The sequence below is a fragment of the Martes martes genome (assembly GCF_963455335.1).
Source record: "Martes martes genome assembly, chromosome: X".
In the NCBI taxonomy this organism is placed as follows: Eukaryota; Metazoa; Chordata; class Mammalia; order Carnivora; family Mustelidae; genus Martes; species Martes martes.
Window position 1 is genome coordinate 43195101 of NC_137897.1, and position 142867 is coordinate 43337967.

At 48.9% G+C, this 142867-nt stretch overlaps 2 protein-coding genes and 1 pseudogene across 15 annotated transcripts; 1 reads left to right on the top strand and 2 right to left on the bottom strand.

The window, feature by feature from the left end:
- Positions 1–2466: 2466 nt before the first annotated feature.
- Positions 2467–34904, bottom strand: KDM5C (lysine demethylase 5C). 6 transcript variants are annotated; one of them, XM_080831353.1, is made up of 27 exons: positions 34438–34904; positions 30469–30546; positions 28129–28251; positions 27664–27834; positions 27000–27134; positions 26141–26264; positions 25849–26030; positions 24639–24797; positions 22731–22850; positions 22441–22599; positions 21647–21828; positions 21391–21553; positions 14719–14838; positions 14415–14609; positions 10049–10230; positions 9836–9960; positions 9560–9707; positions 8832–8937; positions 7825–8183; positions 7090–7228; positions 6464–6643; positions 6180–6317; positions 5393–5992; positions 5048–5117; positions 4707–4906; positions 4477–4602; positions 2467–3347 (listed from the first exon to the last, which is right to left on the bottom strand). In XM_080831353.1, the coding sequence occupies exons 1-27, from the start codon at positions 34585–34587 to the stop codon at positions 3210–3212; spliced, it is 4572 nt and encodes a 1523-aa protein (XP_080687479.1). In that variant the 5' UTR covers positions 34588–34904; the 3' UTR covers positions 2467–3209. The 6 variants fall into 6 exon arrangements, with proteins under 6 accessions (XP_080687479.1, XP_080687478.1, XP_080687476.1 ...); XM_080831352.1 differs by having other exon boundaries at positions 5039–5117; XM_080831350.1 differs by lacking the exon at positions 2467–3347 and having other exon boundaries at positions 3381–4602.
- Positions 34905–41672: 6768 nt separating this feature from the next.
- Positions 41673–119452, bottom strand: IQSEC2 (IQ motif and Sec7 domain ArfGEF 2; the record flags this gene model as incomplete). Of its 8 annotated transcripts, XM_080795002.1 has the most annotated exons (16): positions 41673–43990; positions 44590–44639; positions 45131–45304; positions 46876–47037; positions 47526–47625; positions 49535–49660; positions 50597–50736; positions 53326–53492; positions 54497–54619; positions 55094–55255; positions 56637–57532; positions 60251–60652; positions 61607–61868; positions 82036–82131; positions 94700–94729; positions 118481–119187. In XM_080795002.1, the coding sequence occupies 16 exons, from the start codon at positions 119185–119187 to the stop codon at positions 43025–43027; spliced, it is 4563 nt and encodes a 1520-aa protein (XP_080651128.1). In that variant the 3' UTR covers positions 41673–43024. The 8 variants fall into 8 exon arrangements, with proteins under 8 accessions (XP_080651128.1, XP_080651129.1, XP_080651122.1 ...); XM_080795003.1 differs by lacking the exon at positions 82036–82131; XM_080794996.1 differs by lacking the exons at positions 44590–44639; positions 82036–82131 and having other exon boundaries at positions 43876–43990.
- Positions 119453–121006: 1554 nt separating this feature from the next.
- LOC308337359 (small ribosomal subunit protein uS2-like) lies at positions 121007–121914 on the top strand (annotated as a pseudogene). Its single transcript has one exon. The product of its transcript is annotated as a small ribosomal subunit protein uS2-like (transcript).
- The last annotated feature ends 20953 nt before the right edge of the window (positions 121915–142867 follow it).

The following is a 142867-nucleotide window of genomic DNA, read 5'->3' on the forward strand; positions in this document are numbered from 1 at the left end:
GCCCTGACTGTGCAGGACCCTGACAAGAAGTAGGGACAGAGGATTTGGGGCTGGGCCTTGCCTTCCCTCCAGGAGCTCCCAGAATGGTGGGAGAGACAGACCCATTAATCCTAGAGTGTTTCAGACACCATGTATGGCACAGGGAAACACTAGCAGGAGGGAAGCTGTCAGTTGGGCTCCAGAGAACGAGTTGGGGGTGAGTCCTCAGTGGAAGTGCTCTCTTCCCATCCTTGCCACCTGCAGACTCAGGAGCCACCCTGAGCGACGTGGTAACCTCTGGGAGGATGCAGCCACAGCAGCAAGGAGGTGTCTTTATAGAAAATGACTTCTAGGTGAAGATAGCTTTTTTTTTTTTTTTTTAAAAATCATGCTATGTTAGTCACCATACAGTGTTTCATTAGTTTTTGATGTGCTATTACATGATTCATTGTGTGTAACACCCAGTGCTCCATGCAATCCGTGCCCTCCTTAATACCCATCACTGGGCTCACTCCTCCCCTCAGCCCTCTCCCCTCTAAAACTGTTTGTTTCTCGGAGTCCACAGTCTCTCACGGTTCGTCTCCCCCACCAATTTCCTCCCTTCATTTTCCCCTTCCTTCTCCTAATGTCCTCCATGCTATTCCCTATGTTCCTCAAATTAGTGAAACCATATGATAATTGACTTTTCTCTGTTTGACTTATTTCACTCAGCATAATTTCCTCCTGTCCCGTCCATGTTGATGCAAAAGGGGTATTCATCCTTTCTGATGGCTGAGTGATTTTCCATTGTATATATGGACCACATCTTCTTTACCCATTCGTCTGTTGAAGTGCAATCCTGCTCCTTCCACAGTTTGGCTCTTGTGGACATGGTTGCAATTAACATTGGAGTGCATGTGCCCCTTCTTTTCACATCTGTATCTTTGGGGTATATACCCAGTAGTGCAATTGCTGGGTCATAGGGTAGCCCAATTTTACCTTTTTAAGGAACCTTCACACTCTTTTCCAAAGTGGCTGTACCACCTTGCATTCCCACCAACAGGGTGGGTAAGAGGGTTCCCCTTTCTCCAATCTCTCCTGTTGTTTCTTGCTTTGTCAATCTTTGCCATTCTAACTGGTGTAAGGTGGTATCCCAATGTGGTTTTGATGTGAATTTCCCTGATGGCTAACGATGCTGGACATTTTCTCATGTGTCTTTTAGCCATTTTGTATGTCTTCTTTGGAGAAGTGTCTGTTAATGTCTTCTGCCCACTTTTTGACTTACTTTTTTGGGTGTTGAGTTTGCGTTCTTTATAGATCTTGGGTATCAGCCCTCTCTTCTTTAGGGTTCCTCTTTCTCCCCATCCCCCACTCATCTGCTCTCCCCGCCCCACCCCACTGCCTGGGAAGGGGGACGTTTGTGACACCAGAGCAAACTCCCTGGAAGAGGCCATGTTTGACCAGTCTTACAGGATCAGGGCTAGGGTCTCTCTTGCAGAACTCACAGGATGCATGTCCACTGTGAGGAATGGGGCAGGACTGTGCCGAGATGGAAAAGGTTGTCTGCAAACTGCTGAGGGCTGGGCCATAGCCTGGAGGACCTCAGCCTAGGCCCAGCAGTTTGCTGGCCTGGGAGCTGCTGGAGGTCACAGGTGCCCCTTTTCCTCTCCTGTTGGGCTGCTTCCAAGGGGCAGACTGCCTTGAGTGGGAATGGTAGTGAAGTGCTGAGCCTAAGCCCCCTCCCGTCTGTCATAGCTTGCAAGCCCGTCTCTTCTGAGATGTCTCTTCCAACCATCCTTTCACGATCAATTCTGAATAGGTGCGCAGACAAAAGGCCGGCCTTTTCCCCTAGACGGAGGGCTGGGGTTGAACTGGGTCCAGGACCCAGGTGTCCACTGGCTTCTGCTTCCCCTTAACTTGTACAGCCCAGGCCTCCTGACCAGAAGACTGGAGCAGGGCTGAGCCAGTCCCTCCCACCAATCAAAGCTACCAGAAGAGGGTGGGCTTTCTCACTCATCACTAGGTTCTTATCAACTGGAAATCTCGGAAGGGGGAGAAATGGAACCAAATGAACCCACTGAGAGAGCACCCATGATGAGAAAGGGTGGACTAGTGACAGTCCCTGATCTCGTCCAACACCCTCATTTTCATGACTCTGGGGGTGCTGGGTGGCTCAGTTGGTTGAGCATCCAACTCGGTTTCTGATCAGGTCATGCTCAGGGTCGTTAGATCAAGCCCCAGGTTGAGCTCTGCACTCAGTGGGGAGTCTGCTTGAGACTCTCTCTCCCTCTGCCCCTCTCTCCGGCTCTCTCACTCACACACACACACACACACTCATTCTCTCTCTAAATAAATGAAATCTGAAAAGCAAAACAAAACTCTGGGGCCCAGAAAAGGGGGGGGGGACTCTGTCCAATATAAAGGAACCATTCATATCTACATTTAAAAGCAAACTCAGCTTGAAACCATTACACTAAGTGAAAGAACACAGTCACAAAGGATCACAAATTGTATGATTCCATTTATATAAAATGTCCAAAATAGGCAAATCCATATAGATTAGTAGTAGCCTAGGGTTGAAGGGCCAGGGGGGTGGGGGACAGGGGGATGGGGGGGACAGGGGTAATGCCTAAGGAGTGTGGTTTCATTTTGGAATGATGAAAAAACATTCTAAAATCTTTTGCAGTGACAGTTGCACAACTAGAATATACTAAAAGCCACTGAATTGTATACTTTAAGTGGGTAAACTGTACGATGTATAAATTATATCACAATAAAGCTGTAAAAGTGAACTTGGGCTGCAAATGACCACACATCTGAGCTTTAGTCTCCATTCACAGGGGCAGAAGAAACCCTTTAGGGTAAAGAAAAGTCAGGGAAGCATCCCTGAACATGGCATATGGGTTGGACAGGAAAGCATTCCAGAAAGAATGAGATTATAAATATAACCTTGATCTTAAGGGCAATAAAGCATCATGGATGGTTTTAAGCAGCAACAGTGACATGATCAGATCTGTACTTTAGAAACATCGCTCTAAATCACTGGATTTTACATTTAAAACAGGTAAACTTTACGATGTATAAATTATATCTCAATAAAGCCAAAACCAAAAATTCCTCTGGGGGGCTTGAGGAAGATGGACTGGAGGGCATAAGGTTGGAGGGGACTGTGGCAGGAGTTTAGGTGAGAGGTGTCAGGCCCACCTGTTGGGAGATGGGGAAACTGGTCTTGGGATGGGGTAGGGGGAGACTCAGGATGTCTTGCCCACAGGTAAGGAGAACCCGGTGGAACTTGTTTTCAGAACCCAGAGCTCCCAGACTTCAGCCCTAGTGCTCCCGCCAGCACTGCAGCTGCTCCGCTGACAGGTGATGGAGGCACTGTTCTCCCCCTTCAAAGAGAAATGCACTTCAGAAACATATTTCAAAAAAATGTTGCTAAGGGTTTTATTTCTAACAAGAGGAAAATAATAAAATAAAATTAAAATAGGCTTCAGTTGGAACCAAGTTTCTTGTTTTGCTTTTTTTTTTCTTTTTGAACAAATTAATTACACACCAACAATCTTCTTTTATTACAACATGAACCCAGGAGGAGGAAAGGAGACAGGGCAGGACAGGGAGAGAATGTCAAGGTGGTTGTGAGGACAAGCACCAAAAGCTTTCTTCAGATCACAGGGAGCCAGCTCAGCTCCCCAACCAAATTCATTTAAAATAAAAACTGTGAGCACAGCTATGTGAAGTTTCCTCCTCCTGGGTGAACAGTCAGGGGAAGGGGGGGGAGGGGAGGGGAGGAGAGGGAAGGGGATAGAAAGTGGGTGGGGTGGGGAGGCAGGAAAGGGGAAGGAGGAGAAAGAGTGAGAGGGAGAAGGAGGTGAGGTTAGTGTAGCATGGCCTGGCCAGGGCCAGAACTGGGGAGAGAAGGGAGAGGAGTTTCCCCCAGTTTGCATTCGCACTGGCCTTGTCTCTGGAATGGTGCTGGCCCAGCCCCAGCCACCCCCCTGCCCACCTGCCCATCCATCTATCTGCCTCAGGTGTCTGGGAATGCTGGTTAGAGGCTACCAGGGAGGGGGACTCCAGGGGCCGGCCCCCAGGAGCTGAGGTCTGAACAATACCTTGGAGTCAGAATATAAAAGTCAAGGGACTCAGGGGTGGGCTTGGGGGGGGGGTGGCCATCCCCCCTTCTTGCCCACCTCCCAAGAAGCAGGCTTGATGGTCAGAAAGAGGATCCTTGAGGCCAAGGGGGGGGTCTTTGTTGGGGGTCTGTGCTAGTCTCAGCCACTGTCACAACTGTTGCTGAGGTGGCTGCTGTGGGCAGGGCACATGCAGCCGAGGAGTCAGAGTAGAGAAAGGGGCCGAGGGGCCTGAAGTGGCCCCTAGCGCCGGCTCCAAGCCATTCTCGTTCTCCTGGGTGCTGGGGCTGCCAGTGGTGGGCAGGGGTTGGGGGGGGCCCTCACCCCCAGTCTCCTCCTCCAGCTCCTCCTCCTCCTGGGCCTCCTCGGCCTCTGGCCCTGAGCTCCGTACCCTCTTTGGCTCTAGCTCCTCTCGGGCTGGGTCATCGCCCTCCCCACCCCGATCCACCTTCCGCCGTCGCCGCCTCTCCAATGCCCGGCCCCGTGCCCGGCTCCCATGGCGCTCTGCCTTCTCCAGCTGTGTATCAGACAGGCAGAAAGAGGTGTGGGCCAGTGGTCAGGCCAGGGATCTCTGCCTCCTTGGCCTGACCTCCTGGCCCTGTCCATGATCCCTGTCCTCACCTCCAGAAGTGTGCGGATCCGCTCCACGTCTGGAGGCTGCCCAGCCCGCAGTAGCTGCCAGATGCTGTGGTTTTCATCCAGGGTCACCTCAAGCAGGTCCCCTTCTAACATGAGCTCCTCCAGAGGGGCCCGGGTTGCTTCAGGCAGCTCTAATGCGGGGCCAGTTAACTGTGGCAACAGTGAGGACAGCAGCTCCAGGTCTGGTGGGTTGCAGGGACAGGCTGGGTTAGAAGCTGCTCCTGGTTGTATCCCCACCACCACCACCACAGAGCCGAGGAGCACAGGGGTCACTGGGGATATGCAAAAAACAGCCTACCCACACCTAGACCTACCTCTCTTACCTGAGCCCTCCCCAGGGGCTACCTTCTCAGGACCAGTCACACTGTCTCCATTCTCCAGCAAGCCCGGGACCTGCCAAGGAGAGCGAGGACGGATGGTGGTAACTGAAGAACCAGGTCCTATTCCCCACTGAACCCAGACTTGGGAAGCTGCGCCTCCTGGAGGAGGAGAGCAGACAAAGATTGTGGCAGGGAGCAGTCTGGGGATCCGGACAGAATGTAGAATGGGGCAGGGAGGCCAGGCTGAGAGAGATCAAAGTCAGAGAGCAGAGACGGGGCTGGAGCCTATACGGGGGCAGGGGCTAGGAGACAGGAATGTGAGGGCAAGAGCTGGGTCGGGCAGCTCACCTTGGGCATATCCTTGCCACTGCCTTCTCTGAGAGGGTCAGAGGCAGGGGCTGAAGGGTAGGTAGGGGGCTCCTCAGGCTTGGGTTCAGCCTGCAGCCGCTGGCGAAGCTCAGCCAGCCGTCCCAACAGAGCAGTCACATCCTCAGAGGCCAAAGCCTGCCTGGCGCGGCCTTGCCAGCTGATGGCCCTCTCTGTGAGACACTGCAGGGCCTCGCCCTCAGGCAGCCGCACAGGCAGTCTCTGCAGGGCCACCAGCAGTGCCAGGATGGTCTCCAGGCGCGGGCGCCGTGAGCGCATGCACAGCGGACACAAGAATTTGGTGTCCCACTCCCACCAGGCCAGCAGTGGGGAGGAGGTGGGACTGGGCCTTGGGGAGCTGAGGAGGCGGGGTACCGACACACATCGCCCATGGAACCAGTCCTGGCACAGGTCACACTGCAGAGCTCCCACCCCAGCCGGCACCTGCCCACACACACAGACAGAGGTTGCAGAGGAAGCTGTGGCCGATGACGCCAGTGGACTGGGCTTGGTGGAGTTGGTGCGACGCAGCTGCAGGATACCCTCCTTCTCCTTCTGTTCCCCCTCCTTGAAGGCCACGATCTGGCATGCCCAGGACAGCAGGAGAGGAGATCAGCAGCCTATCCCCTCCCTGCTCTGACACCGTTAACACCCTACTCCCAAACCAGGAGAAGCGAGGCCCAGGGAGCAAGCAGTCTGCCCAGGGTTGCTCCCCTCCGACACTTATCACTGCCAGGCTCTCCTCTCACTGTGGGCCCCAGCCCCTTACCACAGAGCCTGGGTCCCTGAGGTCCTGTGCAGACAGTCCCAGCAGCTCCGTGTCCGATTTGTACAAGCCCAGCTCCTTCTCCATCCATCGGCTGCGCTTGGTGCTGTCGGAGCCGGCGTCTGCACACGGGCAGAGCACCTAAGGCAGGCAGACAGGGTGCAGATGAGTAGGCTTCCCCTACCTCCCACTCCCAGTACTGCCCGACCCCGACATCCTCCTCTGAGCCATCTCACAACAGCAGGACTGGAGGCAGGAGAGGCTGGGGATCAGGGTCCAGGCCTCACCTCCAGCAGTGTGTAGCAAGAATTCTTCTTGAGGAAGGTCTTGGAGGCCTTCTCCCTCCAGGAGTGCGCTGTCAGTACCTGCAGCTCTAGCTGTCTCAGCTCCTCCAACCCCACGGGTAGGTCCCGGCCCACAGCCACCAGGCCCTCTAAGTCATCCAAGCAGGGGTAGTGGTCACCATTCTGGGACAGGAACAAAAGAAAGTTCAAGTCAACTTGCTATCATCTACGAAGTTTCTCTGTGCCTGGCCCTGAGCTGGGAAGAGGCACTAGACTTACAGAACAGAACAGGGATCGTGCTAAGGGAAGCACTCCTACAATTCCCACACCCACTGGGTCAGCCCGCAGATAATCCAGTGAGTCCCCATGACCATCAGACTCATCACTTTGTTGTGGTCTGCCCCTTACACCCTCCCCCGCCTCTACCATTCTGACCCTTTCGCAACCTCTCCACCCTCAGGCTGGCCTTGCGAGCCCGCATCACATGGCTTACCGCCAAGCATTTTCCCTCTCAATGTACTGTGCCTGCTTCTCTAGGCAACCCAACCCAGCACAACCCAACATATGCCAACTCTCCTGGCTGGACTGAAGCTCTAGGGTGGAGGGCCAGGGGGCAACAAGGTCCTTACCTGGATCTCGTCCACATCAGCAATCCAGGCCCGGGCCTTAGCAAGAGCCTCCTTGAGAGCCTGGATGTTGGGCAGGTGAACAGGGATGTTTTCTGCCTCGTGGATTATGGCCTCAAGCGTGGCTGGTGGATGCTTCTGCCTAAAGGCAGGGGAAAAAAGAGGCCTCAGTCTCGAGTGATCTGCCTAACAAGCAGCCTGGCCTGACCACCGGATGTATCAGCAGGGGCCCCTGAACTGCCACTTAGGCCTGCTTGCTAGTACTCTGCCTACAGGGGTCTGCCAGTCCTGCCCGCTCCAGACTGCACGCACCCACCCAACTTCCACCATAGCCTCTGCTTGTCTGTCAGTCTGCCAGCCTATTCGCACTGTGTACACGACTGGTGATATTCATCTGGTGCTGTAGTTTGTCAGGTTGCCCTGTGTGTGGCTTTTCCCGACATCTGTCCATCTGCCTGTTAGTTCTTGTGCTCCTGTGCGTGTGCCCACATTAGCCTGTGGAGCTAGTCCTCTATGCATCTCTGTATCTGTCCATCTCTGCTTCCCCGTAAGCCTGTTTCTGCCTCTAGGTATGCATGGAGTTAAAAAAAAAAAAAAAAGCTAGGGAACAAAAAAAGGGGAAGAAAGTCAATACACCAACATCAGAGTCTGGTACTCAAGGCCACCCATGGGAATCACTGTCGGCTTTTCCACTAAACTGTGAAGGTTGGGGCAGAGGTGGAAGGGCGGTTGACCTACCTGGCCTCCAGGCAGAGGTGGGCTTTCTCCTCCCAGCGTTCAGCAATGGTCAGTAGCTCCTGCAGCTCAGCCCGGGCCTTATCGACAGCAGGGCTAGGGGCCACGCTAGCACCCGCGACCAACAGTCCACGCATGACAGCCAGGGTGCCCCTTCGGGCTGAAGGGGCCAACGTGCGTTTCACCTCATCCAGCCATCGCGCCTGTTCCACCTGCCGCTGGAGCTGCTGGGCCTCAGGCACCTCCACCCCCAGCTGCTGCCCCCTCTCCAACAGGGACTGCAGGAGCCCTGGACTGGAGGGCAGTGAGGCCAGGGCCTCACAGGCCTCAGCCTGGTAGGCCTCCACCTGTTCCAGAATACCCTACCAGGATACAGAGGAAGAACAAACTCCTCAGCTGGGCCCATCAGAGGTCCCACCACCAAATACCTTTGCCCCACCTACCTACTTACCCTCCAGTATTTGGGAAGAGAGCCTAACATGGACTGTGCTCTCCTCTGCCATGCCCTAAGGTTCCCTGCCTGTTAGAATACCCTGGGGAACTTGTTAAAACACAGATTCCTGGGCCCCACCTCTAGAGAGTCTTAATAGGGTTTGGTCAGGGGTCTATGGTTTAAATTCCCAGAGCATTCTGATGTATACACCAGGAGACCCTCTGCCCTAAAAACACTCTGCTATGCTTGGCCTCCTCACAAACCCCTACGCACACACTGCTGTCTACTGCCCTCTTTGTCCTACCTCTCCTCTCCCTTCCTCAACTTGACTCAGCTTTCCAGGCCCACAAACATCCTTGTTCCTTTCTCCTCTTACACCTCCACCTCTTGACTCCACATCCCATACTTGCATCACCGGCCCCTTATGCCTTCCTTGCCTCCCAGCTCCTGTTACTCTCACAGGCGCATCCTGTCTTGCCCTAACATTTAACATTTAAGGAAGCCAAGAGTGGCCTGCTGCTCAGGTCTCCCAATCCCCCTGAACCCTCATCAGCACTCTGAGTGCACTCCTCCTCACCTTGACATCCCCAATCTGGTGCATGGCACAAGGCAGGTTGTTCATCTGGTCCAGAAAGGCCCGGAGCTCAGCCAGGGTCATCTGTAGACCAACCGCCCCGTGGTGCCTATGGAGTTTCACATGTGGGGTTTCAGGTCCAAACCCAGTCCCCTCCCTCCATCTCTGTGCTCAGACCCAATGCTTTTCCTCATACCTGCCCACCTTGATCTTTCCTACTCCACAGTGCCCACCAACTGGCCAGATTTTTGGGTGTGTGTGTGTGTGTGTGTGTGTGTGTAAGAAACCAACACATTCATGTGATGAAAGCAAAGAATGAGAAGAGGGGAATATAGGATATATTATTGGGTGGGGGGTAGCTTAGAAATTAAATGACGGTAACAGAAGCTGGACTTTTCAACTCATCCTCTACTCTGAACTCTCTGATCAGGCTGATGCTTCTCTTCTTGTCCCTAAGCTTTCCACAACTCCTCTTTGCCCACAAAATCCCTAAGCCCGCTAGAAATCTCCAGGTACTGATAAAGAGAACCTTTTCTAGCTTTTTTAGCACTCTTCTCCATCCTAGTTGCCTGATCTCCTTGCCCTCCCAACACCTCTTAGGCCACCTTGCACCACAATACTTGTCAGCTTCCTGCTGACGTCATCTGCCTAGTGGCACTCAGAGTCCACTTCCCCTAGATGCTGGCTCCTCAGCAGGCAGAATCTGAGCCTGCCACTTCCCACTGCCATACCCAGCTTCTTGGCCGCTGACAAGTCCCAGAGCCCGGGACACGCAAGCCTCCGCCTCGCTCAGGCAGTTCTTCAGTCGCTGCAGTAGCTCACTGTTCGGGAACCTCCGTTCACGGGCCTCGGACTCTAGCGCCCTCAGCTCTTCAAGGCCTGGAGAGAGAATGAAAGCAGCAAGGAGTAGGCAGTATTGAGTAAAGGCCAAGGAAGGGGGTGGGGGGGTACAGAAGAAAAGGGAAGAGAACTTGCCTGTGGAGTCCCTCCGTCCCCCCATCACTCACTGCGCTTCCGCCCATCCTCCACCTCCAGGGCCACTCGAACTTTGTTGGCCCAGGTGTCAAAGGATTCAGCCCGAACCTTCAGTTTATGCAGCATGGCAGGGAGCTCATCCAAGGTGTATCGATACCTGGAAGAAGATGGCAGGGAAGCACACGTCTGGCCCAGCTCCGCAGCCCCCTGCTCAGACCACTTCCCTCAGTAGGTCCCCTGCTCACCGCAGGTACTGCCGGCTACTGGAGCACTTGCAGAGGTCATTGATGTGGGAAAGGCAGACAAGGCCATCTGGGCAGTCATAGCAGGCCAGGGCTGATAGGAAGCACGTGGTCTTGCACTTGATGCACTGGCGCTCATCATCTGGGAGCAGCTCAAAAGCCTCTCGCTCAGCTTCCGTGATGCCCTGCGGGCATTCAACCCGTGCGCATTATATTGAACCAGAACAGGGCTGCAGATAGGCCCCTATCTCTACCACAACTGAGCCCCACATTAGTTAGACTCCAATCTGTGCTGAGAGTTCTGGAGAGCAAACTCCACAGAATATACTGCCTCTGTGAAGTTCAAGCTCTTGAAACTGGGAAATCAGATGAACCAGGGCAAGATCAGTGTGGGCTGAGAGGGAAAAAAAAATCAGGCACGATTCATATCAGCAAAAAGGGCTTGTAGGGTGAGAGAAGATGAGGAAAGTGGTGGGCCAAGGCACCAGAGAGGTGGCACTGTGTGGGAATGGCCAAGGGAAAGGCTGTGAACAAGGCTGTGCTGGCTTGCAGTCACTCAGCACCCACCGTGTTCCAGGCACTGCGCTGGCAGCTTGGCAGGCAGGACACACTGCAAAGCACATATAGAACTCACAGAAATAAAACTCTGTGCTTGTGTCCAGTGTTTAAAGATACTATTTTTTTTCAACAACATGGCTTCCAAACCTATGCCAATGACTTCATCTGTTACTCAGATGAAGAAAAAGAATCCTGTTCCAAAAATGGAGGAAAAGACAGCTATGCTGAAGTAACTGAAAGACAATATGGTGCTATGGATTATGGCCAATTTTAGGGATTTTTAAAGGGAAATTCTTGACTAACAGTTTTTGTTCTATACTGACTGTAACAACTAACCTCTGCATCAGATAGGAGTCTGTTGTACACTTACAAATCCCACTCTGCCATTTACTAGCTGTGTGACATGGAGTAAATTAAATTTACACCTCTCTAGGTTTCTATTTCCCCATCTTATAAAATGGGAGATAATGGCACCATCTTCATTGTGTTGTCATGAAGATTAATAAAGGTACAGCAACTAAGGACTTAGAAAAGTATCGTAATATTTAGAATAAGTGGAATCACCAAAGACCCCTAACAGCCAAAACAATCTTGAGAAAGAAGAATAAAGCTGGAGGCATCATACTTCCTGATTTCAAACTACACTACAAAGCTATAAAAATTAAAATAGTATGGGACTTGCATAAAAAATGACACAGACCAGTGGAACAGAATTAAGCCCCAGAAATAAACCCTTGCATATACAGTCAACTAACACTTGGTAAGAGAGCCAAAAATACTCAACAGGGAAAGGATAGTCTCTTCAATAAGTGGCACTGAGAAAACTGAGTAACGATGAGTGGAAGAACAAATGTGGGTCCTTATACCACTCGTGAAAATGAACTTGAAATTGATTAAAGACTTAAACATGATACCTAAAACTGCAAAGCTCCTAGAAGAAAACATAGTGGTAAAGTTCCTTGACATTGGTTGGCACTGACTTCTTGGATAGGACACCTAAAGCACAAGCAACAAAAGCAGAAATAAGTGGGACTACATTAAGCTATAAAGCATCTGCACAGCAAAAGAAATCATCAACAAAATGAAAAGGAAACCTACGGAATGGGAGAACTATTTGTAAACCATCTATTTGATAAAGGGTTAATATCCAAAATATATAAGGAACTCATCCAACGTCAATAGCAAAAAACCCCCACAGACAATCTGATCAAAAATAGGCAGAGAACCTGAACAGACATTTTCCAAAGAGATACAAATGGCCAAGAGGTACATGAAAAGATGCTCAATGTGACGATCATCATCATCAGGGAAATGCAAATCAAAGTATCACCTTACACTTGTCAGAATGGCTATTACTAAAATGATAAGAGATAATAACTGTTAGCAAGGAATATGAAGCAAAAGGAACCCTCATGCACTGTTGGTGGGAATGTAAATTGATAACACTACCTGGAAAACAGTATGGAGGTTCCTCAAAAAAATTCAAAATAGAACTACCCTATAATCTAGCAATCTTACTTCTGGATATATATTCAAAGGAAATGAAATCAGAATCTCAAAAGAGGTACTTGCACTCCCATGGTCACTGCAGCATTTTTCACAACAGCCAAGATACAGAAACAACCCAAGAGTCCAACAGTGGATGAATAGATCAAGAAGACACGGTATAGACATACAACGGACTCTTATCCAGCCATGAGAAAGGAGGAAATACTGCCAATTGTAACAACATGGATGGACCTTGAGAGCATTATACTAAATAAGTCAGACACAGAAAGACAAAAGACTATAAAATGTCACTTATATGTGGAATCTAAAAAAGCCAAACTCACAGAAACAAGAGTAGCATGGTAGTTTTCAAGGGCTGGGGAGTGTGGGAAATGGAGAGATGTTGGTCAAGGCCATATACCAGTTAGAAGTTCAGGGAAACCAAATATTTACTATTATTAGCTCTAATTTTCATATTAAGGATACCTATTTCATAGGCCTATCCCATTTTACTAAGGAGGAAACTAAGTCTCAGAGAGAGGGTCTGTAACCTGCTCAAAATAAGAATCTGAATACAGTGTATTTTGACTTTAAAGCCAGAGAATGCTCTAAGTTCAGATGCAGCCCCTAGGCATTTTTGGATCACAGATTCCTCTGAGAACTGGATGTGAGCTAGGAGCACTCTCCCTATAAAATTATTCAAATACACACACACACCTTTTACAGATTTTTAAGACTGTGAGGGGTGGGTCCAGAATCCTTCTCTAAAGTAAGAACCAAGTATAAAGACTTCTCAATGTCAGGATGTGAATACCTTGTCTTCCCACCTTGCTTTGACTCCCTTCTTATAATCTGGAACAACCCCAGGGTCATTTAATAACAACACTGAACAGAGAGAGAAAATGATGCCTGGGAAAGCCCAGGGGGTTACCAACTAACACCATAAACTTCCAACATTACCACAGCTGAAATTCTCCTTATAGCCATACTCACGGGAAAGTTATAAATGAGCTTTAAAATAAGAAAGTGTTACCCTAAATGGGCATCAAGGGGTCCCTCAGGACCAGCATTCCTTTGTAATACTATAGAGGACTCTTACCAAGTTACTTCCTAATTGGGCAAGTGTGCGGCTTTAGGAAGGCAGCTGAACTGTATGAGTAGCAGTCCCACTCAACTATAAACGCAACTGACCACATGCTTATGAGAAAATAAAGGAGGACTACCTTAAAAAAATAAAATACGGGCGCCTGGGTGGCTCAGCGGGTTAAAGCCTCTGCCTTCAGCTCAGGTCATGATCCCAGGGTCCTGGGATTGAGCCCCACATCAGGCTCTCTGCTCAGCAGGGAGCCTGCTTCCTCCTCTCTCTCTGCCTGCTTCTCTGCCTACCTGTGATCTCTGTCAAATAAATAAATAAAATCTTTTAAAAAAAAAAATAAATAAATAAATAACATAAAATAAAGGAGAACTGCCTTGTATTTGGAAGTATCACCCTGGTATGAACTACTGAATCATCTGAATGTAATAACATGGGTACTTCCTAAGAAATGTTCCATATTTCAATCATTTTCTTCATGTATTACTAATAATAGCAGCTATTAAAATGCAAGTCCAATTAATAAATGCATTGACATAAATCACCCTCCTCAAGCTTTACAATTCCCTTGCAAGTTAGGTATTTATTCTCATTTTACAGAGTGGGAAAGTGAGACTTTCAGAGGTTAAATAACCTGAAAAGGCCACCCAGCTAAATCAGCAGTTGTAGTTTCATATGCCAGCCTGTCCTGTTGGGTTAATTAAATAATGACGAATAGCAGTGACAACAGCACTTGCTATGTGTCAGTTACTTAATAAACATAATCTTTAATCTATCAACTATCCCAAAAGACAAACATCACAATCCCCATTTTTCAGAGACGGATACTGACAGTGAAGTAAATTAACTTGCTCATAGTTGTTGATAAATGGCAGAGCAGAGAATGGAATGTTTTGTTTTTTTTTTTAAAGATTTTATTTATTTGAGAGAGAGAGCATGAGCCAGAAAGAGCACAAGCAGGGGGAGGAGCAGAGGGAAAGAGACAAGCACACTCCCTGCTGAGCAGGAAACCCAACATGGGACTTGATCCCAGCCAGGGATCATGACCTGAGCACAAGTCAGACCCTTAACCAGCTGAGCCACCCAGGAGCCCTGGAATGTGATTTCCAATCCAGATGGATCTAGTTCTTTTTACTATACCCCAAGAATAGAAGCTACATCTACTTCTTCCTTCCCCCACTTTTGCCAGGATAGCATGCCTAATTCAGGGCCCTCTTCCTTCCACCCTACCTTCTCAAGCAGGGCCTTTCGTAGACGCCGTTCCTCCTGCACCATGATGAACATTTCCTTATGCACAGCTGCTGCCAGGTTCAGGTCCAGCTTCTCTGGGCAGGCAGCCATCTTACAGATGAGCTCCTCATGGGAGAAGACGCAGTATCTTCGGAGCCGGCGATAGTGCTCAATGCACTGGCGCCCAGCCGGCAACTGTGGACAGATTCAAGGCTGAGTGTGGCCAAGTCTGAAGGCTGTGGTGCCTCAGCTTCTCCACAAGCCTCCTGCTTTTCCCTGCCAGCCCACCACATGCCGGACTCACCCAGTCAGCAGTGCAAAAGTTGACAGCCTCTGCAAAGTTGTAGCCTTGGTTGAAGCCACTGTGGTAAGCACGAGGGAAGGTAATGACGAATTCTCCTGCACACTGGTTTGTGCGGACAACCTGAGGAAGAAGGCCAAGGTCACTGAGATAGGTTTTCCAGAGTCGGGAGAAACTTGATTTAAGAGCAGGATCCTTAAGGAGACAAAGGAGAGCCTGAAGGAACAGTGTGACAACAGATTCTCAGACCCTCCAATTCTAAAAAGAAAGGACCACTGGCCTCGGCTCTCGAAGTTGAGATTTATGTTGGCAGCAACAGGAAGATTTGAGTCAAAAGTAGGAAATGTACATATCAAAACATCTCAACTTTTTTACTTTTTAATAAAATTTAAAATACCACTTTTCATTAAGCTGGCAATGACTTTTTCACTAATAATTACTTTTATCAGTCACATAGGCAGTTCTAAGAGCCAAATGGTCTATAAGATTTGTTTTAAAATCAGCAGTCCCTGCCATTCTCCACTCCCCAGAGCCAATCACTTTCACCTCTTCTGATTATTTTGGCATTTACCTTAACAACCCTAAATAACCTGCCTCTAGACTTTAAAGATAGCCTCCTATAATTTCTCAGTTTGCTTAGTTTTCTGCACATGTCTTAGCAATTTAATCCCAACCTTTAAGACAAGCATCCAACCCTGCTCTTGCCTGTCAGTTTTCACCTTTCTGAAGCAGAGCCCTATGATCTGTTCCAACCCAAACCAGCTGTCTTCCCCAGACCGTCCCTCTCCCGTGATGATCTCTCCTGTTCCTTAGAACCCAGGTTTTCCTCTTTCTCGGTGTTTACTCTTTGGCTATACTTGAGCACATTCTCCAATAGCTTCCCAGGAAGTGGTATAAAGAACTTTTTTTTTTTTTTTTTTGAAAATTGTCTCTACTCTTGTACTTCATAATTTGAACATGTAGAATTCTAAACTTTTGAAGGCATGGTGCTAGTCTTCTAGATTCTAGTGCTACTTTTGAAAAGTCTTAAGCCATTCTGGTTTCTAATGCTTTGAATTAAAAATTCACCAGCTATACCTTGGTGTGCATCTATTTTCATTCATGTACTAGATAGGCCCTTTGACTCTGAAAACTCAGTCTTTTGGTTCAAGAAATTTTCTTAATTTCATTAATAATTTCTTTGTTTTCATCTATTCTCTTTTCAGAACTCATTATTTGCATATTGAACCTTCTGAACAAAATCTACTTTCAACTTCACCATTTCCCCATCTTTATTTTTTATTCTATTTTCTGAGAGATTTCCTTAAATATTTATCTTCTAAACTTTTTTCTTCCCCTTTTACTATCACAGTTTTAATTTCCAAGAGCTCTTTTTTGTTCTCAGGATGTTTTCAAATAGTATCCTGTTCTTACTTCAGTTTGCACTATATGCTATCTCTGAAGAGCTTCATGAGGTTTCTTTCCCTTTTTGAAGTTTATTTCTCTGCCTGCCTAACCTGTTTATCCAAGTTGCTTTGTTTGGTTGGTTCTATTTTCTAGAGTTTCCTCAGCTGTTAATCTGTGACTGTCAACTTTAAGAGTTAGAAATGGAAAAGCTGAATGGAAGTTCCGAGTATACTGGTGAAGTCTGTCAACTCTGAGCTTCACTGTAGGGTAATCTGGAAGTGCCACTGGGTCTTTCTTTTTGGGCCACTCATATTCTCCAGAGAAAACTCTCTCATTTTTTGCCTGAAGGAAGATCTGTCTGCCAGTGTTCTAAGAGCCAAGTGGAAGACAGCTGGGAACCTTGGCATCCACTAGGTACACGATGATGAATCCTACTTTTGTCACTATTACCTCCACCCTCAACTGTACCTAGAAGACCTCAGTCCAGAGATCTTTTATTGTAATCTCTTCAAAAGTAAAGTCTTTTTCTTTAGTGAGGGATGGTCACACTTCCAGCTGCCCAGTGTGGAAGGGGACCTCATAGCTTCCTATAAAGACATGAACCAATCCTTATTTTCATCCATCGTTCTTCCCAGAATGCCTGGTGTCACTGACTACTGAACATTTGGAGGATTTCTGAGGTATTAATCAGGTTGGTTGGTTCTCAGATGTCTCAATACTGGCCTAAGACTCAGTTACCTCATCTATTTTCTAGCTTCAAGAATTTTATCACTGTATCCTCTCGTTTTCTCCATTTTAGTCATTTTTTAAACCTTAAAATAACGAACAAACAAAAAACCCCAAAAAACCTCAAATGTGCCATTTGAGCGGAGTTTCAGAAAGGAATGGAAGCAGCCACGTGTATGTTTAATTTGCAGTCTACAGGAGGAATCCCACAAAGGTTTTTAGGATGAACATTCAGTGCTGATGAACACACAGTGAAATAGGTACAGTGCTGGCAATGATACCAGTAAATTCTACTCTCTGGAAAACCAAATTGTTAATATAGATCAGGAACCTAAAATGTTTATACCCTTCAACCCAACAATTCCTCTGTGAGGATTCTAGATTACTATGGAGTGAATTAACATCCTCACAATACTGAATCTGCCCATTCATGAATACATCTCCACATTTATTCAGGTCATACATCAGTTCCCACCTCCAATACATTTCTTCTTTGCAAATCTATCCCTACTTAGGGGCAACACCAGCATTTCTGCTTGGATTATTTAACTGGTTCTCATTACTAAGCACTAGAATGATCTTCCAAAAAACGCAAATCTGACCGGCAAGCCCATGGCTGAGAACCCCTTACTTGAAACCCCATGTCCACATGATGTAGCCAAGGCTCCAAGGCTCCAACAGGCAAACTCTTATCTGCCCTCAAGGATCACCACTTCTACAAATGCTTTCCTGACCCCCTCTTTCTAATGACCCAGTCTGTTGTCCTTTTGAAGCACCTCTAACATTTACTCACCTTTATTCTCCACTCAACTGCACATACCCAAAGGCAGGGACCGGTTTATTTGTCTTCAAGGTGTTGGCCAGAGGCTTTGTACACAGAGGGGGAGTTGCAGCAATACTTGCTGAACGATCTAGACCCAGTTAATTTTATAGATGCAAAAGCTGAGTCCCAGAGAAGCTTTAAGCAGCAGAGCCAGAAACAGAATTTAAGGCTCCTAACTCTTCCACCCTCACTTTGGCCATGTCCCTTTACTATTTCCTATGCAGTTGTCTAAAAAGGCTCTCCTTACATTCTGCAGTCATTAAAAATGACCCAATGTCCATCAAGTGGTGAATGGATAAACAGAATGTGGTACTTGCATAAAATGTAGTATTCCACCATAAATTTAGGAACAAAGTTCTGACACATGCTACAACATGGATGAACCTCGAAAACATTATGCGAACTGAAGTAAGTCTGATGCAAAAGACTACATATTATCCTGTGTATGTGAACTGTCTAGAAAAGGGAAATCTCTAGAGACAGAAGGCAGATGAGTGGTTGCCTGGGACTAGGGATTGGAATGGAGACTGACTACAAAAGGGCACAAAGGATCTTTCTGGGGTGACAAATGTTCTAAAACTGGATTGTGGTGATGGTAGCACAACACTGTAAATTCAATGAACTGTGTGCACTTAAAATGGGTGAATTTTATGGTATGTAAATTATACTGCAATAAAGTTGCAGGTTTTTTTTTTTTTTAAGACGGTTATAAACAGTTCACAGTAAGGAAGCAAAAATCATTCTAGACCAGCGTGATCCAATAGAAATATAACACGAGCCATATATATATTTTAAATACTCTAGTAGCCACATTAAACAAGTAAAAAGAAACAGGTGAAACTAATTTCAATATATTTTAATATATCTACAATATTACCATTTCAATGTGTAAGTGGTATATAAAAGTATTATTAGTGAGATATTTTCATACTAAGCCTTGACATCCAACGTGTGTTTTATACTTTCAGGACATTTCAGATGAGATTAGCCATGTTTCAAGTGCTCAGCAGCCACATGTGGCTAGTGGCTCCCAAACGGGACAGTGCTGTTCTAGATCATTTAGACTTAAAAAGAAATGACAACATCCATACACTGATTATTGTTACGTCAAAATTCATGTAGAAAAATAACAGAAACATAATGAAGTGTGGAAGAAATAGGGATGACCACTCTAAATTTCCATTTTCTGGAAAGGGAACAGATTTCTTTTATAATGAAAATAATACTTACTCTATATAGCTATAAAAAGAAATGGCTGCCTTCCACCCAAGGGGAAGGGGGGAGAGGGTGGACTAAAGATAGCTCCTTGGGGAGCTTCAGCTGGCCCAACTACAGCCTGCCAGCATGAGAATATGAAAATCAAATGCCTTGGATTGAAGGGATACTGCCAAGTCCAGAGAGCCTGGAGCTGGTGGGAACCACCTACAGGAGGGGCAAGGCCAGGGGTGGGGGTGAGGGGTGAAGCAGCAGCTGGCCAGAAAAGCTGGTGAGCCATGAGCAGGACAAATGCTGTGGAGGTGGAAGCAAAGAGCACATGTTTAAAAATCTGTATTAAAGTTTTCTTAAAAAGAGGAAGAATTAAACAGCTATGTATCTTAGCTGCCTAAATCCTTAAGGATCCTCTTCCACTCTTGTAATTTTTCTTGACACTGTAGGCAAGGACTAACGCTGTGCTGTGGGTCAGGAAGAAAGGAATGTGAGGAAAACTCAGACCCAACACCTACTTATGAAGAGCAGAAGTTTAAGGGCCCTTGCTCACCTCTACCTCTCGAGTCCAGTAGTTCTTAAACGGAGTGAGGCAGTGAGGGAAAAGGATACCCTAGCCCCGACTGCCTCCAGTAGAGGAAGGCTGCCTGAACTGCTGTGGGATACACTTCCTCTATTTCCCTAGATCCCTCAATGCTTAGTTAAGTATCACTAAAGTATACAATAAAAAATACTGTAAGGGGGCGCCTGGGTGGCTCAGCGGGTTGAAGCCTCTGCCTTCGGCTCGGGTCGTGATCCCAGGGTCTTGGGATCGAGCCCCATGTCGGGCTCTCTGCTCAGCAGGGAGCCTGCTTCCTCCTCTCTCTGCCTGCTTCTCTGCCTACTTGTGATTTCTGACTGTCAAATAAATAAATAAAATCTTTAAAAAAAAATACCGTAGGGTATGTAGTGTATCAAAACAAGCTGAAGGCAAGAAGAAATGTGGGTGAGAACTACTGACCTAGTCCAAAGCCCTACTGTACAGATGATTGGGGATCTCAAGGAGACATTAATTCAGTATGTAGTGATTACCTGCCACATCCTATCCATTAGACTAAATGACAGGGCAGCCAAAGTGGTAGCGGCGGGAGGACATGGGGGGAGGGGAGTTGGAGGAAGTGGGGAGGAGTAGCAGGACGGAATAAGACTCAAAACACAGGTGGAGGGATGCCTGGGTGGCTCAGTCGGTTAAGCGGCTGCCTTCGGCTCAGGTCATGATCCCAGCGTCCTGGGATCAAGTCCCACACCGGGCTCCTTGCTCGGCGGGGAGCCTGCTTCACTCTCTGCCTCTGCTTGCCACTCTGCCTGCCTGTGCGCTCGCTCTCTTTCTCTCTCTCTCTCTCTCTCTAATAAATAAATAAAATCTTAAAAAAAAAAAAAAAACACAGGTGGAGGATGTACTAATTACTGTTCCTACAGAACTGATCAGGCTGTCTTAAGATCCACACCAGAAAACTGGCTGATCAGCTAATGCTAGAAATTCCCTTATAGGCAAGCCAGACTGTATAGCAACGAAACATTTTATGGAGTGGGAGAGGAGTCCACAGACTAGGAGAATAGGTTCAATCTAGGACTCTGGGTTCAACTTTATTTATTTAAAGATTTTATTTATTTGACAGAGAGAGACACAGTGAGAGAGGGAATACAAGCATGGGGAGAAGGAGAAGCAGGCTTCCTGCTAAGCTAGGAACCTGATGTGGGGCTTGATCCCAGGGTCCTGGGATTATGACCTGAGCCGAAGGCAGATGCTTAACGACTGCAACACCCAGGCACCCCTCAACTTTTTTTTATTTTAAATGTTGATGGATATTAGCACTTTTTAAAAAGAGGTTATGTACCTCCTCCAACTTGAAATATGACATATAACTATGTAAGTTTAAAGTGTACAACATGTTGACTTGATACACTTACATGTTGCAAAAGAATTACTACCATAGAACTTACCACCTGTTACATAAGTAAAAAACCTACCCATTGCTCCCAGAAGGGTTACTATACAGAACACGTCAGACTGGGCTAATTACCCCCCCATTATTCACTCTCACCCTCTTTCACAACAGTATGAATTTGTAACTGGTACATTACCATCCAGGGTAAGAATCACATTTTCCAGTCTTCTCTGCAGCTAGATGTGGCCTTGTGACTAACAGGAGATGAATGGAAACGATGTAGGTCTTTAAAAATAAGCAGACTTTTCTTGCCCTGTCCTTCTCCCATTTCCCTCTTCCACTGGGTAGAATACAGACATGAAAAGAAGCCATCCTGAGGTGTCGCCCTCAAACACATCGCCTAGTGGGCTCACCATCACATTGCGTATCTAACCACTATGATGTGTGGTCTCTATTAGAGTTGTCAAGTTAAAATAGAAGAGGAATGAGAAAGAGGCAGGAGTAGATTCCACATGATGACCACCATGACCATGACGACCACAACCACCGGCACAAAGGACATGCTACATCATTCCTACCCTTTGTCCCTATTTCCTGAGCACTCACCGGCACACCATGGGACATGAGGGTGTTGGGATTCATGAGGGTGACAAGTTGGTGCAGGAGGTCAGGCTGGCTATCAAAGAGCTCAGGTGTCAGCTTCTTCATCACCTCTTCCAAATGTTCTGCTGCAAGGGAGGGTACCCCATACCAGGTCTTCGGCTCACCCCTGGCCACGTGGAAAGGGGACATACAGAGTGGTCACACACGTGGTCCTGAGGGAGCCTACCCTGCCTCCCTGGCTTCCCAGGGCCCCGCTCACCAATGGAGGTAGTTAATGGAGTAACTCCAGTGATCCTCAATATGCCAGCAAAAGGCTGAGAACACCATGCCCACATACAGCCAGGGCACCTTCATGCCAGAAATATCCGCATTGATGTGGCACAGTACAGACTGCTCCAACACTGGCATCACATTCAGGTTCCAACCACTGGTGGCATACTCCTGTCAGGTTGGGTATTTGTGGAAAGGGGATGAAGGTTATGTTAAGAAGCTGAGATCTTTAGCCCAGGGAACCTTAATTTTGAGGTCCCAGACCTTTCACACATCTGAGAAATATTACAGATGTTCTCCACCTCCTACCCACCCCCACCTGCCAAATGCATACACACAAAATTCCAATTCCCTTCAATTTTAGGGAGTTTTACAGATATACTCAACTCACCAAAATACCTGCAAGCTAAAAGCCCTGCTCTGGACCAAAATGCCCCCTTCTCTGGAGGTAGGCCTGGACCCTCATTTTTTCCCGCACATACAATACTATTCTACTTCTTATGAATAAACCAGGCACCCTGGCAAGTATTTCATACATCTTCTCATTTAACTCTTAACAACAAATTTGTAAGGTAGATACTAACCCCACCCTACAAAGAAATAGCCAATCTCGTGGCTAGAGATGCCATGCCAGATACCGGGCTGTGTTTTTTACATATACCATCTTATCTAAATCTCAGAGCAGCTGTGGAAAGTGGGCATAATTACCCCCACCCAATAGAGATGCTAAATGACCTGCCAAAGTGCACACAGCTGACATATAACCACGAATCATCCACTCACCTCCTCCTCGGGGGTTAGGTGCCGCTTACTGTCACTGACAGGGAAACCACTGCCAAATTCTTTAGAATGGATGTCAGCCCCATACTCAACAGTCACATCTTCCTCAATGCTGTTCACCAGCCGCCAGAACTCCTTCTCCACGAGTTCTGTAGGCACCATCTGAGGAACAGGGGTAGCAGATGACCGTGGCCCATCACATCCTGGCTCCAGTGACCCAGAAGAGCTAAGCCCATCAGGCACCAACACCTATGACCCTAGCCCTGACGCTACCCCAGCCCTCCATCACCTACGTGCACGGGCATGTTGAAGTAATCAGCTTTAAAGGAGTCAGCCATCTCGCCAAAGCTCTGCAGAGTGTATTCCCGGGTAGCCTGCTCAAAGCCAAAGGCTTCAGGGGGCCGCTTACACTCCTGAAACCCAAAGGAGAACACATCACCAAGACAGAGGGCACAGAGGTGGAGAATCCTTAAAAACAAAGCTGGAATATGGGGGACCGGGGAGGAAGAACAGCCCAAGGTCTGCACTCAAGGCCCTGGAAGCAGGCCTCACTATAGCTCTACCTTTTTCCCCCAGCGCTTCAGCTTAATTAGTGTTTTCATTCCCCACATGCACTGCTGCCATTCTTTTGCTCTTCTCTTCCTTTAGGACTTTACTATCAAAACCGTGACCTCTGACTTAAATATGCTATGCTATGCTCTTCTGCCACCGTTGTTTCCTCTTGAGCTAAAACAGGGAGTTTAAACAGGATGCCTAAGGAAGTTTTCTTATGCCCAGACTGGAACTACAAGCCTGGGGAAATGGCACTGAATAATCTAGTAGCTCAGAGGATGGTAGTCAAAGGCACCAGCTTCTACACTGTTAAATCCTACACTATTCCTGTTCTTTAGATGGTCTCAGAAGGCAGGATGTGAGACTACCTCACTTTACACCGAGGTTCATGGTTTTAGAGGAGAGCTTTATGTATCCCAGAGTTAGACAGACTCACTCATGTCTGAAGAAAATCAATGTCAATCTGGTTCACTGGCCCTCAGCCACTTACAGAGAGCCAAGTAGAGCTGACAGCCTTCACTGTCTATCATACTGTTGGTGTCCACACTCCTCCCTGAAGGGATTTCCACCACTTCCAAGGCCATTATGCACCACCCTGGTCTCTTTCCTCAGCCATGTGTGTGTGTGTGTGTGTGCATGTGCACGCAGCTGGTCTCTAGGACCACAGGTGAGTCCCTAACATAAGACAAGAGACCATCAACATCTGTTCTCCAGAGAGAAATGCAAATGAGCACCCAGAATTTGGATGAAGGAGGGAAGCAAGCTCATGAAACGGACCTGGCAGACTTACTGAGCCTCTTATCCCTTGCTGTTGCTGCTGCTTCAGATGCTCTCCTGACTGCCCCTCTTGCCCTAAGTACGTCCTCCCAAAATACCCCTGCTCCAGCATGCCCCATCCCCAAGTTTACAAGGCCTGCCCACCTCTTCTAGTTAAAGCCTGCACCACTGCAAACTTAATCAAATAATCAAAACAAAAGGAAAACAAAGTATTATACCCGTATGATAGTCCCCCCCCAAGGAAAAACGAATCACTACCCACGAATAAATGCAACGATATACAAAAATAATTATAAAATAGCAAATGAAAATACACAGTAAGAGCCTAAACTGGTTAAAGATAGTTATATATACGCAACAACAAAAAGATGAGAAGAAAATACACCAGACTATTAACAACGGTTGTCTCTAGGTGATGAAATGATAGGTGATTTGTCTATTTTCCAAGCTTTCTAAATAAAACAAGAATAACAAACTTGGAAATCAAAAGAACGATTTTTCTCCATATTCCGGTCCTCCAAATCTCATTCCTGACACCTTCCCTGATTACTACCCTTAGTCATTTTCCTCTCCTCTGAACTTCTGTGCCTCAGAATTTCTAACACATAATTTAGCATCTGACTACACGTCGGCATACAATCTGTTCAATAATGACTCTCACCTCCCCAGGTAGTCTGGGGCCTCCCAGGGTACATAAATAAAGGCTACGCCTCCTCTTCTTTCTCCCTAAACTCTGCCTAGCCTAGCCCCACTCCAGGGACCCAAAACATTAAACCAGGGCTGAGCTGGGAAGTTGCTGTCAGTAAAGCTTGATGGAGGCAGGCAAGAATACCCTCTGAGGCAGACATGAACTAGGGCTGGGAAGGGCTTACCGCCATGACACACTTCGGGCACCGCCAGACACCCTTGGGAATCTCAGGCAGAGGAGGCAGCAGGCAGAAGATGTGGTAGTTATCATCACAGCCATCACACAGCAGAAGCTTGTCATCTTCATCCCCTCGGGAACACATCCGGCACACATATGACTCAATCTACCAGGAAAAGGAGGCAACAGTTCATCAATCGAAGCTCTGTCCAGCCTTCAAACTGTCCTCCAAGCAGCACTCTAGTCCACAGAGCTTTCTATCAGAAACCCATCGAGCTTGTCAGCTAGATCATTCACAGCCCCGTTATGGGTGAGTCGTGCTTGTTTGGGAGTTTAACTGTATGCATGTACCATCTCCCCAAATAAACTGGTAGAGCTGTGAGAGTAGTCTTTATCATGCAGTCGTGAAATCTCCCATTTTTATTCATTCAATAAACACTGAGCACTTACGTGTTCAACGCTATGCTAGACTCTGAAGTACAGCAATGAATAAGACATGGCATCTGCCTTCTAAAGGCACAAAGTACTCCAGAGATACACATTCATAAAAATTAAAAGGTAACACAGAAACTGCCAATACCAGCTCACAGAGGGTACTACGGGAGCCTAGAGAAGAGAGCACTCAAATCAGCTGGAGATAAGGAGGGACAGCCTTGAGGAAGAACTTCACTGAAAATGTGACACTTGACAATGACATCTGAAACTGACTGGAACCTGAAGGCCAACTGAGTTTGGCAATGGGGCAGAGCATGGGGAAAAGTCTTCCAGGTGGAAGAAACAGCAGGTGCAAAGGGATGAGGGAAAGAAAGAGCATGGTGCATCTCAGGGGAAAAAATGAACATACCTACAAGTAGTTCAGTGTGGCTATAGCAGAGGAGTAAGGTGGGCAGTGCTGGGGAATGAGGCTAGAGGTCAGCAGGGACTGGATCATGCATGGTAATGAGGAGCTTAGCCTTTATCCTGAAGCAATGGAGGGAGCCTCTTTCTCTGGACCCTTCCAGCACTTCCTGTTGACAGCACTTGATCACCCTTTCTTGTCCTTTGTTCCATTTTCCTTGTGAGTTGGCCTTGTTTCCCCAATTAAGTGAGCTACCTGAGGGCAGGGCCCAGCAGGCCCACTTTTCTGCTTAATGCAACCTGGTCCAGAGCCATGCTGGGGAAATGCTCGCTGAAGGGATGAGAAGCAGAGCATTAAGAAGTCAGGGCTGGGTCCTTACAAACTGGGCATTGCTGTGGTTCCTCCGCAGTCTCATGGTCATCTTGGTGCAGGGCTCTGGGCTGTGACTCAGCTCCTCCTTGCTCTCCAGGAAGGTCTTAGGTGAGGTTGACTCCACCTTCACATCCCCGCCTGACTCCTCCTTCACCACTACGGTGGGGGGACACTCAGGCCCTTCCTTATCTGGGAGAGGGAAGAGGGGCTCTAAAGCACAGGTCTAGAACAGTCAGGGCCCCGCCTCCTCTCCCCAGATGAGGCCATCCTTCACACTGCCCCAGCCTGTCAGGCCTTACCTTTCTTCCGCAGGGTCTTATCCTTGGCCATGAGGCCCAGGCCCATCATCTTGGGGCCTGCCCCATAGATCTGCAGCTTCTTCAGCTCTGGATTCTTTTCAATGTCTTCCTCCGTGGGTTCCGGCTGGGAGGGAAAAAGGAAATGAATCAAATCTGCTATCTGAGGCAAACTGCCCCATCTTAAAAGAACAATAGCTTGGACTATATACCACTTGGGCTCATGCCAGGAGGCAGAGGCAGGCCTGGGCAAGAATTCAGAGCTCCTTTTGGAGACTAGGGTTAAGTGAGCTCCCCATTAGCCCTCTTGGAAAGAAATTAAGGTGGAATTTGTTTTCCCAACTGTAACATGAGAATATTAACTCCAACCTTACAAAGTTTACAGAGCAATTTGGGAATAACATATAGAAAGAAATCTAATAGTGTGTGGCACTACCAATAAATGGCAGTGACTAATACGATCTACTAAATGACATGCTTTGGTGAGCCCAGGGACAATGTCTATCTTGTTCTCTGTTGCATCCCCAGTGCCTAGAACAATGCCTTGCACATAAGCTTCTACCTGAAGTTAGGATATAGGTATAGGGAAAAAGAAGAGGTCTACCCCAGAAGCAGAGTGAGTCCAGAAAGAACAAGACAGGCAAAAAAGGGCAGACACACAAAAGATACTGTATGAGCAGATCAAGACCCAACTCAGAAGCTCAGCTGAGAGTGAAGGAAAGAGCAAGAGTGAAGCAAGAGGGGGGCACACTACTGCTCAGAACTCAGAGGAGAGAGTGAAGGGAGAGTGAAACAGGGAAAAGAACTTTGGTCAGAACTTCGTGGACTCCCACCCTCAAAGCTCTGAGTTGGAAGTACTCACATCAGGCTGCAGCCTCTTGGCCCGCCGGCCATAGCTATTGAACTTGGAAGGCTGCACGGACTGTCGAAGGGGGATACTGTGGGGTTTGTATTCCTTGTCCTTTTCCTCATTATCAAATGGACGCGTGTTGCACTGCTGGAGACAAGTGAGAAGTAAGGCTCAGGGTATGGGGCCGCAGCCCCCAACGATGCCATCCCTCTATCCTTAACCAATGGCAAAAAAAAGCTGTGGCTGCACTCACCTGACCCACAACAAGAGGCCCTGTTCCACTGGTCGTTACCAGTGACACCAGCACACACTTTGAGAATTCTTCTTGCCTTTGCTTATGTCATTCCACCTTCAAACCACCTCCCCCCAAGCATCTCCATAACTAAATCAGATGCCATCTCTTTCCAGACCTCTCTAGCCCAGAATGTCTCTCCCTCCTTGGAATTCCTTTATCAGTTATGACCTTGTCACATACTGGATAGTAGGCTGGCCCTGCAGGTAACTCCAGGACCTCTGACCCTGGGCAGCATGGGAAGAGAATAAGCACTACTAGAAAAGGATAGAGTCTAGCTCCCAGGTCTGCAGCCCACTGAACCAGTTCCATTAAGACCAAGTATGAGAAATCTGCATCTGGTCTGGGGGAAAGCCTTCTTCCACCCCAGCCTAGCATCCTTACCACCAGGTTGGCTCCAGACTGGTACATCTCATAGGGGTAAACGATGCGTTCATAGTGGGAGCGTAGCAGGGAGCCAATGTTTTTGCCTGGTGGGTAGTTGAGGCGCTGGGCTACCCGGGCCCACCGACGGTCTTTGCAGATGGCTTCATAGCCACCTTCCTCCACCACGATCTGCAGGGACAAGGAGGAAGGGATGTGGATGTGCTGTGTATGTACATAAGGGTGAAGGCCTGAGGAAAGGGTGATGAGGACAATTCCAGCCCCTCACCTCACTGGAGGCTATCCCCTCCTCCTACCACCACCACTGCAGTAAGAGATGCCAAGAAGTTCCGATGACACCTCATGTGTTATGAGGCTGTGCCCCTTCCACTGCAGTGTAGAGCTCTAATATCCAAACCAAGGGAGCCCCCAGAGTACAAAAGATATTAAGGGGTGGGAAGGGGCTTAAGAAAAGCCTTTTCTTACTTTGCTGAGACTGTAGAGATCTAAGATCCGTCGTTCTACATTGGGAATCTTTAAGGAGGAGCCCTGGATTTCCCAGAATTTGGCAATCTGGTCCAAGTAGTTCAGCTTCACTCTTGTCTGGGCCTGGAAAAGAAATGGCTCAAAGAGGCTGGCCTCCCCCTCCACCTAACCCTTGTCTTCTGGCCTATTCTTAGGAGAGGAGAAAGGGTACAGAGCAGCCCACCATCCAGGGCCTCTCCCAGAGAAACGGGTCCCAAACTCTAGGCAGTGCTTAGCCTGCCTACCTCTCATCTCTGCCACCTTCTAGTCAATAGTATAAGCCCAAGGTCCCAACACGGAGAAGGTCGGCTTTATATGCCTTACATGCACACCCTCTCAAACTCTCTGACAGGGCTGTATGAGTATCATCATCTCTTTTACAGAGAGCCTCTGCTTTCTTAAGTCACAGAGCAGATACCAAGAGATCTGAATGTCAAATAACTTAAGTTTTAGCTATTTCCTACTACTGATCTGCTGTACAGCCTCTGGACCTCCATCTTTTGATTATAAAAGGGAAATAAAATAACTGCTTACTCCAGAAGGGTGGACTTACAAGAGAGACAGTGAAGGTCCTCTGGAACCTCCAAAACTGCATCTAAGCTCTAGGCATGTTTCAGAGATTGAAGGTCCAAAAAAGCACATTTACCTCTTCTTATGCACCACGAAACTTGTCCCATGGTAGCTGAAGGCTGAGTACCTACTGAAGAACTAAGAGATAAGTGTACCAGAGCAGCACTAGCACCTGGCCAACCCAGGACCCGATGTGGGCCAAGGATCCTGGGAACAAGGCATGTATCATGCTTCCCTGAAATTTCACTGACCCAAGAAAGGCTCCCCAAGGTCCCAAGTCTAGAACCACCTTGCACGGGTCAGAGGGCCTGATTCTAGGAAGAACTAGAGGAAGTCATTACCGTTCACTACCTTGCTCAGATCCTATGAGAGGAACAGAAACAATTTTAGATCATAGATTGGGAAAACTAAGGTCTGTATGTAGGAAAAAACAACCTATGTCTATTTAGCTGTGAGAACCTGGAAGAGGCCAAGAACTCTACTCCCTCCACTTTAACCCCTTAGCTTTCCAATCTTGGCCTCATCCCTGCTCTTCCCCATCATTAGCCAGCACAGTATCTCTAGAAAACCTGTTCTTGTCCCATGCTAGGTGACATCTTGCACTAGCTGTAACCCCACAGATCTGGTCAGATCCATTTCTTCAAGAAACTTATACCCTCTTCATGAGAAGATTTTTGCTCTGACCAGGGCAGCACACAGACTGACTCTAAAACAGTGGTTCTCAATGAGGGGAACAATTGTGTCCACCCCACCCCACCCCCACCGGGGCATTTAGCAATGCCTGGAGACATTTTTGGTTGCCATTACTGGGAAAAGGTATTACTGGCATCTAACAGGTGGAAGGAAGCCAGGGATACTGACACACATCCTAAAATGCACAGGACAGCCCCTCCACGACAAAGAATTATCTGGGCCAAAATGTCAATAGTATCAAGGTTGAGGAACAGCGGTCTAGAAACAAGTAAGCCTCTAGGTCATGGGTTTCCAGTTTGGCCTAATATGCTTCCTCCCCAGGACATCTGGTAGGGTTCATGAATATGTCACAAAGAGGCAGAAAGGTGGAAGCAAACTTCTAAATTACATCTTCTGTGGGAAACTCCAGGATCTTCCCTGGAATTGGCTTCAAAAGACCCACTCTTATGACCCTAGGGCATTTTCAGGCCCTTAGTGGAGAACCTCATTTATCCATGCAAAGGGCCTGGACTTCCTGTACAGAAAAAAAAGGGAGAGGGAAAAGCCTACCTGCCTGACCCCGGTTCAAATTTATAACCATTCTACCTCCATACAGACCAGTTCTTGTGTTGTTCCTGCCCATCCACCTCACATCCCACCTTATCAAGCTACATAGAAGGAAGGTAGGAAGCACAGGGCTGTGGATGAAATGGATCATGAGGCCACATTCAGCTGGCCAAGAAAGGCCTAGCCAACCTGTTTCCCTTTGTTGACTCAGATATAGTAGGTTAGCTGGCAGGAGAGCTTCAGAAGTAGCAAACCTTTAGGGAAACAGACATGCCCAGTCTTTGAGCTGTCAAACTGGAGATGCTAAATGCTCCTGCTCTTGGGTTATATTCAGAGTTCTAAAGCTTCCTCTATGACCTCCATGCAACTTCACAGAAGAGAGAATAAAGGTCGGTTGGGTAAAGTACCTTAGCCCAAGAAGGAATGGGGAAGTGGGATCAGAGCTCAGGTATCCATTCACCCAACCCCGCCACCAGCTGCTAGTCTTCTCACCTCTAGTTCATTCAGCCTCTGGATTCGGGGAGTAAACCTGAAGTTGTCCACTTCTACAGCAAATGGTGGCTGCCAGTCCTGGGGGGTTACAGAGGGGAGAGGGAGTTGGGTTATTCCAGCACAGTGTAAGACCCGAGGGCACCACAAGCAGCTCAGCATCCCATTGTTCCTTCCCAGACCTCTGGCCACCCCAGACCCTTTAACCTGGCGAACACCCAACCCACTGCCCACTCCCCAGAACTCACAACAGGGCCCTACCCGCCCCTCAAGTCCACACTCAATGCCACAAGCACGTGTCCTGGGAAATTTCTCCCAAGTCCCTCCCAATAGTACAGTGCCAGGATTTCAAGAGAGATGGGGCCCAAAACAATTGGCCCCAAACTCTCCCTACATCCACATTAATTCCTTGTCCCCCAGGCATGTGCTATAGGACACAGGCTGGAGGTACTGGTAAGCACAAAGGATCTGGAGTCAGAAGACTTTGGTTCATGTTCTAGCTCTGCTACTTATGAGCTATGGGATTTTTACCTTTCTGAGCTTGTTTTCTCATCTGTAAGGTGGGAATATGAACACCTGTTGTAGCTTCCTCAAAAGACTGAGATGAAAAATTAAACTTGTTTTCAAATGAAAATGCTATCCAAAGGAGTTGTCCTTAAGACTTGGTATCTTAAGCTGACCCCGCACACGCAAGGTAGCTTGGCTCCGATTTTGGCAAGATTTAAAGGCTTGGGCCTTTAATGTCTGTTCTCTCAGTTTAAAGGGCCTGAGATAAACACTGCAGGGAAAAGCAAGAATCTGCATCACTCGCCCAGTCTGGAAGGCTTCCTGTGGTTCCTCTCTCAAACACCTGCCCAGTACAGGAAGAGGTGGGGGTAGGCGGGGGTAGGGTTAGTGATGGAACAGCCAACTGTAGTGGCGGCAAAGAATGGGAGAATGTGGGGAGGAGGTAAGAAGTCAGGGAAAAATAAAGGAAGGGGGGGGGTGACTCTGCCCTGCCAGGTTAGCGCTTGTTGTGTCCTACCCAAAGGGTGGCTGTGGGGAGCCCCTCGCTGATGCCCTTTCCCCCCAGAACCTCCTATGCAGTCCCCTCCTCCTCAGAGCCCCAGCTCCTGCTGGAGTGGTAAAAAGACCCTAGAGTAACCCTGACCAATGCCCTCATTTTACAAATGGGGAAATTGAGGCCCAGAGAACTGTGATTTCTCCAAAATCACATGCTGATTTAGTGGCATAGCCAAGAACCTATGTCTTCTGACCTCCAGTCCAAAGCTCTTTGGACACCAGTGTTCATACACACACATGTGCATACATATGGAAGAGGGCAGTAATAAAAGAAAAGAAAAAGCTGTTGGCCTCTTCTGCACACACACTTTTAGAAAAGGGCCAGAGGATTCATACTTGCATGCACACATACTCCCCTCTAACCCCCAGCTGAAGCAGGTTTGCAGCAAACACCTGAGGCTCAGTGAAGCACAGGCAAATTAAAAAAAAGGAGAGAGAAAGAGAGAGAGAAAAGACTAAAATGGTATGGCTCAAGCCCAGACAAGCTCCCTGCGCCCTCTTGCCACCCATCAGTAGGGCACACCCCTTAGTGCAGGTGGAAAGGTACTCAAACCCAAAATTCCAGGCACCCTTCTTTCCTGCTGAATCAAGTTCTAGATAAGTATACCATCAAGCAATGTGATAGGAAACAATAAAACCAAATCCTAGAGCAGGAGCTGTGGGTGCAACAGATAGCTGGGGAAGGTCCAGCACACCTCCCTAGGACCTGCGAGCTCTCTCATCCTGCCTTCGGTCTCATATACCTGTGTGCCAAATACACCAGTATTATCAGGATGGTGATTTTAAAAAGTTGGCTACCTGATGCCGGAAGCAAGGCCCTTCCAAGATCCCCTGGGTCTCCTCCAGGGTACCAACACTCTCCTCCCACCCATTTTCCCCAAGACTAGCAGTAAACCATCTAGCAACTCAAAACCCAAATCGACCTTCCTCAGGCAAACCTCCAATTTCCAAGCACCCACCCATACACACACTTTCCCACTCTGGGCCCAAGCATCATTTGGGCAAGTGCTTCAAATTCCAGCTAGAAGGCCTGGCTGCCTAAAGGTGGCGTAGGAGCAGCCCTACAGGAGGAAAAAAACAACAAAACCAGAGACCAGCTCTCCTATATCGGAGGGAAGCACACTATTGAGGTAGAGACAAGCAGCACAACAAAAGATGGCCCCCTGCAGGTCTCTCTCTCTCTCTCACACACACACACACACACACACTCTCTCTCTCTCTCTCACACACACATGCGCTCGCTACATGTCACTGTTCCCCTTCCTGGTCCCCCAAGGAAGGGGAACAACACCTAAACAAAGCCAGCCTGCCCGTTAAGTCCAAGACAGAAACATGGAAATACAGGCCTCAGCCATCCCCTATGTCAGATACACTTCTGTTCCACAGGCCTCCTGGACCACTCCAGGGAGTACCTCCTTGAGGCTGCCCAGGACTCCAGCCTCTCCTTTCTGCTAGCCTTCTTGACTTCTCACTACCTAATTTCACTCCTTCATTATGAACAACGCTACCTCAGAGATCTGTGGCCAGGCTCCAACTAGGAAAAAATCAGCTTACCCAACACCTCTGAGGAGATCCATTTGAAACTAGCCTACATGTGACTGAACACCGGAAAACACCAAGCTGGATAAGGAGGCCTGCGGTGCCCTCCTCAGGTGGCAGTAAGGCCTCCCATCCCTTTTCAGTCAGAAGACACCCACTCAAAACACCCTGTTCCAAACTCAATTCCTGCCTTTGGAATCCCAAGTGGTGACTGAACAGCGCATATCATCATTTCTCCTCCATGCCAGCAAGGTGGCAGCCTATCCTAGCCCTTGGGGGACTTCCTGCGGCCCTGAAGCCAGGCATAGGAACAAAGATATGCCCTTTGTCGTTGACCTCTGGGAATCAAGTGTTCTAAAGGAGACAGACTTCCATAGCTCCATTCTGTTTCTGGGAGTCTAAGAATCCCCTATCCTCCAGGACCGGCTACATCCTGGGACAGAACACAGTACAAATCTTCTGAGTAGGACTCATACCCCGCTGACAAGCTGACAGGCTCAAGCCTATCCACAGAAGTCAAGTCTGAGGGGTGATTTGTGGGGAAGGATATTTCCTTCAACTAGGAAAGAAGGGAACAATTCCCTAAACCTACCTCAGGGGAGCCAGATAGAGCATTCCCTGTGAGCCTGATTTCCTCACTGATCTCCCATGACATTATCATAGATGGATTGGTCTGTCAGGGTGTGAGTAAATATGAGTCAACCCACAGAGAAGCAAACCAATGACCACATCAAACACCTTCGCAGTCACAATAATTACCACTTACCTAGCGCCTACCACACACAAACTCTACCTAGTTTAATCCAATTCTCGAAATAACCATTCATGGGACTCATTTCACAGGCTCAGAAAAATTAAGTTACTGGTCCAAGGTCACACAGCTGGTAAGCTGCACAGTGGAATTTTGAACTCAAGTCTGTCTCCATTTACAGCTATGGTCTTTCCACTACACCACATGGCCTGCCTTAAGGAAAGTGATGACAATAAACGGAAAAATGGCCTTATTCAGTGCAGCCTTGACCTGGGTGGTCCGGGGTAACTAAGAGATATGCCGATACCTCTCTGAACTCTACCCGGCCCACTAGGCATCCCCGTTTTGAACCTTTTGAACCTTTTGAACCAGGGATGAATCTAAAAGGCGGAATGGAAGTGAGGGTGGGCCTTTGACCCCCAAGTGCCTAGGGGGCCTCACACCACGCGAGGGCCCCTGGCCCCATCACCCTTTCTCCGACCCCACACCACATCCACGGCGATCCCAGCCACCCCATTTCCCCACACCTCGAGATGCCCTCCGCCCCAGAGCTCTCAGCCAGCTACCCTACTTCTTCATCCCCAGCCTCGCCGGCGGCGACCACAAACCCCGGGCCTTACCGCGGGTGGGCGGATCTTGCAAATGCCCGACTTCTCGGCGATGGGTCTGATTTTCGCGATGTAGCCTAGAGGGTCTCGAAACTCGGCCCAGCTAGGCTCGAACACCGGGCACTCCGGCGGCGGCAGGAAGTCGTCTGACCCCGGCTCCATGGCGGGCCCTAGGACTGGAGGGCTCGGACCACCCTTAAGGACTCATGGCGGACGCCACTGTATGAAGCCGAGGCACTGCTCGGGGACTAGGCCCTAAGCGGGGCGGCCGCCGCCCGCCGAGGGCCTTAGGGGGCGTGTAGCTGTCGCGCTCTGAAAAGCTCAGGCTGGCGCTACTGCTACCGCCTCTTCGTCCTGCTCCGTTTCTTCCAAACTCTGCCACTGCCTTCCAGCTACCGCAGCCTCCACCACCAGTTACCTCCCAGCCGCCGCGGCCTTCATCGCCGCCGCCGCCATCTTGGTTTGTCAGCGTCTCCCCCCCCCCCCTTCACCACAACAAACCGAATCCCTCCGCGGCGTGTCCCTCCGAGCGTCGTACACCTTGCGTGAGGCCAAGCCCTAGGAAACTTTCATCCCGTAGGGAGAGCTGAATCTGCAAGTGTAGGCTCCCTATTTGAAAGCAGGAACTCAAAAGCACCTCCCAGACTGAGAGCAAATAGTCCGCCTCGGCGGCGGAGGAGCAAAATTGTAATTAAACTGCCGGATCCTCTTTCCGGATGGACCGGCGGCGCACGTTTAAAGGCCAGTGGTGCGCATGCGCGTTATGAAGACAGACCGGAAGAGGAGCTGGCGTTGGTGGGTGGTGGGCCCAAACTGGCTCCCCCCCCATGACCTCAGCTCTGGCGCGGGCCCCGCCCCAACATTTTCTTCTTCAGGGTCTTTCCGGCGTGGGCTGCAAAAGACGGCTTTGGGTGTCTGATTGCTAGGGACCTCTTATGCTGGCAAGCATGTTGGGAAAGACTTAGAGAGCTCCCAGCTCTAGGTGCTGACACCTCTGGGGTTTTGAAAGGAGGAAAGCAAGATGCAGCTCCCCCCCTGGGGATTATGGATTTTTAGAATTCTGGGTCCCAAGGAGAAGAAGGAAATACATATTTCATCCAAGGTTATGTGTAGAGGCCTCTCAGAGGTGGGGCTTCCATTCATACTCCGCAAAGAGTCATTGTCAGCATTTTAAAAAAATGAACACTTTGAATTCTTCTGTATGAAGCTTTTATTGTGGGCACATTTGTAGAATGGACTCCCATGAAACAGGCCTGAGTGTATATATTTTTTGATTATTGGATGTTTTAACAACAGCATATTTACCTATTGCCTACTAGTGCCTACTCTATGAAACACCTACCATTTGTGAGGCTACAGCGTACTTACGAAACGTATGTGTACATGAGCTGTATTTATTGTGCATAGCCCCTGTCATATGCATTTGAGTACCTACTATGTGTACATCTATTCCTATTGTGTGCATGGTCATTGAGCAGTTTCTGAATAGTTTTATTGCAACTACTTTGAGTATCAGACCAGTACTTTGCCCACACACACATCAGGCATCTGAAGCATTTGACGAAGATGTTATTCCTTGGTTGTGGGCCCATTGCATACAATTTGAACACCTACTGTGCACATATTAGAGTACACGTATACATGCTGATTAAATGCTTATTTTGTGTGCATCAGACTGAATTCCTTAAGGGCAGGGACCATATGGCTTTATTCATCCCTTGCAGTCACCATAAGCAGTAAATGTTGAGTAAACAAAAGAAAAATGAATGTATATTTTTGAGCATCTTTAGTATATAGTGACTGAAAATAAACTATATGATTTTGCAAATACTTCCTGTGTAAGTATCTAAGCATCTGTGACAAGCTTGAGTACGTTTGAATTAGGAACAGTTAACTGTACCTACATGTCCCAGTTAGGTACATCATTCTGCCTACTTCAGGATGAAGCTGAAGACATCTTATCTAATAGAGCAGTACACACCAGTAGGAGCTCACACCTTAGTGTCAGATAGGCCTAATTACTTTAATCCTTATTAATCTTTGCAATTTCCCTTAACCTTTGTCCTAGGAAAGATGTAGGTCAACTTACCCATTCTGTAGACAAGGAACTACATTCTAGAAAGATTAAACAACTTCCCTACTGTTACACAGGAAGTTGCTACCTCCTGGTCAAATGCTCTTTCTGTCATTTGCTCTCACCAGGAATAGGACCAGGCAGAAGGGTGAGGAGAATGCAGAAAGTGAGAGATATGCCAAATACTAGGCTGAAGGCAGCTCAGCATCTCCATCAAATGCAGCTCAGTGAAGAGCAAAGAATCAGGAGTCAGAAGACCAGGTTTGGGGGCTCAGGTCAGCCCACACATCCCATAACCTTCTCTGATGGCCTTAGCCCAGACACCAGCCCCACCATCTTGGAAGCGCAAATGGAAATTGCACAGAGTCTTTGAAGCCAGTCAGATCTAATTCATTCATTCACAAATATTTATTAAACTCCTCTTATGCACCAGGCACTTTTCTGAGCCCTGGGAATATGATGGCGACCAAGACAGATATGGTCCCCACTTTCCTGAAGCTGACATTCACCAACAGAGATCTGCCAAGTACCTCTTCTTCCTTAGCCTTGATTTTCTCATTTATCCAAAGAGGCTCTGTAATCCCTTCCTTACAGGGTAGTTATGAAGATTAGAGATAACCATAACTGCCACTCATCAAGGACCAAGAGCTATGAAATAGGTATGGTTATCCCTCTTTTACACATAAGGGGACTGAAGCTCAGAGAAGTATGAACCTACCACATCATATGGCTAGTAAGGGGCAGAGCTGGAGTTCAAACCCAGGTCTGTCTGACTGCTACGCAATTCTGCCTGTAAAAGTCTCAGATGGTGCTCCCCGCCCCCACCACCCAACCCCAGTGCGGTGCTCAGGAAACGGGCTCCTTTCCCAACCCTTGGGTTTTGCTGGAGATCAACCTAGATCTGGGCACTGCTCAGTTAAGAATTGGGAAGCACCAGGGAGTTCACCATGGGCTGGGGGCTAGGTTGGCCTCACCCACCCACCTGGGAGAGTGAGTCTGGCATGGGACCGAGGCAAAACAGTGACTGGAAGCTTCGGCTGGCCTCTCCAGTACACTCACCCCATCCACGTCTTCTGAATGGGGAGGATGAGAGTGACTCCGTACCTTACTTTTTGATTTGCAAAATAGGGTCCACTCTAGTTCTGAAGTAGGTGTGAGCTGTGAGTTCTAACTCCTGAATAGCTCTGGAATCCATCCCTTCCTCCCCCTGCCATTTTCTAATCTTCTCTTCCCCTGAGAGCCATTTACTATCTCTAGCCTGGATTACTAAAAGAGCCTCTTCAAGGTATCAAGGTGTCTGTGTGAATTCATGAATATATCTATATGCAGAACAATAAAATATGTTGAAAATAGCGATAATTCCAAAATAATTACTATAGTGGATTTCTAACTCATTGAAGAATGAAATAAAAATCCATGACTCCACACTGATATACATATATAAAAAGAGAGAAAAGGGAAAACTTGTCCTTAAAGGAAGGATGGAGTAAGATGATCATCAACAGATGCTCAGAATTTTTCCAAGCAAAAAAGTAAATTCTTAAAACATAGCTCTAACACTGAAACTTTGGCCCAAATCTTGCTTCCTAAATGCTATTCTCTACTAAAAAGAACCAGGGGTCCTTGGGAAAAGCGGCTGATTCCAAGACTGGGGCAGAGAAAGTGCATGATGGGCCTGGAGCATCTTGTGGTGCCAGAAAACAAGGAAGTGCTCAAAAAAAAGAAAAAGAAAAAGAAAAAAAGAAAAGAAAAAGAAAAAAATGGAGACCTGCCCAAAGGCCATAGAAGCCAGCTTCCAGAGAGCCTCCTGCTGGCCAAATCTGAGACATTTTGAACATCATAATAAAGAATGATACTAATGTGTTATAACCATCGAATACAATAGACAATCAAGAGTCCATGAGGATACAAACAAATACTTGTAAAAGAGGGGAAAGCTCTCCCTTACAGTGGAAAGTCAACTAATCCATGTCAAAAGTATGATAGCATTTGAAAATCACCATTTGGGGGTGCCTGGGTGGCTCAGTGGGTTAAAGGCTCTGCCTTGGGCTCAGGTCATGATCCCAGGGTCCTGGGATCAAGCCCCACATCGGGCTCTCCGCTCAGCAGGGAGCCTGCTTCCCCCTCTCTCTCTGCCTGCCTCTCTGCCTACTTGTGATCTCTGTCTGTCAAATAAATAAATAAAATATTTTTTAAAAAAAATTGAAAATCACCATTTGGCAATCTGGATAAGCAACAGTGAATACTGGTGGGTGAAAGTTTGAGGAGAATACTGGTGGGTGAAAGTTTGAGGGATATTTACACAATCTCAATGTTGCTCTCCACGAGATGCTCATTTATTATAAGGGGGAAAAACAGTAACTTTACAGTGGGGAACACTGTAGCTCAATGTGTCACCGGGTCATACTTCAGGTCCTCATGAGGCTAGGGGGAAAAAACCTGTTGGCAACAGAGGAAAGAGGGCACACTGTCTGCCAGCCTCTGGGCTTCGAGAATATGCCATGCCTGCCAGCTGGGCTTCCCTCTCCCATTCCTTCTCACTATGCCACTAACAATCACAAAGTCACACACCTCCCTCCACACCCTTGTCTACCCTGCTCCCTCTGACGAATGCCCTTCTTTACCAGGGTGATTCCTACTTACCACTCAAGACTCAGCTAAAGGGGCAGCGCCCTCCTTGTTCACCCATCCCGCCACCCAAAGTTGGGTTTTCCCCTTCTTTTTTACCCCCCCCCCCACATACTCTGCTCCCTTCTGGGCCTGTACTTAGTATCATATGGCGTGGACATTATCCCCGCCAGGCTGTTCCCTCCTGAAGGTCTTGTCCTGTTCTAATATGGCAGCCACCACCCACACGTGGCTATTTCTATTTAAATTAAAAAATAAAAATCAGTTCCTCAGTTACACTGGCCACATTTCAAGGGGCCAATAGCCACATGTGCTAGGGGTTACTGTACTGGACAGCACAAATATAGGACATTTCCATCATCACAGAAAGACTTATTGGACAGCACTGGTCTAGGACAAAGAACACTGTGAGTGTCTAGGAACTTTGTCCTTTGTTATGTGTTGTCCCTTCCCATCCACGTCCCCAAAGAGACGGGCAGTAGAACCTTGAAAGGCTGGACAGCCACTGGGCTTCTTGTCTTCAGGCCCTCAAAGAAATGGGGAGGTGAGGAGCCGAAATACCTCTCCTCCACAGTCTGGACGGTGAGGCTCTGGGGAGCAGAGGATAGGGAGGGGGGACAGGGACAGCCGCGTGCTGGTGCTGCACTGAGGAGGGGAGGGGAGAACATAGGAAAGAGCTGAAGGAGGCATGAAGAGGTCCAGGGGCGGTGGGGGGGGGGCTGTCGGTACGCAGGTTGTACCAATCAGTAAACCAACCAATGCAAAGATAACTTACTCTAAGATTCAGCTTAGAAAGAACTATACATTCGCTCAAATCAACAAAATTTCAGTGTCATCTGTGCCGTGCAACGCTCTGGACAGCAATGATTCAGACCATTGTCACTCTTGAGCCCCTTGTGGCCTAGTGGGGAAGAAAGATGACATGAAAGATGTCAGAGGATGTGATCAAGGGCACATTTTGTGAGGGGTGGGTCTTTTAAGCCCAATCTCACCGGAGGGAGGAAATCTTCATCAGGGGATTGGGGAGGCACCTTTGCCGGGGGTGGGGGCAGGCACAGGTAAAATATGGAGCCGGAAAATTACACACAGGCCTTCTCCGGGAACAGTGAGTGGGTGGTCGAAGTGTGGGCGAGGAATGAGGACGAGGAGATCGACTGGGGCCACGCGGTGGAGGACCTCCAATGTCAAGACAAGGAATTTGCGTTCGTTTCTGTAGGTGGCAGAGAACAGCTTACTGTGCAGGAGGCAGGCATTTCACATGCATCTGTGAACAATTTCCCTGCAAGATTATTATCCTTATTATACAGGTGAAAGACCAGCCTCTGAGGGGCTAGGTGAGCTGCCGACGGCAACCTGGTCAAGTCTGTGACTAAGCAAGGATTCGAGGGCTAACAGCTAAACTTTGGGAAGACAACACCAGCATTAGGTTGGAGATGGGAGAAGGGGGAGCAACCAGGAAAGAAACCAACAAGCAAAATGCTTATTGGACTTCATTCTGGCCCCTCTGGATCGAAGTTCTTCAAAAGCTCAGGTTGGATCCTGGAGGAGGCATCAAGATAGCCCCAGCTTCTTCTTCCACTAGAATGTGCATACGAAGTGGGAAAACCAAGACACCTCTGGCTATTCCAGACTCTAAGAAGGCACCAAAAATGTTTACTGACTGCTGCTTCTGGGAACGCTGCTGACCCTAACCAAGAGCCAATATTCAGCCCCATTCCTCCTGGACTCTGCAAAGACATAATTGGTGGGGCTGGAAATGTGTTCATTTCCTAAGGGGGCAGGTAGGGGGACTGGAGAGTGGCAGGAACCCCTGTCCCGACTTGCTGTGTGGACTTGGAAAAGACCCTTCCCTTCTCTGGACTCGTCCACTCCCGTGTAAGCTGAAGAGAATCCAGCTATTTGTTACCTGACAACCTAAGTATATACATGTTGAGAGCTCTTACAATGGATCTAGCCCCTGGCTTCCTGGCCCAGGTCACCTACCTGCCCACCTACCCTCCAGGGCAGAAACACGGCTTGCCCCAGGGGTGTGGGGAGGGCCCCAGGACAAAGCCAGCCCAGCCACAGGAAGGGTAAGCATGGATGGCAGGAGAGCAGAAGGAAGTCTCCAACCTGAGAAAGGAAGAGCAGGGAACTAACTTCCCGAGCACCTACTCTATGCTGTCTGCTTGACATTCGTCACTGCCTGTCATCATCACAATTCCATGTGGCAACAGCTCATCCCCTCCAGTTTTAAGTCAAGAAGACCAAGTCTGAGAGGGTGCTTTTCCCAAGTGTGTGTGCCTCAGGAGGGAAAACCCCAGGATTTGAACTGGCTCAACTCCAAAGCCCACACACCCTTGCTGCTGTCACATGGCCGTTAACAAGCTGAGATGGGGAAACCTCCCTCCTCCCCCACCTTCCACCCACCCAAGGCATCTCACCCACCCAGGTGCCTGGGCTGCTACCCTTCACACCTCACCTCCCTGGGCTAAAGGCCTCTCTCTCCATGGGCTCCACCCCAGGGGGAGGGGGCATAAGTAGGAGGCAGAGGCGGGAGGTGAGCACAAGGTCTTTTATGAGGCATCAAATATACATTCTTATATACAAGGAGGAAAAAAGACAATGCCTGAACCCCAGCTCCTCTCCGTACAGCCCCTCTGGCTGCTGCCCTCCCCCACCCCCAAGCCCCTGGGTCCCTGGACCTTCATACAGCCAGGGTCTGTCTGTCTGTACTGCAGCCCATGGTGGGTGGGGGGCAGAGGGAGGCAGGAACTGAGAAAGGAGCTGGGTATGTGGGGCGAGAGGAAGAGCTGGGGCTTGTAAAAAATATATTTATAATAAATAAACAGGGCTGTAAAGGGGTTGGAGAGGCGGCAGAGATTTTGACGTACAGAAGGACTCAGGCATCCTGGCTCCCAGCCCCCGCTCTGATGGCTTCAATCTGCCTCAGAAAGGACATCATGGGCTTATGGTGGCCCTCTGGGAGCCTATCTCCCCAGGGCTGATGCTGGCTGCCCTGCCCCAGCGAGGTGTATGTGGGCAAGATTTGTAAAGTGCATTGTCTTCAGTTGTATGTGGGGTAGGTGTAAGGGAATGGGGGGCATGCAATATGGGTGAGGGAGGGCAGTGCCCTTCTCATCCCAGACTTGAGTCCCCCCCCCCCGATTCCCCCCCCCCCCCCGCCCAAACCTGTCTGGACTTTGATCAGGATAAGAACGTTGCTGTGAGAGGAAAGGTCCCAAAGCTGAAGAGGTCTGGGCTGGGGCCCACTGGAAAGAGGACAGAGGCTGGCTCTGGAGGGGAGGGACTGCCCCTGTCGGGGGCCAGCGTTAGTGGGGGCCCACCCACTGAGGGCTCCTACAGCCCTGTTCCTCGGGCAGGTGGAGAGACACATGGAGGAATTTAGCCAGGCCCTGAGGTCTGAGAGAGGACAGAGCCAACTGAAGTTTGGCCACAACTCTATGGAGCTCCCTCCTAGCCCTGGGTGGCTAGAGGTGCTCTGGGGAAACCTTCACCCTCACTGCTCCTGACACCTGTCTGCCCTTCTCTACCAGCCAGAGCTAACAGGGAGCCCACACTGGCCCAGGGGTCTGAGGCCACCTCAGGGAGTGAGGGTTGGGGCGGGGAGTGGTGATGGAGAGAGTAGAGGGGGAAACAAAAAAAGGAGGAGGATCTCCAAAAGGTCCTCACCACTCCCCAGGGCTTGAGAGCCCTGCGTCCAGGCTTCAAGTGGCAAGGATCCTTGAATCTGGAAGGAAACCCCACGGCAGCTGTTGTGGGTTAGAGGAGGGGTTCCGAGGCAGGGAGGAAGTGGGGAGGAGGGCATCTCTATGTGTACATATATTTTGGAAAAACCGGGGAATCTCTTGTGGATTCCCCAGACCTCCCTGGGCCCCAGCTCACTCCCTCTCTTCATCAGACCACGGTGCTGATCCGGCTTGGCTTGGCCTTGGGGTTCGCACTGGGTGGGTTGGCCGTGCCAGGGGGCCCAGAGGCGTGCAGTGGGCCATGGGGGGAGGTGGGCGGCAGGGGCGAGTGTGGGGTGTGGGGTGAGGGTGGGGGCAGGGGTGGGTAGGAAGGGTGGGGTGGGATGGGTGAGTGCGGTGACAAGGGTGACTGGGGGTGGTGAGGGTGGGAATAGGAGCCCCCTGGTGGCCGGGATCCAGGGCCCCCAGTGGCCCCTGCTGCTGGCATCATCTGTGGGTGGTGGCTGAAGATGAAGTGTTTGGGGCCCTGTTTGTGGGCTGGCGGGTGCTGGGGGGCAGGACTGTACAGGGGCAATGGGGATGTGGGCTGGTGCAGGGGGTGGCGGCCATGTGGAGCAAACTGAGGGTGTCCTCCAGCCCCCCGTCTGGGGGCCCTGCCTGGCCGGCCCAAGGTGTAGTGCTGGGGACCTGGGACCGGGCCATGGGCGTGGAAGTGGCGATGTGGCCCCACAGGTGGGGCCGAGGCAGGTGGTGGTGGAATGGAGCCCAGCTGGGGCAGGGGCGGGGGCTGCTGAGGAGGTGGGGGGAGAGGGGGCTGCTGGGGTGGGAGGTAGGGCGGTGGGGCAGGGCCTGATCCTTGGCAATATTGGGCATGAAGGGCCTGGAGCTTGGACTGCCCATCAGGCAGCACCCCCAGGCCACCGTGGCTGTGACCATGGTGGTGGTGGTGGTGGTGGTGGTGGGTGGAAGAAGCAGATGAAGAGGAGGCAGAAGCCTGGCCTGTCGGCGGTGGTGGCATCTGGAAGGGCCCCTTGCCCCGCTTGCTTCCAAACAGGGAGCCCAGGAAGGATGAGGAGTTGGAGACGGGCCTCTGGCTCTTGTACTCCTCTGGCGGCGGGGGTGGGGGCGGAGGTGGCATCCTCTGGTGAGGGCGTGGACTGCTAATAACAGACCCCTGGAAGCGGGGAGGGGGGACAGTCAGGCCAGTCTAGACTTCCTAAACCCCCAACCCTAAACTCCACCCGGTCCCTGAGGGCTGGAGCTGGGGAGACAGGAACGCCCAGGGCATAATGAAAGCCAGTAACAGTCCTGTACTTTGTACTCGGAGCTCCCCAGCTTACAGAGCTCTGCTGTCACATCCACTATCTCATCTGAGCCTCCACCAGGAGAGGAAGAATCAGTAGGACCTCCTCCTTATCCCCATTTTGCAGGGCAGGGAGAATGCTAGGCCCGGAGAGACACAGAGTGACTTGCTCCGGCTCAAAGGGCAGGACTTGGAGGTGAGAGCTTCTCTCGGTCCAACTCCAAGGGCATCTCTACTCAGAGTCGGCCCTGGGGTTGAGAGGGGCTAGGGAGAGTGGAAGACAGACTGAGAGACAGGCAGAGTGAGGACAGACAGAGTTGAGGACAGATGGAGAGAGTGGTTGGCTGGGAGAGGCAGCCTCGAGGTTCCCATCAGGGAAGGGGGGAAGCAACAGGTCCCCTCTTCCTCTGGGGCTCTGAGGCAGGGCAGGGCTCATGCAGAGGGCGAGTGGGGCAGGAGCTGGCACTTACTTCGATGGTGCTGTCCAGCGATCCCACGCTGTTACGCCGCCCCCGCTTCCCTGCACCCACAAGCAAGGAGCCCAGCGTCAGAGCAGCAACCCCCCCTCCCCACCCTGCTGGGCTCCAGAGCTGGGCACCAGGCCTGGGCCCCTCCCGGGGACAGACACCCCTATTCCCTTTCCCCCATTGAAGAGGGGAAGGTGGGGAGGAGGAGAGGTGGAGGAGGAGGCGTGAGAGGAGGAAAAGATGGAGAAGGAGGAGAGGTGGTACCGGAGAGAGAGAAGAGGAAAGAGAGGAGGAGAGGTGGAGCAGCGAGAGAGAGGGGCTAAGACTGTGGCCCCACTTCACACTCCCTGGCCCAGACTCTGGGCTCCACCTGATCTGACCTGGCTCCCAGGCCCCCTGCGGCATGGTGCCCAGGGCTCTGGATAAAGGCAGGGTGCGTGCGTGTGTGGTAGGTGCAGGGAAGGCTGGCGGTCAGTGTGATAGGAGGCAGAGAGGACGCCCTGTCCCACATCTCCCCAGCCAGGGCAGGGCCCCAAAGACTTGCCTGCGTCAGAGAGGTCTCGCAGGGAACTGCTGAGTGCGCCCCGTTTGAGCCCATCGCCTGCCCCATACGTGTCCTCCAGGCTGCTGCGGGCCAGCGTGCCATTCACTGAGTCCTTGGCCCCTCCCGGCTGTGAGGCATTAGGCCGCATCATACCTTTCTGCTTCTCTAGCTCCGCTGGGTGGTAGTGGGAGAGACAGGGAGAGAAGGTCAGGGATAGGAGTGAAAGGCCACCTGACAGATGAGCCTTCCCCATCCTTGCCCACTTTCTCCCCAGGGCTCCTGCTTTGCCCACTGGACAGGCAGCATGCTACCCCCAAACCTCAGCTCCATCTTTGAAGCCCCCCTCCCCACTGCCCACACCGCCCAGCCCCATTTTGTGCCATGTCCTCTGGCTGGGTTTTCCCTCTGTTCCTCTCTGGTGCCTGCTCCTCCTGTTCCTCCTGCTCCTCCCCTCTTCCTCTCACCCTTCTGGCTCCCAGCTCCCCGGCCCACTCTCAGTCTGGTCTTCCAAACCACCCCTGCCCTTCAAAACAGCTTCACAGCTGCTGGTCACAGCAGGGGCAAGAAGGATTATGGCAAAGGGCAATCATTCCAAAGTCCACTCGGTTCTCAGATATCTTGCTCCAGAGCAGCAGGCTCCTGGAAGGACAGGAGCAGGAAACCAAGAGGAACTGAGCCTCTATTATATGCCAGCAGTATGCTGGGAGCTGTGTTTACTTGATTTTGCTCCATCTCATGACAGTTCAGAGGTAAGGCATTATCATCCACATTTTTCAGAGGAAGAAACTGAGAATCCAAGAAGTCATAGAGCTTGCCCAGAGTCATACAGCTGGAAATGGGGAGCCCATATTCTGGAAGCAGGTCTGCCTGAGTCCAAAGCCTACATTCTCCAGCCTCTTTATACCCCACCTCCCTGAGGTGGTCATGGAGACCTCTATCGCCTTCCCCCTCATGTTGGTACGCTCACCCCTCTCTAATTAGCCCCTGGGTCTCAAGGATCTGGTGAACTGAAATGTATGACGCTGCCTTGCTGAGGAGTAGCATCGACCCTGGAACCATGAAGAGCTCACCAACCAGCTGTTCACTGCCTCAGTTTCTCTCTCTGTGTCTGCCTGCCTCTTTCTCCTCAATACCATGTTACTTAACTGTGACTGCTTAGCCTGGAGAAGAGAAAACTTGGAGAGCATCGAGTGGAATGAGATGTAATCACTATTTCCCATTATATATGCTGAAAGTGACTTGATGCGGCCTCTGGGGGTCAGAAGAATGGGTGATAGGGACTCAGCTCAGGAACTGGAATGTGGGAAGAGGACACCTTGTCTACCTCACCTCATCGAATCTCCACAACTCTGTGAAGGAGATTTCATCTTCCCAATGTCACGTATAAAGAAACTGGGGCTCAGGGAGTCAGGCAACTTGCCCCGGTTTACCTAAGTAATAAGTAGCAAACCTGGGATCTGAAACTAGAGTCCTACCTCCAGAACCCTGATTCTTCTCCCTGCCACCTTTCAATAGAAGGAAGAGTTGGTTCATAATTAGGACTTGGCGTAATAATCTGCCATTCAGAGGTAATGAGCCTCTTGTCACTGAAGGTATTCAAGCAGAGGCTGAAAGTTTCCTAGAATGAGGGTAGGAAGGCTGGACAAGCTCACCCTCGACTCTGAGATTCTCAAAGGACAGGATTCTTGGTGTCTGCAGGGTGTTGTGTCAGGAAAAGGGGAAAGAGACGCCACTGGGCTACTCACACTCCACACGGTATTTCTCCATCTCCTGCACCTCGGCAATGGACTCGCGCAAGTCGGATGTGAAGCGAAGCCGGTCCTGGAGGCTGGGGGCGTTGAAGATGATGAGGACTTTGCGTTCCCCGCCAGGTACCGCGGACAGCAGCTTGATCCCAAACTGGTAATCTGTGGGGAAGGGGGAGGTCGGGGATCTTCAGCAGCTCCCCTTTGCCCCACCCCGCAGCCCCCAAGCTCCTGGTAGTCATGGCCCTGTTACTCCCTGTACTCCAGATATGAAGGCAAATTGAACTCTAGCTGCTCTCTCAAACCCCTTCCTTCACATCTCTGCTTCTACTCACATTGCTTCTGGAGCCACCCAACAAAGCTCCTCTGGCTTGGTCCTTCAAAGCGCAGCAAGATCACCATCTCTTCGGCCCACCAGAAAACATACACACCCCATGGTTCTCTCTGCCAGACCATGAGCTCCCCAGGGCACGGACCCAAATTATACTTCACCCTGGCCTGCCCTGCGTCCCGGGACCAAGTAGGTGCTTTGGAGATCTTAGTCCCATTGTAAAGGGCTCCAAAAAAACCGGAGGTTGGTACGGATGAAGGATGAGCATGGGGGCCATGGCATAGACTTTTGGGATGCAGGAATCCAGGAAGGGACTCACATGAATTCTGGAAGAGCTGCATGTGCATTTCCACGAGAGGAAAGGACTGACGGAAGCTGTACGTCACCAAGATCTTCTTCTTCTGGAAAATTTTGGTGACCTTCGGCGGGGGCGGGGGGGCGGGAAGAAGACAAGAGGCAGGGTTTGGGGTGGGGAATTTCCACATGACACCTATTTCTCATAGCCGCCCTCTCCCCTCCCACCACCACTAGCGGACACATACACACAAAGTCACACGCACCCATGAGCTGGGAAGAACTGAAGCTTGAGAAGCAGAACGGAAGAGACGGGAGAAAATACAAGTTCCTCATATGTAATGACGACGCACAACAGGCATTTATGATTTTTACAGGAAGTAACTGAATGCTGTCCTCTCCAGAAAGCCTGTTGTATCTAACACCTCACATGGACTCCCCCACCCCACCCCCTTCTCTGAGCTTCCGGTGAGCTGCTGCTTCGGTGCCTTTCACCAGGAGGCTTTGCGGGAGTGGTCGCCCCCTGCTGGACTGGGAGCACCAAGAGGAGTCTGGTTTTCGGGTTTCTTGCCCATCCCTGAAGATCTCCGCCAACAATGGCAAATGCCAATGAACCCATGTCTAGAGCTAACGGGTCTTCCTCTCAATAGCCCAGGGTCTTTGTCAAGTAGTTGGGCACTCTGGATTCGACCACCATAGGCTCTGAACACCTCAGGCAATCTACGAGTGGTATTTAAAAGCAAAATACTTCATTTCAGGACTGTTACAGTGTGTGGTCATGCAAAGCATTTTTTTTCAGTCCTTCGAACCGTGAGCTCCCAAGAACAAGGACTGAGTTTCGCTCATCTCTGTGAACCCAGTGCTTAGAATGGGGCTGGATACATACTGGTGTCAGTGCGTGAGAGGTGGTGAGACATTTACTCAGCACCTGTGTGAGCCAGGCCCTCCTCTGGGTTAGGTTATTCCCCATCTGACTTCTTAACTCCATCCTCAGGACAACCCATGAGATAGGGATTAGCCCCACTTCACAGAGGAGGAAATTGAGGCTTAGAGAAGGCATCGGAGGGACTTCATCTAAAGCAGCAATTCTCAACTAGGGATGACTTCGAACCCTGGGGGACATCTAGCAATGTCTGGAAACAGTTTTGCTTAAAAGAGTGCTACTAGTATCTAGGAGGTCGAGACCAAGGATGCTGCTAAATGTCTTCCAACGCACAGAATAGCCCCCATAACAGTTATCCTGCCCCAAATGTTAATAGTGTTGAGATTGAGAGACCCCATTCTAAAGAATTAGAGAAGACCACGGGGGTAGGGTCGGGGGGAACAGGTCACTGTCCTCAAATCCTTGAGGAGCAGAGGAAATACTTGTTCTCTGTGATTGCAAGGGCCCAGGGAAGATGGTTAGAAGAAACCCATTGGGAGACAGTTTCTACCAATCAGAGCTGTCTAACCAGGAAACTGGCTGCCGTGGAAGAAGGCAGTCTTCTGTCTCCGCAGTCATGCAACCAGGGGGCCATGCAGGATACTGGTTCTTGCTCCGGGTAGGAGGTTGGAAGGGAAACCCTGAAATTCTCTTCCCACTGGCAGAGTCCTTAAGAGCCCCAGCTCTAAAAGATGCACGTCTACAGTGGTGACAAGCCGGTTTTCAGAATCACTTTGAGCTTCCTGACCACCTGAAGGTTTCAGAGTAACCTCAGGGTCACAGGTTCCTCTCCTTCCAGCCAACACTCTGGGCTACAGAGATGGACGGGGACTTTTTCTGCAGCTTCCCAGGTTGTAGGTCTCTCAACTCCCCTGGTCCTCACATTTTCTCCCCCGTGCAGCTGTCCACCACCACCAAATGGATCCGAAAGGGGAAAGAGGGGCAGAGGGGGCCTGTGCCTTATCCAAGACTGCACAGAGCCCGTGGAGAAGCACCTCACCCACCACGCCTCCACCCGCCAACGTTAACGTGGTTCACCCCAGACCCAGGGTCCAAGCTCACCACCTCCTCTTCATTTCCTTCTCCCGCCCCCCGTCCCCCAAGGCACATACCACAAGGAGATCGTTGAAGAGGAATACTTCCCGCTGATGCAACCCTAGCCGCTGGGGGCGGTTTGGATCTGGCACCTCGTAGAGTTGACAGCAGCAAACCAGTCGACGGTGAGGAAGAGACAAGACCTAGGCAGGCATGAAGAAATAGGTGTCAGCAAGGCTAGCATGCCAGCTTCGGGCCGCCAGCACCTTACCGTTTAACCTCAGGAGGAAGTCTACCTCTGATACATATCACTGTCACTGTGACACGAGGAGTCCAAGCAATGGAGGTGTTGGCTTGCCTTTGTTCTTAGATAGAGCTCGGTCTGGAGTGCCTTTCTTGCCCAGTTCCATATTCCACTCTTCCTCCCCACCCCAGTTCTATGACTGAAAAATGACTCTTCCCTCCTTTCTGCTCCCTTAGACTGACTATAAGGCAGAAAGAAGTACTATGCTGACACTCCCCACTCTCAGTCTGTGAATGTCCCCAAGGATGGAGACTCTGTCTGATTCATATCAGTGTTCCTATTCCCTAGTGAAATGCTGGGCTCTGTGGAAAGGCATCTGTAAATGTTTTTTTTAAAAAAGATTTTATTTATTTATTTGATGGAGAGAGATACAGCAAGAGAGGGAACACAAGCAGGGGGAGTGGGAGAGGGAGAAGCAAGCTCTCCACTGAGCAGGGAGCCTGATTCAGGGCTTGATCCCAGGACACCGGGATCATGACCTAAGCCAAAGGCAGACACTCAACCAACTGAGCCACCCAGGCGTCCCAACATCTGTAAATGTTTGTTGACTATAAGACTAGAGGGTGTTCTTGGTTTTGGTTATCAACTAACTATTACCTTGGCTCCTCACCTGGGATGGAGAGGCAAAACTACAGGTGGAAATGATGTGCACTAGAGGCATTCCCCCAAGAGCATTTCGATCTGCACCATGACCCCCGAGGAATGCGTTATCACCCACTCCATTCAGCAGGAGATGGGGAGTCTGGGACTCAGAGAGGAGTACTGACTTACCTACCACTCAGTGGCAGAAGCCAGCCCAAATCCTGTCCCCTCTGCAGCCGCCCAAGGCACTTACCGGTTTCTTGCCCACAATCATGCGCTCCACGGCCTGCACCTGGGACACATGGTCATCATTGGTTCGCAGTTCACGGCCCTGGATACGCTGGTAGATGCCCACCAGGAGGTCTCGGGGGATGTCTTCACCATTGTCAACCCCTGCGGAGAGGAGCAACACAGGGATATATCGCATAAATGTGGGGAGTGGGTGGCAGGGGTTCTCCACAATATCCCACACTGAAGCAGGAGTGCAAACAATGGCTATGACTGGAAGGAGTGGGCACCCTCAGTCCCTTGGTCAGGACTGGGCCAGAAAAGGCGTCCTTTGCCAAGCAACTGGACGACCAGCTGCTTTCTTTCCCAGCATGGGGATTTTTTCCAAGCAACTCAGAGCACGCACGCTGTGATGAAAATCATCAGATACTTTTTTCTTTTCTAACTAGCAAAAATAATGTTAAATTATATATCCAGTGTTAAAAAGAGGGCAGGGAAGCGGGCATGTATATGAACATAACTGTTTTGGAAGATAACTTCGCAAAAGCTTGAATATTCCATGACTCTTTTTCTCGGAATTCTGCCCTAAGGAATTACTCAGAAATACATGCAAAGATATATGTACAAGTGCTTACTTACAGGAAAACTTCGAAACAACCTAAGTTCTCACAATAGAGGCCCAATTAATTAAAGCTGAGTGTATCCAGTTAAAATAATTTACAACTATTCAAAACTTGGTGTTTACAAAAAGCATGAGAAAATTCCTGTAGCAAGGTAAGTAGAAAGAGCAGGATAATAAATCACATTCACGGCGCGATCTTTACTTCATAAAAAGTTTCGTATGCAAAAGGAAAAAAGACTAGAAAGCAACAAAATAAAATATCAACCATGGTTGCCTCTAGGGGGCAGAATTCGGGATGATTAAACAATTTTTTCTCATTTGCTATATTTCCGAAGTTTCTGGGTATGAGCAAGTATTCATTTCGTTTGTTTGTTTGCTTATTTATTTAATAACTGGAGGGGAAAGATATATGCATATATAATACATATATACATATACATGTATATACATATATATACATATATACATACATATATGTATTTATATATGTGTATATATATTTGGAGAGGTACTTCCTCTCCAAATACATATACACACATATACATATGTATGCACATATATAAGTGTGTATATGTGTGTATGTACATGTACGTGTGTGTACATACAGAGAGAGGAGGACGGAGGGAGAGAGGATGGGTGAAATGAATGAATGAATGAATAAATGACTAATAGCAGGATTCTGGGAGACAGCTCCAGATGGCCTCTGATCTAACTCTCTCCTCCCAAGTCTACCATCCTTCTCCACTCCTGACTGTCTGCTGAGTGAAACCCACTCACTCTTCCCTCTAAACCTTCTGCTAGAGAAGATGTTTTCTCCTTTGGAAATGCCACACCTCCTCCTTGGGCAGGTGTTAAGGGAACATCCGTCATCACACCGCCTTTTTACCTCAGCTGCCAAAGAGCTTGAGCCCAGCAACCGTGCACAGCCTGCTGGTCAGCCAATTTGTCTCATCTGTTTGTTTTGTTTTTCCTCAATTCTGTTTCCCCTTCTCATTTCTGTTTAAATAATCCTAACATCTGTGCTGTTTTTAGTAGGCTGGTCTTTGGTGAGATGCCGGGGCTTGACATCAATACAATAAACTAAGAAAAAAAGGTCAGGGCACCTGGGTGGTTCAATGGTTAAGCGTCTGCCTTTGGCTCAGGTCATGATCCCAGGGTACTGGGATAAAGCCCAGCATCGGGCTCCCTGCTCAGCGGGAAGCCTGCTTTTCCCTCTCCTATTCCCCCTGCTTGTGTTCCCTCTCTCACTGTACCCCCCTCTCTCATATAAATAAAATCTTGAAAAAAAAAAGGTCAAGGTGACCCCTCTCACCTGGCATTCAAGGCCCTCATGTATTGATTCCCACTGACCTTCCTGACTGCATCGTCCACCCCATCTTGATTGTTCTCCCAACAACTTGTCCTACCTCTGTGCCTTTGTATTCTTATTGCTACATAAGCCTCCTCTATTGCTATTCTGTCACATTATCCATGCCTTCAAGGCCCACCTTAAAATGAAAATGCTACTTCCTCCAGAAAGTGCGTTGGAGGTGGGCTCTCTCTCCTCTGAGCTCTGACTGCACTTGTGGCCAGTCTAACATCACGATTCGCTTTCTTTTGTGTTGGGTATCTGGTCTAGTAAGTCAGTATGTCCCACAAACCAGAAGCTTTAAGGGCAGGGGCTGGGGTGTCCTTAGCGCCCAACACAGGACCGGGTACAAGGGAGGCACCCAGGGTCAGCTGGCTGGTCAAGGGAATAAGTGAACATATGGATGGAGGAAAGGGTACAGAGAAGAATTAAATGAGTCTTTATGGGCATAAATAAAGAGGAGAGGGAAAGAGGAAGTGATGTGTCAATGAGTGGATCAGTATAAGCTCTCTAAGAGCCAGGGCTTTTAGCTCTCATGCTTACTGCTATAATAACCCCAGAACCCACTCACTCAGTATTCAGTGCAGGAATGAGCAGACAAACAATATTCAAGCGAATTAATAAGGGAACGTGGCAGCTTTGGCAGAAAAGGAGAGAACCCCACAGATTCATTTCCAGGGAGTCTATGTGATCTCCTCCCTCCTTACCCAGCCCACCCCCAATCTGCCCACTCTCCCTTCCCAGGTGAAGAATGGGACAAGCTGATAGGGAGGTGTGGGGTCACCTCTCAGGTTCTTGATGAAGTCATCTAGTTTCATCTTGCGTTCAGCCTTGACACTGGGACTGTACATGTCGGTATTGAGGAGGATGATAGCAAAAGCGAGGATGAAGATGGTGTCTGGGTTTCGGAACTGGCGCACGAGGGCTGGGTTACACACACAGTACCGCTGGCTGCAGGGCGGGATCACGGCCAAGGTTAGTCACCAGTAAGCTTCACCTACCCACCATCCCTCGCCCCCGCCCCACCAATTCAGTCTGGTGCCCCCAGCCTTCTCCCCCAAGAAACATCCCCAAGCCTTTTGGGCATGTCTTCTTCCTTCGGTTTCCCCATGACTAGTGTGTAAAAATCACTACCACTACCTTTTACGGAGCTCCCCTAGGGGACTTAGGTATATTGTGTCATGGAATCCTACCACAAGCCTGCAAGGTAGTGATTAGCAGCCCCATTTTACAGAGGAAGTAATGAGACCCAAAGCGAAGAGGTAAACTGCCCAAGGTGAAAGAGCTGGCAAAGGGTGAAGACAAGATGAAAATCCAGATCTTTCTGACTTTAAGGCAAATCCTTCTCCCATTATAAGCAACAAGTTCTCCGTCATTCTTCTATTTCTCTGCTACATACCCCGAAGTGCTGGGGCCAGGATTTCTATCCAGGTCTGCCTAATTCCCAAAGCATCAATGGTAGAGGATAAGGGTCAAGGGCACTGGGTCATGGAGGCAAACACACTTGAGTTCAAATCCCGGCTCCACCTCTTACTCATTGTATGACCCTGAGCAAGTTATTTCACCCCCTAAATTTTCGATTTCTTATCTGCAACATGGGGATAATAATAAAAGCACCTACCTCATTGGGTTGTTATGAGTATTTGGTGAAATAATGGTACAAAGTGCCTACCTAGCTCAGCAGCTACTATCTGGTGAGGACTCAACAAGTGTTAGCTGGGGCCGCTGTTGTCGTCAACTATTGGATGCCCACATCTCAGGTGCTGAGCTAGATACTCTAGGTACACTACCTCTGATCCTCACAACTGCACAACTGCCTGGCAAGATAGGACTTATAATTTCCATTTTCTGGTGTGAGTAAAGTCTGAGGTTCAGAGAGGTGACTTGGAGACACAGACTCCGCTGCCCCCTGGAAGGAGGTTAAGGGCAGTTTTGGGAGTGGGAGACAGGCACACCTGAAGGCTTCGATGAGTCGCTCCACTTTCTGGGCCTCGCCTTGAACCCGGATGTGGGATTGGAACTTCCGGAGTGCATCATCCAAATCCATGGAGGAGAAGTCCATCTCATCCACCACACAGCTGTGGAACAAAGAAGTGGGTATGGCACTCTCAAATCCTCTGTAGAAAACCTCTGACCTATCCTGACCTGCCCAAATAGACAAACACCCCCACTGCCAGACTTCCAAAATCTGGACCCATGGCCCTAGCAAGTACTTACAAGGATGGAATGTTTGAAATGGAATCCATCCCAGAAAAATCAAGGCCAGACACATGGTTACTAAGGGTCCTTTCCATTGACCCACTCTTTTCAGAGACAGGAAAACTGAGGCCCAAAGCAGGTCAGAGGACAAACAGGGCCACCCAGAAGACTTGTAGAAATAGGGCCAGGAGAGATCAGACCTTTTTGAAGTACAGGGGCATGGGAGCAGGAAGGTCTCTTCATCCTGTTTTGTAAAGTTTATCCGCGCAAAAAGACCAGCTGCCCACTTCCTCCCTCCTGCCCTCCTTTTCCAGGAATCCCTGGCCCAGTCTGCCCCATCCTGGGGTCCTCACTCCAACACATCTCTGTTGAACTGCTTCTGCCGGTTCCCTAGGAATTCCCCTATCATCTGCCGGCTCAGGCCTTTCCGTTCCAGGATAAAGTGAGCCACTCCCACCGGTGTGTCTGACAGGAAGCCCCGCTCGATCAGATACTGGATGCCCTTCTCTGGCTTCCTGCAGAAAGAGGGGAGGTAGATGAGATGACCATCCTCCAAGAACTCGGCCCTCTGTCCCACTACTTGAACTAATTTGGGGTCCAACCACAGCCTCAAAGAACCAAGGAAGTTGAATACATAATTTGGCCCAATCCCTTCACAGATGTGAAAACTGAGGCCCAAGGAGAGGAAGCTACTCTCACAGAGCTTCCAAACTCCAAGGCATCCTCAGCCCAACTTCCTCCTCCATGGGAGCCACACTACAATGGAAAGAAAATTAAGATCTAATGAGAGGCCTATGCCAGGAGCTTCCATACCCCTAGCAGGCACAGAAGAGTCCTGGGAAAAGGCGTGAGCTCCTGGCTACGCCCTTCTCTCCCAGTCACAAACTCTCTGAATAGGAAAGTGAAGAGGTTACCTTGTCTGCATCTCACATTCCACCCAGACAAGGTATTACCCAACCTCTGTGGGTGGTTCAACAGACAAGATACTCCCCACTTTCCACGAGGCCAAATCTGGGTCTGAACTATCCCATATTCAGAACCCCAGAGCCTTAGGCCCCCACGAGGCTGGAATTTGGAAGGGACTTTGGTGCCACCAGCGTCTCAAGTCCATTACTTACCTGTTGTATGATTCAGGACAACTCCTTTTTACTTCTCCAAGCCTCAATCCCTTCTCTATAAAACAGGGACACTACTTCCCACCTTACTGAGCTATTGCGAGAAGTAAATACAGGTGACGGCATCTACTAAGCTATAAAGACATAGGGCATCCATTTTCTCTTCCTTTTCTGACCAAATGTCACGCTTCCACCCCGCTCCTAGGCACCTGGCACAAAACCAGGCATCTGGAAAGAGCTCGTCATGGTCACGGACTACTCCAGCACCCCACACTGCCCCCAGTGCCTCAGATATACACCCTGCTAAGAGATGGAAGCCCTGAAGCCCAAGGAAGGAACACACCTTGCCCAGGGCTGCACACACAGTTTGGCCAAAGTCGGGTTAGGGGTCCAGGGCTCCTGGGACTCAGAGCAGGGCTCTTGATACATTGTATCACCTCCTCACCGAAAAGGGGATGTGGGGTAACTGAGGTTCAGAACCTATCCCTATAGACAGCAAACTGGGGCCCAGAGAAAGAAGCTTCCTGCCCCAAGTCCCACAGCCAGAGGCAGTATTAGGACTAGAGCTGCTTCTGAAAGAGGGTGTGTGTGTGTGTGTGTGTGTGTGGTGGGGAGGGATTTCTATTCTGCCACCCTGCTGCCCAGGCCAGGGAGAAAGCCCATCCACAAAATGAGAGAGGACAGAGGAAACAGGAGCTCTGCTTGGAGTCCAGCCCCCATGGTCCAAGCGCTCCTGGCAGGATAGGGACGGGGTGAGGAGGCAGGAGCAGGGAGCACGTACTTATTGAACAGGTTGAGGCCAATTCTGTAGTGCCGCCTCTGCACCACGTCGTTGTTAAAGGCTGGCGAGTCCCAGCTGTGCCTCGTCTCCCGCTGGTAAGTCTGCTTGCACAGGCCTGTGGCTGGAGGCTCCCTCAGGCTGTCCCTCGAAGAGGAGCCAGAGCTGCAGTTGATGGTCTCATTGGAATTGCTGGAGCTCTCGAGGCTCTCATTATCTCCACCATCAGAGTTCTCGCCTGCTGCCTCGCACTTCCCCAACCTCCGACCCCCAGCCACACCACTGGGCCCGGTGCCACTGTTGGGGGCTGGTGGCAGGGGCCCTGGCGGGGCTGGGGCTGGGCCCTCTGGGGCTGGGTAGTGGCGGTGTGGGATTGGGGCCCTGCCTGGTGGCCCCTTATGCTTCAGGGTCCCATGGGGGCTGCAGCCATCAGCCTCATACACCAGCTGGCGGTGGACAGAGCCGCGATCTGAGCGGTCACTCAGGTCCACGGAGCTGTCACTAGGAGGCTCAATGGTAAGCAGGGGGAGGTGGGCGGCACGCAGCCGGAAATCCCGGCACTCCAAGCACCCAGGACCCCTGCGAGTGCCTTCCTCACGGGCACCATCTTCCCGGGTCCCTGGTGGTACTGGTGGAGGAACTGGTGGGAGAGGGGCTGGTGCCCAGAACTCGGGCCGGCCCTGGGGTGGGGGCTCTGTGCTGGGCAGTCGCTCAGGGGATGGTGGGGGAACTGGATCATCCAAGTAGAGGGGAAGATCACTGAAGGATGTGGCCGAGCTGTCCTCTTGCTGTTCCTTTGACTCCCGCTTCTCCAGCTGGGCTGACCCTGGCTCCTCAGACATGGGCCCTGATGGGTGGCAGTTCAGGGCCTCATCAATGGATTCAGCCAGAGACTTTACCTGTGTGGGCGGAAAGGGGAAGGGGGAAAGGGGAGAGAAAGGAAGGGAAGATGAAGGGAAGGAGGGTGGGATGGTGCAAGGGAGGAATGAGGAAGGGAGGAAGGGTGAAAGGGAGGAAGGGAAGGAGGGAGGGAGGGAGGGAAAAAGGGGCAATCTTCCTAGTGGGTCAGCCAAGAAGAAGTGGGTCCCCTCCCCCACCTCCACAGGTTCTCTGCAGTATATAAAACAACTCCCAGGGAGCCATTGTGAGCTCACAGGAGCTGGGTAATGGCGACAAGTTCTCTTTTCAGAAATCTCAGTATCTCCTTCATGTCCCGGTAGACCCAAGCCAAATGCCATCTCCTCCCTGATTCAATCCCTATTTCTTGCCTCTGCCATCCCCCAGGATAAACCAAAATCTCGGCCTCCTCTGGGCTCCCAGGGCCCTCCGTCTGGTTCTGTCTTAGGAAATCCATATATTTATTATTTGAGATCCAAACCATGGCTGGTAACTCAGCTTCTCTGTGGTATCCAGTCTCCATCTACACCCTTGTGAACCACACTGTCCCAGGCGTGGTCTGTGGAACCAACAGTATATGGCAGAAGGGATGGGATGTCACTTCTGGGATTAGGTTATGAAAGACTACAGATTCCTTCCTGAGAACTCCTGTTCACTCTTCTCTCTCTCTCTCTCTCTCTCTCTCTCAGACCCCTTGTTCTGGGGGGAAGCCACACCATGAGCAGCCCTATGGAGATGACCACATGGTGAGCATCTGTAGTCAAGTGAGTGAGCTTGGAAGCAGACCCATCAGCCCCAGTCAAGTCTTCAGAGACTGTGGTCTGAACCTACAGCCTGATGGCAGCCTCATAAGAGACCCTGAGCCAGAGTCACCAGCCAAGCCACTCCTGGCCCTCAGAAACTGCATGAAGGAATAAATGTTTCTTGTTTAAGCTCAATCTTAAAGTTCAGTTTTAAGCTACTAAATTTTGGCATCATTTGATATGCAGCAATGTAACTAATACACGTAACTAACACACTTCTCCACTGGATGTGGACAGCACTGACAGCTGGGACCAGGCCTGGTTCCTCATAGGATCACCAGACTGTGATCCCGTAACCCCCATTCTCCCCTTGAGGGCTGGGTCCAGGTCTGGCTTCCCTCTTTTCAGCTCAGCTCAACACACTTGACACAGAAGAGGTATTCAATTAAATGTCTGTTGTATGAATGGATGAATGATTTCGATCTTCCCTTTTATACTTCTTTTTTTAAAAAAGATTTTATTTATTTATTTGATAGGGAGAGATCACAAGTAGGCAGAGAGGCAGGCAGAGAGAGAGAGAGAGAGGGAAGCAGGCTCCCCGCTGAGCAGAGAGCCCGATGCGGGACTCGATCCCAGGACCCCGAGATCATGACCTGAGCCGAAGGCAGCGGCTTAACCCACTGAGCCACCCAGGCGCCCCTTCCCTTTAATACTTCTTTCCTTCCCCCTACATATACCCCCTCCAGGGGTAGCCCAGGGGTTACCCCTAGCTCCAGGGAAGCCCATCCTGGCTGATGGCAGGGCCAGATCACAGAGATTAGAGAAGAATGATTTCTTCATTCATTCATTCTTTCATTCAATAATCTCTGCCAAATACCTCCTGGGTTTTAGGAAGGAAACTAACATGTACTTAGCAGCCACCATGCGTAAGTGCTGTCATGTATATTTCCTAGCTGAAGTGACTCTTCACACCAGCTTTAAAAGGAAGGTTTTACCTCTGTTTTATTGATCATGTTTCAGTGAGGTTAAGCAAGTTGCTGAAGATCACATCTCTGGGAGATGGCAGAACTGGGATTTGCACCTGAATGGCTCCACAGACTATACCCTTGGGCTGAGAATGATCTCCTTCCACCACCACAGCCTATTACATTCCCGCCATTCCGTGTTTTTGCCAATGCATTGCCTGGGCAAGCAACACCCTCCCAACAGTCTCTAACTTGCTAAATCTTATCTGTCTGGTAAGGCCCAGCTCCAGTGCTATTTTCCCAAAGAAGCTTTCTCTGGTCGTCCCAGAAGAAAGTTTCTTTTCCCTCTTCTGGGTTCCCATGATACTCTAGGTGGTCCTTCCTCATGGCTCGGAGCCCACTCTGTTTCAGGGGACAGTCACGCGCACATGTCTGCTATTTTCTACTGGCTTTGGAGAGCCTTAAGAACAAGGACCCTGGACAGCTCTCATCTGTCTCCATCAAGGTGCCCAGCCCAGAGCCTGGTCCCTAGTAAGTGTGGTATAAGAGAAAGGGCGCAGAGTTTGAAACCAGACAGAGCCGAGTTCCACTCCAATTTGGAGAAGTCCCTTCGCCTCTCAGGGATTTGGAGCCTCAGTCTCCTTCTTTGTAAAACTGGGAAACCACCACCACCACCCCTGCCCCCTCCCCTGGTCTTGCGGGGGTCTTGCACACACAGCCCGTGGCACGGAGTAGGAGCTCATTACCTGTTGGTTAGGCCTGAACTAGATAGTGGGTCACGTTCCAGAAAGTGGGAACATAAATTTTCTTTGTGTTCTCCACACCTAGATTTTTAACTTGCTTGTTTTAACGACCTGATTTTTCTGTCCGGCCAAATCTTTCTCCTCAATCTCACAGCCCCTCCTCAAATGCTCGCCAGGCAACTCCTTTCAGTATGGAACATAGGTAAAGAGGCATAGGAGTAGCTAGGGCATGGGGATGGGGAGGAAAGGCCCTTTTCAGGGATACTGACCTGTTTGGAGAAGGAGTCCTCGAGCTCTGTGATATCATTAGAAAACTCTCCAGATGTGGTGACGGAGCTTCCCCCACCATCGATGCCCCCTCCACAGGAGCCTCCATAGGGAAGCCCTCGTTCAAGCCGGTGGCTCCGGGCACCAGCCATGGCACCCTCGTCCAGCGAGGCAGGCTTGCCCTCGAAGTACGCGGGGTTCTGTGCCTTCTCGTACTCCTCAAAGGAGAACTGCATCCTCATGTTGGAAAGGATGATGCGGCGGGACATGCGGCTCTCTGAAGCCGAGCTGCGGAGCCGCTCAAAGTTCTTGTTCATGCGGTACTGGCGAAAGGCTGTCTGGATGGTCCTGGCAGCCCTGCGGCTCAGGAAGGAGCCCCCATACTTCCTCTCCAGCATTTCCACCTAGCAGGGGAGGGTCGAGGGGAACAAGGTCAGAAACTCACGCCAGCCTCATTCATCTCCCTGAGCCTCAACCACATACCACCCCCTTCCCCCCACCACCGCCCCCCGCCCCGGCCCCAAGTCACAGCTAACTGCCTCGAGCTGCCTGGACACGCCAGGCTGGGCTCTGTGTGGTGTCCTCATTTTAATCTCCGACAGCACTTGGCACATGAGGCTGGATGGCGGTTTTCTTTCTTATTTACAAGAGGTAGAGGTCCGTTATTCCAAAAAAGTTAGAAAAAAAACCCAGAGAAGCCAAAAATGGTGAGAAAGTAAGAAGTAAATTGAGAGCCAGAAGGAGGAAAGGAAAGAGGAAGAGAGAGAAAGGAGAGAGAGAGAGAGAGGAAGGGAGGGGGAGTGGGGAGAGAGGGAAAGAAAGAAAGAAGGAAAGAAGAGAGGAAGGAAGATCGGTTTGCCTAAAGTCCCAATATGTAGGAATAACCACAATTAACATTTTGGTATATGTCCTTCCAGGTTTTCTTTTTTTCCCTATAAGCATGGTGTTTTGTGCCCCCCCAGCCCCCCCCTTTTTTTAGCTAAATGATATCCTGTGTGATATATGTGATATACTATAGCACAGTCTTGGATGGATGTGTCAATGGGTGTGTGTGCTTCTCATATTAGATTTTTGGAGGACTGGGTCCAGGTCTCATTCGTCTTTATGTTTCCAGTGCGGGCTTGGAGCTCAGTCGATGTTTGTTGAGTGAACAGGAGACTCAGCGGATGGGTGGTGAATGAGTGGGTAAGTCCCCAGTAGGGCGAAGGATCCTAGAGCTAGTCTCCCATTCTGGGCTCCCTATCCCTCCCTGGATACCACCCTCAAGTATCCCTTTTTGGGGATCCCTCCCTTGGTTCTCTCACACCCCCATTCCCCCTCCCAGCTCCCATTCCCAGCCAGAGCCATTTCCTCTGCACCTTCTTGTCCTGCAGGTCTGTGGAGAGTTCATAGCTGTCCGACAGGGCCTTGGAGCGCTTTATCTCCTCCTCCTCCTGCTTCCTCAGGGCGACACTGGCTGGCTGGAGGCGAGCTCGCTGAGCCCAGGGAAGGCCCACCCCAGCTGGGGGGCCCCCCATGTGGCTGCTGGTGGGGGGCAGCTGGCTCAGCCGGTAGGGGGGTTGACTCCCAGGACTATCAACTGCTGTGCTCAGGTCACTGCCTGGGGCTTCACCCTCCACACTGTGGGGATGAGATAAGATGAACCAGGATGTGGGACCAGGAGATGGGCCTGCTCAGCCAGACTGAACGTGGGTGGACCAGATCCCTTCCCACAACCCCATCCTCCCCATTCCTCACAGACATAGGAACCCCAACATTTAAAGGCCAGAGGGGAGGTCTACCCCCCACCCCAAGCTGCCCTTGGCAGTCCCTTCCCTGCAGGCCCTCTTGACTTCACAGCGTTACCATCATTGCCCTTCTGCCCCACCGCTCACAGCTCCAGCTGCTTAGACTCCTTTACCTCAAAGCTGGGTCTTCTCACAGGCTTGTCCCGGTTCCTTCTCACCCCTCATACCTGGTCCACCATGGCCACGTCCCCTCACAGCCTTATCCACAGACCAATTTCCTCCCAGTCTTGTCCACTCAAGTCCCTTTTTCTAATAGTCCTGGCCCCTAACAACTCCATTCCCAAACCTTCCTTCCCCTGGCAAACCAGTTCCTTCACAGTGCCCCCTCCCCACCGCAGGCCCCTTCCCCTCTCAGCTCCAGCCCCCTCATGGCTCTGTCCCCAACACCGTTTGCTGCAGTTTCCCTCCCAGCCTGATCCCCTAGCACTACTCCAGATCAGCCCTGACGCCAAGCCTGGGGCCCACTCCTGAATCCTGTGCCTCCAGACTTACCCCTCCCCTGCCCAGCCCTGCCCGCTACAGCCCTGCCTCTGCCCTCTGCTGCCTGGACACTGGCCTGGCCAGTTCCCAGGGTTCCTTGGCTGCAAGGGCTCAGGCTTGGAGACAGAGAGAGGCGCCTCCCATTCAGCATCCTCACAGGTAAAGAGCTGCCCTGCGGGGCAACTTCTTTTTCTTCCTCATGGCCTCCTCTGTTCAGCTGGGGGAGGGGGAGGCAAAAGTCTTGAGGTCGAAGACTGGCAGGAGCGGGGCACGGGGCCTTGCCCGCCCTGGTTACCCAGAGCTGTTGTTCTGCCAGACTTGCTCCCATGGTGCCATGGCAACCAGGCTGCCAGGGAACCCAGGTGGCGACAGCGCCCAGGTGCCCTGAGCCTAGTAGGCAAGGTGAGGAGCCACAGAGGTAAGGGGAATGGAGGAGGGGGGCTGGGAGGGGAGGGACAGGTGGGTGAGGCATGGGGGCTGTGGGGGGAGTGGATGTGGTGGAGCCCAGAGAAGGGTCTGGTTTGGGCAGGCACATGGTTGAGGGGGCTCTTAGCTGGAAAGGTTTAAGGGGCCACTCCTCAAGCCCTACTTGGCAGAGGCCAGGGCGTAGGGCAGGGCAAGCTGGGGTGGATGTAGGGGGACTCCCTACCAGTGTAAGAACTTCAGCTGGATCAGACCTGCCAGCCTTGTGGGAGAGCACTTTGGGTTGGGGGCTGGGTGCAGTGGGGAGGCAGCACCCACCCACCCGGCTGGGTCCTGGGCTGCAGGAGTAGAGCTCAGCTCCACCTTAGAGGACCCCCTCCCCGCCCACCATTCATCCTCCACCCTCCCAACATCATGCTATAACACTGCCAGGAACAAGGCAGGATCAGACTGGGGAGCTGCCCTCTACCCCAAATCCTCTCTCTTCCTGGGCCTCAGGGGTTGTGAACTCCCACTTCAGGCATCAGACCTAGTCTAGCCCGCCCCCCCTCCCCCCCCACCCCACCAACCCAGGCATCTAAGATGCTCCTCAGGACTGAAGGATCCTGCTCATCAACCTTTCAAACCTCTCCCTCTCAGCATACAGCTTAAACCCAGTTTTGAGCCAATTGTCTCCTCTGTTCGTGAACCATCCGTAGCTCCCGCTGCCCATAAGAGATAGCCCAAGTTTCTTATTCTGGCACCTGAGGCTTCTCAAAGACACAATAGCTAATGCTTATGAAGAACTTAGCACATCAAGCACTGTTCTTACCACTTCACATTTAATAATCTGTTTATTCTTCAAAACAACCCTATGAGATAGGTATTGTGATTTATCTTCATTTTATACATCAAGAAACTGAGCCCCAGAGAGGTTAAGTAACTTATCCATGGTCACACAGCTCCTAATACTAGAGTCAGGATTCAAATCCAGGCAGTCTGACTCCAGAGCTCACGCCCTTAAACATTCAGCCAGACTGTAGGGTGAGCTGCCAGCCTCGCATCCTCTCCACCCTTCCCTTCAGCCTGGCTCAGATCCTGTTTCTCCCAAATACTCCTCTGCTTTCCACCTCCCAAACTGCTCATACAGTACCTTCCACCTGGAATGCAGTCCCTATCATTTCTGCCATCTGCAATCCGAGAAATCCCCCCACACCCTACTTCTATCAAGATTCAGGTCATATGCCACCACTAAGAAGCCCTCCTGAAGCCCGCCTCCAGTCAGAAATTATTGCTGATCCTGTTCAGAGCTCCCACACACAGCACATGTCTGTCCTTCTTTTTATGGTGCAGGTTAGCTTTGGCAAAGCGTGACAGCTATTTGTGTTCATGACTCCCAGAATCCCAGCACAGGAAGAGAATTTGGTAATCTCCTAGCCAGCACCGAGCACAAGGCCTAGAACACAAGAGCTCGATAAAACTTCTGGAGCGAAGGAGTCAATGAATAAGCTCCGGTGGCTGTGCTGATAAATCCTCCCCGCTGAGCCTTGACCTCCGCCCGCCAGTGTCCTCTTCCAATCCATTCTCCATCCTGTGGCCAGAGAGAGCCCTCCAACATACAGATCTGACCATTTTGCTCTCCCACTAAAACCTTCCCAGGGCTCATCCGAACTCATTCAATGAACAACAGTTGAGCATTTTCGGTATGCCAGGCCCAGTGCTGGGTGCTTGGAATATATATAATATAATATAATTATAGAATATAATATATAATAGTGAACAAGACACGTAAGATGTGCTCCCTAGGGGAGGTGACATTCTAGCAGGAGAAATAGACTATAAATGCATACTATCATTGCAGGTAGAGGTAAGTGTTAGGAAGGAAAATATGGCAGAGTGGTCAAATGCACTGTTTTCAACATGGCGGTCGGGGAAGGTCTTTTTGAAGAAATGGCGTAGAAGCGGAGCCCGGATGGAAGTGAGGGAGTGAGTTGTGTGGTCACCTGAGGCCAAAGGAGTCCAGACAGAAGGCAGAGCCAGCGCAAAGATGTTGAGGTAGAGCAATGCCTGGCATGTTTCAGAAACAGCAAGAAAGCCAGTGTAGCTGGAGCAGAGTGAATAAGAGGAGAGTGAGAAGAGGTAAAGTTAGAGGAGGAATGGGAGCCAAATCCTGAAGGGCATTGAGCCCACGATAAAGACTTCGACTTTCGCTCTGATTGAGATGAGCAGAAGAGGGACGTGATCTACCTTAGGTTTTACAGGGATCAACTTTCGGGGGATAACCTCTAACTACCTCAGCAGAGCCGTGGATGGCTCTCCTGATCTGACCCCTGCCTCATATACCTTCTGCCCCATGACTTCAATCTGACTATGTCCTGTTCACCCTTCAATAGTTAGCTCAGGTGCGCCCTTTCATGCCTACCTGCCCCCTCCACATGGCTTGGCTTACAGGTCCTTCCTCTGCTGCCACAGGGCCCTAGAGTCACCCTATCCCTAGGGCAAGAGCATCAATGAGCTGACTGAATCCTTCAAACTTATGGCAAACCCCATTAGCCCCGTGTTATAGATGAGGACACGGAGGCTCAGAGAGGTAATATAAACTTGCTTAAGGCCTACTAAGTGAGAAAGTCAGAATGCAGACACAGGGCCCAGGCTGTCTTTGCACGACATCTCGTTGCCTCTTGCCACTTCTGGCTCCATGCTGCCCCTGGCTCTCTGCTCTTTGGCAATTCTTCCCTTTGGAGCTGGCCCCTAACTTTGACTGCAAAGGGAAGAGGGACAGGGAGGTCAGGCTGTCAGTGCAGTCTCCCCCAAGAGGGCCTGGCAAAAAGGACAGTGCTTGAGGGTGTCCCTCCTGATATCATACATATTGCTGAAAAAACCGGACCTGGGGATGTGAAATCCCTTTACTCAGGGTCCCCAAAACACGGAGGGGTATGCTGATCACATGGAAAATCTCTCTCTCTCATATGCACACATGCACACACATGGACACACATACACACACGATATGTGCAGTAAAAAGCTGGGAAACCCAGCTTCAGGTCTTGACTGCCATTTAGCAGCTTTGTGAGCCTGGCCACGTCACTTTACCTCCCTGCACTTGTTTCTCATCTGTGCAGGGCTAGAGGGAAATGCAATTCCCTCTTTGGATTCCTGGACTTCAGAAAGGGCCTGGGAGACCCCCCCCCCCATCCCCACCCCGCTCTGGACTTCTCCCAGCCTGGAGCAAAGAACACAAGAACACACACACACACGTGCCTGTGTGCACTGTCTTCTGGGCCATTCTGTGGGAGAAACTGAAGAGCATCCTCTGCAGCAGGGCGGGGGGCGGGGGGGGGGGATAAACCACGTTACACAAATAACCACAGTACAAAACTGAAAGTTCTCAAGGCTGGGGAACAGAGGAAGTGTTGGGGGAGCTCAGGAGAGAGATTCCTTCTGCTTGGGGGTGGCTGAGCAGAATAAAAATAAACTCACACTTGCAGCGCACCTTCCCTGTGTCAGGCATTTTCCGCACATTATTTAATCTGCATGACAAACGTGAAGGAAGAATTAGGATTCCTATTTTGCAAGTGAGGAAAAAGACTCCGAGGAGGAAAGTTAACTGCCAGAGGTCTCAGAGAGAGCAAGTGGCAGAGCAGGAATCCAAAGCCCAGAGCCTGGACTAGTTCCCCTGCAGCTTTAAAGGCTTCCCTGGGGAGGAAGCGTTGACCAGGACCTTGCCTCGGAGGAGCTGGTAGAAGTGAGTGAGTGACCTTGTGAGCCAAGGCACTAAGATGGGGAGAGGCAGGACATTCTGTAAGGATTTAGGGTAGCATGGGCATTGACTCTCCCCATGCTGCTCCTAATGGGAGATCTCTCTCCCTCCTTCCCTTTATTGGTGCTGCCTGGAGCCAGGCAGCCAGCAGGGGACAGGATCAGGATGCAGTTGCCATGGAAATGAATGGGGGCTGTCGCTATGGATACCATAAGATGAGGGCAAGAGGAAGCTAGGGATGCTGAGGACTATCCCCATGACAACTTAGGCTGGAAGGGGCGGGACTGGAAGTGGGAGACAAAAAAACAAGAGGAGGAGGTCGGGACACCTAGATGAGAGCAGAGGCTTGGGGCTTTGGAGGAAGACCCGGTTGGGGAAATGGGACACAGGGGTGGGTGGGGCAGAGGAGTGGAGGGACCCCAATCACCTCCACCTCCTCTGATGGTTCTTCTGCAAGCTGTTTCTCCTACCCAATCCCAGTGCCCTGGAAATTCCAAACCTGAGGCCAGCCCCGCTTGGCATAGGGGCTGACAGGGGAGGGGACCACCAAAGGGGCTGACTAGGGAGACAGCAGGCAAATGTGGGCTTGGGGGCGCACAGACCTGGGCTTGAATCCCAGCTCTACTGCTTTGCAGCTCTAAAAAGAATTGCTGTCATTTACTGAGTACCTACTTTTGGCTAGGCCTAGCAACTCTGCTAGGTCCAGGTTGTTCTCCCTGAAGGAGATAACAGATGAGGAAAATGAAATGCAGAGGGATGAGTAACTTGCCCAAAGTCTCAAAGCTCAGCAGTGGTAGAGCCAGGAGTCAAATCAACGCTCCCGCTCTTACCCCTGTGCCCCCACCCCTCGACACTGAACCCCCCCTCCCAGGTCTGATCTGTATTCTCCAGCTCCCTGTGTCTTCCCACAGTGACATGCGGAGGGCTGAGGCTGGGTAAATATCTGCGGAGTGGGAGAAACAGCAACCCAGGAGGAAGCAGGAAATACTGAGGTTAAATGGAAGAAGGGCCTGACTTTGAGAAGAGTGAGTCATGGGTTTAACCAGCCACAGGGAGAAGAAGCCACAGAACAGGGATGGGCTTTATGAACCGTCCAATCCCTGAGATCCAAACTGAGGCCCACATAGTCAAAGTGACATGTCCAGGGTCATGAAGAATGAGAACCCAAATCTCCTACCTTCCAGGCCAGTGTCCCTGCTTTTAGTTTGAGCAGCCCCTTGAATCTGTCCAGCTCCCCCCAACCCCTTTGAGCTCACAGACAACAGCTGGGCAACAGCAGGTAACTTGCACCTGCTAGGCTAGTGAGCCTGGTGCCCTTGCTCATACTCTTCCTTGGTTTCTTCTGCCCAGGATGGCCTCCCTGTCCCCTTGGCCTCAGACCTCATCTGCATCTTGCAGCACTCTGAGCATGTGAGCCCTCCCGGAGAGTCAATTCTGACTCATTCTGCCCCCCCCCCCACAACACACACAGAACCCGACAGGGTCAGCTACTCCCCACTCTGCGTCTTGTGCATGCTCACGTCACGGGTGGTCCTCACCGGCAGCTAACTTGTGATAAGTGTCCCTCCCCCTTCCCTGCTCCTGTCTCCCAACGGCAGTGGCTGATATGAGCCCTGCAAGCCCAGGCCAGGGCACAGCACACGGCACATGCTCAGTGGCCACTTCAGTCCCCTAAGACAAGTGACTGTCGTGCATGTCTGAGAGTGTGTGACCATCCTGCCCGAAGACTGTCACCCTAAAAGCCATGGCCCCACATGCTCAAAAGCCACCCACACACCGTCTCATGATTATCTCTACCAGGCAGACACAGAGAGCCTGCCCGGCACAGAAGGTCGGCCCCTCGCACAATCAACCTCACACACATACTCAGAATTCCTCACACCCAGCCTCACACAATCACATACCCTTAGATACGTAACAACGCAGTCTCTTACTACTGACCCACCCACCGGCCACACATGAGGACACGCACACGTACGTGCAGGCATACACATTTCCCTCACAGCTGACGGAAACCTTCCCCCTTCCTGCGGCACAGGCCCTCGGCCAATTCCATTGCCTACACAGGTGTCCACACCTCCTTGGCTTCCACAGTGATTGCCTGACCTTTATTTGGCCTCTGCCTCCATTTCATTGAACCCCCACCCCCACCCTACCTCCAGTCAGATAAAGGGTAGAATGGTTTCTCCATCCACAGGTCATCTACCCTCCCACACCCCTGGAGACCAGCTGAGCAGAGCAACATACACACCATTCCCCAGCATAACCCTGGAGCTCCCTGCCAGGGTTTCCTCCAGGCTGTGCCTGTCTCCTATGATGCCTCTTCATGTCTGCCACCCGTTCAAACCCTTCTCAGCCTTCCACTCTTTGCCCCTCCTCCTCCAGCAAGCCCTCCTGACACTACCACCCTCCTCAGCCCATCCTGACACACTCCCTCCTCTTTGGGCCAGGAACCAATTTTGCTCAACAGTGAAGCCGTATCTACTCTATCATTTCTGCCCCTCACGCCCTGCCTCTTTTTCCAAAGGAATTCTCACCTCCCTTGGGAGATGGAGAACTCAAGGAGAACACAGCCACTGTTTTCTTTTGGAGCCCTCACAGTATTTAGCTTAAAGCCTCATCGGGACACCTTGGGTAGCTCAGCTGGTTAAGCATCTACCTTCAGCTCAGGTCATGATCCCAGCGTCCTGGGATCAAGTCCTGCATCAGACTCCTTGCTCAGGGGGGAGCCTGCTTCTCCCTCTGCCTACAGCTCTCCCTCTCTCTGACAAATAAATAAATAAAACCGTTAAAAAATAAAAAAATAAAATAAAGCCTTGTCCACAGTTAGGTGTTCAAGCAATGCCTTCTGGAAGAGTAAAGGAGGGAAAAGAGGAAGAGAGAGAGGAAGGGACAGAGGAAAGGCCAGAGGGAGCTGAGAAATAAATTAGAATTTGGATGAATAAGTGAGTAGATGAGTTGAGTGGCTGAGTGAGGGAATAAGGTGAGCCTCTGTGAAAAGGACGGGACCAATGTGATGGGGATGCTGAAGGGAGGGCTGAAAGAAAGGAGAGGAGGCACTCTCACGTGGGCCCTAATCACACTTGCCCCACTGTGCACCAGACCCTGTGCTGGGCTCCTTGTGTTTCCTTGCTAATCTTCACAATAACCCACAGAGGTAGATATATTCTCACTGTGCTCAGGAGGAGGATGAAACTCAAGGAGAAGAAAACACTTGCTCAAGATTACACAGGCAGTAAGTGAGAGAACCGGAAGGTAAGCTCAGATTTGTTCAATGCCAAAGGCTTAGAAAGGGAAAGCTGGGGGTATGAACCCACTTGGGGGTCTCCTGACTTTGCTCCATAATGTGAAGACACATTATGGAAGGTATGGGTCCTACAGTCCCTAAAGGATACCTTCCCACCCTCCTGCCAACAGCCTCCAGGGAGTCTTAGAACCAGCTTCTGGAAGGTGCAGGAAATATTTAGCGTCATTGCATCTGGAGGAAATGGCTTAGATTCAGAGATCCCTAAAGTTGTAGAATCAGAACCTTGAAAGTACAGAATCAAGGACTCTTAAACCATCACAGAGTATTAAAATCATACCATCAGAAGCTTTTTAAAATAATAGAATCATGAAATCTTTTAAAATAATAGGATCATGAAATCCACAGGATTGGAGACTCCCCAAATTAGTGTTGTTGTTGAAATAGAAACCACAGAATTGCATGGAATGTGTCATTGAATCGTCATATTTTAAATGGGCGTAATTATACTTCCTTAAAATTGTTGCACCTGAGATCGACAGAATGTTGGAGCTGGAGGAGACCTTGGAGAGCCTCTGACCCAAGCCCCCTCCTCCTTTCACACATGGCAGAGGTGGGGAACTAGGTAGCAGAGGGGCCAAGCAGCGAGTCCGGGCTGGCCTCAGGTTGATGGGCTGGAGAAGGCAGCAGGCTTGCCCGGGGGAAGAGTGAGAGCACCACACCATTCATTCATTCATTGAGTGCCTGCCTCTAGGGTGTTGACAATACCAACAATCAAACCCTATTCTCTCTCCCAGGCCCTGTCCCCAGCCCTGGATAGGAAAGAAGGTAAAGCCCTGGTGGGGATGAGGAGAGGGAAGTGGGGGGTAGGGTGGAACATACATCAGACAGAGAGAAGAGATCAGCTTTTATTGATGGAAATTCCTTTGTACACAGCGACACACGCACTCTGAAAGGCCTTTTCCTCCTGATCATATTTACAGAGCACTATGGGAGTGGCAGAGGGCATGGGACGAGGCCTTCAAGCGGCAGAGGAGATGGCAGCAATGGCCGCAGCGAGGGAACGAGCAACCGGGAACTAGGCAGGCTGGGTCCCGCCCCCGTCTGGTCCTCTGAGCCCTAGGCACCCTGCATCTCTGTTTGTGCTCACAGAGGACAGAGGTAGGTCCTTGGGATGTCATTTGGAGACCTCTCCAGGAGTGGCAGGCTCCAGGGTGCCTGGGAAATGGGGTGCGGGTGCGGGAGGGTCCAGGTTCCAAGCTCCAAGCTCCAAGCTCTGCTGCTCCCATATTTTAGTCAGACCTAGGGCTCCAGCCTTTATAATTCGGGGGCTGGAGTCCAGGGGAAACAGCAGTAGGGGTGTCTGGGAATTCCAAGGAGATGGGGGAGGAAGGGGCACGATGCTTGCCCATCCTGAAGCAGGGACAGGGTCCCATAGGGGATAGCGGGCGGGGGGTGAGGGGGCTGGTTAAGGCTTTTGCTTCTGCATAGAAAATGACCCTTGTCCTCTCAGTTACCGAGAGGAGGGACTACTGCACTCGGAGGCCGGACAGCAGAACTGATGAGCGTCTTCCTCTTCCTCTTCCTCAGTCTCCTCCTCCTCCTCCTCTTCCCTGGGGCCAGGAAGGGCAGGGTAGAGGCCACAGGCGGGCGGGTGACAGAGAGAGGCAGAGGCATTAGTTTGCAGAGCAGGGGAGATACATGAACGGCTTTGGAACCAGGGTGGTGGGCTAGGAGTGGGGTCTGAATGGGGAGGCCAGTGTGACAGCTTACCTAGGGCAGTGCCCAACTCAGTCTCCAAGGAGCCTGCAACAGCCCTCCCCCACACCCAGGCTGGGCTCGCTTAAGGTCACGCCCAGAGTATACCAATTCCATTTCAGACCTGACAGGTGCCCAACCTTCATTTGAATAGAAATAGCAGCAACCTGCTTGGTGTTGGCTCTTTGCAGACATCATCTCATTTAACCACTGCAACAACACGGCAACATTTTAGAGATGAGGGAATTGAAGCTCAGAGAGGTTGAGATAACCTGCCCAAGGTCACATAGCTGGGTGAGTGGTAGAGTCAGGATTTCAGCCCGGAGTTCTCAGAGCTCCAAGTCTCAGACTCATCCCACGGGGTCCTTTAGGTGAACTTGGCACAACTGCTAGAAATCCGCCCTGCCCTTGAAAGACAAAGATTTGTATTTCCTGGAGGCTCAGGGTCAGGGAAATTGGCGATGTCAGAAATGGAGTGTGGAAAGCCCACAGCTTTGGAAGCAAACAGACCTGGGTTCCAACGCCAGCTCTGTAAGTGCTTCCAGGCTATGTGCCCCAGGCATGCTATTGCCCCTCTTGAAGCCTCAGTGTTCTCATCTGTAAAAATGGGGCTCATGATGCCAATCCCACGGGACTGTTGCAAGGACTGGAACATACATCAAGTGCCTGGCAAATAAGAGTAACAGGAACATGGTGGTTACTGTTAACTGCTCGTGAACGGACTCTATTTCCCAAGGTGGCCATTGGCACCCGCGCAGAAGCGCCAAGTTGACGGGGTTGGGTGGGGGAGACGGTGCAGGAACAAGCTCCTGGCCCCAGGGTATTGCACACAGGCACCAGGGGCCAGTCTGTGCATGGCAGTCCCTGGAGCCGGGCTACAATTTCATGGCATGGATGGACAGACACTAGGGCTCAGGGGGTCCAGCTGCTTTGGGAATGGAAAGGCTGATTTTCTGGAGATAGCTAATGAAACAGTATCGCCCCGCTCCCAGACCCCTTGGCTCAAGGGAGGCAGGAAGTATGGAAGCCAGGAAACTGGAGGATTGGGAAGAGATGAGAAGGAAAGAGGACAGGGACAGGCAAGGGAAGGCACTGCTGTCCACCAGACAGGCAGACGAGCCCACACACACACAGGTAACACACATACTCGCACGCAGGCACCCGAGCACACATGCACCCCCTCAAAGTTCCCTCTAACACATTGTCCCACAGTCACTGAGTCAGCAGAACCACGTGAAGCAGAACTCAAGTCTGGGGCAAGCCACTCACCCTTTCTGAGTCTCCCATTCCTCATCTAGAAAAGGAGCAAATACCACACCTCTCAAGGCTATCAGGAAGGACAAGTGATCTTCCAGTCCCACCGCTTACTCCCCTCGCATTCAGGTCAGGCCTCTGCCACTGCTCACCCTGATCCTGCCATTCCCTCCCAATTTCTTCTTTCTACCCTTTTGGACCCATTAGCCTTCCTAATAGAGTCTGCAAGTACAAATCTCTTGCATGTCTCTGCTTAGACGCCCACCTTGGCTCCCCATCGCTTCCTGGATAAAAGGTCAGACTCTCCAAGTTGGCATTCAAGGCTCTGCCACCATAAGGCTTCACCTGGTCTTCCTTGTCTGGTAGAGAAAGCATGGACTTTAGAGTTCCCCAGACCTGGGTACGAATATCAGCCCCACCTCCTACTAGCTGGGTGACCTCGGGTCCACTTCTATACTTCTCTAGGACTTATGTTCCTCATCTACAAAGTGAGAAAATGCCCATTCTGCAGGGTGTGGTGGAATTAAATGGAGTCAAGTATGTTGAGCACCTCCACAGGGTATGTTTGGGGCTTCATACACAGTAACTCTTATTATTACTGTCATTATTAGTGACTCACTTCATGCTCAGCCTTCATCAAACCAGCTCGTTCATTACTCCATTAGGATGGCCAGCTTCTTCACACCTCCGTGCCTTTGCTGACTCTGTTTCTTCCCTCTGCACATATCTTCTGCTACTGAGATCCCATCTGAACATGATGGCCCCGTTTAAATGCTGCTTCTTGCAGGAAGTCCTCCCTGACTCACAAGGAGAGGTATTCCTTGTTTCCTCTTAGCTTCCCCATCCCTGCCCTTGATGGTTGCTCCAAACTCCACTGAAGCATTTCTTTCACCAGCCCCCTCAACGCCCTTGTCTTCGCCCCCACTACCCCTGCTCTGCCTCTCTGAGAGAAAGAGAGGGCCCCTATACTATTTAAGGCCAGCCCCTCCACTCGGGCTCTGGGCCCACCCCTGCTACCTCCTCCACAACTACCATCCCCTCTCTCTCCCGTGTTTCAACCTCTCTCTCTCTCTCTCTCTCTCTTTCTGTTGCCTCCTTCTTACCAACATTTATAGAAGCTCAAGTCTCTCCCATCTGGGAATAAAAACCTTCTATCTGCCCCCACATCTCCCTCTAGCAATCACTGTCCCTCTCTCCTCTTCACAGCTAAGCTTCTTGAGAAATTCATCTCCACTGGCCATCTCCACTTCAGTACCTCCCACGAGCTCTCCAACCCACTGCAATCTGCCTCGTGCGCCCACCCTGCCACCGAAACTGTTTCTTAGCCAGGTCGCCGAGGACCTCCTAGTGGTTAAAGCCAATAGACTCTCTCCCACCCTCATCTTCCTTCCCCCAGCTGTAACATTTGCCACTCTTAACAAGCCCCTCCTTTGTGCACGGATGGCTCCTGCCTTCCTCTGCTTCTGTGAGCCCACTCCCTGCTGGTTTTCCTCCTACTTCTCTGACCACCCCCATCTCTTCTTCCTCTCCCCATCTCTTATGCGTTGGTTCCTCTCCCCCAGTCCTGCTCTGGCCCTCTTCTCTTTCACTCCACACCCTTTGTCAGCAGTCCCACTCCATGGCCTAACATCAGGGATGGCTTAGGCCCCCCTCCCCCATCTCTGTCTCTGTCTCTGTCTCATGGATCTCTCTCTTGGGTCTCAGACCCGTCAAGCCTAATGCTTGCAGAAAGCTCCGCCAGGATGACCTTATGGCCTTCGGAGCTCACGGTGACCTCAAACTTAGCATCTTACCACTGCAAACCTGTCCTCTGCATTTTGCACCTTAATGAAAAGCACCACCTTCCACCCAGTGGCCCAAGCGCAGAACACACCTGGGAGCCATGGTAGATTCTTCCTGCTCCCTTAACAAGTCAGTCACCAAATTCTGCCGATTCCACCTCCTCCTCTTCTACTCCTCTCACTCCTTGTTGGTTCTTTCTCCAATCATACTAGTCTCCCTGCTGTCCCTCAAACATGACCTGCACATGCTTATCTCGGGGCCTTTGCGCTCCATGTTCCTTCTGTCTGGAACATCGTCCCTCAGAGAGGCGTGGCACCAGACACATTCTATATATTTTGTTGTTTATTTATCTATTATCCATCTCGCCCACCGTAAGATCCATCAGGACCAGCATCTGTTCTGTTAAGTGCTGTATTCCCAATGCCCAGCACAGCGTCTGGCACTCAAGAAATATTCGTTGAATGCATGACTCCATTGCCAGACCCGAACACTGAAACTCACTGTGAATTCCAACCTCTGTCATCTCCACTCCCTCCCACCCCCACTATTTATTCAGCCTACTACTCCAGTTCTCTCTTCCTCCCAATCACCTCTCGAATGCATCTCCTCTGCTCTATCCCCACGGCTGCTACCTTAGCTTCTCTCTCTCCTGAATTACCACAGCAGCCTCCTCCCTAGTTTCCCTTCCTCTAAAAAGCCTCTTTGACGTGTCACTTTGTCTACTCAAGATCTGCTCCTGGCTCCCTAGCTGCCTACCATGAAGAAGGAAGCCTGACTGTTCCCAGAGAGCTGTTTGAGGCAGGTCTAAACTCCGCCCCCTCCCACGTTTGATTTCACCATCCCTCACCCCTGGGCCTTTGTGTGCCCTCCCAGAGCATCCTCCCCCATCCCTAGCTCTCCAGATCTTTAGGGACCTTGAATGACTGACTCAAACATCACTTTCTTTAGGAAACAACATGACTCACAACCCAGACGTAAATCCTCTCCAAAGTCCATAGAGAGAGAAGTGTCTTCAGTGTTGCTCTGGGATCTCCAAGAACTGAGCAGGCTGCAAGCTAGGAACCACCAAGGACACTGAGTGCTGGGTAAGCATTAATAGAGGTTCCCTTTTCCTCTTGCAGTTACCCTGAATTCATGTCCCTGTGGCCCTCTGCTAATGCCAGCTCATCCTTGTCTCCTCCCTTCCCTTCATCTTCCATTGAGTCTATCTCATTAATAACTCTCAAAGACTTTTGATTCTGTAATTTGAAATTAAAATGCTTCTATATGACCAGTGCCCACTGGAGTAGTGCAACAGGGTAGTTCTGCTCAAATCCATTCCCTTCTGTGCCAATACCCCAGTTTAGGCCCGCCAGCTGGCCCCCAGGCATACAATCCACTTCTCATACTGACTGATAATGGGATGTTTCTAAAACACAAATTTCACCAAATTTCTCTCCTGTTTAGGATCCATTCCCATGACACTTTGTCACTGACAACACTAGTTCTTGACCTTTGTGTAGGAGCACAAACACTTTATGCACATAACAAAAGCCATGGACCACCTCCCCAACAAAAAAATGCACACAAAAAAACAGGTGCACACACAAAACATTTTGCACTCAATTTCAGGAGTTTCATGGACCACTTGTAGCCCATGTCATCCCAGGTTAAGAACATCTGGCCCTACCCAATAACATCTAGGTTCTTCTGCATATGCCACTCCTTCTGCCTGAAATGTTCTTCCACACTTCACCCTTCTATCCCTGACTACCTCTTACTCATCCTCTAAGACTCAGCTCTTAGGTTGAGTTGACCTGCAGCAGTCCTGGACTGGGCCAGACCCCCTCTTTTGGGCTTCCACAGCACCCACCCCCCACCATGAGCTCCTCTATCGTAACACTCCTCGGTCTCCCTAACTAACTGGGGACTTATGGAAGGCAAGAACCATTACTCAGCATAGGCCGTGGCTACAACAGAACTCTGTAAGTGTCTCCTAAAACAAACACTAAGAACAGCTATGCTTTTTTTTTTTTGAGTACCCATTATGTGCCAGGCACTCAGCAATTGATCTCCTCTATAAACCCCACGATGTTAGTGGTATTGTGTTTCTTTTAACAGATAAGGAACTAGGCTCAGAGATGTGAAGGGAGTTGTTTACGGTCACCCAGCTAGGGAGTGAAAGAACTGGGAATGAAATTGAGATGTGCTGGCCCCAGTGCAAATACTGGTCCACCATGCTTCCCTGCCCTGGACTGTGAGACAGGAAGATGGCATCAGTAGAACAGGGCCAAGAACCAGGGCCAGAATGCCCTGTATGGGCTCCATTTCCCAGGGCCACCTGCCCATTTTTTCCCTCCTGTGCCACCTTCATGGCAAGAACAGAGACATGGCTCTCTCTTCGTATAGTGCAGTCCCCTCCATCCTGTGTACAACACTCAGCCTTCTCATCTCAAAGTCCCACTATGGTTAGGCCCATTCTTTGCTCTAGAACCATCCCCAGATCCAATCCAATCCAATCCAATCCAATCCAATCCAATCCAATGCAACACACTTGCCTATGAGGAACAGAAGACACAGGTGGTCCCTGCCCTTCAAGAGTTGATAGTCACCCAGGAATTTTATATGTACCATCTCCAATCCTAAATCAGCCCTGAGAGTTAAGTAGGCATTATCCTCATTACACAGATGAGGAAACAGAGGCTCAGAGGTTAAACGGCCTGCCCACAGTCATAGATTTGGTAAGTGGTCAAACTTAGATTTGAATAAAGAAAGGTACTGACTCAACTACTTCCCCCCATTACATCATCCTGCTTGGAATAGCCAAAAAGTAGACAAGACCAGTTCGGTCAGGGTTGGGGGATGAAGGAAAGCTATTGCTCTTTCAAGACTCAGTACCCATGTCCCCTCCTGTAGGGGCAGATGCAATTAGGTGCCCTTCTTCGGGAGGCCCTCTGAACCTACTTTTGTCCCATACCAAACCACACTATGCTGTCATTGTCTACCTGTCTCTCCCTTCTAGACTTCAGCTCCCTGATGGTAGGACCAGATACAATTCAGTCCTGTATCCCACAGAGGCTCAGCACAAGGCTTAACCAAGGGTAGGCCAGACAAATCTTGCTAAATGAATCAGGTGGTATTTGAGCTAGTTATTAAAAGGAAAAGCAAGATCTGAACAACTGGACACAGGGAAACGGTATAGAGGAAGAAGGAAATCAATTAGTAAAAGGGAGGAAATGGGACCAAGGAAAAAGGCCAGTGATTTTGATATCATGACAGGGTATGTATAACATGTTTTCATCATTGTTATGTGGATTTTCTTTTCCTTACAACAATGGGATAACACTACAAGCCTTGTTCTGCAACTTGCTTTTTTTCATATAACAATAAGTCTTGGAGATCCTTCCATGCCAGTACACAGAGATAGATCTTTTTCTTTTGATCTGTAAGAGTATCACATAGTAGGGGTGAATCATGAAGGAAAAGCTGCTCTCCATTGACGGACAGGAAGATTGTTTTAATTTTTGCTATTATAAACAATGCTGCAATGAACATCTTTGCATTTGTCTGGAAGTAGTTTTGAAGGATAGGCTCCTAAAAGTTGAACTGTAGGGCTAAAGGAATGCATATTTTGTGTGAAATGTGGCTAGAAGTTATTTTTGTTGCTTTAACATTTTTATAGACTGGCTAAAAGATTATTCCTACTCACATAATCTTGTCTTTATTTTGAGTAGCATACATCATGCAACCCTTTCATTAAGAGTTGGCTGAGAATGCTATCCTACAAGGGCATGTGATAAAAGAGTTGCACAGTACAGTTTAAGCTTGTAGTTGGGATTGAATGTTTTAGAAAAGACCTCTGGTTGGGGGACCGCCTAGTAGTAAAGCCTTAGAGAAGTCTACCTCCCTCCAAGACATGGTTCTCAGGTTAGAAGTATATACACATTTAAGATTCTGGGGACAACTGACAAATAGGTGCCATTAAAAAAATTGCACCAATTTGCACTCCAGTCAAGGAATGTGAGAGCTCCCGTTTCCTCACAACTCTTTCAATCTTCTCATTTGGCACTTTAAAATTGGTACTTCGTTGATGTTTTAGTTACATTTCTTTAGCTATTGGCAAGCTTGAGTATTCTTTCTCATTCATCAGCTAATGGATGTCGATTTCTTCACTGAATTGCCAAATCACGTTATTTCTCTATTCTAAATGTGGTATGCAACTTTTTCTTATTAGTTTCCAGGTGTTGATATACAGACATAGATATTAACCTTTGCCTGATATCTATGTTGGCTTTTTTTCCCCCTAGCCTGTTGTTATGTTTTAACTTTGCGTATGGTATCTTTGTCCAAACAGAAGTTCTTAACTTTGATGTAGCAAGAATTACTGCTCTTTATGGCTTCTGGGTTCTTCAGTCGTGCTCAGAAAGACTCCTCCACCTTAGTATTATAAAAATATTCCGTATTTTCTTCTGGTACATTTATAGTTCTATCCTTTGTATTCAATTTTATATGAGACAGAGGTTTGACTTCATTTTTCCCTGAATGGTAGCCAATGGTCCCATCCCACTTCCTGACTCCCTACTGATTTGACATGTGTTTTTTTTATCATAAATTAAATTCCCATATGAATATATGGGTTTGTTTCTAAACTGTTTTGTTCCATGTATGCCATCCTCCATTTCTGTGTTATTATATGTAATTTCTGCAGCTTTATGTTAAGTTTTGCATTTAATAGGACAAGGTCCCCCTCATCATTCTTCTTTTCCAAAATTTTCTTAGTAATCCATGGGCATTTACTCTTCCAAATGAACTTTAAAATCCAATTGCCCAATTCCCAAAGAAAATACCAATGAAATTTTAATGAGAAATGCATTGAACCTTTTAACCAAATTGAGAGGAAAAATATCATTTTTACCATATTCAATCTTCCCATCCAGGAACAGGATACGACGTTTGACTATTCAAGTCTTCTGACAGCCTTTAATGAAATTTTATAGTTTTCTACAGAGAAGTATTTCATGTTTCTTGTCAATTCCTAGGAATTTTATCATTTTTCCCTACTACTTCTATTATGTCTTCTAATTAGTTATTGCTGGTATTCAGAGAAGCTAATGGTTTGGGTGCATATTTATCTTGTGTCTGGCCATCTCACATAATTTTTACATTAGTTCTAATAAATTTTCCTCTTATTCTTGTTGATTGTCTAAGTAGCCAACCACACAATCTTCAAAGAGTGCTAATTCTGAGTCTTTCTTTCTAATATTTATATCACTTTTTTTCTTTTTTTAAGCCCACTGGTTAAAACTTCTAGAAAAAAAAATGTTGGTTAGTGACAGCGATGGCAGTCATACTTATTTTGTTCCCAAACTTAATGGCAATTTATCTAGTAATTCACAATTACATCTGATGATTGTCTTTGGTTTCTGAGAAAAAATTCTTTACCAATTTTAGGACGTTTTCACTGATAGCTTACTATACTGGTTATCTATTGCTGTGTAACAAATTACCCAATACAGCAAGAAATAACTAGGACAGTTACTAAGAGTTCTAAAATCAAGAATGGATGTGTAATTGCATCAGATTATTTTTTCAGCATTTATGGAGATAGTTATATGTTCCATTTAATTTAATCTATTAATTAATCCATTACAATAACAGCTATCCTAATGTTGAACAATCCCTGCATTCCTGGGACAAACCTTCATTTGTCATGATGCATTCTTTCACTACACTGATGGATTCAGTTTGATACTTTTATTTAAAATATTTGTGACTGTTTGATACTTTTATTTAAAATATTTGTGACTGGGGCGCCTGGGTGGCTCAGTGGTTAAAGCCGCTGCCTTCGGCTCAGGTCATGATCCCAGCGTCCTGGGATCGAGCCCCGCATCGGGCTCTCTGCTCAGCAGGGAGCCTGCTTCCTCCCTTCTCTCTCTGCCTGCCTCTCTGCCTACTTGTGATATGTCTGTCAAATAAATAAATAAAATCTTTAAAAAAAAAAATAAAAAAATAAAATATTTGTGACTGTTTGATACTTTTATTTAAAATATTTGTGACTGTATTAGGCTATAGTTTTCATATTTTTTTGTCTAAACCTATCCAGTTATACTAGCTTTCTGGAATGAACCAACTACCCAGAGAGAGAGTCCATTTTTTTCTATTACCTGATCTTTCCAGATTTGACAGAACTTCCATCATACCAGAATGTCCATGATACCAACTGGGCCCTGGAACCATTTCTAAGGAGAAAACTTTGACCATCTTTTTAACTTCTTCTGTATTGTTATATTCTAGTCAACTTTTCTGTCACTCCTTATATCATTTTGGTAATTTATATTTTCCTAGAAAACCACCCATTTCATCTAGAGTTTTGTATTTATTGGTATAAAATTATACAAAGCATCTTTTATGACTTTTTCATCTCTTCAAAATCTGTGGTTAAATCCCCTTCATCATACCTTATTTTATTTATGTCTTTCTTGCCTTTTTCTGTGTCTTATCTGTCAGAGGACAGTCTGTCTAGTTTACCGGTCTTTTCAAAAACCACCTCTTAGTTAATCAAATCTTTTATTTTCTATTCCATGAATTTCTGGTTTTATCTATAGTAATTTATTCTTTTTTCTTTCAGTTGTTCTTTTTCTAAATTCTTGAGTAGAATAATTAGTTCATTAAATTTAAACTGTCTTGTTCTCTAATAAAAGCATTTAAGATGATAAATTTTCCTCCAGGAATCCCCCATGGTCACATCCCGTGGGTTTTGATATATAGTATTCCCGCTGACATTTATTCTAAAGAGTCTATAATTGATACTTACCCTAAATAGTCTATAAATTCCATTCTTATTTCCTCTTTCACCCAAGTATTTTTTCAGCTTTCAAATAGGCCTAACCTTTTTGTCATTGCTATGAATATTTCATGTTATTGTATTATAATTAGAAAATGTAAAATGTGATTTTCAATTACTTTGGAAATAATGTTGTTCTCAGAGGTGTGGGCGATTTTCCCCTCTGCCTAAACACCCTTTCCCATCCTAGCCAACTGGCAAACTCTTACTCATCCTTCAAAACAGCTCAAATATTACATATTCTTGACCAACCACTCCCACTTTTGGGGGCAGATATCTAGGGAAGGATTTTTAAGGAAGGACAAACTACAAACAGAATCTGAATGTCCTCCTTGGTCTCCTACCTGGTCTCCCAGTCACTCTCCTCACATGCTCAGACATCCATTCCACATTCATTCCAGAGGCTAGAGGGAGATGGGGGAGTGGGTCTGGCAATCCTATGGCAGATCTGTTTGGAAGGGTGAAGGATGGAGGGGAGGGATGGGTCTAGCTCTTACCTGCTCTCTGCCAGCCTGCCTGAGGGGGTAAGCTTCATGGAGTCAAGGACCTGAGTAGGACAGCAATACTGGTGTAGAGTATGAGACGCTGTGGACCTGAGAGACAGCAAGAGACAGAGAGAGAAAGAGAGACAGAGAGAGAGAGAGACAGGGAGGGAGGGGAGAGGCAGGGTGGGGAGTAGGGACAAGGAAGTGAGAGCGAGTGGGGAAGTGAGAGGGGAGGAAAGACTGGGAGGAATGGGTGGAGAAGGATTGGGAATGGAAGAGGAGGGGTGGGAGGTGGGGAGGCAGGGCAGGAGGGAGAGGAGGGAGAGGAAGCAGAGAAGGAAGGAAGGAAGGAAGAAAAAAGAAAAAAACCACAAAGTCAAGAAAGAGAGGACGGCACTCGAACCACAAACAGAACACAATGACAACAGGGGGCAGCAGAGACAAAAGAGCCGGTCTGGGCCTCCTGTGTTCCAGGTGACTCCGTGGGGACCTGAGCCACGGAGACACTGGGACACCACAGCAGGGAAGGGGGAAGGGAGCCCTCCTCACACCAGACGCCACACGGGTAAGGAAGAGGGCAGGGGAGGGGAGATGAAAGAGAAAGGGGAAAGCTGTATGGGGGGGCTCCCCCTTATAGAAGGGGAGGAAGAGATGGAGAGAGAAGAGGCTCTGGATCCAAAGAGGGGGAAGAACGAAGGCCAGGTGGGTGGAGGAAACACTGCAGGAGGAGAGGGAGAGGGACAGAAAGAAACCGAAAGAGACAAGGAAAGGGTGAGACAGAAAAGGAGAAAAGACAGAGAAAGAGGAAGACAGAGAAAGGGTGAGACAAAAGACACGGAGAGAAGACAGGGAGAGGCAGAGAGCACCAGAGCAAAGGAGAGGAGCGGTGAGGGCGGCGAGGGCGGAGGAGAGCTGACAAGGTCTCAGTGGTCTAGGTGACAGGATGGGGACTGGGGCTGAGTGGGTGGGTGGGGCCCAGTGAGCCAGAGGACAGGGTGGTTCCCAGCAGGAGTCTTGGCTTCCAAGTTCAGTGTTGTGCCCCCAGCCCAGGGCACAGCCCACACTCCACCCCCCAGGGCTGTGCCCCCACCCCTACTGCAGGGTCCAAAGGCCCCGTGCCTCCTGCTTCCCATGATTAAAGTCCAGAGACTGGCGGGGGCAGGGGTGGGGGGGTGGGGGGGTGGAGGGACAGTAAGGGGAGTGAGGCTGAGGGCCTGGTTTATCCAGTGCAGGGCGGACCCTGGGAGTGGAGCTAGCCCTTCCAGGTTAGCCAGCCCCTGTCCCCCACAAGCCCCTGAAGGCAGGTTGTGGTCAGGGCCCAGCTGTTCCAGAGCCCAAGTAAAGGCTGGGAAATGTGGCTGTAGGCCATTCCAGCTACCCAGCATCTCACTTGTGATTTGGAGGATGCCCAAATCTTAGATCCTTATAGAGATCTTAGAATCTGAGACTGTTCTTGTCAGAGACTCTGAAGTACTTGTCGTCATCAGAAAGAGTGTTTCTCAAGTGCCATCTATGTGCCAGTCAGCAGCCCCAGTTCTTGACTCCTTATCTCATTAAACCTGAGACGCAGAGCCCCCCCCCCAAGCTGCTGAAATGTTCGCATCAGAGAAGCTCAGCGGCTGCGGGGAGCCCTACAGTGCTGAGCCAGACTAACAAGCCAAGGGGGCCACTAGTTACAGCCCTCAAGGGCCCATGGACTGTGCTGCTCAGGGCTCCAGGGTCCCCCCAGTGCTGGGCACCCAGAGGTCCATGCGCTCACCCGCGCTTACAAACTCCCTCCGAAAGCCAAAGGCCTCCAAAAGTCCATGAGGGGAGCCAGGAACCAGGAAGCCAGGAGGCTGCTGAATCAGCAGCCCAAGGCCCGTGTCCAGGCTGGGGCAGGGAAGGAGGGGGTCAGGCTGCAGGGTGGGAGGTGGGGGGCTAGGTTCCTACCTGCTACTCCTCTCGGGGGTCTCCATGGGTCTGGACCTGTCCTGAGGGCAGGCCCCCTGGCCGGGCGGTGCCTCCACTTTGTCACCACCCCCTCCTCCCCTGCCCTTCCCTAGAAGGAGGAACCGAGGAGGCGGGGCCGGGCCAGCTGGGCGGTAGGCCAGACTGCAACTGGAAACTTTGCTCCTTCCCCTGCTTCCCCAGGAGGCCTGGGAACGCCAAGTAAGAGGAAGCAGTTTTGAGAACTCACAGTTGACTCCTCCAGGCCAAAGCCAGGCGAAGCTCCCTATATGTATCTTTGCTGGAATCTCCCCGAGCACCCTCTCAATTATGTGTCACTAGCCCTAGTCTCCTGAGGGGAAAACTGAGGTGGGGAGACTAAGTAATTGGGCACAGGTACCGCAGCTACAAAGTGGCGGAACCTCAAGTTCAAGACCTGATTTGGCCATTCCCCAGATCAGGATTCTGCCCCCCTCGGCCATACTGCTGAAAACTTTCCACAGAAGCTCTTCAACGAACATTCTCATCTTCCGTGTAATTAAAGAGACTCTGTTTTGTTGCTGTGCCCTGATGCTCCAGATCAAGTAATATTCAAATCAGCCATTCGGGGAAATCAAGATGAGGCCCTGGCCAATATGCCTGACCACTGCAATAAGCTCGCATTCTCTTCTGTGTGGTTTCCTGGACTGGCTAAGAGAAACGCTCCCTGAAGAGAAAAGTAAAAATCAGAAGAAACGCCATTCTGGATCAAGAGGCTCTTCTCCCAGGGAAACTGCCCTGCCTGACTTGATAGATGGGGAAATTGAGGCCTGTAGAGGGGAAGAGTCTTGCTAATGTTCACACAGTCAGTCAGACTAGAATCCAGATGCCCTGACTCCCACCTACCTGTCACATATGGGTGGGGTTGGAGAAAGGAGAGAATTTGGAAGATGTGAAGGATTGTGTGTATGTGTGTGGGGGGTGATCCTGAAGAGTCCCACAGCTTCAGCTCAGAGTGCTCCTGTCCTTTCATGGCCCCAGAGCCCAGGCCCCTGGCTGTTCTAAGCAGAAGGCGGCCCTGGGAGGAGCCAGGGGGGCAGTGATCTAGAAGGAATAGGAACTGACAGGCAACAGGCCAGCCTTCCTGCCTTCCTGCCGGGTCAGCTGGTTCCTCTCAAGAAAGCCAAAGCCACTGAGAGATAGGCCCTCCGGACCACCGCAAAGTTGGCATCTGTGGGCCAGTTGTGGCCTCCTCTCCCTCTTCCCACTCTCTAAAGCCCCTGGTCCTCAGGACTCGGCTCCAGCCTCAACTGCTGCTTTTTTCTCTCTCCTTCAGCAGCCCTTCTCGCTCCTGCTGTGCCTTGTGCCCACACACCCCTGGCCAGACCTTCCTCTTGGCCTGGTAGGAGCCGAGAGACAGAAGTTCTAGTCCCGGCCTGAGGGTTGTGTGACCCAGGGCAAACTCCTTCCCCTCCGTGGTGAGGCAAAGAGCCTATACCTGGGGGCCAGGTAGACCCAGTGCAAGTCCCAGCTCTACCACTTTCTAGCTGGATAACCCCTCCGAGGCTCACTTTCTTTATCTCTAAGAGACAAGTGGCAAATTTCTACTTCACGGGTTCTTGTGAGGATTCAGTGAAACAAATGTGCATATATGATGAAGAGTCAGCTTGAGCCTGAAAGAGTCTGACCTCTCTCCCAGGAAGACTGGGGAGACCCATGGGGAAGCCTCTTTGTTTCAGGGAAGAGGAGAATTCTCGGAAAATATCTCTGAGCCACTCCTGGAACTCAGACGTATGTAAGCATGTTGGGTAGACTCATGTGATGACCCAGTGAGCCAAAAGGAAGAGGAATTAAGGGTGAGGAGCTTGACCCCAGCCGCAGGGCACTGGTGGGGCCTTCGCTCACTTATTCAACAGGTCCTGTGGACCAGGCACAGGGCCTGATCTCATGGAGCTTGTATCTGAGAGGAGACAGACATTCACCAACGAATGGAATGAAGCTGGGCAAAAAGGGGAGGTGGCAGGGGAGAATGTTCCAGGCTGAGGAAACAACTTGGACAAAGGACCCAAGGCAGTATTTCCAGGAACTGCGAGGAGGCCAACGCAACTGAGTGGAAAAAGCGAGGGGGAGAGAGGGGAGACTGGAGATGTAGGCGGGGGTCCAATCCTGCAGAGCCTCTGAGGCCACGATAAAGTTTCAGTATTGATACTAAGAGCAGTTTGGCAGCCTGTGGTTCGTGGGTGCCCCCATTGTGGGGAGGGGGGAGTATCTCTGAAGCCCTTGAAATTGTATGGAAAATATTAATGAGTAACAGCATGTCTGAGGGGAGAGCAGATGGGTTTATGATCCCCAAAGGGCAGGGAAGCTCCTTATACGATTCCATTCACTTAGCGCCAACCCTAAGCTAGGGGCAGGCACCCTAGAACCTTCTCTGAGCTGGCTGCTGGTCTCAGCCTTCCCCCACCCCACCCTCAACTTCAACCAGTGCTCTACCCAGACAGAAGCACTCACATTCTTGCCTACAGGGCTGTCCAAGCCTTCTCTTGGTTTCCACTCAAAAGCCATTCCCCACTACCCCCACTCCCACTGCCCCATCTCCACCTTCCTAGCTCCCCTTTGTTCTTCACAAGTCAGCTTAGAGGTTGTGCCTTCTGGGAAACCACCCTGACACCCCTCCCCTGTTTTCTTCCCATCCTGAGCTTGCCTCTGCATCGTCTGTTCACATGCTGATGCTCCTTCTGGGCCAGGGGCCCTGTGGGGACCGGAGCTGGGGCTTATTTATCCCCGTGTCCCCAGCACCCAGCACAGGGCACCTAGTCACACAGGTCAGTAAGTGGTGGTGGTGGTAGACAAGCCAGCCGGAGGCAGAGGCTGCAAGATGGGCTGGTGGACACTAGAGGGCACTGCGGCCACTGGAATCGTGGCCTGATGCTGCCCAGGAGGACAGGTGGGGCCCCAGGACTAGGTGCGCAGGGAAGCAGGGACAAACTCTGTTCTTGGGGCATGCAGCTCCTCAGCTCTGGGCCTAATTGATCAGGGTTCCAGTTACAGCCTCCCAATTTACCTTCTGCTCCCGTTCTGGACCATTTCTCACGACAGCCCCGTTCCTCTACAGATACAGCTTTAGTTCTTCACAAACGCAGGTGACAAACACGCCTCCCACAGTCATGGCATACATTTTCTGCTCTACCCGAGACACTCTCCCCTTCACCTCACCCCACCCCCACTCCTCACCTGGCCAACTCCTACTCGCCCTCCAAGTCTCAGCTTAGATGTCAGCTTAGAGACGCCTCCCTGGCCCTCAGGCTTGCTTGGGTACTGAGATGATCCCGCCCTGCACTTCCCCAGTAATTGTCTGTTTTCTCGTCTGTTTCCCTAATGGACAGTGAGTTTGTTCCAGGCAGGACTCTAGTCTTCACCATTGTATCAACTGCCTCTAATTTAGCGCAGTGCCTGGCACACTGGAGGTACTCAATAAATCATCCTGGAGTGAGTGAATGGATCGGTGGATGAATGGATGGAAGGGTGGGTGGACAGGTGGGTGGGTGGATGGATGGATGGAGGACTCTGGCAATTCACTTTACCACCACAGGCTTCAGTTTCCCCACAGCTGTGATGTGCACACAATTGCCCCTACTCGGCAGGGTGGCCAGGAGGTTTAAAAAGAATGTGCGCCAAATTCTCCCTAACAGTACCTAATACACAGCAGACATTTTGTGGATCAAAAGCAATTATTAATATTTGGAATAGTTTTTTTTTTAAAAAGGCAGGGAGGGGAGAAGTTGAAGGAGACTCTGCCCTGAACCTGGGATGATCTCTCCCACTCACATTTACGATTTACACGTGGAAGATGGCTTTAACGATAATGAGAAAACTATCGATCTTATTAAAAATAACAACAGCACCATCGGCCAGAAATAGGAGGCCCCTGGGGAGGCGGTGGGCAGCCTCTATGTCTCAGCCAGAGCGTGTGAGGCCAAGGCCAAAGTCAGAGCTGTGGGTATTGCCCCTGCATCTGGAGAGCAGTCATAATGGGCACAGCTGGTTCCAAACTCTTTACTCATAGGTGAAAACTTGTCTAAGAGGTCATTAATTCTCTCTGTAATTAATGTAAAAACTGCAGGGGTTTGTATTAATGGAAAAGTAAGCTCAAGCGTCAAGCTGATAATATTGATAATGTATGCTTGTAATTATATACTGCAGATAACTATAAATTCAGTCATGCGCTAATAAAATGCGAAAATTCCCAAAGCGACCAACAACTTGGTAGCAGCTGGTACCATGAGTAGCATTTATGCCAGTTGTTCCAAGGCTATGAAAACCACCACACACTTGTAGCAATGGTCATATTCACTGTGCCCTTAAAAACTGCTCTGGCGGGGCACCTGGGTGGCTCAGCGGGTTAAGCCTCTGCCTTCGGCTCAGGTCGTGGTCCCAGGGTCTTGGGATTGAGGCCGCATCAGCTCTCTGCTCAGTGGGGTGCCTGCTTCCTCCTCTCTCTCTGCCTGCCTCTCTGCTTACTCGTGATCTCTGTCTCTCAAATAAATAAATAAATTCTTTAAAAAAAAACTGCTCTGGCATTTAAAGGGGGGAATTATTTTGATAAAATGGGGTGTTTTGACGGAAGACCATGGAACTTGAAAGTGTAGTCAGCAAAGGTCAACTTGCATTAGAGTGGGAACAGAAGTCTTGATGGATGGGCAATCTGACCTCCTTGGGCTCTGAGCAGACCTTCCCCGCCCAAGGCGCTGACCTCGCTTGCACACTAAGAAAAACTGCTTACCATGGAAGTATCTGACCTCTCTCCACTCACCCACTTCTAAGGGAATGGACTCCCACCGACAGCCCCTTGCCGTCTTGTGTTACCCCAGGCTGGACAGAAACACTGCAGGCACGTGAAATGGACCCTTAAGCTGGAAGGTCATGTAGCCTGCGGGTTGGCAGCCACAGCAGGTCTTGTGAAAGCAGAGCGGGCTAGTCCAGAGAGACGAGTCAGTGACAGAGAGATGACAGGGACCAAGCAAGCCATGAGATACATAGAGAGATGAGACATGGGCCTGGGAGATGCAGAAAGAGAGAGAGAGAGAGAGAAATATGGGTCCTTGACTTCTTGGGCCTGCTTCCAGTTGGTGTGAGGCCTGGCTCTGTATACTTCATTTCTCAGATTCTGTGAGATATAACCTCACAGTAGTACCCCCCCCCCAACTCTTTATTCTGGAGCAAGTTTGAGTGGGCTTCTGTTCCCTGCAACAAAATGTACCCAGACTAAGACAAGGGAAAATTGGGGATATAAGTGCAGGGCTTGCATAAGCAAGACCACATAGGGAACATGATGCAGGGAGGGGGGGAAGGCAATTATAAAGTGTTTGTGTTTGCTCACTCAAATGCTCCCTCATTTCCTGACACTTGCTACCCCAGACACGCTACAGCCGTGCACTCACACACGCTGACATTCAGTGGCATGCAGAAACAAAGGCAGGGATGACTCGAGATGCTTTCATGCAGACACCCAGATGCACACGGACAAGTTCCAGGGCCCCTGTGCTCTCCACACCCGCAGTGACATGGAACTGGTGGCACACGGGAGTGTGCCGACACACATGAACTCAGTGGCGCTGCCCACAAGGCTCAGGGCAAGAGTCGCGCCTTGACTGGGCTCTGCGCAGCCTCCCTCCCCAGCTGCCAAGTGACTCATCCCCAGGGCTGCTAATTAAAGCCAGGACAGAGGGGACAGAGGCAAGGGGAGGGGAAGAGAGAGAAGGCAAGTTTATTTTGGTGCCAACTAGGCACGCAGCCAGCTTAGGGGTCACCCACTTCCTGGGGCTGGGCCAGGAAGAGGCAGGGGCAGGCAAAACAGGAAAGGGAGGGAAGACCCTCTTATCCCTTCTTGTCCCTCACGAGCTTCCTGGAATGGCACCTCCTTTGGGAAAATTACCCAACTCCCTGCCCCCCCATCCTCCTCTATCCCACTGCTGTTCCAGCTCTACCCACTCCCAACTCTTGTCCTTACAACTGGCTTCTCCTCTTCAGCACGCTCCCATATGGGTTTGCCAGAGCTGGCTTGTCTGTGTGTGTACTCTGCTTTTGTCTCCCCAGCCCCAGCCCCAACAGACCACCCAACACAGGTCCAGTACCCAAGGAATGCTCTGCGGACTTCTGGAATGCAGTTGGGTTGACTCCAGTATACAGTGGTGATTGCAGCTCTGATGGTCTGAATTCCTATCCTAGGTCTCCTGTGGGCTAAATAACTTCAGCTACGATTGGTCTCCTCACTGGTAAAATTACAAGAATATACATCCGATAGCATTATTATGGAGATTAAATGAGAGAGTACAGGTAAAGTGGTCAGCAGGGGGCCTGGCATATACCAGCTTCAGCCGGGCTCACTGAGTGCTGCCGCTGTGTACACCCCACCTCAGGCCTGGGGTAGCAGCAATTAGGCAGAGCCGAGTTTCAAGCCCAGTTCCACCCGGCAGTACCCCGGGGAACGGGGAAGGCAAACAGAGTCACATAAGCTCATAGAGCCTGCCTCACCCGAAAAATGGAGATCTGTGACGTGATGCCAGAGATATACTGTAAAGATTTGAGCCTGTCAGGCATCCGGTGTGGAGCCCAGCCCTTAGAAGCTGCCCGAGAAATGGCAGCAGTGAATACTCAGGGCAGCAGGGAGGAGTTCAGACCTTTGGGGCCAGAGCATCCCAGGAAGGAGGAAGCAGGCTGGATGGACCAGGGCAGCCAGGGACCGCTTCCCAGAGTGAGCAGGATGGAGTTGGGCCCCCAGAGCCAGAAAGCATTCAGCAGACACTCAAGTGACAGGGTTCCAGGCACAGGACGTGGTGGGAACAGAGAGTTGGACAGGGAGGGCAACAATGCTACACCACCAAACAAGAGGCTGCATGTAAGGGAAGACTTGAACACAGCTGGATTGCCTCTGGGGACTGGTGGCGTCTCCCATATGTGGCTGGGGGAGCCTCGGAAGGCTCGTGAGGTCTCAGCTACCCCAGATTGCCAAGAGGTCAAAACAAGGAAGAATCTTACAGATTATCTAATTCAAACTACCATCGCCATTGCCGTTGGACAGATGGGGGCACGGAGGCCCAGAGTGGGAGGCCTCCTCTGGGAACCGAGCCAGCAGTGGCTCCTCCTCCCACTTCTCCTCCCCAATGCAGCGGCTCCCGTTGCCATGGGGACATCCCTGACTCTGCCGGTGTCAGTGACTCCCCCTTCTCCTCCCTCCTTCCCTAGCAACGGGCCACCTCCTCGGCTCTCATCCTTGCGTGCCTGGCAACCCCAGCCTGGTCCCCAAGGCCCCCTAAGTCTCAGCCAGAGCCTCCCTACCGTGGCAGTGCCTCCAAACCTGGGCTTCGGGCTTCTGGCAGCAGAGGTATCGGCCCCTCCTACCTCTTGGGGCACATCTCCACATTCCTCAAGCTTGACTATCCATTAAAGACAATGGACTGGGGTAGAGGAGGGCAGAGAGCACTACTCTGTATTGCGCACTATTAGATGCTGAACCCTGTTTTACTTTCATTTCTCTCACCTCACCCAGAGAAGTCAGAACTGCCCCATTTCACCATGAGGAAGCCAAGGATCAGAGAAGTTCAGAGACTTTGCAGAGAGCGCACAGCTAGGAAGCAGGCTCCACTGAGAACTAGCTTTGTGAGCTTGAGCCATCACCCTCTGCAGACCTTGGTTTTGAGTGCCTGTAGGCTTGACAACTTTTCACAAATCCACAGGAAGTCCGGGCACCTTCCTCTGCCCACAGCCCTCACGCAACACCAGCTGTTCAGCTCTAATTAGACTCCACACTTCCTCTGGCACCCCATACTTAGAAGCCCTCAGGCCTCAGTGGCTTTTCGATTTACTGACCCTGCTCCTCTCCTTGCTGTTCTGCTGTCGAAATAGCCAAGGCCTAGCCCCTCTCCTTGGCGTGTCTTCTCCCCACCTAAACCTTTCCCTTTTACACACACAGACACACGACCTTTATTAGATGAGGACACTGGGGGCTCCAAGGGATGAACAGATTTGTCTAAAGTCACATAGCTAGAAAGTGACCTGGCCATAAATAGAGCCCTTTGCCCGGATCCAGTCACTGCCCTTGCTACCCTGCAGAGTCCAGTCTCTCCCTGCCAGCCTTCCCTGGCTCCCACTGATGACAGACGGTATCTGACCTAACCCCCGCTCCCTTCCCGTCCGTGTTCTGAACTTTAGCTCTTTTCCTGCCCAGATCTATTTCAGCCGAACCCACCGCACCCATTCTGATCTTGTCCTTACTTCTGATGCACACTGGTTCCACTTCTGGGGATGTGAACCTCACCCCCCACCCCACCCCACCCCACCCCCACCCAGCCTCCATGCAGTCAGCCTATCAGTCTGCCACAGCCCAGATCGGATTCTGCCTTCTCCAGGAAGCTCTCCCAGACTCGTAACTGAAGGAAGCTCAAGAATCTAGGTGAGGTCCTGGTAGCATCCTCACATGCCGCCCACGCCCCCGCCTCCCCGCCCCTGCTCATAGCCCTCAGTTCCAAGTTCCAGGCTCTTCCCACCATGTTTGCCAGATCTTGCCCCACAGGTGCTATGCTTGAGGACCCTTCCACAGCCCGAGTGTGACCCTTGCTTCCCAACTGCTGAGTCCTCAAGGCCCCCATAGCCTCCTGGATGGTGGGCCCAGGACGGATTCGGGAAGTATGCCTTAGTAAAACAAATGCTGGCTTTGGAAGCAGACAGCACAGGGTCTGAGCCAGAGTGATTCCACCCTGCCCTCTTTCTCTTCTTTCCTCGGGCAAGGCGCTGACCCTCTGGGGCACCTCCTTTTCCTCATCTGTAAATCAGGGATCCCAAAACACATCTAACAGGGCTGTTGTGAGCACTAAATAAGATCATGTTCAGAGTTCTTAATATGTAAGAAGCAAATGATCACCGCTATTATTACTAATATTAGGATGATGATGAGAAGGATTATTATTATCTGCAAGGCTGTCAAGAGCTCCCGCAGTGGCAGCGTGGGCAGGGCTCCAGGCTTGGTGCCAGGCAGACCTGGGTTTGAATCCTGGCCCAGCCATCTCCTCGTTGTGTGGCTGTAGGCAAAACCCACACCCAGCCCCAGCTTCAGTTTCTTCAACTGTAAAACAGTGATGATAAAGCCGGCCCAGGTCCCTCCTACAGTGTCACTGGGAGGATCAAACAAAAGGAAGGCCCTGACAACATTTGTAAGTTGTAAAGGCCCAACGCATGTCATCGTGGCTTATGATTATGATCATTAGTAAACATCCCGAGCTCTAGGTCCCAAGGACTTCTCTGCTGTGGAGAGCTGGGAGCTAGAGATGGCTTTGATCAGGTTCCTTGACGAGTAAGTAGCAGGGCTCTCAGTGGTGTTGCCCCGTTGCCTTTCTCCAAACCCGCAGTGGGACAGTGGGATCTGTGTCCTTTGTCAGACTAGTGCCTTCCTAAAAGCTAGGACAGGCTGTGCCCATGCTGTACTCCTTGGCTGCATGCTGGGACTAATCGCATCTTGTCATGTACTCTTTGCCGGGACGCCAGGCCTGACTGCCTCCGTCACGGTCACCCGCTTTCCTGCTGGCCACAGCCCCTACCCTGGGCCTAGGTATCAACGTGTTCATCCTGGGGCCCCTGCCTGGGATGCCAGGAAGTGGAGTGTCTCATTATGCACTCCCAGCTGGATGCTGGGGTCCTCAGTCCCCCTCCCGCACTGCCTGAACGGCAAGCTGTGCCCTGTGCAAGGGTTCACAGCCAAGATGGGGGCTGTGAACAAATGGGGGCTGACATGCAACCTGTGCTCTGCTCACTGAGCCGGGAACCCTGGTGAGAGGCTGTGGTAGCCCCTGGTACCCCGTGGTAACCCCGTGGTAGCAGGAAGGAAACATTCTTCCACTGATCCACTCAGTGGATTCTACCCTTCACAAAGGCACTGTGTATGCTAGTTAGGCACCGTGTAGCCCTGGCTAGGACTCAGTGTACCCATCCCATGCCTCAGTTGCCTGGGTCCCTCTCATCTCAGAGGCCTACCGCATCGCCCCTGGCCTAGATGCTGAGAGTGAATGGGCCTCAGCCTGGGTCCCCCATCATTCCCATATAGACCCTCTCCTTGATACTTGTGACTTCACGAAGCCCCTAATGGGTTAAGGCCCCAGAAAGGCACAAACAGCCCTTGTCTTTACCCCAGTTGTATTCCCACCTCCCCAAGTGGCAGACTGATCACACCGTGACAACTTACTGAAGCCTGTAAGCCCTTTTTTAGCCAGCACATAAATAAAAATGTGCCCTCATCACCATAAGGTATGTTTATAATGTGTAGAGTGTGTCCCAATGGAAGTCCACCTGGATCCCACCACTAAGGGCTGGTGCAGTTTGGGGCGCAGCACCAGCGCTAGACCAGGGAAGCCTCCCTTCTCTCATGCCCACTTCTCCCAAAAGGAGAAGATGGAGAAGGTCCCAGGTCCAGAGCCACCCTCTCTGCAGGCTGGCATTCCCACCGGGGCAGCAGCCATGAGTCCCTCTGGAGTTCAGACCAGCCCAGAGGAGCTAGGGTCAGAAAGACTGAGGAACAGTTTTCGCCCCCCTGCCCACGCCTGCCACGCTCACCCCAGCCTTCCCACTCAGCTCCATACCCACCCCTAATACCAATGGGGCAAAACCCCTGGGGTCGACCCCTGTCCCTGCCCATGGATTCCCCAAGTATCAAACCAGAGGGCCCCACCCCAATCTCTGTACCATCTCCCAACTGCTACTAGAGAAAGGGGGTACTGACCTGACTGTCCTGGAATTCTCACCATCAGATCTGAAAGGGAAACAGAAAAAAAAAACCCAACAATCAGCAATATGCTCTCGATGCTGCTTCTCCCTGTGCCCTAAACAATGGCCTCATGGCCCAACACATATCACGAATATTAGGGATGGGTTATTTCATGCAGAGAAGAGCCAGTGCGAAGGTTGGGAGAGGGTGACGGGCCTACCTGGGTTGTTGGGACAGGGAGGGGGACAGTGTGCCTGGGGTGGATGGAGCAAGGGGAGAAGTGGTAGGTGGTGAGGTCAGAGAGGAGCCTGGAACCAACCACCTGGGGCCTGGTGGGTCAGAGGGGGAAGTGAGGCCCAAATCCAAGTGGCTGAGAGGCAGCCTGCAGCTGTGGGCCAGGGCACAGCCCAAGCTTTAAACACAGAGGGACCTACCCCTGGATATTCGTTCTGCCACATACCAGCCCAGTGACCCAGGCAAGTCACATCCCTTCTCAGGACCTGAGCCTCAGTCTCCCCACTTGGAATACAAGGCCAATCCTGGCAGAGTTGTTGGGATGATTAAGCCCTTTGGAACCCAGCAGACAAATGCCAGGTATTATTAACAACATAGAAAAGGCTTTGCCAATTGCCTGGTCCAAACTGCTTATTTTCTAGATGAAGAGAAAGAGGCTGAGGGGGTAAGTGAGTCAGCCACTGGGCTCCTTTCTACTACATTGGTCTGCCTTCTTCATTGTGAGACCCCCTCAGAGGTGAAGGAAGGGCGAGAGAAGAGAATGGAGCGGAGGACAGCTTTGAAGGGACTGAGGGAATGAGCGAAATCTGAGACACGCCCCTCTGGCTGCTCTCCCTCAGAGAGGGGTGTGTGGTGGTGGGGGGGACTTAGACAGTGGAGCTGGTGCCTTGGGGGTGGGGAAGGGGAGGAAGAGAGACCAAGGAACTTGGAAGAAGTGGGAAAGTGTGGGAAGCAGCTTTTCTCATCCCCTTTGTCTTCTTCCTCCTCCTTTACACCCCTCCCCACTCCCTGCCCCACCTTTTCCCCTGCGGAGAAGACAGAGAAAACACATCACAGGCTCTGTCCTGAGGTGAGAGAGCCAAGACTCATCCTCAGTGAGAGGAGCATCACCTATGCTGGGTGCAAAGTGAGAGACGGATGCACAGGGAGAGGAGGTGGACCTCAGGAGGGAATATTTGTTAGAAGAGTGAATGGAGCCCTCACGGGGCAAGTGGGCAGGCAGGCCTCAGGGTGCTGGAGCTCTAACTGGGTGAGTACAGCATGCCCAGTTCTTTTTTTTGTTTGTTTTTTAAGATTTTATTTATTCTTTTAAGACAGAGAGCTACGGAGAGAGAGAGAGAGAGAGAGAGAGAGAGAGAGAGATAGCATGAGCAGGAGGACAGGCAGAGGGAGAAGCAGACTCCCCTCGAGCCTGGAGCCAGAAGTGGGGCTTGATCCCAAGACCCAGATCATGACCAGAGCCAAAGGCAGAAGCCTAACCATCTGAGCCACCGAGGTGCCCAGTTCTGCTACTTGCTAGCCACATAATCCTGGGGAAGGCACTCCCCTATGTCCTGCCTCGACTTTTTCACTAGGAAAATGGGGTGGGGGAGAGAACCCCTCCCCTCCATCAGGAGGCTGTGAGGCTCTGCCTAGCACAGTGTCTGTGTGGCCCGTGGTGCGTGTTCAGCCAAGGACAGTAGCACTAACCTTTAGCCTTCATAGCTCCCTAAAGGGACAGAGGACCAGGGCCACAAAGCACCTTTTTGCATTTATTAAAACTTTCCATCTCACTCTGCAGCAACAAGATTGCTTCCAAGGCCTGGCCCAATTCTTCATAGGGGCCAGGCTGGAGGGGTCTGACTTCGCTGGCTCCCCAACTGCCAACAGAATTGAGGCCAAACCCTTCAGCTGCCCTCCCTAACACTAATACTCTGCTCCAAGCAGGCTCTGTCTTCTCGGATACCCCACCCCACCCCCAACCCCCAGCACACATTTAATCAGACCCAGACCTGGGAATGAATAGGAACCTTCCAGGAGCTCACAGGTGGACCCCCTTGCCCCAATCTTCTTTAGAGCCTAAGCAACCTATATAATCACTGCCATCAGCATGTGAATAATCACTGAGACCCTGCTAGGCACCAGGCACAGGGTCAGACTCTTTGATCCTGCAATATGGGAACTGCTCATCCAATTCTAAGATGATGAAACTGAGACTGAGAGAGGTCAAAATGATTTGCCACACATCATACAGGTAGGGGAGTTTGGCATAAACCTCAAAACTCATGCTCTTACCACCACCCTCCACTGTACCAGGGGCTCAGTCCTGGGCACATACACACTGTTAAGATGAGTTCCCTTATCCTACCTCCCTAATGTCAAGACAGAATCTTCTCCAGGGCTCTTTGTTTGGAGAGATTATCACATATGCACCTCCGTTCCAAAAGCATTTCTCTCTCTCTCTCTTTTTTTTTAAAGATTTTATTTATTTGAGAGAAGGAGAGCACAAGCAGGTGTGTGGAGGGGCAGAGGGAGAGGGAGAAGCAGACTCCCCACCGAGCGGGGCTCGATCCCAGGACCATTCTTTGGGAGACAGCGCAGACCTGGATAAGTCACTGCCCCTGGACCTTGGTTCCTCATCTATAAATAATGGGGCTATGTTAGTTGAGTTCCAGACAATCTTAGGCCCTAACCTTAACCCTAAAATATCTCATTTCTTCAGAATGCCAGAGTTTATCTTTTGCATCAGCTGGGTTCAGCTGCCTACATAAAGACCCAAAGACTTGGGGTACCAGGCCTCTCTTTATCAATCCATGTCAGGAGAAGAGATCCATCTCTCCTGCTACTCCCACAGTCTTCTCCTAATGAAAGGCCCCTTAGGACCCCAGTCTCAAAAGGTTTTGTTGGGCCAATTCGTATCCTTAGGAGTGGTCCCCAATAAACAGTAACTTACTAAAAGCTGTGAGTACAGTGACCACATTTTCTGAACCTAAAACTTGGTCATGTAATCAGACCAAGGATTTTAAGTGATCTCTACACCCAATGTGGGGCTCAAACTCATGACCCCGAGATCAAGAGTCTCATGCTCTTCTGACTGAGCCAGCCAAGAGCCCCTGACCAAGGACTTTGACACTGCTGCTTCCAGGTACAAGAAGCAGTTTGGCAGATGGGACAATAAATAGCAAAATATTGAAAGTTCCTGAAACTTTGAGGGACTTACGGGGACAACAGGCCGGAATACTTGAAAAGAATGTAAGCCCTTGAGTTGCCATATTGGGGTTTCTACCTTAGCCTCCTGACTGGTTCCCTGCCTCTGGTTTTGGTACTCTGAGCCTCCTATAAACAGTGTGTGGGGAAATAATAAGGTGCTTTGCCCTAAGATCCTGGAATTAGATAAACAAAATGATCCTCTGAGAGCTAAATTAATAAACATAAAATACATCAAAAATGAGACATGCAAAGTTACCTGAAAGAGATAGACTGGTCCTCAAGTCAGGATTTGAGTTGAATAACATGTCTAAAAAACTGGGTGTCAAAAGAAAGGAGACTGGACACCCGTGGAGGTAGATTTTTTTAAGGAGGCTTGAAGGAGGGGCTCAGTAGGTTAAGCATCTGCCTCTGGCTCAGGTCATGATTCTGGGGTCCTGGGATCCAGCCCGCACTGGGCTCCCTGCTCATTGAAGAGTCTGCTCCTCCCCCTGCTCATGCTCTTTCTCTCTCATTCTCTGTTTTCTGTCAAATAAATAAATAAAATCTTTTTTTTTTTTTAAAGGAGGCTTGAAGGACAACTGTGAACAGGGCTCCTTCTAGCATTGCCCTGAGGAGAAAGAGGTGGGTACACTAGCCCACAGATCTCACAGGTCTCTTGCAAAGCGGAGAACCAATCCTGGGGTAGCCATGGACCTTCTCTCCTAGCCATCACCTAGTCTAACGGCAAGTCTCCTCAGTGGAGCACTCCCTCTTCACTGCTGAAAGAACATCTCTAAAATGCAAATCAGCTGACATGGTCCTCCTGCTTCAAGTATTCAGTAACTCCCCCCATTGACTTCCCTGCCTGTCCAGCCCAAGCACTCCAAAGCTCTCCATCTCACTCTGCCCTCCCATCGACTTTTCTAGCACATCTGGTACTCGCTACCTGGAACACTCCTGCCCCTCTCTAGGTCTTTTAACTGTGTTACAGCGATATGTGAAATAGTTTTAGAAGTCAAATTGTGAAAGGATCTCAACAGAATGAGACTCCTTTTCAATGTTATTTTTTTTCTGAGTTCACTTTCAGATTTCTAAAGTATATGTTCATATTATATTGCTAATCTGCTTGTGAAATTTATTTTCTTGTGTGTCCTTTTACATTTTTGTGTGTAATAAATGTATGTAGATTTTCAAGTCACAAGGACTGCGAGGATTATAACAGAAAACACAAATTCCCCACTCTACTCCCTTCCCACCCCTGACCCCCACTGTCAGAGACAAACCCTCTTCATCTCTTTTAACTGCTTGCTCAGGTATTTGCCTTCTCATTTCTGAAGTACCCAGGCAGGGCGCCTGGGTAGCTCAGTCGGTTAAGCAGCTGCCTTTGGCTCAGGTTATGATCTCAGGGTCCTGGGATCGAGTTCCTCATCAGGCTCCTTGCTCAGCAGGGAGCCTGCTTCTCCCTCTGCCCCTCTCTTCCCCTCCCCTGCTCATGCTCACCATAGTATATGCGGTAACTATATTTCATTTCCCACACAATTTTCTTTCTCCCTGGTGTTGATGGTGATGACTTTACTTGCTTAGTTTTCTTCATATCTATGATCGGTTTTCCCCAAACTCTGTTGGGAGTACATTTCTCCTCTCAATGTGTTTTGACACCTCAGATAACCCATCAGATTTTTTCTTTTCTTTTTTCTTCCCTTTGAGAATTTGTCCCAACTGCAATTCAGGCTGGGTGCTCTCTAGACCCGCATAAGGGTGCACGGAGGGTCTTGTCCCTGCCCCATCACTCTGGGATTCCTTTCACCTCTCTTCTGTGTTGGATTTCCTATTTCCTAGATCGCTTGGCCTTTTTTCTGACTTTAGGTCCACATTTTGCTGGAGCACATTCTCCAGTGTTCCCCTGAGAAAAGAGGCCGGGGACATAAAATCTTCAGACCTCATCTGTCTGAAAATGTCTTCCTTATGCTCTCTGCCTTGATTGATAATTTGACTGAGTATAGACTTCTAGGTTGGAAATTATGTTCACTCAGAATTTTGAGAACACTGCTCCACTGTCTCCTAGCTTCCAGTGTTGCTGTTGAGAAATCCAATGCCATTCTCTTTCTTGAAACTTTGTGCATGATATGTTTTCCCCCTCCCCTGGAAATTTTCAGGATCGTCTCTTTATCCCTGGCATTCTGCAATTCCACAGACATACCTTGGTGTGGGTCTTTTTATCATTTATCTTGCTGGTTACTCAGTGGGATTTGCATTCCTTCAGTTCTGGGACATGTTCTTGTATTTTGGCTTTGATCCCTTCCTTCCTGCTGTTTCCTCCATTCTATTTCTGGAACTCCTGTTGTTGGATGTTGGAGTTCCTCAACTGATCCTCCAATTTTCTCATCTTTTCTCTTCTGTTGTCTATTTCTTCATCTTGTTATTCTGCTTCCTAGGATATGTTGTCTCCTTTTATTTTCTAATCCTTCCCACTGAAATCTTTATTTTTGACTCTCGCTATCTTTAATTTCCCAGGTTTCTTCTCCTCCCTCCTGACCTCAGTTCCTTCCAAGTTCCTTTGTTTTCTGTTTGTTTGTTTGCTTGCTTTTTCGGTCACTCTTATAGGTTCAAACAGCTTTGTACTATCCGATCATCTCTAGCTACCTAAGACTTGCCCGTGTGTGTGTGTGTGTGTGTGTGTGCGTGCACGCGTGCGTGTGCGTGTGTGTGTGTGTGAGAAATATCAGTTGCATTGAGGCTTAATGTACATAAAATCAAATATACCTGTCTTAAGGGTCCTTGGCTGGTGATCCTTGGCGATTGGTTCCCATGACACTAACAAGCAGATGGGAAGCTCTGTGCATAGCTGAAGCTTGCCAAGTGGTGGGCTTCACTACAGTTGCTGGGCTGAAGCCTGTTCTTTTGTTGAAAGACTCCCACGTGTCATCTTTTGGAGGCCTTTTTCTAGAGCCTTTTAGTTTCATCAGAGAAGACTACTTTGCTCTCTTGTATGCTCCTGACTTTGGTGTCCTGGAAGTAGGGGAGTGGGAGGAGGTTGGGGTCCCACTGTTTTGGGATGCAGATCCCTTTGCTTACAACCCTGTTTCATCCCATACTTCATTGTGCCTGATATCCCCAAGCCCAGGGCCCCCTAACTTCAATTTCTTCAAAGAATCAACCCACATCTGCAGAGATGGGGCTTGGTGGTGGGGGGGTGGTGGAGGTCCCTCACTAGATGGGGCCAGGAAGGGACAAGAAGGTCTGTTCACAGACTTTCAATATTCTCCCTGTTTTTAATTCCACACCTCACCCAGCCTTCTGTGGTTCCTAGCATCTATAAATCCTAAGCATTTCTGGGGCTCTCTGGGCAGAATAGTTTACTTCTGGTCAGCACCCCAGACCCTGTGTGTTTCTACCTTTTTTATTTCTTTACTCATATTTCGGTTGGGTTTGGGGAAGCAGCAGAGATAAATAAGTTTATTCAACTCATTATGTTTAACAGGAAGTTCCTCTTCTTACTGCGGCCAACTCCTATTCATCTTCAGTGACTCATTTAGGCAAGACCTCCTCCAGAAAGCTTATCTGAATGTCTCTAGGCTGGATGAGGAGGCCCTCCTCTGTTCTCCCGCAGTGTCCTTTTCTTGCTTCCATCACAGCCCCGATCAAACTTGCTTTGAAAGTGTCCATTTCCATGCCCGACTCTCCCTGTAGATTAGGAGCCCCTATAGATTAGGAGCGGTCTAGGGCTGTGACCTAGTCATGCCTGTACCCCCAGATCTCAGGGTCTGGCCCACAGAGGTACAGAGCTACTATGTGGTGATGGAATGAATGAATAAATGAATGACTACCCGAATGAATCAGACCCAGTCGGAGGGACCATCCAGAAAGGGAAATAAGCTGAAGATGATTGTTCCTCTCCAAGGCCAGTTCCCGAAAAGCTGTAAGTTCCCTAAAAGCTATATGTGCATGCTTGCCCACTGCAGCATGACTTAAAGCCATGGAAAAATGGGCCCAGCTTCTATGCCCTACATTTGGTGGATGGTTAAGTACATTATGGTATATCAGTTGCCATTAAAAATAATGCTTGCGAAGAATATGCAATTACATGCAGGAAATGCTCAAGTGAAAAGAAGCAAGAAAAAATTGTATGTGCTATATCATTTCAGCTATATGAAAAGAATAAAAAGAACAAGGGAAATACACCAAATGCTCGCAGTGGCTGTCTTTGTGCGCTCTAATTACGGGTAATGTTTTTCTCCTCTACTTTCCTGAGTTCTTCTACATTTCCTAATGCAAGTGCATTAAATGTCTAATTTTTTAAAAAGCTCCTAAGAAACGAAGGTAAATGTACTGAGAGTGCCATGGAGAAAATACTGTGAAGGGCACCTGAGAGTCTGAGTGCAGGTCCAGCAGTGCTTGCTGGGAGGGCTCTGTTCTCCACTGTCCAGAGGCCTTGAAGACTCAGACCCACGGAACACCACCCCCTCTCACTGCAAAAGAAGGACGTTGCTCAGGAAGCCAAAGGAGGAGGATCTTGGGAGTCTAGCTTCTTAAAAATCACATCACCATAGGCCATACTGGGAAACAGGGCTACAAACAGGGCTCCAAACTTCAGATGCCCCTCTCCATGAGGTGAAGAGTCTGTGGGGCCAAGGGAATATGGCCATCAGGATCTTTGGCTCTCTGTTTTCCAGACTGCACTCCAGGTACCCAGAACCCCAGAATTCCCTGCTCATATCTCTTGAGCTTATTTGCAAGAATTGTGTGGTCTTATTATCCAGGTCCATCTGCTAGGCCCAACAGGTGGCCAAGGGGAAGTTGGAGGGAGGCAGGGCTTTGATGTGGCCTGGAGTGTCCATATACATCTCAATGTTCTATATGAACCACAGGTGGGAAGAGAAGCGGGGAGGGCCAAGGGCCTCAGCTGGTACCTTGATGGGCCCTGCAGAAGTAGAGGCAGGCAAGTCCATAGGTCCTTGCGCCTCAGGGTTTACAGAAAGGCCTAACACTCAGAGGTGGACAGATCTGTGTTCAAATCCACTTATTTGCTGTGAAACCATGAATGAATCCATTTCTTTCTCCGAACCTCAATTTCCCCAACTGTAAAATAGGTATAGTAATTCCAACTTCAGAGGGTTGCAGTGAGGCTTGCTAGGGACAGAATGGCCTAGTGGTTATGAGCACAGGCTTTGGGTCAGAGGGGCCTAGGCCTCAGTCAGCTCTGGCCTCGGTAACTATATGATTTACATCTGTAAGGCCCAGTTTGCTCCTTAGTATAATGGAGATAACAACAGCGTTAACCCAGCAGAGTAGCTGGAAGGACTGTGGTTATAAAGAATATGTAATAACATTGGAAAAGGCTTAAATGAGGAAAGGCTGCTTAATAATCGTTGTGCAAATATTGGTTATGGTAGAGTTGACGGGGCCTTCTGTACTCCCCATCCCCCCTGCCCAGCTTTTTTTTTTTTTTTTTTTTTTTTTTTTGCCATAGCTCTGACCACTATAGGACATTTTCTGTGTCATCTTGTTTCTTTTCTGTCCCTGCTCCACACCCCGCTCCCCGACATACACACAATAGAATATCAGCTCCGCAGGTCAGAGCTTTTATCTGTTTTGTTCACTGTGTCCAAGCACCTAGAACAATGTGAACAGAGAAGATGTTCTTCTACAGTTAAGTGGATATCTGCTCCTTAGGGGCAAAAAGGCATTCTTGGTGAATACAATAGTCAGAATATAGGCATGGGGGGCACACAGAAGTCTGTTATGCATAGGAACCCTAGACAGTTCAATACAACTTGAATACTGGCCAGGAAGGGAAGACCGTGCGTGGCTAGAGAGATGAGTGGAGCCATGGTCTGACCAAAAGGAGCACATGAGAGCTTTCCTAGACCATAAATGGTGTAAAGACTTACTTGTGATGATGGCCAGGGAATGGAAAAGCCCTCGGGGAGAGGCAAAGATACCTCCCAAGTTCAAGAGCCACCTAAATCATGACAATGTGAAAAGTGACTGTAAAAAACCTCTTGAAAGATAATTCAGCTGGAGAAGAAGACTCCTGCCTAAGGGACAAATCTGAGCCCAGAATCAGACCTAGAAATGACACAGAGGGAGGTAGAGAGGTCAGGAGGATAAGAGAATGGTGACACGCAAGCAAATCTCATAAGGGTTAATAAGAGAGAACAACCAGATGAACCACCGGACAAATCAGAAAGCTTGGGGGATAATGAAACCACTTTCAGCAATGGATCCACCTGACATGCAAGGCCAAAATGGTGGCAGGGAAGCAAAACGAAGGCCGTGGTAATTTCAGCTGCCGTTTATCCTTTTGCTGGTGATTACTCTTCCTACGGGGTCCTTGATTACCACTATTCATTGACCAAGTTCTGGAATGCTGAGGATGATGACGAAGATGGCTGCATACTTCAAAGAAATGTTTGGCTATTGCTTTTGAAATTTCTTCCTCGGAAAATAATGAGGCAAGTGCCACTTCACATTTTTATTTTAAAAAGAAGACAGGCAGAGACTACAACAAAGAGCCTTGAATACCAGGCAAGGGCATATTGTTCTGTAATTTCTGGGGAGTCCTTGGGGAGCTCAGCCCTGGTAGTGATAAGGTCAAAAGCTGCCATCCCCCAATTCGTGCTCCTTCCTGTCAAGCAGGCTTTATTTGGTCTTTCGCTTATTCTGCCTTCTAGTAATGCAGAAAGAATAAAGTGACTATTTATTAAGCACCTACGAAGGTTCAGGCTTGTGTTATGTTCTTGACAGCTGGGCGAGATGGTTATTCTTCTTGCCATTGTATAGATATGAATACTCAGGCTCAGGGTAGCAATGTGATTTGCCTAGAGTTACGCAGTTCATGAGCGGTGGAGCTGAGATTCAAGTCTGGGTTGGTCTGACTCTAAAACCAATGCTTTTAACTGCTACAGCTGTGGTTTTCTTGTCATGTCAGAGCTAAGTGGCACTTCATCTCCCATACCAGCCTGTGAGCTTGGCCTCTCTCCCTCACCTGGCTCCAATCTCCCCTACACACCAAGCCGCCCAAGCCCGTACCACCCCCCCCCGCCCCGCCCCCGCCCTCCTCCCCCCCATGAGCATTGGGGTGGGGGGCGGGAAGTGCTTCTGAAAGAAGCAATCATTCAAGGTCAGAGGGGGAGCGCCAAAACAGGAAGGTGGTGTTAGGTACAGGTATCGCAGCCCAGATCAGCTCAGCATTATGACCAAAAAAGAAAAGAAAGAAAAAGAAAAGAAAAGAAAGAAGAAGAAGAAGGGGGAGAGAGAGAAAGAAAAGGAAAATGGAACTGGTTCTCTCTCCAGCCCTCCCTTCCTGCCTCCCTCTGCTAAAGGCAGAGGGATGGAGGTTCAGTGATGATGGGGAGGAGAGTGGGTGGAAAGGGGAGCAGCTTAGAGCAGCTCGCTGTTGCAGAAACCTCAGCTCAGACTCAAAGCCCCTCCTGCGCGCTAGGGGCCCATCTCTGGCCTACCTGCTCCTACTGCCTAAGCAAAGGAGGCTGGGCTGAGCTCCTGGGAGCCCACTAAAATGAATGCGAAAAATAAAACAAGGTATGAAGTCCTAACAGTGAAGAGGATGGAAGAGAGTGGTATCGATGAGAGATTTCAACAAATTTCTGGAAGCAAAACAAAAACAAAAACAACCAAAGAGGAGAGTGTTCATAGTTGAAGGAGAGCCAGGGACACCGCTCAGGGGATTGCAGCCAGGGTGGGAGCCAATCCGGCCAGCAGAGGTCCAGAGAGACTCAGGACATGGAGATGGCAGGAATGGTCAGGATCTGAAAATGGGGGGATATGCTGAAGGTAAGCACATGAAATCCTCTCCTGCTCCCCTAAGCCCCAAATCAAGAATCCAAGCTGCCTGGCACGGCAAGATATCGGAGAGCTCCTGGCTAAGGGAATGAACCTATCTGCAGTCAATTAGGGCCCCCAGGGCCCTGCTGGTGTCCCCAGGATGAAGTGCTTTCCATTCTGGCATTCAGGGGGCACCCATTATAATAGCCAGCCCCCTGGAGTCTCACCTAAAAAGCAAGTGGACAAGCCAGTCTGGGTGTAAGTGCATCTCAATCAGACTTTCTCCTAACTCATTCATAGACTATAAGATAGAAAGTATGAGAGAAAAGGTAGGCAGCCTCGGGGATCAATCCAGGAAGTTCCACATCTAACTGGCGGACATTCCAGAAAGAGAAAACAGAGAAAATGAAAGGGAAGAAACTACCAAAGAAATTATGTAAGGAGAGATCAAAAGTACCCGACTGAACGGACTCACTGAGTACCAGGTTGGGTGAATGGAAAACAGACCTTGAACTGATTACATAGGTTACATAGCTGGTTACATAGGTGTATTGGGCTTGTAAAAATTGACTGAGCAATTCATTTGTGACATGAGCACTTTTCTGTATGCATATCATATTTCCGTGTGATATCTAAAAAAAAGAAAAAAAACCTTCTCAAAATCTCCGAGCAAACTCTCCCCAGAAGGTGTGCTATGATTATCCTGCAGCTTCAAGGAACTCCATGGGACAGTAACAACATAAATGAGCAAGTGAGCGAACAAATAAAGGAGAAAGAAAGTTCTTGTCCCAAATATAAAGCAAAGTAAACAGTGGCATGATTTTGAGCCATGCCGTAGAGCATAAGAAAGGAAAATGCATTTGCTTTTTTTTTTTTTAAGATTTTATTTATTTATTTGATAGAGACACAGCGAGAGAGGGAACACAAGCAGGGGGAGTGGGAGAGAGAGAAGCAGGCTTCCGACTCAGCCTGATGTGGGGCTCGATATGGGGCTCGATGTGGGGCTCGATGTGGGGCTCGATCCCAGGACCCTAAGATCATGACCTGAGCTGAAGGCAGACGCTTAACAACTGAGCCACCCAGGTGCCCCTGCATTTGCTTTTGACGCTAGGAACATCTTCCTGGGAGTACAGAGATTGTGACAGTGGACCATGGAAACTGAGGTGCAATTATAGTCCTAAGTACATGAACACAGTGCATTATTGGTGGTCGGTTTGTCTGGATAAACCACCAAAGACCTAATTATTACAGAATGCAAATGCAGTCAACCCTGTGGAATGCAAAAGTACTGAGCACAGAATGTGGAAGGTGCAAGGGTGGAGGAGAGAGGGAGGGAAGGATGGGGCCCTAATAACTATGTCTTAGAGACCAAGTGGTGAAGAGATAGTGTGGAAAATGGATGGAATAGGAAACCGTAGTTTAAAACACTACTTGCTAAAGTTACAAAGGTAACTAACAGAGGAACCGAAGTAGTAGTATAACTATAGCAACATATGAAAGGGAGAGAAAGAGTCAGGTGTTGTAAAGAAGCTAGATCTTCATTTGTCCTAGTAGAAAGAAGTCAGTAAATACTGTTCAAGTTGATAAATGAAGGGCGCCTGGGTGGCTCAGTCGTGATCCCAGGGTCCCTGCACTAGGCTTCCTGCTCAGCGGGGAGTCTGTTTCTCCCTCTACCTCCTCCCTGCTGCTTGTGATCTCTTTCTCTCACAGTGCGCTCTCTCTCAAATAAATAAATAAAATGTTTAAAAAAGATAAAGTTGGGGCACCTGGGTGGCTCAGTGGGTTAAAGCCTCTGCCTTCAGCTCAGGTCATGATCCCAGGGTCCTGGGATCAAGCCCCACATCAGGCTCTCTGCTCAGCAGGGAGCCTGCTTCTCCCTCTCTCTGCCCGCCTCTCTGCCTACTTGTGATCTCTGTCTGTCAAATAAATAAATAAAAATCTTTAAAAAAAATAAAAAATAAAAAAGATAAAGTTGATAAATGAAGAAATAACTACTGAAGCATGTTATTTAGAGATGTGAAATCACCACCAGAAAACCTAAATGGTAAAAGCAGTCACCTCTGAGGGCTGGAAGGGGGGAATAGGGAGACATAGAATTTTTACTATATACATCTTTGTGTACTCTTTGCCTTTTTTTAAAAAAGATTTTCTTTATTTATTTGACAGACAGAGATCACAAGTAGACAGAGAGGCAGGCAGAGAGAGAGAGGAGGAAGCAGGCTCCCCACTGAGCAGGGACCCCGATGCGGGGCTCGATTCCAGGACCCCAGGACCATGACCCGAGCCGAAGGTAGAGGCTTTAACCCACTGAGCCACCCAGGTGCCCCTGCCTTTTTTTTAAAAAAATGTTTTATTTTTAAGTAATCTCTCTGCCCAACGTGGGGCTAGAACCCACCAAGCCCAGAGATCATGCTCTACTGCCTGAACCAGCTAGCCCCCTGCCCAGTATTTGCCTTTTTAAAATTATGCATATGTACAGCTTTAACTTAATTTTTTTTAAAGATTTTATTTATTTATTTGACAGACAGAGATTACAAGTAGGCAGAGAGGCAGGCAGAGAGAGAGAGGAGGAAGCAGGCTCCCTGCTGAGCAGAGAGCCCTATGCGGGGCTCCATCCCAGGACCCTGGGATCATGACCCGAGCTGAAGGCAGAGGCTTTAACCCACTGAGCCACCCAGGCGCCCCCACTTTAACTTAATTTTAACAAAAAAACAAGCCCCTCCTCTTTCTTTGGACCTCAGTCTCCCTCAGGGGATGGACAGAAGAGGGAGGGTGATGATTCCACGTGATGTGAGGGCCTGTTCTCCAGTGCAGCCTTCTTTTTAGAGCAGGAATGAGACAGGCTAGTGAAGGATGCCCTCCACCTCCCACCCCCAACTAACACCTCAACTCCTTCTGGAGCCACAGTAGTCGGTGAGGGTACCTTCTCAGCTGCTCCAACCTGTACGGCCCTCCAGTCCCCTTCTAGCCCCACGGTCGTCTGTCCAGCCTCTCCAGCCTTCCATTCACTTGACTACTTACACCTGTTAGTTATTTATACCTGCCTGAGTCACAAAAGATTTGAGGTGGCTTACTCCAATAACACAGATAAAGAAAGAATAAAAAATTGAACTAGAAAATAGGACTCAGAAAAAGAGATCAACAAAGATGCTCAAACTGTATTTCAAATTAGCCGGTAGCCAGGGAACAAGAGCGAGATACAATGAGCCATGATAGCCTCATATTAGGAAGGAGGAAATACAGCCGTTCTCCAGGGACACAAATCTTTGCCGGGCAAGAAATCTTGCAAATCACTGTCTGTGGGAGATTTCATGAAGGAGAAGGAAAGGACTGGTTTTGTTTTGTTTTTTAAACTTAAAGTTGTCCTACTTTAATGATGTGCTATCCAGATATTTGGATGAGTTATAGCCTATAAAAACTAAAGAATCTCAGGTAATATCATGATTATAGAAATGAGTTATAAGAGGGGTACCTGAGTGGCTCAGTCAGTTAAGCATCTGCCTTCAGCTCGAGTCATGATCCCGGGGTCCTGGATTGAGCCCCGGTTGGGGCTTCCTGCTCAACGGGGAGTCTGCTTCTCCCTCTCCCTCTGCCTCCCCCGCCCCACTTGTTCTCTCTCTCTCTCTCTCAAATGATTAAATAAAATCTTTTTAAAAATACAAAAAAAAGAGACATAATGTATAAGAGCATGTACTTTGGCACAATCTTGAATGATTTCATGTGTTTTCTTCCCCTGAAAATGACTATTAAGCACCTAGGAGTATCAGGGAATGCCATTGAAATGATCTCGGTTAATACTGAGAGATGGGCATTATCATGCCATTTTCCAGACAAGGAAACTAAATCTCAGAGCAGGCAAGATGACATAGCTGAGGTCCTCCAGTGGGCTGCGGCACAGCCGAGATTCAAACTTGGGTCTGTGTGCTGGTAGCCACCCTTGTGGGGAGCATATCACATGTAAACTTGTGGAGTCTCTGTGTCCTACACCTGAAAACAAGTGTGATATTGTGTGTCCACTACACTCAAAACAAAACAAAACAGAGACAAACTTAGATCTCTCCATCTCCAAAGCTCATTCTTTGTGTATCATACAGTGGGGCCTCAAAACCAAGGCATCCGGGCTGGAGATGCTCTGCCTAAGGCAATAGGCACCCAAGTGATGACAGACACAAGCCTGTCCTCTCCCATGAAAACAGAAAAAAGGGGGGTGACTGGCTTGGCTCTCAGGCCGAAAGCTGCCTCTGAGCTGTCTCAATTACATTAAATGAGGACCTCAAAGGCAAAGAGCAGCGGGAAGAAAGGTGGGCCTGGGTGGAGAAAGGGAAATCTGAGCATTCTCCCTCACTGTGAATGTAGGAGATCTGACTTCCGACGGGCTGAGCCAGACAGGGTGGAGGGTCTGTCTGCCATCAAAGCAAGAGACCCTTTCTCTGAGGGATGCCTACTCTTCATGGCTTCCTCCCCAGCAAGTCATCAAGCCTCCTCAAGCCCAGGCTTTCTTATCTGTAGGACACAGAGAGAACGGGCCCTGCAACCTTCCCAGGATTTCAAGCCATAAAACTGCACTTTTGAGGGATGATCCTTTGAACACTGGCACTAACATTAGCGTCACTCTTCTAGTCAGAGCTCTTCTACTCACCCATTGGCCTCAGGCGAGCCCTTTCTCTCTGGGTCTCACCCTTCTCATCTGTGAAATGAACAGCTTGAGCTGGATGCTTTTTAAGGGTCCCTCTGGCTCCAAGTTTCTTGGCTTTTTTGCTGGGATTATTGAAATCGTGCTGGTCGTGAACGAGACCCAGCAGTTGTCTACACACCCCTGTCATGGCTCTTGCCCCCATGTTGTCACTGTCTTTCTCCTCCAGTAGATTATCTCTACTCCCCACTGCCTGAGATCAGGCCTTATCATCTCTCATGCAGACTGTCCCACTAGCCTCTTCACCGGATGACCTCCAACCTGCCTTCCACACTGTCCACTCGTGGGATCTCTCCAGAACCTATCTCTCAACACATCACCCCACACTCTAAAATGAGCACCTCTTTCCTCAATCTAAAACCCTCTCCTGGCTCCCAATTCCCAATAGAATAAAGCTCCTCATCCTGCTATTCAACTGTCCTCCTGATCTGGGCTGGCTGACCCTGCAGACCCTCCTCCAGACCCTTCCTGCCTCGCTGTTTGTGCTTTAGTTTGTACTGACCTCATAAAAGTAAGTGCTCCCCTGCCCCACACACCCAGCTGGTTCCATGTCTCCGCACATTCACTGATGCGGTCCCCTCTGCCTCAGCCTCCCTTTTGCTCTCCATTTCCACCAACCCACATACTGTCCTTCTTCATCTAACTCACTCCTACTCGTCCTCCAAGTGTCAGCTATAGGCATCACCTCTTCCAGGAAGCTCTCCCTGATGGTCTAGGTAGATGTCCCTCCTTTGGGGACCCACAGCCCCCCTGTGTTCCCCTCTAGCCCACAGGAAACCTCAGTACATTCATCTTCCCTACCTAACTGTGAATGCCGGGAATCCGGGAACTGAGTAATATTAACCACAGAACTTCCTACCGGCAGTAGTACAAGGCATGGCACGTACTAGGCTCATAACATTCACTGGACTGGCCTCTCTTTCAGAAATGCAGTGAGCTCCCATATGGCCTCTCCCTCCAGTTCCTCTGCCGCAGAGTTTGGCCAAGTTATTAATAATAATAATGCTTCTTGCTAAGGAAGCAGACACCGTGTGCTGAATGCTTCACCTATGTCATCTTATTTAATTTGCACAATAATCATGAGAAGATTCATAACCATTTAGGAACTGGCCCGCCCATCAGATGGACAACTGCCTCCCTCCCACTGTTCTAAGGGAAATTTGGGGAGGGAAAACGATTTAGGTACTTTTCATCACGGATATGATGACAGTGATTCTAACGTGGCTATAGAGAGGAAAATACTGGCTTTGTTCAGGTGAGGGCAGCATCCTGGAATCCAGCAGGAAATCACAAGGCCCAGATCTGCGGTCATATTATCCCTTTAAAAGGGTATAAAAATCACATAGCTACAAAGAAATGGATTGATATTAGGGAAACGGTACATATCATGTGCTACTTGGGATAAATTTCCTTCCAAAATGTTAGAGGACTCATCCTGATGAGCCCACGGGGCTCTGGCTTGTTACCTTTGTTTTGAAGATGTGCGGTGAGGATCCTGGCCGAGTTGTTTTGTTTGCTACATTACACCTCTAGGGGGCAGGGTAGCCCCACAGATTATTTGCCATCCTTATCTCAGCTTTCCATCCTGATCAGAGCCTTGATGGGTATATTAGGCAGAGAGGCAATTTTCTGATATATTTGGCGGCGGGGTGGGGGTGGGGAGAGGTGCAACATGAATCTTTTCTATCAGAAAACATAGTTTTCTCATTTACTACTTGAGAAAACCGAGGCTCTCAGAGTTAAGTGACTTGCCCAGAATTGGAGAAAAGTCCTCCTTCCACGGTGCTGCACTTTCCCTGACTGCTAAGGCCCCTAGAGAGATTTGGCTCTTAAGTGTTTGAGAACAGGCTTCCCCACATAAATGCTTTCAACGTGGATGCTTGGAGAGAGACCAAATAACTTCCAGGAGAAAGTTGGAGTAACTAGCAAACTACCTGGCCCTACGTGAGTTACATCAAAAGTGGAAGCCAGTCATTTACTCATCATCCTTCCCCAAGACCAGGGTTTATCCTTCTGCCAGGGAACACAGCAGGGAAGGAGTCAAAGGGGCTGAGTCTTATTTTGACTCTAAGACCCCATGCCTAGCCCAGGGTCTGAGCCCAATAAAGACTTGATGAAAAATAAGTCACTTTCCACTAGACTGAGCAGACGTTGCATGGGTCCTATGCATGTCTCTTTGCTCCTTTCAGAGCAGAAGATCCTGCACCGAGGGGCAGGACCATGGTATGACATGGCCACAGTGTGAGAGGGAGAGGTAACGATGAGTGGACTGGCCATGGCATCCCCAAAGTTTTGTCTGACTCTGCTACCCTGACATTCTACCAAGTGGAAAGATGAGTGAGTGCAAAAACCACCAAAGAGTGGAGGCCAAACCACTCCTGGGAGCATGAGGACAAGGCCACACAGGAGCCAAGAGGATTCTGAAGTGGAGTTATTTCACACCACCAGAGCCCTGGAAAGACAGGGGCACCTCTGGCCATTAGTGCGCCAAGGCTTAATCTGACATTCATTTGTCTATTCACTGTTTCCTGGGCAGCTACTGTGTGCTGTGCTGTGTGTTTCCAAGCTGCTTGCTCTCTCACTCATGCCCAGAGCACCTGCCATAGGCAACACGCTCTTGATACGTGTCAGTTCAATCTCAAGCTGAAGGAGCTCTCAATCCAGTAGGGAGGACACGAGATGCAAACAAAGAACCAGGGCAAAGTGCTCGTTTCAAGGGCCGGAGGTAACCCAGCAAACCAACGTGGGAGAGGGGACAGGGCAGCTCGGCCTTGGGAAGAGGATGGAGCAGCAGCCCAGGAGAAGGAGGCAGCATGAGTGAAGACCGCGAGACCATGAGCAGGCTGCGCTGGCTAATGAGGGGGTACACCGGCCCTTCTGGCTGGAGTACAGTATATGGGAAGGGGCCTGGAGAAGAGATGAGAGGAGAATGGTGAGTTGGGTGCCGATCCTAAGAAGGCCCTGGGTGGCAGGTGGAGGAGCCCTGCAGAAAGCTCGGCCTGGCTGTGTGTTACCAGAGGCTTGATGGAGCAAGAGCAGGGGAGGCATCTATGAGAGGAGACTGTGGCAAAAATCCAGGTGGCAATCAGGAGCCGGACCCTGACTTGACTAGTGGTATCCGGAGCTCTGCCGGGGGGGAGAGGGGAGGCCAGAGCTGTGCCTGGAGTGTCTTTAAAGTCTTTCGACCTTGCCTGCGGGAGGCCATGGTGTCTCACAGACTCAAGCCAGACACTTCTGGGCCCAAAGAGCTTGTGTAACCTCAGGCAGGTCGCTGTACCTCTCTGATCCTAGTTGCCCTGTCTGAACAATGAGGATAATACCATCCCTTTGCTAACCTGGCAGGGACTCTGCAAATGAGATAAGCGGCCAGACTGCATGGTGGGTGAGAGCACTGCAGATGGACTCTGGAGCCTGCCACCTGGGCTCCTTCGAGCTCCTTCTCAGTCCTGCTGCTTATTCACTGAGTGACCTTGGGCAAGTTAACCAGCCCTTTCTGGGCTTTGGTTTCCTCATCTGTGAAACGGATTTAATAACAACATCCACATCAAAGGATTCATGTGACAACTGAATGAATTAATACATGGAAAGCACTTAGAACAAATAGTGCTTGGCACTCAGTAAATTCAGTAAAAAGAAGGAGGAGAAGGAGAAGGAGGAGAATGAGAAGAAGAAGAGGAAGAAGAAGAAGAAGAAGAGCTAGCTATTCTTACATAAAGCCACATAGGGTGGCACTTGGCCCACAGAAAGCTGAGACTCACTCAACATGTGTGTGGCCTCTTCTCCATGCTCCAGGCCCTTACTATGTTCTCAACAAATTCAGAGGCCCCAGTAGGCAAAGCAAGGGGTGGTGGGGGATGAGATGAAACAGTAGCAGAGGGCAAGCCAAGTCCAGTCTTTCTACCGCCTAGGCCCCCGTCTGACACCAGGAGACACCTACTCCCTTCAAAGCCCTCCAGCCAGGTATTCAGCCAGAGGCCTGCCCTGCCCTGATCCTTCCTTCCTCCCAGATCCTGCACACCCCCACCACCCTTGCTGCTCATTTTGTGCTGAGCACTGTCGCTGCCATGGGCTGAGCCTGGCACCCTGTGTCTCTGGCCAGTAGGAAGGGGCTCTATAAGTGCTGAGAGCATGGTGTTTGCTCAGCCTGGGGGCCCCTCCTGATCTGTGCATGCAGCCAAGAAATGTTTGTGGATGACAACAACCCCATTCTTGCCCCAGATCTAGACGGAGAAGCAAGACTCCTCTAATTCTCATTCAACTCAACATTATCATTTCCTCCCACACAAGTATAATGCTCCCAACACAGTGGGGGGAAAATAAATGGCTTACCCTCCTGGGAAGAAGGAGAACCCCCCCCCCGGAAAATCAACCAAGACCCCAGAGGAGACACACTTCCCCGGGGCCCCTCCCTGGGCTTACTCTCACCACCCCCACTTCCCCCCAGTGCCCTCAGCCCCTGCAGGGAGCACACTGACACAGCCCAGCAGCCAAAGAGTAGACCATGCATTGCCCTGGCTGTCAGGAACACCAGGCCGGGCCCTCTGGTTGCTGTGCCCCAGTGTAAGCTAGCTTGCAGGGTGGGTGGGCGGGGGAGGAGGTATGCCTGGAGGGGGGTGGGTAGAGGATGGAGAGTTACCACCCAACCAGCTTCAGCCCACCACCGCCTACAGCAGAGCCAGAGCTGGGCCCCATGCACAAAGCGTGGGAAATACAGCTTTCTTCAGTGTGGAGTGTCTCAGCAGTGCCCCCAGCACACCCGTAAATCATTCCAGGCGCCAGAACTGCAAGGAGGGCCAGGCCAAGATCAACCAGGAACGCAGAGCTCTTCTCTGATCATCTGGAGAGGGGCGGCCATGCCAAGGATAAAAGACCTGAATGTTGATGGAGCCCAGGAGTGACTAACAAACAAAGAAGCAAACAACCAAGCAAAGCCCTCACATCCAGTGGCCGGAAGGAGGTTGAGCCTCCTCTCACTCTATGCTGCACTAAAAAGGCCACACCCAGAGCACAGCAGAAAGCAGACTGGCATCCGGGAACCTGTCCAGAAGAGACAGTGCGGGAGGATGTGGGACTCTGGGGCGGGGGGGGGGGGGGTGGGCGGGGGGGAGTGGAGTAGGACATGGGTGGGGGTGAACAAGACAGCCACTTTCAGCTGTAGCAGAGCTAAAGTTCCCAGGACCAAGAGTCTGTCTTCCGGGTAGTGTGACCTCGGGCGGGTCGCTTCATTCCTCTGAGCCCCCTCAGTTTCTTCAGCTATAAAATGTGCATTGTGGTGACAGACGCACAGGGTCGCAGGGAGGACTGAATTAAGTCCCCAGGCACACGGGGCCCTCAGCGAGCAGCAGCTGGCCTCTCTCCCCTCTTTCTCCGCCAGAGGGAGCCTGGGGACCAGAAACGCCTATAGCCTATACCCGCTCTACCTATCCTCCCCCAGTGCGGCAGCCTCTGCTGCGAAAACTCCCACCCTGCCTGCCCTGGCTTCCCGAGGCAGCCTTCTCACCCACTCCTTACAAACCCAGAACGGCCTGGCAGGGGAGTCTCCTCGGCTGCTGTTGTGGCAGCAATGGCTACCGCAGCAACAGGCCCCTTCCTGATGCCTGGCTGCAAGGGAGAGTGGAAAGGAGGGAGACACAGGACCCTCTTCCTTCCCCTGTTGGCGCCCCCACTCATCCCAGCGTCAGCTCCTCCTGCTCAAATCCTCTAGATATCTAAGGCTCTCCTGGCCTCTCCCAGAGCTTGTGACCTGGCCAGGTCCCGAAGCCAACAGACTCCTGTGGGTCGCCAAGCTCTGGTGGAAAAATGACAGGCCTTGGAGCAGGTGGACTTGGGTTCGAGTCCCAGCTCTGTTAGGAGCCAGCAGCATAACCTTGAGCAAAACCCTTTCATCTTGGAGCCTTGGTTTCCCCATCTCTAAAATGGAGTTGCTACTGTTCACTGCACAGGGCCTGTTGTGAGGCCCCAAAGAGGCAAAGGTGGATGTGCTAATATTTAATATATGGTTAGGAGAGACTTAAAGTACTACCTAAACCCTCCTATTAATCCAGTTGGAAAGGTGAAGCAAAGAAATCCAACAAACAGCCTGGAGGGTGTACAAAAGAGGGACAGACCGGGAGGCAGGCCTGTGCGGATGAAGCACAGAGCTCAAGAGCAAATGGGCTTCCAGCCAGCCAAGAGATTCAGATCCATGGCTGCAGGATGGAGAATCTGAGGGTAATGGAATCCTGGAACTGGGGAAGACCCAGGTCACTTCACTGGGCTCTACACCTGATTCAGGAATGGTGCTTTCTCTGGATCTTCCTGACACCCACTGGGCCTCTACTGGACATGTCCAGCCCCCCACCCCCCACCATCTCTTGAGTGAGTCCACTGCATCACCATCCAGCCAGGTTGGAAAGTCCTCCCTGAATTATCCCCCAATTTCCGCCTGCTCCTGGTTCTGCTCCTTCGAGCCACACATAATGAGACTATCACAGGCCTTACCACTCTGGAAAAGTATTCCACAGCCAGGCTCAAGGACCACCATGTCCATCCAGTCTCTTGCTCCCACTCCCACCAGGGGCCTCTCCTGAAACAGCCTCATTCAGTGGGTCTGACCCCTTCCTTCCTCCAGCGTGGGACCCACACAGGCAGTCAGTCTATGGGGATTGGGCTCCCAGCAATCATGCCTGGACAGGAGAACCCATCTCCCTCGCCCCCGGACTACTCTGGGGCAGTGCACACCAAAACTCAGCTCAGGGTGCACTGCAGCGGAGCCCAGCTGAGCCCTCAAGCTGCAGCTGCTGCTCCTGGGGCCCAGCCATCTCAACCCAGCACCCCAGCCTGCTGCCTCACCACGGGGGAGTTGCAGAGAGCTGTCTCCCAGCAGATTTCCTGAGGCAGAAGGCTTCCCCACCCCCAGCCCAGCCTCCAAGAGACACTCCACTGGTTGTGGCACATGGTAGGACCAGCTGAGCAGTGAGAGGAGGGGGAAGGCTGTCCATTCGCTAGAGGACTTCAGACTTGCTCTGTAGTGTGGCTGTATTAGTCACAGAACCATCAAATCTAAGCTGGGGGACCTTAAAGAGCATTCGAGGCAGACAAGATATGGGGGGAACTGATGGCCCGAGAGAGGAAGGGACTCAGTCAAGGTCACGAAGCCAATCTGCATCACAGCTGGAAGGGGGACCCAGGTCTCCTAACTCCCGGTTCAATGTTCTTTCCAATACAGCAGAAGGGAAAGCAGGGAGCCTTCAGGGAAGCCCTGTGAGCCTGCATGCCCTTGACTCTCTTAGCCTGACATTTATCTTAACCAGCTCACGGTAGTGTCTGCAAGGAAGAAGTGGACCCAGCCTATGTCCCACCAACCCAAGAGACACTGCCAACATGTCCCGAATAGGCTGACACAGGCCCCAGAAGAGAAACTGGCACTGATCCAACAAGAGGGAAGATCTATAGACTTCCCTCCCTGGTAGCTCTTTCATTGGGTGGTGTTTTTCTCCAGGGTGGAGAGGGGTGGTCTTTGAGGAACTAGCCAAGGGCCTGGCCTCCATCTTTGCTCCCCCATCTTTGCTCCCCTGGCCAGAATGTGCTGCAGTTCCCCTCAGAGGGGCGTCTCAGCCTCCAGCAGCCATTCCGGTCCCCACCTGCCTATCTGGGAAAGGATGGGTCTGAGACCGTCAGAGACAAGATCAGGCCTGCACTCAGCACCTGCAGAGGAGACCCAAAGGTTGGTTGGGGGGGGCGGGGGGAGAATGGGGGCTTTCTTTCCCCTGGGGCTCTGAGGTGACACCATCAGATAATAAAAATCCCAAGCAGCACCTCCAAAATAAATAAATAAATAGCCATCCTCTGGCAAGGGTACAGCTAGGGGGTGAAGAAGTGGAGGGGTGATGACTGCTGTAGGCCCTCACTTCGTGGTTTTGAGAAAGAAGAGACACCTGCACTCATCTGGCCAACCCAGGCTGGGGTGGCTAGAGAAGGGGAGGCGGCTGCTTGAGGAGGACCCAGCTCCTCCTGACAGACTGGGACGGGAGAGGAGGACATGGAATCAGGCACGGGCTTCTTACTTTATCAGCCATACAAGTTGGAGAGGGAACTAGAGGGGAAGAGCTGGGGTGAACGGGAGGGGGGGGGTGGTACGAACACACGTTCCTTACTTTCTCTGGAGGGTTGTGGCCGGGCTGGTGCTGGTACTGGTGCTGTGGCCGCCGCCGGCCCCGGGGCTGGAGCTCCTGGATGCGCCACGGCTCATCTGGCCCCGCTCCCGCGGTGGCCGGGGCCCCACGCCCACCGCCGCCGAATAGCCGGCTTCCTTCTCGCGGCCCGGGTGCGCTGGCCCGGTCTCCCGCCCGCCACGCTCGCGACCCAGGGCTGGGTTCTCGTGGTGCAGGTGGCACTGGGCCACGTCGCGCTCGCGGGCTGGGTAGCCAGTAGTGTCCTGGAGCGGGTAGGCGGCGTCCCGCTCCTTGTCCCGATACACCGCCTCCCGGTTCTGGTAGGCGCCGTCCCGGTTCGGGTAGCCCACGTCCCGAGCCGCCTGGTGGAACTGGCTCTCCCGCAGCTCTCGGTGGTGAAACTGGGTCTCGCGCAGGTTCTGGTACTGGCTCTCGCGGCCGGGGCTATCCCGCGCGCCGTGGGGGTCCCGGTGCAGCTCCCCGCGGTGCAGCTGGCTCTCCTCCCTCAGGTCGCGGTTCTCCTGGGTGAGCTGGTCCAGCTGGCCCTCCAGCTCTTCAATGCGCCGCCGCTGGGTCTCCAGCAGCTGCTGCTGGCTCTCGATGATGTTGTTCAGCTCCAGCAGGTACTCCACCGCCCGGTTGGGGCTCTCGGATCCCGGACCGCCCGGGGGCCCCGACCCCGCCTCCATTCTGGCGGCCCAGGGGCAGGGGAAGGGGCAAGAGAGCCCGGTCCCCGCTCGCTCACGGCGCCACCCTCCCCCGGGCCCAGCCGGGGGAGGGGGCCGGCGGGACGCGAGGGCGCGCACCGGGCTCGAGGGCCCGGGGGCCCGGGGGGGCCCGGGAGACAGCTCTGGGGCCGGCGGCACGGGGAGCAGGAGCTGAGGCTACCGCTGCCGCCGCCACCGCCACGGCTCAGGAGGACGCGGCCCACGGCGCTCCGCCCGCTGCGGAGTCACTGCGCATCGCGGCCGCGCGGGACCGCCCCGGCCGCCGGCCCGCCCCCCGCCCCTGCCCCCACCCCGCGCGCCCGGCCCGCCCCCGCGCGCCCCACCTGCCGCCGCCACCCGAGCCCGAAGGCGGACCCGCCCTGAGACACTCGCGCCGGCCGCAGCATAGGCTGCGGGAAATCTCTCTGTGCCACCGCTCCCAGGGGCTTCACCCAATGCAGCCCAACGGAGCCCTCCATCTCGGTCCGTTCCAATGTCCCTGCGGTCCTCTCAGCCCAAGATCCTCATCTAAGACATCCCTGGAACCCCCATTGCAGGCAGCCTCCGGATCCGGGCCTCCCGAGGACTCCGCATTCCCTGGGCCTGCCAATCCCAAGTGTCAGATTCCACATCCCATCCAACCCCGGGACGTCCTATCTCAGGCGACCTCCCTCCCGCCCACATCCCGGGTAGTCCCGGGATCTCTCATCCTAGCCGGTCCGTGGACCATTCTTCCATCTCAGCCAGCCGCATGTCCCTCCAGCCCAGGGAGGCCACAGCTCCCACTCCCCAGGCAGCCCCCAGAACATCACCTCCCTTTCCCCACAGTCATCACAGCCATCCACCCCCCACTGCAGCCAGTTCCTAAACCCTCCATCCAATGCAACATCCAGATCCCCCACCCCCTCAACCCCAGGATCACGAAGGTTACCCAGTCCCTGGGACCTCCAACCAAGGAGGTCCCAGGATCCCATCCCAACAAGTTCTGGGACTCCCCATTGCAGCCGGTCTTAGGATCAAAGCTCCATTCATTCCCTCAACTCTCACTTTCTGCCCTCCTTTGGAAATGCTCTCCATTGTGTCCATCGTCTTCATCCAGGGGAACTGTACCCATCCTTCAAGACTTAAATGCCACCTTATTGAAGCCAACCTTGACTTCCCTGGCCAGAAGTGCTTGCTTTCTCTCTCCTCTCAACCTCCCATTTCACTTCTCTACACTTCTCTTGTGGTACTATGGGACAAGTGGATCTCTGCTTTAAAATGCATTCATTTGTGTTCTTATTTTATGTCCTCTGCCAGGTCGAGCTCCTTAAAGCCAGAAACATGTCTTCATTCATTCTTGTGAGCAGGTTGGGGTAGAGGAGAAAGCATCCGTTTTATAGTGTGACAAAAATGGATTTAAATTCTATCTTCTCTCTGAACTTCCATTTCCCCAATCAATAACACCTGTCTGGCAGGAGTGGTCTTAGAAAAAAGCAGGTAAAAACATTTGGCTCAGAAAGCACAATCCACAGAATAGGAGAAAATATTTGCCGATGGTATATCTGATAAGTGCTTTGTAGTCAGAATACACAAAGAACTCTTAGAGCCCAACAACAAGAAGACAACCCAATGTTTTTGAATGGGCGAAGAATTTGAAGAGACATGGCTCTGAGGAAGATACAAAGGGCCTATAAGCTCATGAAAAGACACTCACCATCATTAGCCACCAGGTAAATGTAGATCAAAAACCACAATCACACACACACACACACACACACACACACACACACACACACAATGAGATTTCTGTGCTACCCATATGGTGTTGTTCTGGGTTCCTGTCATAACTTTCACAATTTCCAGAGCCTTTAGTGTCCTCCACATGAAGGAGGAGGCTGTCCTTAAAGTCTTTGCAGCAAGAACCCTCTTAGGTGGCACCAAGCTTGACTTCCAAGTGGAACTGTACATCTCTAAAAAGAAAAATGAAGGCATCTACAGCTTAAATCTGAAGAAAACCTGGGAGAAGCTTCTGCTGGTGGCCTGTACCATTGTTACCATTGAAAACCTGGTTGCTGCCAGTGTCATATACTCCAGTAATAGTGGCCAGTGAGCTGTGTTCAAGTTTGCTGTTGTTCCTGGATCCACTCCTACTGCTGGCCACTTCACTCCCGGAAGCTTCACTAGCCAGCTCCAAGCAGCCTCCCCGGAGCCATGACTTCTGGTGATGTCTGGTCCCAGGGCTGACCACCAGCCTGTCACCCAAGTGTCTTATGTTAATCTGCCTACCAATGCTCTGTATTACACAGACACTCCTCTGTGCCATGTGGGCACTGCCATCCCGTGCAACAACAAGGCAGAACCCTCAGTGGGTCTGGACCAGGAAGTTTTTTCTGTGCATGCGTGGCATCATCTCCCATGAGCACCCATGGGATGTCATGCCTGATCTCTACTTCTACAGAGATCCTGAAGAGATTGAAGAGGAAGAGCAGGCCGATGCTAAAAAGGCTGCGTCCAAGGAGGAATTTCAAGGTAAATGTACTGCTCCAGTTCCTGAGTTTACTGTTACTCAACCCAAGATCCCAAACTGGTCTGAAGGTGTGTATGTGCCTTCGGTACCTTTCCTAGAAGTTCCCTGCTGAAGACTGGAGCGCTCAGCCCACTACAGAAGACTGGTCTGCAACTCCCACTGCTTCGGCCACTGAATGGGTAGGAATAACCGTTGGGTAGTCCTTTGGGATGCAAAATGGTGTGGTCACTTGGGAGAGCAGTTTGAAATTTTCTCAGAATGTTAACCATAGAGTTACCATATGACCCGGGAATTCTACTCCTAGGTACACAGCCAAGAGAAATGAAAACATATGTCCACCAAGAAACGTGTACATGAATGTTCATAGCAGCATTATTGCAATAACCAAAAACCAGAAACAATCAAATGTTCATCTGTTGATGAATGGGCAAACAAAATGTGCCATATCCACACAATGGAGTAGCTTTCAGCCATAAAAAGGACTAAAGTATTGATCCATGCTAAAACATGGATAAACCTTAAAAACATTATGTTAGGTTATGCTAAATGAGACACGAAAGGCCACATATTGTGGGATGCCTGGGTGGTTCAGTTGCTTTAGCGGCTCACTCTTTATTTTGGCTCAGGTCATGATCTCAGGGTCATGAGATACAGCCCCCCCCCCCTTGAACTTCATGCTGGGTATGGAGCCTGCTTAAATTTCTCACTCTCCCTCTTCTTTTTTTTTTTTTTTTAAAGATTTTATTTATTTATTTGACAGACAGATCACAAGTAGGCAGAGAGGCAGGCAGAGAGAGAGAAGGGAGGAAGCAGGCTGATGCGGGGCTCGATCCGAGGACCCTGGGATCATGACCTGAGCTGAAGGCAGAGGCTTTAACCCACTGAGCCACCCAGGCGCCCCATCACTCTCCCTCTTCTTCTGCCTCTTGCTCCCGGCATGCGCTCGCTCTCTCGTTCTCTCTCTCTCTCTATTAAGAAGAAAAAAGGGCCACATACCGTGATTTCACTTATATAAAATTCCAGAATAGGCAAATTCACAGAGACAAAAAGCAGAGTAGTGCTGTCCAGGAGCTGGGGCACGTGTTGGGGAAAGGGGATTGACTACTAACAGGTATGAGGTTTTTTGAGAGAGAATGAATGTTCTAAAATTAGATTCGTGGGACTCCTGGGTGGCTCCCTTGGGTAAGCCCCCGACTCTTGATTTCAGTTTGTGTTCTCAGGGTTGTGAGATGGAGACCCGAGGTGGGCTCCTCGCTGGGCGTGTAGTTTGTTTTAAGACTCTCTCTATCCCTTTCCCTCTGCCCCTACCTCTTTCTCTCTCCCTCTCTAAAAATACCATAAATAAAAAAAAATTCAATTGTGGTGATGGTTGCACAACTCTGTTAATTAAAAAGCACTGAACTGTACATTTTTAAAGGGAGAATTTTATGATATGTGAATTTTATTTCGATAAGGCTAGTTTAAGAAAAAACCAAATACCTTGCACAGAGTGTAGCACATAACAGCAATTACAGTAGTAATAACTAACACTTCTACGGAGCTTACTATGTGCCAGGCACTGTGCTAAGCATTTTACATGTATGAGCTCACTTAATCCTTATGACAATCCTATGAGGTAGGTAGTGTTATTACCCCCATGTTACAGGTAAGGAGAGTGAAACCCAGAGGTTGAATGACTTGCCCAGGGTCACAAGGAGGCATAGCCGGGATGCTCAGAGGTTTCCTTCTCGCTTCTTCATACCTTTTCTCAGTACTTTATACAAAAAAGATGCACCATCTTTGTGTTAAGTTAACACATCCATCGAACACTTCTATTCATCCAGTGAACACTTACAGAGTATTTATTATGTTCTAGGCAATACCTGCATTCTTATCCTTATCCTTGCTTCTTTCATTCAGATTCCCTGTGGGGCATGGGGTGAATGGGTAGGGAGATTCATTCACAAAATACTTGTTGAGTCTCTACACTATGTGTCAAACACTGTTCTAGACACTGAGGATAGAGTAATGAACAAAATAGACAACAATCTCTAACCTCATGAAGCTAACATTCTAGTAGAACAGAGAGACAATAAACAAATGGAAAATACAGAGCATGTTGGATGGTATACTAGTTGTCTTTGCAGATGTCATCAAGTTAAGGTGAAGCCATACTCCATTAGTGTGGGTCCTAATCCAATGACTGGTGTCCTTATAAGAAGAGAGAAACTTGGACATAGACACACACGCACACACACACGCGCACACACATACGCATGTGTGCACACACAAAGGGGAATGACATATGAAGACAGAGGCAGAGATTGCAATCTACAAGCCAAGGAATGCTAAGCATTGCCAGTAACCACCAGAAGGTAGGAAGAGACAAGGAAAGATTCTTCCCTAGAGACTTCAGAGAGAAGCATGGCCCCACCACCACCTTGATTTCAGACTTCCGGCCCCCAGAGCCCTGAGAGAATAAATAAATTTCCATTGTTTGAGGTAACCCAGTTTGGGGTACTTTGTTATAGCAGCCCTAGGAGACTAACACTGGTGCTCTGGAGAAAGACAAAACAGGGAAGGATGATAGAGAGCCCTGGGTGAATCAGACATAGCCTGTGCCCTCAGGGAGCTCCCGGTCTAGTCAGAGAGCTACAACCGTAAGTCACAGACAGGACTAACAATACAAGATGTAAAGGACCAGAGAGGAGGCACAGCAGGACTGGGGTGCTGGGAGGTCTTTATGGCTGTGAAGGTATTTGAGCTGAGCTTAAGATTTTAACAGGTGGAAGTGGAAGAGCTGAGAAAAATACCTGTTGCATGGAGCCACGTGTGGTGGGAGGAAAGGAATGGTCAGTAAAACTGTGTGTTTGAGGAGCCACACACAGTTTGGTTGAAGAGAGCACAAGAGATAAGTGCGTGAGCAGGTGTGTGTGTGTGTGTGTGTGTGTGTGTGTGTGTTGTAAGGGATAGGAGGTAGTGGGAAGACATGGCTTGATTTAGCTTAGAGAAGACTCCATTGCCAAGCTGGAGCATCTGGACCTTCTCTTATAGGCAATGAAAAGTCAGGAACATTTTTGAGCAAGAGAGTAACATAGTAGGTAGTGAGGGGGGCTCCACATGTCTATCATATGTACCAAACATTACACACCACAAGGTGAGTTTTGTCTTGGTTCATTGTTGTTTGGCCGAAACTGTGGTACTACCTTTTTGTTTTTTCCTGCCTGCTGGCTCCCAGGGTCATTTCCCAGAAGCCTCAGCCTCTGGCATGATTGCTCCAATTCTCCTTATCCTAGGGCCGGCTTTGCCAAGGAATATGGAGCCGGAGCAGGAAAGAACCCTGAAAACCACATCTCACCATTACCAGTATCCAGTCAACAAGAACTCATCACGATAACGAGAGCCAGGAAATATTTTCCTCAGGTGCAAAGGTGGCACCTGTTCAAATTGGTTTTTCCTGTTGGGTTCTCACAGCTCTGTCCATAAACAGATCTTCTCTTATACCAGTTAGCTGCCAGACATGAGATGGGAAAATCAAAAATTTTTAAAAAATCATTGTTCTTTCCATCAAAGAGTTTACACGTCCAGAATGTCAGAGCAGAAGTGACGTTAAAGATTAACTCACTTTTCAGATGAGGACGCTGAGGACCCAGAGAAATGATTTGCACATACTTTCTGTGTGATGACTAGGCTACAGTTCCTTACTTGGGCTATTTCCTGAGGTCCAGTGTTCCAAAGAGTCTTAAGATTGCAGACTATAAAGAGCAGAATGCTAAGGAAGTTCCTATCTGTGAGGAACATAGGAGAATGAAGAAGGAAGGGAAAAGGAAGTCTCTTGTCTCTGTGGGGATCCCTAAAGAGATAGCAGTGCTTAAAACTGAGACAGCATTTAGCTAATTAATTAATCATCTTTCCAGTCCTCTTTCCCCTAGTGGGGGAAGGGACAAGATACATCCAAAGTGCCTGTCAGTCTTGAACAGTCTCACAGAAAGCAATCCTAATAGGCTAATCGGGAGTTTTGTTTCAGGAAAAATTTTCTCTCTGAAGAGGATTTGTAAGCTTGATCCTGTCAGAACATAAAACCACATAACCCAATGTGTTTCCAAATTTGTCCTAGCTGCCATAAAATTTTGAGCCAAATTCAGAGTCCAATTATAATCCAGTTCATTTTGGGTACCTGGCAACATCTATTCGTGCTTCCTTTACATGGTCTCTGGTCTGTTTTCTTCCACATTTTTATCCCTAATTGTCTTTCTTTCATGTTATAACTGATGAGCCTCCTAATATCCTCTTTAAGGTAGGCGGGATATAAATCTTACATAAACTAAACTATATTTACAGATGCTAAGGGGATTTGAACTAGTGAAGAACATTTGCAGGAACAGATGATATTTGGCCTAGAAGAGAGCAGGCTTGTGAAGACATGATTACTGGCTTCAAATATCCAATAGGCTGTCAGAGGGGCAGTGCAGTGGAATTATTGTGCTTAGCTCTGAAGGGCACAATCAGAAGCAATGGATAAAAAGTACAGGAAGACAAATTCCCAGAGGGAAGAAACCTCTCAGAGGCAAAGCTTAGCAATGACGGTGAGTTCACTACCATGGGATGTCTTTACCTAGTGGCTGGATGGCCTCATTTGGAGGGCTTATTGCATAGGGAATGTAAGCACTGGATGGAAGGGTTGGATGAGATTATTTAAAAGGCCCTTTCCAGCCCTAATAGACGCAAAACACAGCTCTATGTGTAGGAAAGAAGACTGGGGTGGGGGACAGGTGGGGAAAGAGACAGGAAAGAAACAAAAGTTCATCAAATGCTAGAACATTCTAGTCAGAAGCAGCAAACCCTAATTGCTTCCGAGATCCTTGCACATGGAAAAATGGTCCACAAACAGAATCCCCGGCCGCAATTTCCCCAGTCTTATTCCATCTGACTCCTACAGGGCAGGAGAAACGAAAAAATCAGCTCCATTGCTCCCAGTGCTGTTATTCAAGAAAGAGCACATCAAGACCTTTAGAGCTGGAAGGAGCCTTGGAGATCCTATTACCCCAACCCCGCACTTTAGAACTGGAGAGAAAGAGGCCCAGAGAGTGGAAGGGGCCTCCCTGTCTACCTGTCAGCCCCTTCACTGACCATGTGGTACTAACGGGCAGAGACAATTTTGTTTACCCTTCAATCCCCCACCTAGATGGGGCTGCAGGTCCTTGGACATGGTGACTGCCCAGTAAGCTGTTGGAAAATGGAACTGAATTGCCCAGAAGAGCTGGAAGTAGAAGCTGGGTCTTTTGGCACCCCCACCCGCAGCCCACAATACTTTCCATGACAACATTTCATCCACTTCAATTCAACAGACACTGATTTGGCATATCTGTGGGCCAGGCCTGGAGCTATAGCAAGAGAAGAAGAACAGGCAGGCTGTGCCCTCAAGGAGCAACCGGCTCCTCCTGGGAGCTGGGCTCTTCCCTTCTTGGGCCCTGCACACCTGCTGTTCTTTTGGTGTAGAAAGCTCTTTTCACTGCCTTTGCCTACTTACCGCCTATTCATCCTTCAGATCTCAGTTCAAATGTCAATTCTTCAGTGGCACCGTCTCTTACTCCCAGATGAGGCAGATCCCTCTGATAAACGCTCTCAGTGAGTCTTTCTCCTTCCTTGAGCTTAGCAAGTATGTAATTACATATTGATTTGTGCGGTTCTTTGTTTGCTTTCCTCCTGCCTCCTTCACTAGACTATTAGCTCTACAAGGGCAGATACTCCGCCTGTTATGCTCCCCACTGTACCATGAGTCTGGCAAAAAGCCTGGGACATGGTAGGTAAGCAATAGGCAATCTATGTTTGTTGAATGCATGAATCAACAACCTAATGGGGTATATAGATAGATAAATCATAACTACAATTCACTGTGATAAGAGATATATGGTAATACAGAAATCAATTCCATAGGAGGGAGAAAGCCAGCTCTTGTATCAACAGATCTGGCCTTGTAGAATAATTACACTGCCAGACAATCAAAGCAGGGAACTAACAGCATAACCTTGAGAAAGTGCCAGTTGGGGGCACCTGGCTGGGTCAGTCATTAGAGCATGGGACTCTTGATCTTAGGGTCATGAGTTCAAGCCCCACGTTGGGTGTAGATTACCTAAAAGAAGAAAGGAAGGAAGGAAGGAAGGAGGAAAGAAAGGAAGGAAGGAAGAAAAGAAAGTGCCTGTTGTGTTTAGACAAACCAAAGCTGCGAGTACCTGGAGAATCACAGTAGTTCTGCCACAGTGGCACAGACTGGGCACCTGAGTACCAGGCACGAAGGGCAGAACCAGACATGGGGCTGGCAAGACCAAAAGGATGCTGCTGGTATTTGAAATCCACAGATCTCTCTGTTCCTCAGTGATGTCCTCTACAGGAGAAAGACCCAGAGGATTAACTGGTCCTGGAATGAGGGGGCAGTTCTGCACCTTTGGTGGTGCTGGCGGGGCAGGGGCGGGGGGGTGTCTGGTAAGACCTTCTCCCAGGCATAAGAGAGTGTTGCCCTCTAGTGGTAATAATGATCATGATCACTATAATATCAAGTAATGGATGTGGCCCTTATTAGGGTGACCATCCACTCCGGTTTGCCCAGGATCATTTCAGCACTCAAGTTCCACTTTCTGGGGAACCTCTAGGTCCCAGGCAAACAGTGACATTTGGTCATCCTACCCCTTGATGTTTAGTGCACGATGCATACACACGATCTCATTCGATGGCTCATAGCCCCAAGGCCACGAATGAGCATTCAGGCTCCAGAGACCTGTAGAGCTTTAGCTACCCAGCCTGATTCCCAAATGAGAAAAGAAAGCCCAAGAGAAGCAAATTGTTTGTTCAACATCACATTACAAATTTATAGCACAGCATGTAGGTATCCAGACCCACAGTGTGTGCTCTCTGTCCCTGCCTGGCATGCTCTTGCGTGCTTTGTCAATTTGTCTAGGTCCCACGCCCTCCAGGAAGCCTTTCCTAAACTACCCACCTCTCAATCCTTTCAGAAAGCTTCCCCCTGAAACACTCATCTGACACGTAGCATGTGCTATAGGTACTGGGGTTTTTTAATGCTTTAAATAAATAATTGGGGAAAAAAGTAAGGCTCCTTGGCCTCCCACCCCCAAACCCCCACAGGTACTGGGGAGGAGAGCAGCCTCTGGGCATGAGTGTCAGGTGTTCCTATAGTTTGTTCAGGGCCCTGAGGAAAAGGCATTTGGCACTGCAGAGCAAGGAAAGAAGAAGAGAGAGATTTTTTGCAATTACCAGGTGGGATGGATTTGAGAGCCAAGAACTGAGCAGAGGTGAGAAGGCATATCTGTGACCTTAAGAGGAAAGGAGAGAGAGTGAGAGCCTTCTTTGCCCCAGTGATACCATCAGGGAATAGGTCCTAGTTTCTTGCTACCAGAATTGCAGTGTCCTTTGGTGTTCCCCTGGTCCCTGTCAAGGACCCCCCAAATCAGCTCTTGCCTCTCCCCTCCACGGAGACAAATTTGCAAACTCCCACATCTCTGTGGAAACGGCAGAGAGCAGGAGAGAAGAAAAAAGGAGAAAAATCCACCCACATGCCAACAAACTGGAAAAAAAATAACCCAGGCCTTGTCTCACTCAGCTGTTGGCTTGCTGCTCCCTCCCACTGTGATGGCTGCTCCTGCCTCCTGGACAGGGACCTGGCTCAGTGCAGCCTCCCTTGCCACCCTGAGCTGGCTTTAGTCAATATTCCTCCCCCAATCTCAGCTATGGAAAGGAGGGTCCTACAGCCTAGGGATAGGAAAGCTGGAAGGAAAGACTGACAGAGCCACCAGATGCTTGTGACCAACTACAACTCAGTTCCCATCACTGTCCCCTAAACCATGCGGGGGACCATTCTCCCATCCCAGGGAGAGAAGTCAAGGAGTTCTCTCCCACCAGGCAATTTCTTCCTCAAATGCCATCCCTTGACCATTCCCTCTACAACCTCTCTCCAATATTTCATTTTTAGGCTCTATTTTCAGGCTAACTCCCTCTACTCCAATCTTTTCATGTTCTATCCTTTTTTCACCTTCTGCCCAGTTCTGGGCATCATACCTTTAAAAAAAAAAAAAAACAACAACAAGATTCAGCATGTCAGTAAGAAAGGAAGGCTCTGGAAGTCATCACTATTAGAAACTGTTAAAGAAAATAGAGGTGTTTAGTAGTAGAGAGGATACAGACTCATAAATCATGACAAGATGAAACCACAAAAAAGATTTTTGGGTTACTTTGTCCAACCCTTCATTTTCCAGCTGAGGTTACTGAGGCCCAGAGAGGGAAGAAGACCTGGGCTGTCATGCAGAAGAGGGGACAGCTTTGGTCTGTGGGCCTCCAGGAAACAGAAGGAGGACGAGTGGGTGAAAGATTTGAAAAAGTAGATTTAGATGACAGTTTTGTTTCTTCCTTCCAAAACCTTACTCCTGTTACGTTATGTCCTTGTCTTACTGTGTGGGATCTCCAGTTCAATGGTGAACAAAAGGGACCATCATGGGCATCCCTGTTTTGTTATTCATTTTAAAAGGAAAAATTTGAATGTTTCACCATTATATATGCTTGCTGTAGGATTTTGGAGGTTGCTTTCACTGGGTTAAGGAAGTTCCCTCTTACTCCTAGTATGCAAGGTTTTTTGTTTATTTGTTTTTTGTTTTGGTTTGGTTTTGGTCACTAATAGGTGTCAAATTTTATCAAAGCCTTCCTCAGCATCTTTTGTAATGGTCATGTTTTTTTTCTTTTCTGATCTGTTTTTATGGCCAAGGATGCAGTATTTAGCTCAAGAGAAAAATGAAATCTCTAAATTACAAAACTACCCACAGAGGCATTGGCTGCCTCATAGATCAATGCAGTTAGCTCCAAGTCACTGGAGATGTCCAAGTGGAAGTGCAGCCATTCAATATATATTTAGGTCCCAGGCTCTCTTCTAGGTATAGGCAACTCAGTGGTTAAGAGGGTCCCAGCTCTCTTGGTGCTCACATTTTAGAGAAAAGATAATAGACACAAACAACCAACACATACAAGAAGATCATTTCCAAAAGTTAAAAGTTCTTTGAAAACAGATGGAAAAAAATGTACAAAGGCAGTGTGACTGGGTAGGGGTGGGGAACAAGTTTGAATAGAGTAGGCAAGGATGGTCTCTCCAGGGAGGTGACAGCTAAGGCAAGACTGAATGACAAGAAAGTAGTCATTTCATGAAGATCCAGAGCCATGGCATCCCAGACAAGGTGAAACACAGGTCAAAGGGCCTAAGATGAGAATGAGTTTGGTATATTCAAAGGGTTTCAGGAAGAAGTCTGACTAGGGAGAGCAAGAAGGGAGACTGATACTAGATGAAGCAGGAAAGAAGTTCTGGAGCAAGACTGTGTAAGGCATATTACTGAGTCCTAAAAAAGAATGAAATCTTGCCATTTGTAACAACATGGATAGAGCTAGAGGGTAAAATGCTAAGTGAAACAAGTCAGTCAGAGAAAGATAAATAAACCATATCATTTCACTCATATGCATAATTTAAGAAACAAACAAAGGAAAGAAGACACAAGCAAAAAAAAAATAGACTCTAAAATATAGAGAATAAACCGGAGGTTGCCAGAGGGGAGGTGGGTAGGAACACAGTGAAATGGTAGAGATTGAGAGTACACTTATCATGATGAGCCCTATACATGAGTCTTGTATAGAATTGTTGGATCACTATATTGTACACCTGAAACTAATATAACATTGTATGTTAATTATACCTAAATTTAAAAATAAATTAAAAAAGACTGTGCATGGCCATGCCAGCCATGGGAAAGTGTTTAGATTTTATTGTAGGTACAATGAAAAGCCAATGGAGACTTTGAGCTGGGAGTGATATGATCCATAATCATTCTGTGTGATGTGAGGAGAATGGATTATAAGGAGGGCAAAATTGGAAGCAGAGAAGTTAGTAGGCTAGTTATGAAACCAGTTAGGAGGTATAGGTCCCATAATAGCTTACGCTAGGATAGTGATGGTGCAGAAAATTAAGTGGACAGATTTGGGATATATTTTTACCTGAACATCATTATCAAGCAACTTGATCTCATTGGCATTTATAGATTACTCCATCCAACAGCAGATTGCACATTCTTCTCAAGTCTGCAGTGAACACTCAACAAGATAGACCATATTCTGGGCCATAAAACATATATTAACAAATTGAAAAGAATAGAAATCACACGAAGTATGCTCTCAGACCACAGTGGAACCTAACTAGAAATCTGTAATAGAAAATAGCTGGAAATGGCCACGGTCGCCAAACTGCGGAAAGAACCAAGATGCCCTTCAACAGACGAATGGATAAGGAAGATGTGGTCCATATACACTTTGGAGTATTATGCCTCCATCAGAAAGGACGAATACCCAACTTTTGTAGCAACATGGATGGGACTGGAAGAGATTATGCTGAGTGAAATAAGTTAAGCAGAGAGAGTCAATTATCATATGGTTTCACTTATTTGTGGAGCATAACAAATAACATGGAGGACAAGGGGAGATGGAGAGGAGAAGGGAGTTGAGGGAAATTGGAAGGGGAGGTGAACCATGAGAGACTGGACTCTGAAAAACAACCTGAGGGTTTTGAAGGGGCGGGGAGTGGGAGGTCAGAAGAACCAGGTGGTGGGTATTAGGGAGGGCACCGATTGCATGGAGCACTGGGTGTGGTGAAAAAAACAATGAATACTGTTACGCTGAAAAGAAATAAAAAATAAAAAAAAAAGAAAATAGCTGGAAAATCCCCAAATGTTTAGAAATTAGACAACACATTTCTAAATAATGCATGAGACTGTGGGCTTTGAGAAACAAACTGAGGGTTTTGGAAGGGAGGGGAGTGGGGGGTTGGGTGAGCCCGGTGGTGGGTATTATGGAGGGCACGTATTACATGGAGCACTGGGTGTAGTGCATAAAAAATGAATGCTGGAACACTGAAAAGAAAAGAAATAAAATAAAATGGAAAAAAAGAGAAAAAATAATGCATGTGTCAAAGAAGAAGTCTCAGAAATTTTAAAATATTTTGAATTAAATGAAAATGAAAATACAATTTATCAAAATTTGTAGCATTGTAGAAAACCCCAAACAGTCTACACACACATACACACACACACACACACACAACCTTCTGAACTAACGAGAACATATATAGCAAGGTTGCAGACACAACTTCAATACACAAAAAACAATTGCTTTCTTATATTCCAGCAATTAAAAATTAGAATAGGAATTTTTATTTATTTATTTATATATTTTTTAAAGATTTTATTTATTTGACAGAGACACAGAGAGAGAGGGAATACAAGCAGGGGAAGTGGGAGAGGGAGAAGCAGGCTTCCTGCTGAGCAGGGAGCCCGATGTGGGCCTCAATCCCAGGACCCTGGGATCATGACCTGAGCTGAAGGCAGACGCTTAATGACTGAGCCACCCAGGCACCCTAGAATAGGAATTTTAAAGAAAATGGTACTACTTATAGCAGCTGCAAAACAATGAAGTACTTAGGTATAAATGTAACAAAATACCAAAATATGTACAGGATCTGAATGTGAAAAGGTACAAAACACAAATAAAAAACAACAACAACAACAAAGAAGATCTAAATAAATGGAGAGATATTCCATGTTCATGGATAGGAAGACTCAATGTTGTTAAATATGTCAGTTCTTCCCAACTTGATCTATAGAATAATTTCAGTAAAAATGCAACCAAGCTATTTTGTAGATATAAACAAAGTGATTCTCAAGTTTATATGGAAAAGCCAAAGACCTATCATAACCAAAATGATACTGAAGAACAAAGTTGGACGATTCACACTACTGATTTCAAGGTAGCTACAATACTATAAAACTACAGTACATAAGGCAGTGGTATTAAAAGAAAGAATAGACACTTAGGTCAAAGGAAAAAATGAAATCTATATAAACATGGAGCCCAAAAACTTGTTGATGGAGGTACAGGATGAAGAAAAGTAGGGAATCAAGAAGGACCATCTGTATGAGATGAGAGGAAGATCAGGTTAGATCCTTTTAAAATTATCTTCCAAAGTTTAAGTTTTATTTTTTTAATGATTTTATTTATTTATCTGACAGAGAGAGATCACAAGTAGGCAGAGAGGCAAGCAGAGAGAGAGAGAGAGAGAGGAGGAAGCAGGCTCCCCGCCGAGCAGAGAGCCCGATGCAGGACTCGATCCCAGGACCCTGAGATCATGACCTGAACCGAAGACAGAGGCCCAACCCTCTCAGCCACCCAGGTGCCCCCAAACTTTAAGTTTTAATAAAAAATTATAAAGTCTATGATTCCTTGGCCTGCCCACATATTTCTCCTAAGCTACTACAGCTATACTTGGGGCTGGTGTCTTACTACTTACAGGCATCATACCTTAAGCTCAGTCTCCTTTCCTCTTCTTTGGAGGGGTTGCTGGGGGTTCTCTGCAAGTGGGAACCAATGAATAGGGTGAAGTTCCCTCTAGTCTTGGTTTTAAGAGGCTTCAAGCTATGTGTATCAAAGATCTGACTACCCTATAATTATGTGTTAATGAGGCATGAGGGAGGAGCTGGAGAAGGGAAAGAGAATAGGGAATAGAGTTTTGGGAGAAGATGAAGAAAGAGAGATGGGGAGGGAAGGAAAAGGGAAAGAATAAATGATCTGTTGGCAGAAAGTGGGGAGAGGAGCAGGCCACAGTAGCACACGGGAGCCTCTAGGAATAGATGCCTCCAGCCCTACTAGCCTCAGCCCATTTCCTCAGCAAGATCCCCTCCTTATTTGCAGCCCTTAGAGAACAAAGAGATTATTATATAGAGAAATAACCCTCTGTAGTGACTGCATCTAGTCAGAGTGGAGGGGTTGATGAAGAGAAGTGGATGGAGTAAGAGCAATATGCTTAACTGTCTTTTTTTTTTTAAATAAAGATTTTATTTATTTATTGAGGGAAAGAGAGAGAGAGAGAGAGAGAGCGCGAGCACATGAGCAGGGACAGAGGGAGAGGAAGAAGCAGACTTCTTGCTGAGCAGGGAGCCTGATGCGGAGCTCCATTCCAGGACCCTGTGATCATGACCTGAGCACAAGGGAGACGCTCAACCAACTGAGCCACCCAGGGGCTCCGATGCTTCACTTTCTGTCAAGTAACAGACCTGTATGAGAGTGTGATGAAAGCTATGGTCTGCACACTCTCCCAGAAAAATGTTAATATACATAATCATACCAAATTTTGCTTACAACTCAGCATGTTCGTGTATTTTCTAAAACCCCTCCAGGGGTTTTTCTATCTCTGTGTAGAATCTCTGAATAAGAGGATATTCATGGGGTGCCTGGGTGGCTCAGTGGGTTAAAGCCTCTGCCTTCGGCTCAGGTCATGATCCCAGGGTCCTGGGATCAAGCCCCGCATTGGGCTCTCTGCTCAGCCGGGAGCCTGCTTCCCTCTCTCTCTCTGCCTGCTTCTCTGCCTACTTGTGATCTCTGTCTGTCAAATAAATAAATAGACTCTTTAAATAAAAGAGAATATTTAGGGGCGCCTGGGTGGCTCAGTGGGTTAAAGCCGCTGCCTTCAGCTCAGGTCATGATCCCAGCGTCCTGGGATCGAGCCCCGCATCGGGCTCTCTGCTCGGCAGGGAGCCTGCTTCCTTCCTTCTCTCTCTGCCTGCCTCTCTGCCTACTTGTGATCTGTCTGTCAAATAAATGAATAAAATCTTTAAAAAAAAAAAAAAAAAAAAAAAAAGAGAATATTTAGGAGGTAAAAATCAGCACTATTAGTGAATGGATTGCATGTGATAGTTAACAGAGTGAGTCAAAGAAGAAGCCTGGATTTATGGCTGACATGGCTGGGAGGATAGTGGAACGAATCACTGAGACAGAGAACAACCAAATAAGGACAGGTTTCAGAGGGAAAATACTGAATTCGAATTTGGTGTCTGGGGGATATCCAAGGAGAGATATTCAGGAGGCAGTTTGATATATGGATCTGGAGTTCAGGAAAGAAATGTAGTCAGGAGCTGGAGAATTGGGAGCCATCAGCATGTAGATGGTTATTAGGGCCATAGGAATGAATGAGATCACCCACCATGGTTGTACAGACTGAGGAGAGAAAAGGGTCTTGGACATAACCCTATCAGACACCAACATTTGAGGAAAGGAAGATGGAAAGGGGCCCACAAAAGGGAACAAGAAATAGTGGCCAAAGAGTAAAGAATAGAACCAAGAATGGGGTGTCACAGAAACCAAGGGTAAATTATCTTCCAAATGGAGGGAACAGGTCAACATTACAAATAGTACATGAAACAAAGTCTGAAAACTAGCCACTAGATTTACCAACAAGGTCACTGGTTGCAGAGAACAGGGAGTGATGGTGGTGGATGGCAAATTACAATGGGTTAAGAGGAAGGAGTGGAAGGCAAAATGCAATGGGTTAAGGGGAGATTGGAGGAATAAAAGATTAAAAGAGGAAAAAAAGTGAACAGGAGGTGAGGAAATATGTACACGAGTGCAAACATTTTCAAGCTGTTTGCCCATGCAGAGAAGTAGGGCAGGAGCTAGAGAAACTGTGTTGTTGTTGTTGTTTATTTAATTTAATTTATTTATTACTTTTGGTGAGAACACTTAAGTTCTACTTTCTTAACTAATTTCAATTATACAGTACAGTGTTGTCAACTCTAATCACCATGTTATACATTAGATCCTCAGACTTATTCTTCTTATAGCTGAAAGTTCTTCCCCTTTTACCAACCTCTCCCCATTTTCCCCACTCCCCTCCCCTGCCCTTGGCAACCACTTTTCTCCTGTCTGTTTCTCTGGGTTTGATTTTTTTTTCCTTTTAGATTCCACACATTGCATGGTACAATGTAATATTTATTTTTCTCTGTCTGACTTATTTCATTTAGCATAATGCCCTCAAGGTCCATTCATGTTGTTGCAAATGGCAGGATTTTCTTCTTTGGTGCAGCTGAATAACAGCCTGAGTATATAGCTGAATATATAATATAATATAATATAATATAATATAATATAATATAATAATATATAATGGATGCATATCACATATATCACATATACTCTTAGATTCTTTCCATATCTTAGTTATTGTGAATAATGCTGTAATGAACATGTGAATGCAGATAACTCTTTGAGGCTCTGTTTTTATTTCCTTTGGATATATAACCAGAAGTGGGATTGTTGGATCATATGGTAGTTCAAGTTTTTATTTTTTGAGGAACCTGCATGCTGTTTTCCATAGTGGCTGCACCAATTTGCATTCCCACCAACAGTGCACAAGAGTTCCCTTTTCTCCATGTCTTTGCCAACACTTATCTTTTGTCTTTTTAATAATAGCCATTCTAACAAGCGTGAAGCAATATTGTGATTTTGAGGTGCATTTCCCAGATGATTAGTGATGTTGAGCACCTTTCATGTACCTGTTGGTCACTTGTGTATCTTTTTGGAAAAATGTCTATTCAGTTCCTCTGCCCATTTTTAATCTTGTTTGGGTTTTTTGCTATTGAATTGTATGAGTTCTTTATATGTTATGAATATTAACCCTTATCAGATATATGATTTGCAAATATCCTCACCCATTCCATAGGTTGCCTTTCCATTTCAAAAAGGTGTGCAGCATAATGACTTTCCTTTGCTGTGCAGAAGCTTTTTAGTTTGATGTAGTTACACTTATTCATTTTTTGCTTTTGCTGCCTTTGTTTTTGGTGTCAAATCCAAAAAAATCGTTGCTAAAACTACTGTCAAGGAGCTTACCCTGTATGTTTTCTACTACAATTTCAGGTCTTATATCCATGGTTTTAATCTATTTTGAGCTGATTTGGGGGTATGTTGTAAGATGGAGGTCCAGTTCATTATTTCGCAGGTGTCTGTCTAGTTTTCCCAATACCATTTATTGAGGAGATTATCCTTTCCCCAAGTGTATGCCTGGCTCCTTTGTTGTAAATTAATTGACTGTATATGCATGGGTTTACTTCTGGGCTCTCTATTCTTTCCACTGATCAATGTGTCTCTTTTCATGCCAATGTCATACTAGTTTTTTCCCAGTTTTATTGAGATATAATTAATATGCAACACTGCATAAGTTTAAGGTGTATAGAATAGTGGCTTGACATACATATATTGCAAAATGATTAAGTTTAGTTAACATAAGTTTAGCTAACATCTATCACCTCATATAGTTACAGTTTTTTTTTCCTTGTGATGAGAACTTTTAGGATTTGAGAGCATACTGCTTAGATGACTATAGTTTTGTAATATAGATCAAAATCAGGAAATATGATGCTTTCAGCTTTGTTCTTTCTCAAGATTGTTTTGGCTATTCAGGATCTTTCATGGTTCCAACAAATTTTAGGATTGTTTGTTCTATTTCTATGAAAAAATACCATTGGAATTTTGATAAGGATTTCACTGAATCTGTGGATTGCTTTGGATAGTACACACTTTTTAATAACAGTAATTCTTTCAATCCATAAGCATAGAATATCTTTCCAATTATCTGTGTCTTCTTTCATCAATGTATTATAGTTTTCAATGTACAGATCTTTCACCACCTTGGTTAAATTTATTCCTAAGTATCTTATTCCTTTCAATGCCATTGTAAATGGGATTGTTTTTTCTTTTCTTTCTTTTTTTTTTTTTTTTTTAAGATTTTACCCACTTATTTGACAGAGAGGGACAGTGGGAGAAGGAACACAAACAGGGGGAGTGGAAGAAGGAGAAGCAGGCTTCCCACCAAGAAGGGAGCCCGATGCAGGGCTCAATCCCAGGACCTCAGGATCAGAACGTGGGTCCAAGGCAGACGCTTAACCGCTGAGCCACCCAGGCACCCCCAGGATTGTTTTCTTAATTTCTCTTTCTAATAGTTCACTGTCAGCATACAGAAAAACATCTTTTATTTTTTTGTAACTTATTTTTTAAACATTTTTATTTATTTATTTGACAGAGAGAGATCACAAGTAGGCAGAGACGCAGGCAGAGAGAGAGGGGGAAGCAGGCTCCCTGCTGAGCAGAGAGCCCGATGCGGGGCTTGATCCCAGGACCCTGGGATCATGACCTGAGCCGAAGGCAGAGGCTTTAACCCACTGAGCCACCCAGGTGCCCCTGTAACTTATTTTTTAAGATTGATTTTGTACTCTGCAAATATGCTGAATTCATTGATTCTTTCCAACAGTTTTTTTTTGTGAGTCCTTAGGGTTTTTTATATATAATATTATATCATCTACAAATAGAAAGAGTTTTACTTTTTCCTTTCTGATATGGCTGTCTTTTATTTCTCTTTCTTGCCTAATTTCCCTGGCTAGGACTTGCAGTACTATGTTGAACAAGAGTGGCAAGAGTAGGCATCCTTGTCTTATTCCTGATCCTAGAGGAAAAATTTTCAGGTTCTCACCACTGAGTGGGGTATTGGCTGTAAGCTTGTCATATATGGCCTTTATTATGTTGAAGTATCTTCCCTCTATACCCAGTTTGTTTAATTTTGTCAAATGTTTTTTTCTGCATCCATTAGGAAAATCATATGATTTTTATACTTCATTTTGTTAATGTGGTGTATCACATTGATTGGTCATTGGATGTTGAATCCTCCTTGCATCTCCGGAAAATATTCCACTTGATCATGGGCATGATTCTTCTAATGTATTTTCGAATTCAGGATAGGACATTGGCCTGTAATTTTTTTTCTTGTAGTCTTTTTATCCGGTTTTGTTATTGGGGTAATGCCGGCCTCATAAAATGAGATTGGAAGTGTTTCCTTCTCTTCTATTTTTTAGAAAATTTGAAAAGAACTTGTATTTATTTTTCTATAAATGTTTGATAGAATTCACCTGGGAAGCCATCTGGTCCTGGGCTTTTATTTACTGGAGGTACTTTTTTTTTTTTTTAAAGATTTTATTTATTTATTTGAGAGACAGATCACAAGTGGGCTGAGAGGCAGGCAGAGAGAGAGAGGAGGAAGCGCTGAGCAGAGAGCCCGATGCGGGGCTCGATCCCAGGACCCCAGGATCATGACCTGAGCTGAAGGCAGAGACCTTAACCCACTGAGCCACCCAGGCGCCCCTATTGGAGGTTCTTGATTGCTAATTTAATCTCATTACCGGTAATTGGTCTGTTCAGATTTTCTATCTCTTCATGATTCTTGATAGGTTGTATGTTTCTAGGAATTTATCCATTCTTTTTAGGTTGTCCAATTTGTTGGCATAAAATTATTCACAGTCTGTTATGATCCTTTGTATTTGTTTGGTTTTGGTTGTAATGACTTCTCCTTCATTTTTAATTTCATTTATTTGAGTTCTCTCTCTCCCTCTCATTCTCTCTGTTAAGTCTAGCTAAAGGTTTGTCCACATTTTCGAAGCTTTTAAAAAAAATCTTTTCTATTGTCTTTTTCATCTCTATTTCATTTATTTCACTCTGATCTTTGTTATTTCCTTCCTTCTACTAACTTTGGGCTTGGCTTGTTTTTCTTTTTCTGGTTCCTTTAGGTGTAAAGTTAGGTTGTTTATTTGAGATCTTTCTTTTTTCTTTTTTTTTTTTTTTAAAGATTTTATTTATTGATTGATTTGTCAGAGAGAGAGAGAGAGAGGAAGAGAGCATGCACAAGCAAGCAGAGAGGCAGGCAGAGGCAGAGAGAGAAACAGGTTCCCTGTGGAGCAAGGAGCCCAATGTGGGACTCGATCCCAGGATCCTGGGATCATGGCCTGAGCCGAAGGCAGTGGCTTAACTGACTGAGCCACCCAGGCATCCCAGAGAGCTTTCTTTTTTCTTAATGTAGGTGTTTATTGCTATGAACTTGCTTGTTAAAACTGATTTTGCTGTATCCCATAAATTTTGGTATGTTGTATTTCCATTTTCATTGTCTCAAAAATATTTTTTCTCTTTTGATTTCTTCTTTGACCTGTTGGATATTCAGTAGCATGTTGTTTAATCTCTACATAACTGTGAATTTTCCAGTTTCCTTCTTATAATTGATTTTTAGTTTCATATCTTTGTGTTTGGAATAGATGCTTGATATAATTTCAGTCTTCTGAAATTTATTAAGACTTTTTTGTGACCTAACACATTATGCATCCAGGAAAATGTTCCATGTGCACTTGAGAAGAATGTGTATTCTGCTGTTGATGGATTGCATGTTCTGTGTTGTTGTTCTTAAAAAAAAAAAACAGTTTTATTGAGATATAATTAAATAGCATAAAATTTCCCTGCTTTACATATACAGTTTAATTAGTTGTAGCATATTTACAGTATTGTACAGGTATCATAACAATCCACTTTCAGAACATTTCCACCTCCCCAGAAAGATCCCTCATGCCCATTTGTAGTCACTCCCCATTCTCGGCCCTTGCCCCAGGCAACCAATAATCTAGTTTCTGTTTCTATAGACTTGTAATTTTTGGAAATTTCCTATAATTGGAATTATAATATGTGTGTGTGTGTGTGTGTGTGTGTGTGTCTGTCTGTCTGTCTGGCTTCGTTCATTGAGCAAAATGCTTTTGAGGTTCTTAGATAGTATGGCATGTATCAACACTCTGTTGCTTTTTATTGACCAACATATATGGATATATCACATTTTGTTTACACATTTACCACTTGGTGAACATTTGGACTGTTTCTACCTTTTAGCTATTATAAATAATGCTGCTATGAACATTCAAGTACAGTTTTCTATGCAGACACATTTTCATTTCTCTTAGGTAGATACCTAACAGTGGAACTGCTGGGTCACATGGTAAATTTATGTTTAACATTTGAAGAAATGGAGGCAGTGACTTTTTTGAGGTAAAGTCCACAAAACATAGAAGTAGCTATTTTAAAGTATACAATCTGTGGCATTCAGTAAATATATAGTGTTGTGCAACCATCACTTTTACCTTTACAAAACATTTCCACACCCCCAAATGAAACCCTGTACCCATTAACCAGTCATTTCCCATTCTTCCTCTCTTCCCAGCCCCTGGAAACAAACAATGTGCTTTCTGCCTGTATGAATTTACCTTTTCTGGACATTTCATGTAAGTGGGATTATACAATATGAGGTCTATTATGTGTGGCTTCTTTCACTTAGCATCATTTCTTCAAGATTCGTCCATGTTGTAGCATGTATCAGTACTTTACTTCTTTTAATGGCTGAATAATATTCCATAATATGGACGCACCACCATTTTGCTTATCCATTCATCAGGTAATGAACACTTGGCTTGTTTATACCTTTTGCCTATTGTGAATAGTGTTATCATAAACATTCATGTACAAGCATTTGTTTGAATACTCATTTTCAGTTCTTCTGAGTATATACCTAAGAGTGGAATTACTGGGTTGTATGGCAAATCTATATTTATCTCTTGGGAAAATCCCAAACTTATTTCCACAGTGGTTATACCACATTACATTCCCATGAGCAATATACAAAGGTTCCAACTTTTTCATACCCTTGCCAATACTTATTTTCCTTTTTTTAAGTTACAGCCATTCTAGTGGATGTGAAGTATTATCTCACTTGTTTGCATTTCCCTGATGGTGAATAATATTGAGCATTTTTTTTCATGTGCTTCATGACTATTTATATATTTTCTTTGGAGAAATTTCTATTCAACTTCTTTGTCTATTTTCTTTTCTTTTAAGATTTATGTATTTATTTGAGAGAGAGAGAGATCATGAGCAGGAGGGGCAGAGGGAGAGAGAATCTCAAGCAGACTCCACACTGAACACAGAGCCTCATGAAGGGTTCAATCTCAGGACCCTAAGATCACAACCTGAGCCAAAACCAAGAGTTGGTTGCTTAACCAACTGTGCCACCTAGGTACCCCACTTTGCCCATTTGCAATTTCGTTGCTTGCCTTTTTGTTACTGAGTTATAAGAATTCTTGGTATATTCTAGATACAAGTCCCTTATCAGAGGTATGACTGACAAATGTTTTTTCTTTATTCTATAGGCTATCTTTTCATTATCTTGATGGTGTCCTTTTATGCACAAAAAGTTTTTCCTTTTAGGGAACACTCCTACAATGTTGGTGGGAAGGCAAGCTGGTGCAACCACTCTGGAAAACAGCATGGAGGTTCCTCAAAAAGTTGAAAATAGAGCTACCCTATGACCCAGAAATTGCACTACTGGGTATTTACCCTAAAGATACAAATGTAGTGATATGAAGGGACACTATGGAAACTATGGAAAGAACCTAGATG

Bases quoted from the DNA above. Each gene is read 5' to 3' on its own strand.
- KDM5C (XM_080831348.1), bottom strand. From the start codon at position 34,587: ATGGAGCCGGGGTCAGACGACTTCCTGCCGCCGCCGGAGTGCCCGGTG. The intron at 5,993-6,179 runs GTAAGGGGCTGG...TGGGCATGCCAG, and splicing joins TCAGGGACCCAGGCTCTGTG to ATCGTGGCCTTCAAGGAGGG. The intron at 5,118-5,392 runs GTGAGCTGCCCG...TCTCCTTGGCAG, and splicing joins GTGGCAAGGATATGCCCAAG to GTCCCGGGCTTGCTGGAGAA.